We start from the raw sequence: 121896 nt of genomic DNA on the forward strand, positions 1-121896 counted from the left end.
GTTTTGGATATTCAAAAGGACAGGGAAACGTCCCAATGCGTGTGTGTGTGAGGGGGGGGGGGGGAGTGCATACGTTAGACTGTATACTAACATGCGTGGCCGGGTTAAAACTCACTCATGGCTCCTGACATGCGTGACAGGTTAAAACTAACCCGTAGCTTCCTGTGAGGTTAGGTTTAGGGTTGGGTTTTGGTTAGGGTGTCGGACTCATACCTGTCGGACTGTTAGTATGTCGGACCAAACACGTGCGTGTGTGCGTGCGCGTGCATTTGTATATGTCCCAGTGTCGATATTAGTGCAACATAACATTGAGTGAACGTTGACTCTTTCTGAGTGTGTGCGTGCGTGCGCGTGCGTGCGTGCGTGCATGTGTATGTTGCTCTGGGCAAGGGCAGTGTGACATTATGAGAGCTCTAGGGATTAGGTAGGGCTATTTTCAGTGCCACCCTATTGAAGTTCAGCCCTCTCCACACCTCCATTCCATCAATCTCTTCATTACCCCAATGTGCATCAGCCTGATGGAAGTGCTAGCGCTGTAGCGTCGGGCTAATACAAGGCCATATGTTTGTTCCCGGGGAGAGACGGTGGGCACATCGTTGCTAAAGTGTCCTTGAACGGGGAAGTCAAACTCCTCAACTCGGCATTAGTCCGACAACACTGTGTCGCTACTGACATGCGTGGCCGGTTACAACTCAGCCGTGGCCGGTTAAATCTAACCCATGGCTCCCGACATGTGTGGCAGGTTAAAACTAACCCGTGACAGGATAAATCTAACCCGTGGCTCCCGACAGGCCGACATGCGTGGCAGGTTAAATCTAACCCGTGGCTCCCGACATGCGTGGCAGGTTAAATCTAACCCGTGGCTCCAGACATGCGTGGCAGGTTAAAACTAACCCGTGGCAGGTTAAAACTAACCCGTGGCTTCATGTGAGGTTATAGGTTTAGGGTTTTGGTTAGGGTGTCGAACTAATGCTTGTCGGACTGTTAATAGTACGTCGGACCAAACACATGCCGGGGTCTGCCGGCCGGCACACTTTGTACTTTGCAAAAGGTCTAAAGCCACAAAAAATAAATCTTAAGTGTACTCCCGGATGGAGTAATAATGGACAGAGTGTTATAACACTGTCAAATATACGGAATGAAATGCTGTAGAAAATGATACGCTTCTTTATACTTACAGAGCCTGGAGGAGATCTGGGGGAACGATGTGGCACTATAAACAAAACAAAAAGATAGAAGAGCAAGTGCTGCCCTGTGCCTGACCCTGTAGTAAAGACACCCTGTGCATGACCCTGTAGTAAAGACATCAGATCTGTGGACTGAAAAAAATCCTTTAGAACACTCCATAGGTTTTTGAGGCCGCTATAAGTTGGAAAGGTCATACTATTATATACTATATTACTTTTTTGATTAATTGAATAATCAACAAGCACTTTAAAAATGAATATAAATTGAAATACTTTTTTATAATCAACTTGAGCCCTGTTTGGTTGTACAACAGCATAGCATAAAACTTTCTACACGGTCACTTTGCAACACTTTGGGAGCTTGTCAATCTGCTATTTCTTTGCAATATTAAAAAAGTACACAAGCAACTTCAAGGACAGTGCATAATTTTGCTACTTCATAGGCCTACATCACTGTGCAACACACAGTGACATTTTGTAAAATGATCACATACACATTTTCAAAGTTCAAACGACTCACTGGTTCATTTTTCCTTTGGTGGCCATGTATTCATCTTTTGACACTTTCATCATCTTCCAAGTCATGTTTTGAAAGCATGACACTTTGCCGTGATGCAGGCTTAAGCTCAGACCTGAATATATATATTCGCCTCGGTTCGTCCCGTTTGTACAGCGACAGGCTGCGCCGTGCACGTTCCCGCAATTCTCGCCTTTGCATTGACTTTGTATGTAATCACGCCACTCTAACCATCCAAGTGAACACACCTTTACACTTTGTGAACTTTACTTTACGTTTATGTGAGAGAGAGACTATGATGAAGCTCAGAAACAAAAATGATACCCGGAGGGAAATACAGAAACTGTGTTCAATGACCAGGCCTTCATTTGGCTTTGTGAAATGGTTTTCAACACATGGGGGATGAGTCAAAGCAGCAACAACAACAACAAATGCTCAGGCCAAGTGGAGATTGAAGGTTTCTGCAGAATGCTGTATTTATTTCAATGAAACTGCTGCATGAAAAGGAATAGAGCCGAGAGACCGCACACACTCACCTGTTCCAATAAATGTAGGCTACTGACAACGTTCCCAGCCGAGGCCCTTCGTCAGGTTTGACAGACACTAATGCTAATGCGTTCTACATCACTATGCCTCTCAGCCATTATATAATGCAAGGTAAACATGACATCTCGTGGCTTATTGCTTTAAAGTGACATATTGGCTTTGTTGTACGGCTGTGTTCATTCAGGTTGAGGTTGTGACAGAACACATAATTATATCTCCTCTAGGGGTGCAACAGTTAATCAAACTAATCGATTTTATGGATTATGAAAAATAATCAATTTAGCTGTCTAGAACTAAAACCATTTACACCAAAGATTCATTCATCCCAACTGTAATCTGAGTTCCCAAAAGTTCTCGCCAGCTCTACAAATCCCAACTGTGACGGCACTGATGCAAAAGTTTCACGGCTAGACTGGCAGTGGTGGAACATAACTATATTTACTCAAGTACAGTAGCCTATATGCTACTTAAAGTGACATTTCACCACTAGAAGAAAGTGCAGTCACTCAATGTTAATAGTATTTGTAGTAGGCCTAGATAACACCAGAGTAATGAAGTAAGAGAGTGGTGACACGCTTTGATCTCGCCGCAAAGCGGGTGCCTATGGGCGATAGTTCCAAACATTGCTCCTATGGCTGGAACTATTCCATTGAGATAGAATGAGCATTTCCGCATTCCATTGTTACAATGAGAGTCAACGGGAGTGTCATTACTCTCTTTTATACTACTCTGGATAACACTAGCACAATTTGAAATTTGCACCCTATGGCCAGAAAAATGTTCTCCTCCTTGTGGAGAGGGGGGAGGCTGCGTGGAGGTGTGACTTGTAGTCCAGGAAGGAAGTGAGACCACATTTTCATGACAATTTTTGGTCACATGGAACATGGCGTCACATTGGAACAAAAATGTTAGGTTCTTTTACTTTACTTGTAGCCTGCGTGTTTCTGGTCTAGAGGGGCGGGTGCCGGTCAAAAACAGGCGGTGGATCCTATTGGTTCACCGATCTGAGCACCCGCCCCCTCCTCCCCGGTAGAAAACAGCGGAGAACACTGACGTCACCAAATTTGGAGCGACGACGCGCCTCTGCACTGTTATTGGTATTAGCGAAATACAAATTGACTCCCACAGTCCACTTATGCCAGATTTTCCACTGGGCACTGCACTCCCTGTGGGGGTGTGGAACGCGTGTGTCGAATTTGAAGTCGGTGGGGCGAACGGTTCTCGAGTTACGTGGATTTCAGACGTACGTACACACATAGAATTGGTGCATTTATAGTTAGATTTGAAAAGGCAACTTCTGTACAAACAAATAATCAAATCTCGTTATAGACTGGGGGGGGGGGGGTTGGGGGGTTGGTGTATTAACTTTGTATTTAGGGTTTCTTCCTAGAGGCTGAACCCAGAACCCTTGACAGTCAAACGGGCCAATGAAATAAATAGTAATATAGTGACACTACTATACGAACAATGAGGATGAGTAAATCATATACGTCGATCCTCAATGTTGTAACGGAAAGAGGAAGATTAAGGTGGAGGATGCATGGGGGAAAGAGGAGAACAGTGTAGGTTTAGGGACAGGGAGATGCTGCATGGGAGAGGATCAGAGACAGGGCAGGACAGACAGGTCAGGAGGAATTCGCCAATTTTGAGTCATAAAGATGGGTGTCAGAGTTGTACCCTTCTATCTGTGTACTGTTTGTGCCCATACAGACAGTATATGGAGATATCTATCTGTCTACCAGTGTCCTTTTTATGCCCATATATGGAGATCTCTGTGTCTGTCATCCCTGATGTCATTAGTATATGCCCATATAAGGGCAATGGGCATGCCCATAAATGGGCATTCCAGTCGAATCGACGGTTCTGGACAACCACCTATCCGAGGGACTCGACTGCGGGCACTGCATGATTTGTTTTGACATACAAGGTTTCCACCCAACAACAATGTTTCATTCCACAGTGTGATTATTACTGCGCTTAGTCAAATAGGGTGCTGCACCATACAGGTGCATAGAGCCAATTAATGGAGGTACCTAAGTAAGTAGGTCAGTTATGCTTAATGTCAACCCAATCCCCAGAGAAGAAACCTTACCGTCATAAGCCTAATTTATGCTCCGTGGCACGGCGGTGTCACGTGTCAAAAAATAGCCGACCTACAAGCTCATAACACTTTATCATAATCTTGTTACATTGTTTTGTGTTGGCACAGTCCTTGAAGGAACATGCCCCACCAATAATTCACTGGCTTTTGTGTGACTTAGTGACAGAAACCCCTCTTTATTCTTGATTCGAAAGGTGCTGGCGAGCAAGGCGCTATGAGCAAGTGCCCGCACCGAGCAGTGCAAAGCTTAAGAGTCAGCGACGTGCCATTCAAGTTGCACAGGCACAGAATAGATAGCCCCCAGGTTCTTTACTGTGTTTGTACTCCCTACAGTTAGGTTACCAAGTCTATTTATTTATTGTCTCCACCAGGCCGAAGGCATGGGGAGAGAGTATGTTTTGCACTCCGTCCGTGTGTGTGTCCTTCCGTCCGTCCTTCCGTCCGTCCGTTATCAGCTAATCTCCGGTACCGTTGGCCCGATCCATGCCAAACTTTGCACACACACTCCATGGATGCCAACAACGAACCTCTGCCCCAAATATTCCTCAACGGCCTGTTATAGCGCCACCATCAGAGCCGGACTTACCGTTGGGCTAGGGTGGGCTGAAGCCCGGGTATGTTTTGCACTCCGTCCGTGTGTGTGTCCTTCCGTCCGTCCTTCCGTCCGTCCGTTATCAGCTAATCTCCGGTACCGTTGGCCCGATCCATGCCAAACTTTGCACACACACTCCATGGATGCCAACAACGAACCTCTGCCCCAAATATTCCTCAACGGCCTGTTATAGCGCCACCATCAGAGCCGGACTTACCGTTGGGCTAGGGTGGGCTGAAGCCCGGGGGCCCCCGACTAGGGGGGCCCCAAAAAAAAAAAAAAAAAAAATATTTTTTTATAAAAATATTATAAAATTGTAAAGTGAAATCCAATTCAAGTGAAATGTGTGTATTGTTATTGTATTTAGTTGTATTATGGTTAAACCATTGAGAGCTTCTGCCTGCCTGCCTCTCTTTTTAGGGGCCTAGGTACCCCAAAATGAAAACAAAATAGCCCAAATTTTTTTCGGCCTCGCGGCTGCGCCGCTCGGCCAAATCACGGGGCGCGCGGCTTCGCCGCGTGCCCCAAGGGGGGCCCTCAAATTTGCTCCAGCCCGGGGGCCCTCAGCAAGGTAAATCCGGCTCTGGCCACCATGAGGCCGATTTAGGCAAAACACATTTCTGTAGATTACTCGTACACATTTTATCCATACATCACACAATTCGGTATACACTATCGCCATAGTCATGTGATCAACACAGATCTGCACAATTTCCCATCTTCCATCCTGATTGGCTAATATTGGCTTCCAAAGCTCACATGATTGGTCCGTTTCGAACAAAATGCCACAAATCACAAACACAGTGTGCAATTTCCGTGAAATTATACACGCACATTTCCACTAGGCCAAGGACGACATGGCACTCATTGTTTTCCAAATCAGCCTCATGGTGGCGCTATAACAGGCCAATTCCTGTTTTTAGCTATAACTTCTTCAATCTGTATACAACTTATGTATGCGCACTCCCTAGAGGCCATGGAAAAACATTGTCCCTGCATCCCTCCACATCTGCCGGTTATAGCGCCACCATGAGGCCGATTTCTGCTAAACACATTGCTTATGTTAGTCGCACAGATTTCATCCAAATCTCACGCAAATCGGTACACATGATCTCTGTAGTCATGTGATCAAGACGAGTCTGTTGGATTTATCAGATTCTACACTGATTGGCTAACATTACCTTCTAAAGTTTTCAGGAGTGGCCCGTTTTGTTCAAAATGCTGCACATGTCCTGCTCATCCAGAATTCTATCCTCAGAGATTTGATGAGTGATCTGGCTCTGCATTTCCTCAACAAAATGAAGAAAATTGTTGCAAAAAACAAACAAAAAAACATGTTTATATTACTCCTAAACATTTTGCCAAACATCTCACACACTCCTATCCTCCTGGTGGAGACCTGTGCCCAGAAGGGCACTTTTTCTAGTTTCACACTATGATGCACTTAATTGTTAGAAAATGGTAAACACGGTTAAACACAACTACAACACAGTTGGCATCATTTGGACACACAACAGCTCAAAACTGATCACACAGAATCATATATTCCTGGTCAAATACTGTAGGTGTGTAGTGTTGTCAAGGCTGATTCCAGCATACCGGAGGTTTTCTTTTCACACCTTTGCCTGGATACGATGAGGATGAAGTCCTCTGGCCGGAACCAGCACAAAGCAGTGATGCTGAGGCTCAAGGACTCTCTCATAATCTCTGTCAGGCTGAAGGCCGGGGTGCAATGATAATATTTTCACCGCTGTGTGTAAATCATGTCAAGTCAAGTGAATTCATATAATATCACACCCGTGTGAAGTGAGGGGCGCTCTTATCATCTTACAACATCGAGGAGGGAATTCGGTATAGCTTGGAGCAGCTGGATAAACTATATGTAATACATAGAGGTATGTTTTAAGTGTAACCTCTATTAATCTAATCTTAATAATAATAATAAAACTTCTATTTGTATAGCACCTTTCATGACATGAAATGCAGCTCAAAGTGCTTTACAGATTAATCTTAATATATTAAAGTCTGTTGCTATGATTAGGTGATGTAATGGTGATATAAAACAAACACGGACAAAACAAACATTAAACTCTCTTTATTGTCAATGGCATTAAATGCAATCCATTTGTTTCCCAATTATCATTGATTTAGGTGGGGACCCCCTGAAACCCCAGACCCCACATTGGGATCCAATGCTTTAATTAAATGACGGCTCTGTTGCTTTCCAATTACCAAGAACGAGACATGCAGATGAAAGATGAACACATAAATTCTCCTCTGACTTTACCACACAAGAGGTCATATAATGGGACTAGAGTCAAGAATTTACCACATCATGTGAGAGAAGGATCAAAACAATAGGGTCCTAGAAAAGATTTTCATCAAACAAAATGGCTTAATTTGAAACCAGACTTTGAACAGGAACTCTCTTTTCCTCTCCGACCTTTTCTGTGGCCTTATTCTAAAAAACAAAGTAATTGTGGCTCATCTCACCGGGCACCTTTTATAACTGCAGTTACTGTGGAGAAAGCGGAAGACCATTCATTGTCTTACACTATTAATCTGCATTCCGCAAAGCAAACAGTCGCAGAAAAAAAATAATAACATCACGTCAACATCGTAAACAATGTGGCTGCAACTTGCATCCATTTCCCTTAATGCGAGGCAGCTGTGTGTCCTACAGTGAATCCAGGCAAACAACAAAAACAGCAGGTCAAACTGTGACACGAACAAGGGTGTTGCTGTGAGTTCCTGCCCACGACCGAGGGCACCTTAGGACAGCCAGAGCATTACCTATTCAACACACAACTTAGAGAATGTTGTGGGGACTTGGTGGGCCCCATTAATCACTGCGATAGTGTTGGTCTTGCCTCCCCGATGTTATTTGATGTCCATCTCCCTCTCGCTCGCTCCCATTCGTCCTCTTTGCCTGCTGTACTGTGCTAAGAGGGTTGTAATGTGACAATGAGCAGGGAGCTTGTACACGAGATATTTTAGCGGCACAACATGGTGCACAATCCGACTATACATTAGGCAGTAGACACACTAGTAGTAGACATTCATCAAATAATAGAGGTAATTTGGTGACTAATCAATTAGTGGATTTAATAAACAATAGTTGATAGACTAGTGTTTTATGTTTTTATCCCCATGCATAACTCTTGTAAACTCAGAGAGAGAGAGAGAGAGAGAGAGAGAGAGAGAGAGACAGAGAGAGACACAGAGAGAGAGAGACACAGAGAGAGAGAGAGACAGAGAGACAGACATCAATAAGATGTATTATTCTGGCCTGTTAAGACCTCAGTGGGAGGGGTGTGGGTGGTTCCCAAACATTTTAGCTCAAGACACAGGTGAAAAAAAGCATTTGCAGTCAGTACTCATTTTCTGGTGTAATATAGGGATACATTAAATGTTTTAAAATGATTAAGCACATTTTACTGTCTGTACATAAAGGACCACCCATTTTCAACCCATCTTCTATTAGTCCTCACTAATGTTAATTATAATATGGTGCCATTTTTGTCTACTAGGTCTATGTCCTGAGTAAGGACATGCACACGCTCTACAGTGGGGGAAGTACAACTGACCAACAGCACGTGCACCAATGCCCGCCCCACTCGATCATGATTGGAGGAAGGCCCCTCTCATCCTGATTGGATGAAGGCTTTGCCACCCAAAGCCCAAACCGAAACTAGGGTTTTTTGACCCCAGGGGCTCACTGGGGACAGGGAGGAACTCCTTTTATGGTCAGCACACTTTATAGTAGGGAGGATTATCCCAAAAATAAGTGATATTTGAATTAAGTGAAATCACTGAATATACCTTTAAGAAACCCACCTATACACATTCATGTCAATGGAGAAATGTAATAACGATACATTCACATAAATGAAACTATAAAACATTGCTTAGCAAAATGCAAGCACACCATTCGGCACCATTCACCAGATCGGCAATGTTTGCCGAAGAGATTTGATGTAGTAGAAGCCAGGGAAAAAGGACCCAGTGTAGAGCCCTGCGGGACCCCGGTCAACTAATGGGCAAGACAACACATTTCAACAACAAGGCAATTTAATTCTTTTGCATAAAACATTAGTGAAGAGAAGACAGCACATAAGTGCAAAATTAATCACATTATAAAGAATCACGTGTATTCAAATCCACTTTTGAATATAATTAAAAGTGTGTGTGTGTGTGTGTGTGTGTGTGTGTGTGTGTGTGTGTGTGTGTGTGTGTGTGTGTGTGTGTGTGTGTGTGTGTGTGTGTGTGTGTGTGTGTGTGTGTGTGTGTGTGTGTGTGTGTGTGTGTGTGTGTGTGTGTGTGTGTGTGTGTGTGTGTGTGTGTGTGTGTGGGGGGGGGGGGGGTACATACTGTAGGGTTTAAGTGGTTCAACTCCTGGATTTGTCCCAGGATTTTCTTTCCTTATCAGAACCCTCAAGAGATTCAAATGAAGAGCACAAGCCAAACGAAAGGAGCTCGGGTCTGCACTTCTGGCTCGGTTTTCGTTGAAACAAATTAAAATGTTCTTTAAGCTTGTAATGAATTTTTTTTTTTTATAGGAATGTGATGTTTTTATGGAGTTTTTAAACCTCTTAAATCATTTTCAACTTTATAAGTTAGTAGGATGGATGAAAATGTGGCAAAAATGTGGGCACGCACGCACACACACAAACACACACACACACACACACACACACACACACACACACACACACACACACACACACACACACACACACACACACACACACACACACACACTCTGCTGGGGATCTAGACGACAAGGGCAAATAGACCCCATGGCCAGTCATTTGGGATCAATATAAGGAGGGACAAATGTCACGAACTGTGAACTGTATACTTTTATTATGTAGTGATGTCCAAGTGTTTCCTGTTTTGCCTTGTTGTTGTTTGCCTGTCTTGTCTCACGTCCCTGTGATTACGAGTTCTTCACCTGTGTCCTGTTAGTCTCCCAGCCAATCCCTGTGTTGATTGTTAGTTCTGTTCATCTGTATTGTTACCCCTGTGTCTACTTACTGTAAGTATAAACCCTCAGTTCTGTTCCCTGCTAGTATATAGTTTATGGCATGGTGTGTTCTTCCTTCCATGTATGTCCTGTGTCCAGTTTGATAATATATCATCATTGAACTTCAGCTTGACCTGTGTTCTGCGGGTTCGACTCCCGATCCCGACGGACTATACTGCATGTCACCCCCCATCTCTCTCACCATTTCCTGTTAGCCTACTGTCTATCTCTCCATAAAAAATATAAAATAAAGGCGAAAGCCACAAAAAAATGGCTATATGATTTAGTCCGGAGACATAGATTTTACATAGATTGTGCATTACATTCACCCATTCACACACACATTCACACACCGATGCTGGGGGAAACCATGCAAGGCACCAACCTGCACATCGGGAGCAATTAGGGGTTCAGTGTCTTGCTCAAGGACACTTTCGACACTAACTCTGGGGGAGCCCGGGTTCGAACTGGGAACCTTTCGGTTTCCACTCTACCACTGAGCCACTGCCGACCCCAAATGAATCCCAGGCTAGGAGTATGGTAGTACTGTGAGCATGGTGGTTTATGTTTGTTTTGTTGTCTCTAGTAGAGGAAACAACACCAGGAACAGAAGCACCTTTCAGCCTCGATCTCTTCATGCCTTTTTCAAATGTTTGAGAAGCAAGTCTGATGTATTTTCATGTCGCTGGCTTGAAAATGAACGGTTGTAGCTGCCAGTGTGAACGCAGCGTTGGTGTTAATTCAACTCAACAAATATTATACAGTCTTTGGAGCTAGCTCAGCTGAACATAATTTACATTCTAACTTTCTTTTGAACTTCCTTTTAAGCAGCACCACAGTCATTCATCACTAGAGACAGCCGGTGTTCACCCATCGCTGACCCGCTGCACCTGGGAATAAATGAGCTTTTATATTTAGACAGACAATGGGACCATTACCATACTAATGACTAAATACACCCTAGCACAGCAATACTGTACACATGCACACGCAATAACACCCACAGAGGCCAGCCAATATATGCACCCGAACTCTCTCTCTCACAGTGACGCACGCGCGCACGCACGCACGCAAGCACTCACACACGCACTCACGCACGCACACTTTTACGTACACACAATTTTTACATGCACAAATACAGAGGACCTTTTAAACATGAGATGAGACATTATACAACAAAATTATGTTTGGTAACGCTCAGAGACCAACAGCAATAGATAAGACAAGGCAAACAAGACGAGTAAACAAGATAATATAGCCTAATTATAATCTAGAGAGAAAAAGAGAGAGTCACAGAGACAGAGTAGCTCTTGGATGAGGCAGGTTAACAGTGACAGTGATGATATTGCAGTATGAAGAAAAAAAAGTAATTTCACAACAAATGAACAGTACTACTTCTTTGTATATTAGTTTCCCTGAGTCCCCCATCGAAGGTTCAGGGGGGACTCAACCTTTTCTGCCCACCTCTGGATCCTGGTATACTGTACCACAGCCTGTTCCCTGTTGGGTCTCGTTTGCCTGTCCCTGTGTTTGACCCTTGCCTGCCTAACCTATAGCTTCTCTATGAATATTAGTCATCATGCAGTGTTTGAAGCTACTGTGTCTCTGGCCGTCTGCACTTAATTGGGTCCTTTCCCTGTGTTTTTGTTAGCCTGTTGTTAGCATTCTGCGGTCTGTGTCTACTGTATGCAGGCCAACAGAGATGTGGTGTATTCCTCTAAAGTCTGCCCGCTATGTGTGAGGCTGTGTTTGGACAGTTTTAATAGCAGTCCTTGTTCTACACAGGTTAGATTTGTTAGGATTGAGGCCGCACAAAGTTATCGTTCTATGAATGCATGGAATCTGTGTGTGTGTTCGTGTGACTTTCCCCCGCATATGTTGAGAACCATCGACTTTAAACTTGCCATGTGTATCGCCAAGGACCAAAGTGAGTGCACTGCCAAGTGGGAAGTCAACAATATAAAACCACAAATCTCATATGTCTGGCTGTGTCCCTTTCATGCCGGTATATGGAGACCCCCTATGTCATCAATATGACGTCAAAGTGTCCCGTCACGGCGCATTGTAGGCACTGCAGCGCATGAAATCTGCACGTGTGAAGCGTTGGGTTCTTTGGCAGCCATTTTGGCTTGTAGTTTTCTTTCAGTGAGTCAACAGTCCAATGCAAGTCAAAGGAACTACACAAGGAAAGCATTGGCAATACCCCGCAAGGTCACATGGGAAATGGTTCAGCTTGGGTTTCGTTGGCGTTGTATGACTCTGGCCTAGATCGGCTATATTCACCGTGTTCACAGTATGAAGCATTGAAGCTTGACTCGTCTCCCTCTGCCAACCTTGCAGAGTTGAATTCAGCACTTACTTCGTGCCAATTTGTATGGACTTACAAGCAAATAATGGTATCATAAAGTTGAAAGTATACGGGGTAGTCAGCACAACGGGGGTGGTGCCCTTCTCTTCACTGACTTCTAAACTAAAATAATGATGGCATGCAGCAGGACTTTAAGAAAGATTTGACCGGAGGTTCTCCAGCACGACGAGGAAAGGAATAGTAACTTTACAAGTGTTTTTGGATCGGCCCTTAGAGATCTGAGGGGCACTGAGCGCCCTGCCCCGTATTTTACCGGCGAGGCTATTGTCACATCCCCTTTGGCCTGGCCTGCAGGGCCTGTGTTGTCTGTGTCCCTTTAGTGTACCGGTACTCCCCTATCTATGCGTTTCCCCTCACAGATCTATGTGTAGGCGTCGGCCAAGGTTCCCATCTTCCCCAATCATAGGTGCATTGGGAGCACCTGATCACTGCTCCCTGGAGCTCTATAAAGGAGTTGGTGGCAGCCATTTCTAGAATCCCCTCCAGATGACGGCACCCTTTTGTTTGTTTGACTTTATGCCTTGATTTACACACCATACATAAGTTAAGTTATTATACCTTTTGTTAATAAATTATATTGTTAACACTTTGATGGCCCGGACCTATTTAATCCATTAATAAAATGTGCCCATCATTTATAGCGCCCAGACCACATTGTGAATGTCTGTGTAGCAGCTAACAATAGCCACACCACTCTAGAGTCGATCGACAACAACGGGAGGTAAGAATAAATCTATCGCGACTAGCGACTGGACAGCGGAGCGCCGTCTAACACAGGATCTTTTTTCAGAATTAGACGGGATGATTTAGATCGCGAGTTATGAACGTTGAAATGTGCAGTGAAATGTGCAATTGTGTGTGTTATTTTTTATATATAATATAATTATCTTATGTCCTTGTTTCCTGTTGGTTTAGGACGGTGTTTAGCCATGTTTCTCGATAGTTTCTGTAGGTCTTTGTTTCTGTATATAGTGTAGTTCTGTGTTAGTCTGTAACTCCCCAGGTGTTGTGTACTGTATCTTATTTTGTAGTAGTGTTCTTTTGCCTTTCAGTCTGCCCTTGTATAGCTGTTACCTGTCTTGTCTAATTATTTGTTAACCCTACTCACCTATGTCCTGTTTGCCCCAGCCTGTCCTTCCTTATTTTGAGTTCACCTGCGTCTAGTTAGTTCCCTGTCTATTTTTATTCCCCTCTGTTTCAGTGTGTGTCCGGCCGGCAGTCCATAAAACTCTGTAGATGTGAGTTCTGTTTTCTGTGTTGTAACTTTTGGTTTAATTCAAATACCTGTGGGTCCTGCAGCTTACCATTCACCCTGATAACCACCAAGCAGTGGTGTAAAGTAACATTCACTTAAATACTCTACGTACTACTGTATACTACTCCTATTTCCAATACATTTACGTCGTGCAGCGGTTGTCGCTCCACGCGCTAGGTCAGATGTGTTGTCCCAGGGGCGTGCATCGTTTTTCAATACTCCCAGAGTTAGATCTATACGGTCTAAGTGTACAAGCTCACAATGCGTCATTGTGAACTTGTAGATCTGCTATTTTCAAAAGAATAGTATACATTTGAAAACTACAAAATGAGTACTTTTTCTTTTGTTACTTTAAGTACATTTTGAAGCTAGTACTTTTGTACTTTTACTCAAGTCAATTTTGAATTCCAGACTTTTACTCGTAACAGAGTATGTCTACGTTGCAGTGTTAGTCCACTTGCCAGAATGTGAACCCATAGGCATGTTGAGTACACCAAGGTGTTATGTTAGAAATGTTTAGTATGGGTCCCCAGCATGTAGAAACTGCGCTTTAAGTAGCAAGTGACGTGTCAAACTAGGGGGTTTTCATGATGCTGAATCCATTCCAAGCATTGGTTTTGCACAAAAAACACTCCTTTGGCTAAAAACAGCCATAGCCGTCATCACAAATGTGATGATGTCACATTTGGTGGCTATGGCCGTTTTAGCCCAATGAGTGTTTTATTTTTATTTTAAACTAATGCTTGGAATTCAGCATCATGAAAACCCCCTAGTTTGACATGTCACATGCTACATAAAGCATGATGAAATTTTGAATGTTTTGCCTTCTATAGGTTGTTAATGGTATGGTCACATATTATGCCAATTATGAAAATTGCTCAACATACAGTATGCAAGTCAACATGTCCGGGTTCACAATGGGGCTCTATATGGGCTGGCAAGTAGACTATACTTTTACTTAAAGGTATATTCAGTGATTTCACTTCATTCAAATACCACTCATCTTTTCTTTTTTTGGGGATAATCCTCCCTACTATAGAGTGTGCTGACCATATAAGGAGTTCCTCCCTGTCCCCAATGAGCCCCTGGGGTCAAAAAACCCTAGTTTCAGTTTTGGTGGCGGGTGGCAAAGCCTTCATCCAATCAGGATGAGAGGGGCCTTCCTCCAATCATGATCGAGCATTGGTGCACATGCTGTTGGCCTGTTGCACTTCCCCCCACTGTAGAGCGTGCATGTGCACATTTTGTTACCGGGGCGGACTGGGTGGTTTTCCAAATCACCCAAATCACTGAATGCTCCTTTAAAGGTACATTCAGTGATTTCACTTAATTCAACTATCACTTCTTTTTTTCTTCTTTTTTGGATAATCCTCCCTACTATAAAGTGTGCTGACCATATAAGGAGTTCCTCCCTGTCCCCAGTGAGCCCCTCGGTTTGGGCTTTGGGTGGCAAAGCTTTCATCCAATCAGGATGAGAGGTGCCTTCCTCCAATCATGATCGAGTGTGGCTGGCATTGGTGCGCGTGCTGTTGGTCTGTTGTACTTCCCCCACTGTAGAGCGTGTGCATGTGCACATCTTGTTACCGGGTGGACCGGGTTTTTTTCCAAATCACCCAAATCACTGAATGCTCCTTTAAGTAAGAAATGTGAACACCTCCTCATTATGAAACAGAAATGTTCAAGGACATCCAAACATGCAGGCAGTACACCCAATATTTGTCATGATGTATTCTAAGTAGCTGCCAATCAGTGGTAGGCTTTCTATATTATATTCATGAAGCCTGCAGAGAGAGAGAGAGAGAGAGATGGGAAAGACTGAAAAACAATGACGGGAGGAGGAGGATGAAAATCGTGGGATGAAAGAGATATGAGAGAGAGAGAAGATGAAAATATGCAGAAAGAAATACAGAGTTAAGTAAGGTTATTATAAGACAAAGAGGAGGGAAAGAGAATGCACCAAAGGAAGGATGGATATGTGGATATGGGAAAGACAGGAAGAGAATCAGTGAATACAGCACAGATGTTAAACAGAGAGAGAGAGAGAGAGAGAGAGAGAGATAGAAGGCAGAAATAAATAGTATAAGACCAGAAAGAGATTGCAATGAATGAAGGATGGATATGGGAAACAGTGAATACATAGAGGAGAGAGAGAGAGAGAAAACAGGAGGAGAGACTTGTTGAGAGCTTATCATATACAAACACACGATGAAGGCCAAACACACATTGTCTGTGTTAAATCATCTGACTGGCACAGACTAACGAGAGAGAGAGAGAGAGAGAGATCGAGAGAGTGAGTGTGTGCGCCACTTTACTGTTGAATAAAGCCGAGAGCAATACATGTTATCTTCATTATTGACAGTAGTAGATAATAGTAGTGGTACTGGTAGTAATAGTAATCATAGTAGTAGTAGTAGTAGCCATATACATGTAGTAGTACTAGTAGTATAGCAAGATACCCTGGAGGGGAATACAATAAATGTACAGTCTACATTAAATAATATTTACTGTATTCAGATATTATATGAATGAGTATAGCCTACTCCTACTGCATGAATTAATATAACTATGGAACTGTAAATATTTGCACAGAGATTAACCAATCTCCATAAAAGTTATAATGAACTGTCTTGTCTTCTCTTGTTTTAATCCAGACTCGGTATGTAGGAAAATCTCACAATGACTTGTTGTAGTGTGGACTTACAACCACCAGGAGGCGTACCACTGTGAGTGCTTTAACTATAAAGTTTTCTCTGAAACTTTTATGCAACCATTAAACTGACAGTGAGCACAGGTGTGCAGTGGGAGGTAAATTGTGTTTCTCTACTTCTCCTGTAGGTCAGAGGCCTGTGATTACATACAGCTGTCACATGAGGAGTCATACAGACAGCCTATTCCGGCCGCCTGTCAATGTTGAACAATGGGATATGGGACCATATGTTTTTTTCTCCTTGATAACAGTCAGAGAACCAAGCTATTATTAGCATAGTAATGACTATACAGCCACACATCAAAGGGAACTAGTTTTGAAGGGAATTTCACAAGTACTTATTACACCATCTACGCACGCACGCACAAATGCACGCACGCACGCACGCCCGCACGCACGCACGCACACACGCACGCACGCACGCACACAGAGTTTGGGGGTTTACAGAGGTCTAATTCATCACAGTCCAGACAGAGCTATGTGAAATTGTGTCCTGGGGTATAACGATGTAATGGATCAGGTGGTTCATCTTAGTATTATTAGACTGTAGTAGCACGACTCCACCAAACTCACCGGCATTATTGGCAACGGCAAGCATAATTCAGCTATACAGGAGCACCAAACTATCACGTGGGGGAGTCTTCAAGTGGATAAATGAGGATTTAAAACAGGAAATATTACATAGGCCTGGGCCGGCTCAGCGGATCACGGCTACACCAGGCTTTTCTCGCGCGTTTACCCTAAACGCGAACCCCGCGCGTGCGTTTTTTAAAATAGGGACCTAAATTCAACGCACGCGTTTAGGGTAAACGCGCACGTTTTGTGCGAGAAAAGCCTGGTGTAGCTTGGCCGTCAGGCAATAGACAGTGTGTTGCGGGTTCGAGTCCCGATCCTAACTAACTTTGCTGTGTGTCTTCCCCCCCATCTCTCTCCCTGTTTCCTGTCAAGGTACTGCATATCTATCAATAACGGCAAGAAATATTTGTCAGGTGAAACAAACGCTGTGTCCATTGTGTGATCTGCTGCAGTGTGTGCAAACACATTATTTAAATTTAAAAAAACATCCCGCCGCACGTCAGCTAACTTGCCGATATTGCTTAATTCTTACATGCACTGGACATGATCAGCAGTGGAAAGAGGAAAGTGCTCGAGCAATCTGTATTATTCTAAAACCGTTTTAATAAACAGTAATATGACATATGGTATTAGTGTTATTTCTTCATTCAGAGCATGCCAACACGTTACACAGAATAAGAGAGGTGATGAGGTGAGAGCTATAATTTCAATAAACATGGTTATGGCATGGCGTTGTAGACACTACGTTTAAGTGTAGGTTCTGCCGTAGTAGAAAGGGCTGCGACGGCAACCAGGTTTATGTATCGATCACTGATCCATTTCCGGTTCTCAACAGGCCCACCTGTCCATTCAAACTCTAGACGGGCCTGCCCCAAAGTTATTAGTGCAGTCTTGCCTGGCAGCCGGCGAAAACTAGAGTTTTAAGGCCCGGGCCTACCTGTGCCCTCATCAAACCCTGTACACTCAAGAGAATATCCCCGCTACCACCCTTAGATCTCCATGGAGCTGACCTGTTTTGACATTCCATATGTTGATCTGACCTCATCAAACCCTGTACACTCAAGACATGCTCCTTATATGGCCAATACAGAATTCATTCCATGTTGTTGATCTGACCCCCCCCATGCCAAAGCGCCAACGCTATCCCAGCAGTCTGCCGTCAACGAGGCGGATGCGTGTTCGCTTCTCACCCCCAGGCGTCTTATTGGTTATTCATTATTATAGGCTACCTCTGTGCGTTACATTATAAAGTACAATAATAACTTCACATAGACCCTGTGTATCTCGCCCAACATCCTCTCCTTGAGTGTTTGCCTTTAAAATATGGAACACAGACAGGCTGGCCTACATTATTTAGCTGACAGAGTTCAAAAGTATCTCCCATGGCCATGTCCATATTAACAATATATGAGAAGCTTTGTCAAGAAACGACACTGAAGAGTTTACAGTGGGATTACAGAGTAAAATCATCTGTTAGTCTAACCTAACTCATGCATAAAAAGGGACCCAACGGGACCAATTTGGGTGTAATTTTAGTGTCTATACACGGGTGAGTTGATTTGAAACTTATGTTAGAATTATATACAGAATGTGTTTGTATGCAAATTGGAGCACATGGACAAGACGGAATATAGTTGCTGCGTTTATTTTTGGTGGAGTGTCGGCAGGCTATGCCTCAGAGTAATAAATTAAAGATTTGGTGAGTTCACAACTTCACATTGTGCAGTTAGTCTAGCGGACTACCCCAATTAGAAAGCTATACAGACACACACAGGCTTGTATTTCCACACAAATAAAACTCACGGCCAAATGTATTATGCTTCTCTATGACCTCTTGCACAGCTACACCAACATTGCTGTAAAAATTTAAAAGGATAAACAAGGGATGGGGGGGACATCTTAACCAAACCTCTGCTGGGGAAAGCTATCTTGAAGAGGTGGGTGTTTGAGTGAGGTTTTGAAGGAGAGGAGGGAGGGTGCAACTCTGAGATGGTTGGGAAGTGCATTCCAAAGGTTGGAGGAAGAAACATAGAAGGACCTGTCCCCTGGCCCAGGTACGGTACTTGGCCTTGCGGACCTTCAAGAGGTTGGCTTCACTGGACCTGAGGGGGCAAAGGGGGGCATGTTAACAAACAACAGTTATTAAATGGTTTCAAACGTGAATTTCAACAAAACTTGGGGCTAGTACCATCTTGGAAGTAGGGGTGGGAGATGGTCATGCCAAGAGATGTGTAGAGAGCGAGTGCTGCAAATGAGAGGGCAGAAAACAGTGTGGTCACGTCACGTGACCAAAGCAGCGCTCGATAGTGACAAGCTGGAGTTTTAAATACATTGTTTTCAATGAGGGCAGTGCTGCTGCAAATATCAGCAATTTTAGGTATGTGTGTGTGCAACATGACAACTGTTTTACAGTATTGTACAGTAAGGCTGTCCCCGAACATTCGGGGTTCGAACCTTCGACTTTAACTCGAAAATATTTCTCGGCGAGAATGCGATATGCATAATAAGAGTACTATGTTCATGTTGTGTTTACATGTTACATGTTTAGATGTTATTAATAATCAGGGGGCACACAACCGATGCGCCAGTGCGCATATGTCAAATGTTTTCTGTGCGTAGATCAAAGGCATGCAAGGCGCACCAACAGCTGAGACAGTTATGTAGAGAAATCTGACAGGCATTCAAAAGGAACTCAAATGTGATGTTAATGTCCTGTAAGTAGACTTAGAAATAAAACTAGTGTTGACTAATCATTACATGTGGCTCTTATTTTGAAGAGGAAGTTATGCACAGGAAGTCTGTTTCAGTTGTAAACAAGCTACTATGACACTTTCCCAAAGTTACGTGCCCCCCCAACGCCCCCCCCGCCCCCCGTCGGGGCTGTATTCCTGCCCCGACTAAAGCTATGACGACGAAAAATGTTCGGCAACACTGACGACCCCCCACCACCAAAAATAATAATAAGAAGAAGAACCACTGTGTTACGTAACCACCAAAAATATGGCATTATAACATGTATGTAAATCATGCTCCATTACCTGATCCAAAGTATAACTACATCATCTGCAAAGTGGACCCAATATTTCTCTCTCCTAATGTTCCGTGACATTTCTCTCTCTAAATAAATATGTAAAAGGTCAGCATTCCTCTTCTAACCATTACATTAGCCAATTGTATCTTTTTTGCAGATGTCAGCTAAGGTCAGCTCAGCCGACTTTAGCTATAAAAGCAGAGCTTGTCTTGTCTGTCCACATGCTAACTACTTATTTGCCTTCACTGCCACCACCCCCAAATATCCAACAAGCCAATTTAGAGGCTGGAAACTGAAAGGTCAGCGCTAACTGCCATGACTTTTTTTTGTGTTAACGAGAGAGAGAGAGATAGAGATAGAGAGAGATTGTTTATTGCTGTATCATATGCAGCATCATATACATGCAAATACATACAGTAGGCATATACCTGAAATTAAAATAAGGGACACTCGGCAAGCGTACAGAGACTACTCAGGTCCAGTTCACTAATTCTAGAATGTTTATGTGGTTGATAACCTGTATTGTAGTATATACAGTATATAGGGTAGGGGTAACAGGGGTCAGCAACCCCTGTTGCAGCACTCGCAAGAGGCAGGGCGCCACGCACAGGGCCGGTCCTGAGCAATCCTTTTTTTGGGGGAGGCACTGGGGGGACACTGGGGGGAACACTGTGGATGCACTGGGGGGACACTTGGCACTGGGGAGACACTGGGGAGTCACTAGGGAGGCCCTGGGCAGACATTGGGGAGGTACTGGGGGACACTGGGCAGACAGAGTTGGGACAGAGTAAAAAAATAAAAAATAAATTGCAGGCGGCTGCATGCTCGGCCTGTAGGAAGAGGGCCCGGCCTGGCCACGCATGTGCAAATGCAATACCCCCAGATTCAACGGCTACAACGACAGTGACACAGACGCAGAGAAGGCTCAAACAACCCACCTTGACTCAAAAACACCAGAGTATAGTAAGGCCAAGGGTGGACAAAGACACATGCACACCGCACAGACTTATAGTCTGGTGAGACGTAGGACTAGGAGGACCCTAGGCAGGATGCAATCCTTAATTATTTCTGTGTGAGTTCTCTCTCCTGATTGGATAAAATTGGTACTGAATCCCGACCTAGAAATGTGTTTTATGTTTACCAAAGAGCTGGAGAGACAATTAAGGCGACTCCTGTTACTGAACAAACACTCTACAGTACTATTAGAATTATAATGAGGATTATTAATGAGGACATAATGTCAGATCTCGGACAGCTTAAAAGTTTTCTAAATCATGACACTTTTCTGAAAGATTTGAGGCACATTTTAACGATTTTTCAAAAATAGCTAAATTATAACAATGTTTAAAACACCAAAAGGGGTTCCCGCCCAAAATGGGTTTTAAGATCTGGTTTGATGTCAACAAATTATCACTGAACATATCCAAAACTAAATATATCATCTTCTCCAACAGGAAAATCAGTTCATCGGTCAACTTAAAAATGAACGAAGGTTGAAATTGAACGTGATATGAATACAAATTCTTGGGAATTACAATAGACAATACTAGACTCTGCTGGAAATCACACATAGACAAAACCAAAACAAAAATATCTAAATCTATTGCAATACTAAATAAAATGAAACACTTAGTAAACAAAAATTCACTTCACATATTGTACTGCTCCCTCATACTCCCATACTTAACCTATTGTGTGGAAGTATGGGGGAACACTTATAAAACCATTATCAACCCAATTTACATGCTACAGAAAAAAGCTATAAGAATTGTTAACCAAAGCGACTACCTCACACCAACCAACCCACTTTTCATGAACTCAAAAACTCTTAAATGAAATGATCCTTACCCTACCTTTAAATGTTTCCATCTCTGCATGTAAACTGTTTCCCGTGAAGATATCGGTTAATGAGGACATAATGTCATGTTTGAGCTAAAATGTTTGGGAACCAATGCTCTAGACTCTAGTCAGGAACAGGTCAGGTTGTCAGCAAAAAAACTCCCACTGTTCCCACTGAGGTCTTATCAGTTTACATTGCCAAAAAAGAAGTGGAACAAGACAATCAAAATAAAACAATGTAGGCTATTTAGAAATAAATATTGGATATAAATAGGAATTAAATAAAGTGTAAACAGAGCTGTGTTACATTAACACTTTGGGTATTACTAGCTTGTGAAACTAACATTTGCGACAAAGTAGCAGCAATTTATTCAAATGTAATCGAATTAAAGTTAGTTGCTCTGTTTATATAACAGAATTTGTACTGAGGTCATTTGCTGTAAGCAGTGTAGGGTATAAACAGTGTACACACAATGGTTTGTATTCCTTAAGGTGCTTGTATTCCATTTGACATCCTTCTCCTGTCACAGCAGCTCACAAATCTCGCTGCTGTGTTTGCACATTGTTTCTCTCTCTCCCCCCTGATGGAAACTAAATGGATCTCAGTGCTCGTAATAGGCATGCATCCATTTCCACAGACTCACTGTAATTTGCTGCCTAACTTCTTGTGAACTGATCAAGGGCTGCATGGGGGAGTTGATGGGAAGCCTATGGTCTGCAGCTAATGGTCAATAATGATGCCTGCTCTCTTAAATGGATCAAGCACACACACGTGTGCGTGTGCGTGCACGGACTGCGCGTGTGCGCAAAAACAGAGGAAGAAAACAGACACATAATCCTCCACCCACCCACCTCCCTAACCTCTAATGAATGAAAGACAGATCTATCATCTTGAATTCACCAAGCAATATGATGTGTACACGGACACGAGCCAGCACACAGATTGTCAGGTTGTCTTATCAATTCTCACTAAACAGCTATCCAAATACGTCTAAATAAAACAAAACCAGACAAAATACATGACAAAAAAACAAATTCAAACCTCACCCATCATTTTCAAAAAGGAAATGTGGCTATTTTGAAATAGGCTTTGAGCTAGTGAGCCGTACCCCCTGAGTGCTGGTGCTTTGCATACTGACTGCATTATTACTGACGGAGAGCAGTTATTAGAATACCGACCTCAGCATTACTGACAGTTAGAATACTGACTGCAGCGTTACTGACTGGCAGATTCTTTTCAACAGACTGCAAGGCAGAAGCCTGTCTGATGATGCATCCCCCCCCCTCTTCTCTCGCACACACGGCATGAGAGCTACAATATAATCAATCAGTGTCAGTCCAGTCACAAAGACTCTTGTGTCCTGTCACCCTCTTCCTCACGTCTTCTTCCCTTTGTTATTCTGTAGTTCATGGGGTCTTCAGCCCAAGGCCCCTTAGCTGAGAGAGAGACGCACGCTGGCATCGTTTGGCCACGTTTTAGTAAAAATAAATTCCACGTTTTTTTCAAAAAATGTATACGGGGAAAATGTTTAAATCATCTTCCGTTCTCAAGCAAAAGTACTGTTTTATACTCAGCTGATCCACGACTCTCTCCTTTCGTTTTAGGGCCTTATCATTCACACATCCTCATTTGCATTTATTTCCACTTGCCTATGTATTCTTTCCTCCGTCTCTTTCCCTCTCATTTGATAAAACAACGAAACCTTGTCGTCCAAAGCTTTCACATCCTCATGCCTGTAGGGCAGGCTAACTTTGTCTCCCCTCCTCTCCACTGCCATCTTTAGCCCTGCTCGAGAACAGGCTCATATGCACGTGTAAGCAGAGCGTATCGCCAACTGTTTGCCGGTGGTGGTCGTGTTGCTAAAAGCCAGGTTTAAATGTTTAATCCTATACCTGGTTAGTGCTTACAGGTGGGTTTTCAGACTACGGCGGAAGTTTGGGAGTGAGGCTGCAGTTCTGATTGTGATGGGAAGTGCATTCCGTAGTTCACCATGCGCCGCAATGTGACACATTGTTAGCTTGTAGATAGATTGTTGTTGTTTTTTGCTATGTGCGAATGATGCAAGTCGAAGTGGTTAACTAGTTTAGTGTATAAAAAAATAAATAAAGTGCAGTAAGAGAAGATTTGCATTTATAAATGCATGGGACTTTGAAAACACAACGCTGGAGAAGAATGGTTCAGATGGCATTGGTTTGAATAATGCATTGGCTGGTGAAAGAAGATGGAGAGGGCAATGCAGGGATGGCAAGAAGAATCACAGGAGATGCTGAACATCCAGAGTGAAGAGAGATGAAGGCGTTTGCATGCTTGATGTTGTCTCATATCGTTGCTGTCGGGTGGAAACCTTGCATGTTCCTTTTTTATTATTTAATAAAACATTTTTAAAATAGTGAAAATAGCAAAGCTTCCACATGCTATTTTTGCTACTTTTGAATGACACACTTGATGAAGTAGGCCAGTGCGTTATACATTTATGATAAAAGGTTGAAATATGCCTGACGACAGCAACTATATGAAACTAAGCTGTTGAATTTTACATTCTGACTATAGGTAGGCTTATTGTTAAACACAACGTTTATATTTAACTCCAAGAGTGTACAATTGGAAATACACAGACCCATAAGCGTCCGTAGGGTTCCATTTTTTGTCCATTCAGTTTCATTTAGATCTCTCAGAGTCAAATGAACACTGAGTATTTTATACTGCAGTGCAGTGTGCACTTTGCTTTTGGTTTGTTGCCGTTATTGCAGAGACATGAAGCTCATTGAAATGCAGCGAGAAAGTGTAATATGAAAAGAAACAAGTTAATTTGAATGGCTTTATATTATATGACTGCTGTGATTGTCATTCATCTATGTTATGCAATGAGGATAAGCTGCAGGAGACGGCTGACTGGCATTTATTTCTGTCACAATGTGAGATAAGAGCGTAGCCCCTTAGATAGCACTTTATGTAGACTTAATTACAGTAGCATTTTATACATGTTTCGTAGACAGCACTAGAATTGCATTTTATGTAGTCATAGCACTTTATAGTATATATAGTATAGTATAGTATGTATAGTTTAGATGTATAGTTTCATTATATAGATACTCCACTGTTACGTTCTTTGCTTACGCATGTTTCATGATAACTACTTTTTATGTACATGTATGTGATGTATGCCATGCTTTTTTGTTCTTGCTTATTGTAAATCACTCTGGATTAACACAGCCGACGCGAATCGCGTATCAATACGTTATCAATTAATCAAACGTCGGGTGCGAACCACGTATCCATACGTTTTAATCACTTTTTTATAGCATACTTTCATTCATCTTTTTACCCACCCGGACAATGAAGAACCATCCCCCTATCATTGCTGCTTATTCCCGCTCACGTGATCAGAAAAAAAAAAAAAAAAAAAAAAAAAAACCCTCCCCTCCTGAAAACAGGAGGTCGGGCCGCTTTACGTGTAGAAGCCTGTGTAAAATGGACGCGCCCATGCCGATCTAGTCGGTGTGTGAAAAGAATCAAATTTCACCTAACCTCGCCTCACCAGGCTTTCCTCCACCTATTGGCTTTCACACAACACTATACTACTCGATTCCCCCCTCCCCTCCTGTTTCTCCTGCAGGAGGAGGGCCTTGCGAGATGGGGGCTCTGTCCTGGCTCTGTCTCTCGGAAAAAAAATGAACGGATCGCTGCCTAAACACATATGCACCGGATCCGATCGGCATTGCATTGCATAACGTCTGCAACACACATGGACAGATGCATGTTTCCTTCTTCATACTGTAGCGACCAAACGATCCCCGAGCCTACAATACTACGAACTAACCAGTGACCACAGTATCGAGGGGCCGCCACGACAACAGACAGTGTGCCGTTGGTGGATCACGTATCGCCATGCAGAACCGTCATAATCGGAGATCACTCGGACGTGTGATTGTAACGCTTTTTTATTCATTATAATTGTAGTGATAAGACCGCAATGAACGCATCGGGGACGTAATCGACCCGGGTGTAATGTATAACGAACTTTTCCGCGTCCTAAACCGTGGTGTTGTGATCCGTTGTCGTCGACATCACAGCCGGGTGAATCTTTTTTTTTTCTCCATCGCCCACAACCTGCATGCCCAGGCATGTTCTCTTGTTAGTAAATATACTTCACTAGCTTGAAAAACAAAATCAGCTGATGATGACAACGCGTCTCACCGTTATAATAATAATAATAATATCTGGGACTTCTATAGCGCTTTTCTAATACCCAAAGACGCTTTACATGTGTGGGGGCCGGGGGGGGAACAAGAGAAAAGGACAACTTTATTAGAAGAAAGAAAATAAGAATAAAACCAGTAAAACATTACAAGTAACAAGTTAAAAACACATCAGCTGGGGAATGCTAGTCTGAACAGGTGGGTTTTTAGTGCGGCTTTGAAGGTGGGGAGTGAGGGGGCATCCCGGATCTGTTTGGGGAGGGCGTTCCAGAGGGTAGGGGCGGCCACAGAGAAGGCCCTGTCGCCCCAGGTTTTGAGCCTGATTTTCTTGGGAATCACCAGGAGGCCGGCATCGCTGGACCTGAGGGAGCGGGATGGTGCGTGTGGTTCGAGGAGGGCGGAGAGGTAGGGGGGAGCCAGGTTGTGCAGAGACTTGTAGGTGGTGAGAAGTACTTTGAAATCAATTCTGTGTTTGATGGGGAGCCAATGGAGGTCACGGAGGACTGGGGTGATATGGTCTCTGGAGCGGGTGGAGGTGAGCAGGCGGGCAGCTGAGTTTTGGACGTATTGTAGTTTGTTGAGGGTTTTTGCAGTGGTTCCATAGAGGATGCTGTTGCAGTAGTCCAGTCGGGATGAGATGAAGGCATGAATGAGGGTTTCGGCAGCTGAGGGTGTCAGGGAGGGGCGGAGACGGGCGATGTTTTTGAGGTGAAAGAATGCTGTTTTAGTGATGTGGTTTACGTGGGGGAGGAATGAGAGGGTAGGGTCGAAGATGACACCTAGGTTGCGGATGCGTGTGGAGGTAGTGACAAGGGAGCCGTCGATGGTGAGTGAGAAGTCCTGGGTGGAGCGGGTGAGGGAGTCAGGGCCGATGATAATTATTTCAGATTTGCTGCAGTTGAGTTTTAGGAAGTTTTGTTGCATCCAGGTTTTTATGTCTGTGAGGCAGGTGGTGAGGGTGGAGTGGGTGGCTGGGGTGATGGATGAGGTGGAGAGGTATAGCTGTGTGTCGTCTGCGTAGCAATGAAATTGAAGGCCGTGGTGGCGGAGGATCTGACCAAGGGGGAGGATGTAGATGGTGAAAAGCAGGGGGCCGAGCACAGAGCCTTGGGGGACACCATGAGTGACTGGGGCAGTGGAGGAGGTGCAGTTGTTAATTGAAATGAATTGCTGACGGTCAGAGAGGTAAGATTTCATCCAGGAGAGGGCGGTACCGGATAAACCAAGGGAGGAGTGGAGGCGTGAAATGAGGATGGAGTGGTTGATTGTGTCGAAGGCAGCACTGAGGTCGAGGAGGATGAGGATGGAGAGGGAACCAGAGTCGGCAGAGCGGAGGATGTCATTGGTAACCTTGAGGAGAGCAGTTTCGGTACTGTGGAGTGAGCGGAAGCCGGATTGGAAGGTTTCATAAAGTTTATTGCTGTCCAGGTGTGATTTTATTTGAGAACCAACTGCTCGTTCGAGTATTTTGGAGAGAAAGGGGAGATTGGAGATGGGCCGGTAGTTGTTGGGGGTGTTGGGGTCGAGACCAGGTTTCTTGAGGATGGGGGTGATGGCTGCCAGCTTGAGGGCAGGAGGGACAAAGCCAGTGGACAGGGAGGAGTTTATTAGATTGATGATGAGTGGTGAGAGTGATGGGAGGCAGGCCATGACTAGGGTTGATGGGATAGGGTCAAGGATGCTGGTGGAGGATTTCATCCCTGAAGTTATGGAGGAGAGGTCGGATGTGGTGATTTCTGTGAAGGAGGTGAGTGGATGGTTGGAGAGAAGCAGGGGGGCATGTTCGGGGGCAGGGGGGGAGGGAGGAGAGGAGGTGGCGAGTTCAGAGTGAATAGTGTCGATTTTTGATTGGAAGAATGACAGAAATGATTCACATTTGGTGGTGGTGAATGAGGTGGTGGTGGTGTCCATGGGTTTGAGAAGTTTGCTTATGGTGGAGAAAAGTGCCTTGGGGTTGTTGCTGCCGGATTGTATGATGGAGGAGTAGTGGGAGGTGCGTGCTTTGTTGAGGGCATCTCGGTATTGCTGTTGGTGAAGGTTGTGCATGTCGGAGTGAATTGTGAGACCGGTTTTCTTTGAGAGCCGTTCCAGTTGCCGGCCCTTGGCTTTGAGTTGACGGAGATGGTCAGTGTACCAGGGGGCGGAGTGAGTGTAGGAGACAGATTTAGTTTTTATGGGGGCGAGTTGATTGAGACAGGAGGACAGTGCATTGTTGTATCTGTCTACCAGATCAGTGGGGGAGGGGTTTGGGGTGGGGGTGTGGTCGGAGATGGTGTCTGTCAGTAAGGCGGACAGAGAGGGGGGGTGAATTGATTTAATGTTCCGAAATGTTATGGACCGCTGCTGCTTGATCAGGGGGGTGGGAATGTCGATGACCAGGGTGAGGGCTAAGTGGTCTGAGAGTGAGTCGGTGAGATTGAAGCTGGTGAGTTTGCTTGTGTTGATCCCGGTGGTGCAGATCAAGTCCAGAGTGTGTCCTTTTTTATGGGTGGGGAAGTCGACGTGCTGTGTGATGTTGAAGGAGCTGAGGATGTCAGCTATACTATAGTTCTGAACCGAACGGTGGAATGGGACTTTTTATAGCCGTACGGATCAAGACTTTTGCTGCCCAATGTGCCCATGAACCCCCCAAACCCCCCCCAATGTTTTGCGATCAAGACAATGAGGCAATCATCATCATCATCTAAAGACAGCAGAGTTATGAAGGTTTATAGTCAGACATTGACAGGCAGATATAACAATAAACACAATAAATATGCTATACATCCTATACACCGAATGAAAGCCCTGAATGTGTACTTTTACGAGGAAAAGAGTAAACATTGATCCCATGTACAGTTTGTCATAAATTGGTTACATTGCACATTGCGCCCACCAGATATAACTGCAGAGAAGACATGGACCCGAACTCAATATTCACAAAATAAGGCCTATAGCGACATATAAATACTATATACCGTATGAAACAGAAGACTCTCTGCTTTCATAAGAAAAAAACTTCTACTGTAGTAATAATAAAAATCACACCCCTGTGAAGTGAGCGGTGCAACTGTTCTCTACAGTTGCGCGGTGCAACTGTAGAGAACAGTTGCACCGCTCACTTCACAGGGGTGTGATTTTTATTATTACAGTAGAAGTTTACAGACCAAACTGTAAATAAAAGGTTTACATGACTTTCTGTCTCAGTCCGTATATAGCGAGCTGTAGTGAATAAGTACAGAACAGTTGCAACGCTCACTTCACAGGGGTGTGATTTGTATTATTACAGTAGAAGTTTACAGACCAAACTGTAAATAAAAGGTTTACATGACTTTCTGCCTCAGTCCGTATATAGCGAGCTGTATTGAATAAGCAGAGAACAGAATATGGGACAGAGTTGCACCACTCACTTCACATGGGTGTGATTTTTATTATTACTACAGTCGAAGTTTTTTTCTTATGAAAGCAGAGTCTTCTGTTTCATACGGTATATAGTATTTATATGTCGCTATAGGCCTTATTAAGTGAATATTGAATATGAGTTCACGTCCATGTCTTCTCTGAAGTTATCTGGTGGGCACAAGCTGCATTCAATAACCAATTACTGTCTAACTGTACATGGGATCAATGTTTACTCTTTTCCTCGTAAAAGTACATATTCAGGGCTTTCATTCGGTGTATAGGATGTATAGGATATTTATTGGGTTCAATTGTATATCTGCCTGTCAATGTCTCTGACTTTAAACCATCCATAACTCTGCTCGCTGTTCAAGATAACCACTTCCAGGCAAATGCAGGTGTTGCAAAAAGGTCAATATCTCCAGAATGGAACATGGTAAAAATCAAAATGTATTTTTTTAATTGAAGTGGACAAGTTCAGCTTTCTTTTGATGTATGCGTGTGATTCTCGCTATAAGAGAACATTTTGCTGTGGGCCCCCGAACAAGGCCTTTGTGCAATGTTAAACGGTAGCAACATCCAAATAGGCCTGCCGAGATCTTGTAGCAATCAAAGTGTTAAGAGCGTCTGCTAAATGCCAAAATTGTAAATTGCTATTTTTGTACCTGTTATGGAATCTATTTGTCTGCCTCTCTCTGTGACACCACCTGTTTGGAGTGTGAGGATGTGGAACCCAAAGAAAAGGAATGGAATGTTGACTAATCCAAGTCAGCAGCAATAAAAATAGAGAGAGAAGGAATATAGTAAGGTGCACTTGAAAACACAATTAGGGAGTCACGTGGGGTTGCTGAGGAACATGGCCGCTTGAAACGAAGCTCCTAACAGAACAACCCAAATACCTCAAAATGTGACAGATTAAGTTTACTCTACAACGTTAAAAAGTGTTTTACGAACTTCTCAATGGTACAGTGTAACAAATATTGGTGTTTAGATGGCAACTGGGCAGGAACAGACTAAGCAGAGCCACCGACGGACAACGCGGAGCAAAGCCAACATGGCGGACATGCAGGTGGAGGACGACATATTTACTTCCAAGCCTACTACAGGTGCCGGTGAAACACAAAGTGTGGAGACAGATGTCCTATCTGCTATGCATAAATCACTTGGAAAGGCTATGAAAGAGCTTGGACATGTTAGTAAGTTATTGTTGGCCCTGCAAGCTGATATTGACAAAGTGAAGAAGGACAATGCGGGGCTCCGCGTGGATGTAAATGGCGTCATACAGCGTCTAGAAGCAGCCGAAAGCAGGATATCTGACCTCGAAGATGAAAACACTAGCCTCCGGCCTATAGTGGAGGGGAATGCTAAGAAATGCGCAATGCTTGAGGCTGCTGTGCAAGAGGCAAATTGGCGTGACAGGCGTCAGAACCTGGTTTTGGTCGGTTTGAAAGAAAAGATGGAGGATGGGAAACCCGAGATATGTGTAAGGAAAATCATTGATGAAGCGCTGGGCATACAACTGGACCAAGCGCAGTTGCAGAGGGTGCACCGAGTCCCTGGCGGTCTAGTATGGGATGAAAAACGTCCACCGAGACCTATTGTTATGCGCTTCTTGTGCTTTCTGGAGAAGGAGAAAGTGGTTAATGCCGCAAAACGCAAATACAGGGAGGGGCAGGGAGTCGAGTGGAAAGGATGCAAGTTGTCTTTCTTCCAGGACCTGCCACGGGAATGGACGGAGAAGAGGAAAAAGTTTTCCGAAGTGAGGGAAAAGTTGCACTCTCTGGATGTAAGGTTTACGGTGGCGCCGCCTGCACAAATGCGCTTCACATGGAACGGGAAGAGGATGAGGTTTGACGATCACCGCAGCGCAATGACGTTCCTGAATAGAGAATCTACCAGGGGCTCCGGCGAGGCTGGTGGTGGTGGTGCTACCGACATGACCGAGGAAGACGCCGTTACGACGGGGGACGCTGCTGACGCGAATGGGGACACTGCCGTCGTTCGTGCTGAAGAAGGACCAGATCACCAGAATGAATAAGCGTAAAATGGCTGATGGACTGCTGAGAGAATAACCCAGAAACGGTACCGGTCTTTGTTTTGTTTTATTTTATGAACGAAGAGAATGGTCTTATTTGAAATTATGACGGAATAAGTATTTTAGAAAGAATGGTTTTGTTTTACGTTTTATTGGTCAGATGATTTATTGGAGATGATGACTCTTTTGTTTGATACTACAAGGGGTAAGTAGAACTCACGTAGTGGGCTTCAGTTAAAAGTGACGCTCTTTTTTCTTTTACGTTATTTTATTGGAAATGGGAGAGGAGAGTCCCATGTTTAAGATTGTTTACAGTATAAGAATACGCTTGAAATGGTAAAACGAAGGGTATACGTTTTATTGGGGGAGTTTTAGTTTAAGTATGTGCATTATTATTTAAAGGAAGTCGTCAATGACTGGGGGATTTCTCTGGTGGTTCCATGCTGCCACCGTGTGGGAAGCATTGATATTAGCATAGGAGGTTTGAGTGAGACGTTATGAGGGGGTTGTTTGGGGACGGGGTTTTGTGGGCTGGGTATCTCTGAACGCATCTCACGGAATAGTTGGGGTAGTTTTGTATCATTTAGGACAACAAAAAGGTTTTGGTGCATATATGGTTTGTGGGTGGGGTTTTTTCCCCCATTTATGGATGTCTTTTTTGTGTTTGTGTTTGTATATGTGTCAGTATTCAAAACGGGGGTCACAATGCATATCTTTGTTGTTGTTTTTTTGTTTGGTAGGTTTAGCAGTCGGACAACACCCTAAATGGTTATTATTAAGTGATGTGGTTGATTGTAATGTATATACTTTGATCAACAATTCAATATCCGGGAATAGAAATGGGGTTAAGATATGGCTAATTTAAATTTGGTAAGGTTTATCAGTTGGAACATAAATGGATCACATAACCCTGCTAAAAGGAAAAAATGTTTATCCTATCTTAGATCTCAACAAGCAGATGTAGCCCTGTTACAGGAGACACATCTGGTGGACACAGAAGTAGTAAAATTTAAAACAGGATGGGTTGGACAGTTATTTCATAGTTCTTATTCTAGCAATAAACGTGGGGTTGCAATACTTGTGCATAAAAATTTAAACTTTGTCATGTTGAAGCAACACAAAGATAATGAAGGAAGGATAATATGTGTCGAGGCTAAGATAAATGAAGTTAAAGTTAATATATGCAATATTTATGCCCCAAATAAGGAAGAACCTGATTTTTTTCATAGGATTAATAAAATGATGGGGGAGATAGTAGATGGTCAGACAATAATATGTGGTGATTATAATCAAGTACAGGATGGGATTTTGGACAAAACATCTTCCACGATTAGTACACCAAGAGACAGAAGGGCTATACATTTAATGATGAGAGATCTAGGTCTGGTGGATATTTGGAGATTAGTACACCCCAGAGATAGAGAATATACCTTTTACTCTAATATGCACAAATGTCATAGCCGTTTAGATTACTTTCTGATATCTAAAGACCTTGTAGAGGGGACAGTGGACTGTACAATTGGACCCATTGCCTTGACGGATCATGCTACTGTACAAATGGGGTTAAAATTAGGGGCAGGTGTTATTAAGTCCAACAGATGGAGGATGAATGTGTCGTTACTTCAGGATGAAACCTTTTCAAATGCATTAGGGGAGGATCTTAAAATGTTTCTTGATACGAACATAGGATCAGTAGAGAGAATAGGTACGGTTTGGGAGGCCTCCAAGGCATATATTAGAGGTAAATTAATAGCCCGTGCAAGTAAGAAAAAAAGAGACAGTAAGGCAGAATTACTAAGATTAGAAACCCAGCTCAAGGATGCAGAAAAAGACTTGGTGAATAATCACAATGAGGCTCACTTAAGAAAAGTATGTGAATTGAAATTACAATTAAATGACTTATATAATAAAAAGGTAGAATATGCTATGTTTAGATTGAAAAGTAACTTCTATGAAAGTGGCGAGAAGGCTAGTAAACTATTGGCTAGGCAATTAAAAAAGCAAGATGCTAGTTTTTTAATACCAGCAGTCAAAAACACAAATGGGGATCTAGTGACGAGCACCAAAGACATTAATGAAGTATTTAAAGACTTCTATATGAAACTCTATAGATCTGAAGTAGATCCGTCAGAAGGACAATATGAGGCCTTTTTCGCAAACCTAAATATCCCAAAATTGTCAGAGGGACAAGTAGCACAGATGGAAGGAGTTGTTACTGAAGGGGAAGTTAGAAAAGCAATTTTATCACTGAAAATGGGTAAATCACCAGGGTTAGACGGATTGCCTGTTGAATATTATAGAAAATATATTGACATAGTGGCGCCTATACTGACACAAGTTTACAAAGAATCTTTCGATCTGGGGCAATTACCAGATACGTTTAATGAGGCAATTATAACTCTAATCCTGAAGAAAGACAGAGACTCTACGGATCCGGGGAGCTATAGACCTATAAGTCTGATAGATGTTGACAGCAAGATTCTCACGAAAGTACTGGCGACAAGAATAGAGCATTCGCTGCCATCTGTGGTGCATTCGGATCAGGTTGGTTTTGTGCAAGGACGCACATCATCAGACAATGTCAGGCGGTTATTACACCTTATGTGGGCTAGTCGTGGCGTGGACACGCCCACTGCGGCGTTCTCATTGGACGCAGAGAAGGCCTATGACCGATGTGAATTGGCCTATCTTCTCTATACGTTGAGGGTGTTTGGATTTGGAGAGGGTTTCATAAAGTGGATAAAGATTATATACTTGTCCCCTAAGGCATCTGTCTTGACGAATGGTATGAAATCCCCTCTCTTTGGGCTCACGAGAGGCCAGAAACAGGGGGATCCATTGAGTCCGCTACTCTTCACCATATTTCTCGAACCGTTGGCTGTGGCTTTAAGAGCAGATGCAGGTATTAAAGGTGTGTGGGGTGGGGGTGCGGAACATAAGCTATTTTTATATGCGGATGACATCTTGGTACTGGTGTCGGATCCTGCTACCTCTATTCCCATAATTCTTAATAAGATTGAAATGTTCTCTCAAATATCTGGGTATAAAATCAATTGGCAGAAGTCAGAGGTGATGCCTGTGTCTAGGTCGTGTGCCCGGTCAGAGGTTTCCAGTTTTCCATTTAGATGGATACCAGTGGGAATGAAGTATTTGGGTCTAAAGCTAAGTGCTGAGTTGACAGATATAATAGAAATGAATCTTGCACCACTACTTCAAGAGATGAAAAACAATTTGGAAAGGTGGAAAATAATTAATCTTACTTTATGGGGCAAAGTTAATACTATTAAGATGGTTATAGCGCCACAATTTAATTATGTATCAATGATGCTACCACTGACTATTCCTAGTGGGATATACAAACAATATAATCAGATGGTGAGAGATTATTTGTGGAATGGGAAAAAGCCAAGGATTAATATTAAAAAAATGTGTTCCCCTAGGGAGTGTGGCGGCTTGGCTCTTCCGAATGTAGAAATGTATAATCTATCTTTTGAATTGTCTAAACTAGCGAGGCATTGGGCTGAAGGGGATAACCAACTGGACTGGGTAAAGATAGAAACGTCTATGGTGGCTCCTTTCAAGCCCATACAGGTTCTCTCTCAGATTAGAATGGTAGAAGGGGGGAAGTGTCCCATTTTGAAACATTCCCATTGGGTATGGTCTGAGGTCCATAGGCTGATGGGGAAATCCCAATATAAACAGGGATATTCTTCTATATGGGATAATCCACGCATCTCGATAGGTAAACATTCATTCTGCTGGGAGCCTTGGCAAAGAAATGGCATAGGTGTAATTGATGATTTATATTTGGATGCAACTTTTAAGTCATATCAGGAGTTGGGGAATCAATTTAACCTGATGGGTAGGGGTGAATTTTGGAAATATCTTCAACTAAGAAGTAGTGTTGGAAGTGTGTTCAACCTTAACAGGGGTATAGGGGAATCTAATATGTTGAAAACTATTTTTGACTGGCCACCAACAATGCATAGGGCCTCAATAATCTACAAAAATATAATGGAATTACAAAGTGCAAAGACTGAAAATCTTAGATTAATATGGCAAAGGGATTTAGGATGTGAAATAAGTGAAGAGAAATGGTCAAATATAATTTCCAAAGTTGGGTGGGCCACTAGGGATATTAAAAGCAAATTTACACATTACAAAATTATACATAGATTCTACTATACCCCTGTGAAACTGTTTAGGATGGGCTTGGTGGAAGACAAACGGTGTTGGAAATGTAAAGGGGAAAATGGTACATTTTTACATGCTTTTTGGGAATGTCCTGTGGTTATACCATTCTGGAAAGAGGTACTGGGGAAACTTGGAGACTGGATGGGGCTAATACTACCAGAATGCCCGAGGTTATGTCTCTTGGGTGATCGCACAGTGCTGCCACAGGGGGTCACCAAGGCACAACATGCATTAGTGACTGCAGGTCTTATCACGGCAGCCAGGTTGATTTTGAGAAACTGGAAGAGCTCTGTTACGCCAGAGATCACAGGCTGGACTCAACTTATGACGGAAACTGCATCCTTCGAATACTCAATTGCCAGGAGGAACAATGTCAAAGGGAAGTTCCATGAAATATGGGACTACTTTTATTTGTATATTAAAGGATTGTTGCATTAACAATTTGTAATTGGTAATACATTACGGATATAATCACTATTGTCAACAACAGAATGTGGAGGGGTGTTGTCCATTGGGGTTTTTCTTTTTTGACTGCTAGTTTTGTTTTTTTGTTTTTTGTGTGTTTTTCTTGTCTCTTTCTTTTGTGTAAGTCATGTGTATTTTGTATGCTTTATTGTAAAATCATTAAAAAACTTTGATGACAAAGAAAACACAATTAGCCCTTCACTAAATCCCACCCCAAAAACCGATTGTCCAATGCCAATCCAAATAGTTTAGCAACGGTTGCTATGCAGGTCAAGCTTTCTTCGCTGCTAACATGCCTATTGGACAAGGATGAGTTGGGGAGGGACTTAGTGAAGGGCTAATTGACACAGCAAATTGTCCACAACAAGTTGTTGTTGAGTTCAAGCATGTTCTGACGTTTAATTACAAATGCATGGAATATATACAGACAGTGTTACAGGAGACGCACCTCCTGCCCCAGTGGGCGTAATGTCACATGGGGTATTACTGAGAAATTATGAATACATAAGGTGACAAGTTCATAATGTACAAGTGTCTGTTTATTAGGGGCCGTTGGCTGAGTTGGCACTTGGCAGGCAAAGGTGGGGGTCGGCCAAGAGTCCTTCCTGGGCCTCTTTGTGGCAAGACGTTTCTGCAGCATCCTGTCGAGAGATGCCAGTGGTGCACTACCATGGAAATAGGAACCTGCTGGCCTGGGCCGTGGCTCAGCGGTCCAGGCACCTTGGCCGGTAGCCCGAGCCTGGCAGTGTGCCGCAGGTTTGACTCCCGATCCCGACGGCCTTTACTGCATGTCACTCCCCCATCTCTCTCCCCCATTTCCTGTCAGCCTACTGTCTGTCTCTCTATAAAAATATAAAATAAAGGCGAAAGCTGCAAAAAAAACATTAAAACAATAATAATAAAGAAAGAGGAACCTGCTATAGGAGATAACTATCTAGCACGTTGCTCACGGAGTTATAAACAACACCTATTAAGATGAGGCGATGAGCCTGGGATTAACAGATTAGCTTCTAGATAAGACATACGGGTTAGACATAAGGGAAGATGTGTGGGGTAAACAGGAGAGGTTACGGTTAAGGTCAGCATCTGCACATATCAGTCACTTGTGCAACGTGCAGGTCTCTGGTCACGTAACCATGGGAGAGCATTTATGCATTGGATATGAAAATCGCACGCACGCACGCGCACACACGCACACACGCACACACACAGCGGTAGCGGTCATGTCTAATCTATTCTTGTCACGAGTAGGCCTATAGGCACACAACCTTTCACCATTTCACTCGCCATCAAAAACCCTCCAATATTCCTGTCCCTTTTCAATCAAAATCTCAAATTGCCTCCCACTCTACTTTTCCTCTCACCAGCTGCGCTGTCCTTCGATCAGGGAGATGGGTGGGTTGGTCAGGTGGGAGGGGGTGTTTATTCTTGGCTAAATGAAAGACAGAATCAAGGCTATAGGATCAGGATGTCTGAGAGAATACCTGATGGGTTTCACCCTGCTGTTACCCTGTCTGATCGTGGAAGGACTTCGATATCCGGCATTAAAAAAGCTCCACATTGAGTGGGTATAGGCTGTGTGTGGGCTGTGTGATTGATTGATTGATTGATTGATTGAAATATTTATTAACAGTTTGCAGAATTACAGTACATTTCAAGCACAACTCAATACAAAGACTGTTAACTGTGAGTGGACGACCCAATAAAGCATTACACTTGTTTACAAGGGGGTCCACCTTGTTCATCAAAACATGTAGAGACGTACAAATAGACACTTCTAAATAGCCAAAGAACAGAACAGGAATGGCTGTTACGACTTCAAATATCATGATTATTTTAAACGTTTGCCTTGAGAGTTCAGAATGTGCCAGTCTATTGTTATATTTTAAATATTTATTCATTAATTTCTTCTCCCCGGTATTCAGCTTGTGTTACTTTCATTGCATGTCTGTCTAAATGGCATTACAAATAATGAATGATAAAATAACACATTTATAAGCGCAGATGTCATTATTGTGTTGTGTTTGGGAGTCTGGTCCACATTCACAAACTTGTGCCCAGGGGCCTTTGGGAGGATTACAAGTGGCTTAAAAAACAAACAAAAAAAACATCTGTCTAGTATACTGTCAAGTAGTATGCATCATTGTGCTATCTTTTTTCCTCTGTGTGCAGCAGAGGAAAATGCTGCACACAGAAATTTGACCATAACCTTCTTCTGATCAGTGGTTGGATCTAATGTATTTAGCCTTTTGTGCAGATCAAAATAATTCCTGTGTGTGTGTGCGTGCGTGCCTGCGTGCGCGACACTAAAGCCTGAGTTAGTTGCGTGTGGGTGGCACGCACCTAAAATGTAATCCTGTGTTGATTATCCTTTGAGAACACCTGTGTAGGTCCCAGTATAACCCATATAAACATGTTGGTGTGACTATGAGTTTAGTGTGACTATGAGTTTGTTGCTTAGGCCTACTGCTTTCTAGGGTCGTCAATTGTCCCTTGAAATGGAGCCAGAAGGGAGAAGCAAGGGTGGCATATTGAATTGCAGGCCAGATTCATTACAGATTCTTTGCTGAATTTGTACCGCCTTGTAAACTAAACATTCAACAGTGTTTAGATTTCATTTCCATGAAGCCATCTAATATATGTTGCAATTTTTACATTTAAAAACAACCTCAACTGCAAGTTTAACATGAGTCCCTAACTGAAATTTAAATCTGAGTTTAAAGTAGTGGGGTAAAAGTTAACATAACCCAGGTTTATGGGTTTATGGTGGAATCCAAAGAGGATGGTTCGGATTTCGGAACTCAGTCTAGAACTGAGGAAATTAACGGTCATTGCTTTGCTGCTGCCACAGTTAAGAGGTATAGGCTATTAGGCTACAATGCAAAGCGAGGCCATTTTCTGAGCTTGACACTGGGGAGACATTAGCCGACCGGCCGTTAATCTTGCCCTTGGAAATTGGATGGATTTGGTTTGGTGTGTAATTCAATTTCAGCATAATCAGCTTTATAAGGTCAATGCTGCAGCATCTAAAATACGATCCCCAATTGAGCACACGCACATACACAAGTTGAGTTTTTATTGATTGCTTAATGAACTGTGTGTGCGTGCATGCGTGCGTGTGTGCGTGCGTGCGTGCGTGCGTGCGTGCGTGCGACCCGTGCGTGTGTGTGTGCGTGCGTCCACACAAAACGTACGCCTGTGTTTACAATGAATGACAACTCCAACGACTAATGACACTCCCAGAGTGAGCGAGAGAGGACACATAGATTGAGAGAAATGGACAGGAGACAAAAGGAATAGAGGGCATAGAAGGAGAGATAGAAAAAGACGGGGAGAATCACAGTCAGAGAGAGAGAGAGAGAGAGAGAGGGAGAGAGAGGGAGAGAGAGAGGAGCAGATGAAATATGAATGTCTCCACTCTCCAGTCATGTTAGGTCCACTTTACACTGCAATAGGCACCAGGAGACCAGACACTTCATTAAAGCAACATCATTTTGACAATGATGAACTGAATGTTAATCAATGATTCCATTTGTGATGATTCACTGAGGGAGTATAGGCCATTTTGTGAAAGGGACATTTTTGGCATAATGACTAATGAACTAATGGAAGTATCAAAAGTAATAGAAAAAAACTCTGTCCCAACTCTGTCTGCCCAGTGCCTCCCCCAGTGCCTCTCCAATGTCTGCCCAGGGCCTCCCCAGTGCCTCCCCAGTGTCCCCCCCATGCAGTGCCTCCCCAGTGTCCCCCCAGTGCCTCCCCAGTGTCCCCCCCAGTGCCTCCCCAGTGCCTCCCCAGTACCTCCCCAATGTCTGCCCAGGGCCACCCTATAGTGCCTCCCCAGTGATGTCACCAGGCGTGACCATATATAGAGGTGTGATGTCACAAGGCGTGACCATACAGAATATGGAGGCGTGGGGTGACTAACGAACGGACGGGTGATGCAGGTTTTCATAGTAAATGCGACCTATGGTCGCAATGATCTTTAAAGATATTTAAGGGGGCATGGTGGCACAGTTGGTATAGTGCTGTCGCCTCACAGCTAGAAGGTCCTGGGTTCGATTCCCGCTGGGGACGCTGGGGGCGTGTTCTCTCCTCCTCATCAGTGGCCAAAACCGAGGCGGGGTTGGCGAAAGGGCTGTTCTGTGTGGAGTTTGCATGTTCTCCCCGTGTCCCCTAGGGTAGGTACCCTCACAAAAAGATAATTGACACTGTGAAAAAATGGGTTGCAAAATCGTGGGATAAAATGTTTGTAAAAATATATATATATATATATATATTTAAGCCTCGGACAAAGTCAACAGCCGAGTGGACCAAATCATGACAATAAACAAATTTTTTTGGGGCCGAACAAATAATTAGAAAGAAGGAAAGGGCAGGGGAGGGAGGGTACAACATTTTGTTTTGTTTTTCTTCTTTCTAATTATGTGTTTATTTGTCAACTCGGCTGTTGGCTTTGTCCGAGACTTAAATGTCCGAGGCTTAAATTAAATTAATGGGGAATTATTTCCTGGTTCCCTCGTCGTTCTGAAAGGGGGTGAAACTGTGACGCTCTATGGTACTTGGTCTTTCTTCAGTTTTGTTTGTTTTGGGCTGAGTTTATAGATACTGTAGTAGACATTGTATTCAGAAGCAAAGCAGAAAGTTTCTTGTTCAGCTTCTGGATTAATTCATGAAGTTTCAAGTGTATTCTGTATCCTGATCCACCCCATGCCTGTCTGTCTGTCTGTCTGTCTGTCTGTCTGTCTGTCTGTCTGTCTGTCTGTCTGTCTGTCTGTCTGTCTGTCTGTCTGTGTGTGTGTGTGTGTGTGTGTGTGTGTGTGTGTGTGTGTGTGTGTGTGTGTGTGTGTGTGTGTGTGTGTGTGTGTGTGTGTGTGTGTGTGTGTGTGTGTGTGTGTGTGTGTGTGTGTGTGTGTGTGTGTGTGTGTGTGTGTGTGTGTGTGTGTGTGTGTGTGTGTGTGCGCGCGCGCGCATGTGTTGCTCTCTCTCTCTGTGTCTCTCTTGCTCCAGTAAATGTGATCTGCCAATCTTACACAAAAAAAGAGAAATGGCGCCACCCTAAGTCAGGACTGAAAAACATGTTTATATGCAGTGTCTGCTGATGCTCCATGGACCGGTTCACTCCTTAGAATATATACTCTAAGGTTCACTCAAATGTCTGTATGTTGGAAACACATATACAGAGGTCATGACCTCTCTGTCCTCTGTAGCTATACAAGGTTTAGTGTCACCAAATCACCATGCGAATCAGAATCAGTTTGTTTACAACCAACCACTGATTCTTCCCCTCCAATTCACCCTTTGTCAGCCTTCTGATTGGTCCCTGACTGACTAACCAGCAGGCTCTTTCTGCCTTGTTCCGTCCTCGTTCCGCCTTGTTTATGTTACTACTATTTGCTAAAACATTTTTGGAAAAAACTAAAAACAAACGTGATATGCACTATGCAGTCACCATGCTGCACCTGTGATGTTTCTTTGTATATTACTGACACCAAGTTTAAAATAACAATTGAGTGCACAGAATATCAATCAACTGAAAAACATGTTATTTCAATGGTAGTGGATGGATAGGGAGGATTTTTGTCCAACCACGAATCGGCAACCAATGAGTGCGAAGAGGGGCACAACCACGGGCGGGACTTGAGAAAGGGTGAATTGCACGTGCGTATAGCGTTAGTCCGATGTCCCAATAATCCGACAATACTAACCCTACCTCTAGCCCTAACCTAACCGCATGCGGAAGCCACATGTGAGTCTTAACCGGCCACGTACAGTATGTCGGAGAACGGGGGAATGTGCTCATTAAATTTTGTTTGGAGAGGTCTTGGATGAATGAATAGTTTATTTCGGTGCTTTACATTTACATGTTAAGTTTCATCATTTGCATTTAAGTTTTTTACAAAGGGGTAGCACCGAAAAGGTCTAGGCTGAAGCCGAAGCTTATTTTGCCTAGCCTTTAATCTGTCGCCTTGAGGTTATACACATAGCCAGCCTTACTCATCTGCAAAGAGAAAAGCCTGGTCACAACCTTAAGGCAGAGCCTGCATAGCCGGAAGTGTCGGGCCGGAACATCTGTCAAATGTAGGCTATGTTCAGAGATTTTTCAGGAGAATGTAAACAGATTTGTAAAGCATTAATGTCATTTCTTTGAGCGGTACTTCCGCCCAAATCCCGCTTCCTACGCCAAATTCCAGCAATGCACACAGCAACCGTATATAGAACAGCAAAGCGCTGTAGTAGAAAGATGAAACAAATGAGTGCTACAGTATAATAGGAAAAGATACAGTAGCCCAAGTCAAATGGAGCAGGTTTATGTACTACTGTATATAAAGATTTTATTGCAGTATTTTGTATTTGCATCTCTAGTTTCCCAAGGCTGTAACTGAAAGGACATTCAGGTGGAAGAAATCACCGTTTACAAAAATAAATAATGGTACATTATAGAAACAATGGAAAACATTTACCTTTGTCTGGCCATGACTTCATAAACAGTAAGATGAAGCTCTTTGGGTCATCCTTTTATATCCTCTTTGCTTTTTAAAGGTACACAATTACTGTAAGCTTTTACAGACTATTTCTTATATTAGTCCCTTTTTTCCACCTCAATAATTCTGCTAGCATATGAGTTTTTGGGCTCCATTTCCGTCACCGCTAAACCCCTTATCCCTAAATTTCTTTGCCTTTTTTTTACTATTTTGCAAAACATTGTTGAATAGTTAAAATAGCCAGTCTACAAGCTCACAACGTGTCAATGTAGATTGGCTAGTTGAACTATTCAAAAATGTTTTTCAAAATAGTAAAAAAAAAGGCAAAGAAGTTAAGGGTAAGGGGTTTAGCAGTGATGAAAATGGAGCCCTTAGACTTAAAGCGGCACTATGTACGAGGCTGCCACACTTCTGGTCAGACGAAGTAGGAGCCATGTATGCAGGCCTGGAGGCAACCCACAGAGCCTCCTAGAGTCGCCAATACCTGCTGCTAGCATCTCATCAGCCATCTTCCCCACTGACTGTCTCTAAGCCCCCAAGAGACAGTGGGGGGCAGTATGCCACTTGGACACAGGCCGGGGTTTGATCAGCCTTGGTCTGGAGTCACCCAGTATGACTCCAGATAACACTGATGATGTGTCCAAGGTGGCGCATCAGTAGATGATTTATTACTGTAACGTTTTTATGAATACAATTTAATTGTGTCCAATCTGTATGGTACAGTATGTTAATTCAGTATAACTTATACATTTCGAGTGGCTGTGTTTGGTCTCCCTGCTCTTCTATTGAGACATTTAGATCATGTCAAAGGTCATGTCTCACCTAGACACGAGATCGGACACAAATTTTGACCTGAAGGTCAAGATCCAATTTATCCCCTGAGCAAGCAGGCAGGCTCTATTAACTCAATGGTAAAAAAATTATATCTGAACTTGCGCAGGAAACCGCATATTCATATCCGGGTTGGAAGTAAAAAGTTACAGCTTTTATGAATATAGATTTCAGCAAACCTGTGAGTTAAATGATAATATAAGCCTGTTACAGAATGTATAGAGAAATCGTATTACTACTATATTAATACTACATATTTGTACTGACATAATCTGCCAAATCCATGGAAAGATATTGAGAAATAGAAATATAAGAATATTTCCCACTCTGGAGTACTTCGCTAATTCCTAATTTAACAAACACAAGTGACAAATAATGTCCAAGTGAATCATCAGTATACAGTACCTATTTACATTGGCTAGTACTCACACATGAAATTACAATTTACAGTAGATGAGAACAGCTAACATGTGTAACATTTGCAATAAACAATGGCAACATGTTGATGTGTGACGATGATCTGTATGGATTTGATATCCTGAGTCATTGTGTAGCACTTGAGTCTTTTTTTCCGTCCTTATGTTATGGTCTCATAAGAGTCTCTTTGTATGAATACTTGACATGATAACATGAGCTGTTGAATGATGCACTGAAGGCAATTTACATCTGGATGTTTGTAGGGGCATGTTCAGAACTTCAGATATTCCGCAGGGTCTGGAGGAATTTATCTGAAAGACAAGGGGAAAAAAATACAATTCAATTTTAATTGTTTGAAATGCAACATTGCCAAATTTCCCCTCATTGGATTAAAGGGTAATTTGCATACTGAATACTTCATTTTACTGTGTGTCAAGAGCTCGCTATCAATGGTGCACTCCCTGCGTGATACGTATGGAAAACATGTTAAAAAGCATCACATAGCAATAGATAAGAAGAGACTTTAGGGCCGTATAAGATTCAGGTTCAAAATGGGTGAATACATAATGGTCACTGATTATTACTGTTATACATACCAATTTTCATCTTCTAAAACTGTACGTTGAAGTGTTTTTGTATGTCAGTGGTCACATCCAACAGCTAAAGATACTGCCTACACCACGCACGCACGCACGCACGCACGCACACACACACGCACAACCTCTGACAGTCTCATCAAGAACTTCTCTTCCTGCCGTCTGTCTCCTTTGACAAATGGAATTTAGGCCTACTGCTATTATTATAAACTAAAAACGGCTTAACAACAACATAAATGCAAGGTTTAAATATTATCAAGAAAGCTTGCAGTTACAATGAGAACGCGAACATACATAGGCAACACATTTTAACCCCATCATTGTCTAAAAAAGTGGTTATCAAAGTGGTCCTTGCCGGCCCCCAAGGACCACTTTGATAACCACTGCAAGCAGGAACGTCCCCAGCTAAAAGATTGATAGTTGGGAACCAAATGGACCCTTACGGGTTGTCTGTAACTCAGAGAGTGGACAAATGGGGCCATTTGGTTCCATGTGAACCTCTCAGAGTTATGTGGGTCCGTGGCCTAAATGCATATATACCAAACTATAGTGTACCGTATGTTACCTGTCTTTTGTGACAGCCCCTTCAGTTGGCACTTCCCCAGGGACAGGTTACAGGCGTAAAGCCCTAAGCATCCTGCACAGTGAGGATGGGCACTGCAACTTCTTGCTTGGATCCCATTACAGCCATGCTGAAAATAATTATGTTGAAAGAATGTTAGCCTACTACTCATTGTTGGAATGATATATCTCTCACTGTCAGCATAAGACGTTTCTTTTCTCTGTGTAGCCTATAAAATTATAAACATACATGTTCTGACCCACCATAATCAAAAGGATAACACTTAAATGATGACAAGAAATGTTGACATCAGCACTCACCGTGTCAGAGTTGAACCGGCCGTAGCGTACAGCACCGCGGTCCCTGTTGACCACTCTTTGCCTTGAGAATCCTCTGAAACCCTGACGCAAAGGCTCACTGTCTATTTGGTCAATCGTTCCTCCGTCGTATGAATATTCATATCTCTCCTCAGGTAGGCCTCCAGCGGACATCTGTCGCCATCTGCGCGAGGCCACGCGAGGACTGTTCAAGCTGCCGGCTCCATCAAGTCTCTGCCAAGCCACCCTGGGCCCCATACCCGACTGTGCACACGCTGCCTGCAGACAGGCTATGTGGAGAATGAACAAATATTTCAAGAGGGAAACCTGCCCTTCCATTGTGGCTTTGATGGCAACTTTGAATTCCAGTGAATAGAGTCTCCAGCTTTAAGACCACACATATATATATGTCCATCCCTGCTCCCCGCCCCCATCATAACCTGCCTCATAGTGTCCTGTAATGACGTGTTTCAATAATGGCCAACATTCCTATGTGTCATGTGTTGCAGAGTGTGATGACAATGCAATGTTTCCCAATTGATTATCCATCCGGGGATAAACGAACACATGATAATTATGTTGTTATGTTTTCGTAGCCCAGAGCGAAATTGGCAAATAAAGCCATAGACTTTAGTGGCTGCTGGTGTTGCAGGTGATGTTGTAATTAAGTGGAATCCGTGCAGCCACATTAACAAGCCATCATTCAGCAGTCAGGAATGATGACGCCCTGCAGCGTTTTGGATCTGACCCCAGCACAGCCTTATCACGGCATGACAATCAGTGCGTCAAAGCAACAAATGCAGTATCTGGCAGATTTTGGTGTCAGTGAGACAATAAATATGTGAGATCATCTTCAATGGAGGCAGTCTGCAATTCCAAGCAATGTGACTTGAATTAATGATTAATTACTGCTATACCAGCACCTCTATTCTGTTGAACACCCTTTTTTAAATTAATTATTTACCTAATAACCCTAACCCTATATACAATTGGTTTCAACTGAACATAAATATTTCCTCATTTAAAATCACCAGTTTGGGTTTAACCCATCTTCATCTTTGCCTTGATAAGGAAGAGCAATACCTAGACTCAAGAATCAAAAAGGTCTTATTTGTCACTCACTCATTCGGTGCAAACAGCTAAATGCTGTGTGGCATGTCCACAAAGACTGTGCAACAAGTAACAGCAGCATGATATTCTGTACACAAGATAATAGTAGGGTTTAAAGAAACAAAAAGAACCAGAAACATAAGATATGATAAAAGATAGAAATAAGGTTAAAAGAAAGTACAGGCAAGACCCACACTAACATTTCTGCAAAGGGAATTTTAGCAGCAAATAAGCTTTGCAGCATATCACATAGAAATTATAACATTTTGTTATGTGTCGTCAACAACATTTGCAGGAAAACAGACCTTAGAAGTAATGGGGTGGTGGATGGAACGGTGCGATAATAACAGGGGAAATTGCTTTGCATGCTGTCATCATGTAAAAACTCCCAAAGAAGTGTGTAGGAGTGTAAAGATACTAAAGATGCACATCTATGTTAATTCAACTTTATCGATATGGAATTTTTAAAGAAAGATGATACTTGAAAATAAATGTGCTGCAAACTTGAAACTTGGTCGATCATTTACTCTCATATTCATGAGTAAATCAGCTCATCCTCACAAATAATCTAATGTATGTACCTGAATCAAATTGTGGTGAAATTAGACATTTCATGATGCACTGAATCGTTTTAGGCGTTTATTTAAAGTAGAGTAGTTTAAATTAAATTAAAGTCAGGTCAGAGATTTAACCTACCATAGTGTGTGCAATATTGAGACAAAACATAACAGTGAGCAGTGAGCACAACTTAAACATTTTCTATGTTAGTAATTCCTTCCTATTGAACTTCAAAACTTCATTCACGCACCATTGTTTCTTTGCGATTATGTGACTTTGACTTCTGAAGTCAGACATGGAAGTTTGGAACTGAAATTAATTTTACACAATCTAGTCATTCCTAGTGGTCGAATGTACAGTCACCAGGCCGGGAAAAGGCCAGTTGTTTTTTTGCAACAGATTGGGAGAGATTTCATATTTGATTCATGCAGGCTTGCATGCTTTCTGTTCCCCATACAACCCGGATACCACGGGATCTTTTGATAACAATAGCAGCAACATTCATTACACAAATAGCAGCTTTGTAAGTTCAAATAAATGAATACACCTCTGTCTCACTTTTAAAAAGAGCTTAGTTCTTATCCCTTGGCTTTGTAACCTAGAGACATTTATCTACCTAATCGGTGGCTGGATTATTTTGCATGGCATGTTGGTGGTTAGTCATTGTACACCTACACATGTATCTCACACTCTCTTTTTCCATTCCTTTCTTCCTTGTCTTTAGCTATGCTCGACCTCTGCCACTGGTGGAACAAAGTACATTAACGTAAGTACTGTACATACCGGTAAGTACAATTCTTTATTTTATTTTACTTTACCTAAGTATTTCCATTTTCTATACTTTATACTTCTACTCAACTACATCTCAGAGACAAATATTGTACTTTTTTTTTACTCCACTACAATTATTTGAAAACTTTAGTTATTAGTTACTTTACAAAACCATGAACCACTTATGGGCTATTTTATTCTTCATTGCATTGTGACATGTTGTGAGCTTGTAGATTGGCTATATTTGAAACATTTAGACATGATTTTGCCCCCAAAAAGTGGCGAAATGGACCACTCTGCATAACGAATACTTCTACTTTGGTGATTTTAAGTACATTTTATTTTTTATGCCAATACATTTGTACTTTTATTTAAGTACATTTTCAAATACAGGCAAGGATAATGCCTACATTGTGCCATTCCTCCTTTTACTTAAGTAAAATAGATCTTCGTCCACCACTGCTGGGTTCTCCCACATCTGTGGAGAGAGAGGCACCACTCAGCTAGATTAATTGGCTGCACAAGGGAAGATAGTCTCACCATGTGATGACATCCTTATCTCTAGATTCACGTGCTTACAGTCTCCCTGTGTGAACGCAAGCAGTCAAGGCAAGGGGATCTATTAATGTTTACTATGTGCTTCGTTTGCACATGGAAAACACAGATGTGTCATCACCAAGGAGACCGATCCAGAACACAGGATGTGTGTGTGTATAGCGGAGGCGATGAGAGTACGAACAATACTTCAAACAATGTTTTGGTGTCATCCACCAAAACACAGGCCATGACAAAATGAGCCGTATTACAAATTCAAACAACCATTGAAACTGTCTAAGAGCTGGAGAGAATGACTGCGATTGGGGAAGGAGCACCTGGCTACATTTCAAAAGATATTGCTATTTGCTTTACTTTCCCCAATAATCCTATATTATGTAGGAGCTTGAATGTTTACTGGATATTGATACTTGGGATCCAAGCAACATACTTTCCTCTGTGTACATTTCCACTGGGCTATTTGCAAGCCTTAAACGAGAGATGGGTCTTGGTTGTTATAGTTGAGGCAACTTAATTGGAACATGTTTGGGTTTTGAAGGGTTTTGTTGGGGTTCCCAACATACAGCAATTTCCAAAAAACTGAGAAAACTTTTCAATGTCATGAATTCACACATACAAGATGCAGGGACACGCACGCACGCACGCACGCACGCACGCACGCACGCACGCACGCACGCACGCACGCACGCACGCACGCACGCACGCACGCACACACACACACACACACACACACACACACACACACACACACACACACACACACACACACACACAGATAAGCACATACACACAGATAAGCTTTTACATAGGCCTACATGTAAGTTCAAAGTTGATATTTATTACGTTGAATAGAGGAAAGAAGTGCTGCCGTGGTCTTTTGTTCAAACATGAAAAGATAAAATAGGGGTCCAAGGCACTCTGTTCCAGTCAAGTGAAAAAAACCTTTATTTGTATGGCATGATCATTAAAAATGGACCAACGTGTTTTGGCTGAAACGCGTTGGTTGATATTTATTACCTTGAATAGAAACCTTTCGCACTGCACTTTCAAAGTAGTCCTACCTCAAATGGCCTAGGACCAATTAAAGTGCTTACTATTGCTACTATTCTTTAATTATTGCTTTTTTAATTATTTGTTATTGTGTATATATTATAAGTGTCCATGATCCATCCATCCGCATCTTCAACCACTTATCCGGTTTAGAAGGCACAGGCACGGCAAACACAGTACAGTTCTTGTTATTGTAGAACAAAATAATTGTACATTATGGACACAAGATGTAACAATAAAAATCACACCCGTGTGAACTGAGTGGTGCAAGGTCTTATATAGCCTGATCAGCTGTGGTCTGACGTAATGTCAGTGACCATAGTAACCATGCTCATTTTTTTGGGTCCCACGTACAGGTACACACACGTACAGGTACACACATACATAGACACAAACAGACAAAGCTGGTTGTTGGAGTGGTTTGCACCACTCAAAAAGCACAGTGGGGACCTACATACAAATAAAATATTACATGTAAGTTAACACTTTCAACATGGCCTCCCTATTTTGGAAATGTCATTATAGGGTGAAGATTTCCCCAAACTCACCAAAACGCTTAAATTATTTCCTTATATTGTCCAAATTTCCACAATTTTCTAATATAGTGCATCTATAGCTTCAGCTTGTATATCATCTATTTTTGCTAATCGTCATACAGCTTAAGTGGTTAACACACTGATTATTTAATGCTATGTAAATGGCATATGACAACACAATTACGTTATATTATCACCAAGTAGCGGCATACAACTGCATCATAACTAACATTCTCCTTCCCTATGCTGAATATGTTGTTGGTTGTTGCATTGAATATTTATTTCCTCTCATTATATTTCTCACGCTGTGGTGGGCAAAGCCATTGATTCGTAGGGTCCCAGGACCCCCAGGGCAGGGGTCCTTGACGGGGTTCCAGAGGATCCCTAGCTAAATGAGGAACAGTTGAACCAATTTAGCCCTTTAATTATAATTCATCCAAAAAAGTATGTTTTGTTTACTGGCTAGAAGTTAGTCCATTGAGATAATGTATAAAATACATTGTGATCTATTCAGATCAGAGGTTTCTCTCTCTCCAACAAACATCTTCTTCTCTTATGGGGGTCAGTGGCACGGAAACTTTTCAAATGGGGATCTACGGCCTAATACATTATATCAATATGGGGGTCCTTCACATGAAAATGTTTAAGAACCAGCAATATATTTTGGACCACCTACTCCATGTGACCACAAGGTGGGGTTGTCTCTCTTCTACCCATGAAGGGGGAACATTGATGATTTTCTTTATATGTCTTTATATCACTGTCAATCCCTGTTGGCGTCTTCACTTTTCTGCCCTCACTTTTATCTTCAATATGTACTTTGCTCAGCCAATCAAATCATCGCTATGGTGGTAATCGTCAGCCAATGTTTGTTGGCAATAAAGCGGGGAATATAGCCCCTCAAAGAAAAGCTGCTAACTGTAGGCAGTGGCACAGCATGTGCAGTGCAGCAGTGCCAATGTCTGATCATAGCTAATGAGGGAAGCTAAACTATGTGAATGCAAACACCTGAGTCCACACTGCTACATATGTACAGTAATATGACAGAATGCTCTGTGGTCTCTCCCAGTTTCTCTCTCTCTCTCATTGTATCACACACACACACACACACACGTACACGCACACGCACACGCACACGCACACGCACGCACACACACACACACACACACACACACACACACACACACACACACACACACACACACACACACACACACACACACACACACACACACACACACACACACACACACAACCTCTGACAGTCTCACCAAAGAACTTCTCTTCCTACCGTCTGTCTCCTTTGACAAATGGAATTTAGGCCTACTGCTATTATTATAAACTAAAAACGGCTTAACAACAACATAAATGCATGGTTTAAGTTGTAATATTTGGTTTCGGAATTGGAATCAATAAAATGAGAACATTCTACTATGAACTGTGGAGTGAACAAGGAGGCCTACAATATTTTGTGTGGTGTTGAAGACAAGCCTATAGTTCCCATAGGGATGGAGTATCTTGCATCAGTGCCAGTAGTCGGTTGCATATGGATTGCATGACAACTAGCCACCCTTTGTCAGCCTTCTGATTGGTCCCTGACTGACTAACCAGCAGGCTCTTCTGCCTTGTTCCGCCCTGGTTCCGCCTAGTTTATGTTGAATTTGCTAAAACATCATTTTTGGAAAAAAACTAAAAACAAATATGATATGCCCAGTCACCATGCTGCACCTGTGATGTTCCTTTTTACTGACACAAAGTTTTAAATAAGAATTGAATGCACAGAATATCAATACGAAGCAACTGAAAAACCTGTTATTTCAATGGTAGTGGTTGGAGAGAGAGGATTTTTGTCCAACCACCAAACAGCAACCAATGGGTGCGAAGAGGGGCAGAACCACGGGCGGGACTTGACAAAGGGTGAATTACAGCGTATCCCATCATTCCGAAGTTCCGAGCTATGGCATCCCAGGATGGGATCAATCGCAGCCTCCTGGAATATGTTAAAAAATCATATTGCTATAACAAACAGGTTCCTAATCTAATCCTAGTCTACCAATGCCATTTCCACAGAGTGCATTATTACATATGTATTACTGTTAGTGTTATAACATTAAAAAAATATCTACCAAAACATGAGGTGAAATAGGCTTACAGATTTTCACCTTGTAGGGGGGTTTAGAGCGTCGCAGTCCCGCCCCCTACCATGGACCAGGAAATGATTCTCCGTTCATTTTCCTCATAGACATTTCAGAAAGTATTTATTTAAAGACGTTTACGCCGCGGACAAAGCCAACTCGAGTCGTGACAAATCATGACAACAAACACAATTTTTGGGGCCGAACAAATAATTAGAAAGAAGAAGAAAACGGCAGGTTACAACACCTTTTTTGTTGTTTTTCTTCTTTGTAATTATTTGTTTGGTCCAAAATATTGTTTGTGTTGTCATGAGTTGTCACGACTCGAGTTGGCTTTGTCCGCGGCATAACCGTTTAAATAAATACTTTTTGAAATGTCTATGGGAAAAATGCATTGGGATTCATTTCCTGGTCCATGGTAGGGGGCGGGACTGCGACGCTCTATAGAGGGATGTAGGGGGTATTGGCATCCTACTTTTTGTTGAGCAGTTAAAATGCTGGTGACATCAGACTACCCCACATGAGCGCAAGGGTCAGTGAACATTTCTGTCATAAACTTCACATGTGAAGTGTATTAACATGTGAAGTGAATAATGAGTCGGTGTGAAAGGGGATTCACACAGATGAATCTAATGATCACTCCGACTGGCACACATTACTGGTTGAACGTAGCCTGGCGCAGCCAGTCATCATCTGCCTTCTAATGCATATGCATAGTGGTAGGCTATATTAGTATCGCAACGCGAGGCTATAGGTTGAACAAGCCTCGATGTTCCTTAGTCAGTGGTTCTCAAACTTTGTCATGTCAATGACCCCCAAATTAATAACCCCCAAATTAATAACCCCATCTGAAAACATTTAGTCCCAGGGGAGGGGACCCCCCCCATCCAAGCTCTGGGAGTCCCCGGACCCCAGAGGACCATTGCCTTAATACAAGGGACAACCTCAAACCTGCTGTGGGATCCCACAGGGTGGGATGTGACAACTTGGCTGAGATGACCAAAACAATCCCCACTACACCCACCCCTGCTTTTCACACTTGACAAGTTATCAATTTAGATATGTTAGAAATGTTGCCAAAAAGGACTAAACGGTGAAAAGAGAGGAATTAAACAACCCATAACATAATCACATGTCTCAGTATCATTTGACAGTGACAATTGCGCCCCCCAATGGTTCATGTGGCGGTTTGCACTCGGGGTTGTTGAGTTTCAAGGAGGAAAATCCGAGGAGAAGACATGACCCCCCTCTTGAGGTAACAGCACATGCGCATTTAAGCGACCCTTTTTGAGACATTTTGTGAGAACATGTTATATGCAATATTGTAATGTAAAGTCTGTTACAAGTAGGCCAAGTCCCGTATTCAAAATGTATTTGAGTAAAAGTACCAAAGTGTTCATGTCTAAAATGTGATGCATTGTTAGAGGCATTTGCTTCCAGTTTCTATTTGAAAATATGTGTGTGTGTGTGTGTGTGTGTGTGTGTGTGTGTGTGTGTGTGTGTGTGTGTGTGTGTGTGTGTGTGTGTGTGTGTGTGCGCGCGCGTGTGTGTGCGTGCGTGCGTGCGCGCATGCCATGCGTCGCACCTCAAGCTCAGCTTCGGGTAGTCGTTTCCTTCCTTCATATCGCCTTGTTGTAAATCCCCAGAAGCCCTGCTGTGTGTGTCTGTGTGCGTGTGTGCGCGTGTGTGTGTGTGCGCGTACGTGCGAGCGTGTGTGTGTGTGTGTCGGTCTTCTCCTTTCCGGAAGATCCGGCTTTGCTGTGTTGCTGCTGGCTGGCTGGCTGGCTGGCTGTCTGGGAGCTGAGCGTCTTCAACATATAAACAGCAATGGCGGAGGTAGCAGCAGCAGCGGCAGCGGTGTTGTCTTCTACGGCGGCTTGTTCAGCCACCACAACAACAACAACAACGGCGACCGGAGGCTGGACCAAACACGTAACCTGCAGGTAAATAAAAAACGACGACGTCCGCGGTGTGTCTGTGTGTGTCACTGTCACTGTCTGTCTGTCTGTCGTTCGTTTCGTTTTGCCGAGCCGAGCCGCTCAGCTGTTGTTTTGTTGTTGTGATGATTCCCACCACCAGTCAGCCAGCCAGCCAGCCCGCTGGTCATGATGGTAATGCGGGGCTCTGTGTATGTACGTTATCCCGGCGATTAAAAGTACCAATGCTGCTGCAATGCAGACATCAATTCAAAACATGTACTTTGAGTAAGAGTACAAAAGTGTTGGTGTCAAAATATACTTAAAGTACCAAAAGTATAAAGTACTCCATTATGCAATATGCAGAAATTGCAGAATGTCGCATTCCACACAACTTTTCAAATCGTATATAAAGTTATAAACATATTTTGAAAATGGCAAATATCTGCAAGCTCGTCGGCTATTTTAAAATGGTCGAAATGTATATAGGAATAGGTCTGAAGTGGGTAATGTACGTTTTGTAATAAAAATCTACAAAAGTAACTAGTACTAAGTTAAGTTTTCAAATAATTGTACTGTTGTATTGGAATAAAAGTACGACATTTGCCTCTGATATGTAGCCTGTAGGCCTAATGGAGTAGAAGTAAAAGTATTGAATTGGAAATACAAAAAATAATGCACTTAAGTAGGCTGTGGACACCAATGGACATAACAAAACCAGGAGCTTGATTTAGTAGTAGTCATTAAAACAATGGTCAAGTTCGTGTTGTTGTCAAGTTAAAGAATTCCCACTTCCCACCATCCACATTCATTCTTAACAGTGTGGGATAACCTCCTCAAACATGCCTATATCTGCGGACTCCCATTTGAAAAGATTTGTTGACATTTTTTGAAAATAGCAGACTGTTATTCCACATAGCAGTGAACCAAGAGCCACATCAATTTTACCTTGATTTCTGAGTGTTTTACTTGCAATTTAGGATAATTGACATAAGATGGATATATATATATTTTTTTTTTACATTTGAACAAGTTACGAACACACACACACACACACACACAGATTTTCAAATAGAAACTGGAAGCAATGCATGCATCACATTTAGACGTGATAAAATCAAAGGAAAGCATCAAGTTGTTTAAGAGAAGTCACAATGCTTCTGCTATTCGACCAGTTGTACTGACAATCCATTCAGACAATAGTGAATATACAGAGACTCAATTGTAAGATATTGGTCAGTAATAGTATGGCTAATTATTGCTCTATATTTTGCAGGTACTTCATGCACGGGCTTTGCAAAGAAGGGGATAACTGTCAATATTCCCATGATCTCGCCAGCAGCCATCCTGCCGCCATGATTTGCAAATTCTTTCAGAAAGGAAACTGTGTATTCGGAGACCGGTGCAGGTACTTCTGCTCAATTGTATTGCTTTGTCCACATTATACATAGCCTGAAACAGTCTGAATTTTCATTTCGTTTCACTCGCCAGGAAATACTTTTTTAATGGCAGCGATTCAGGGCTGGAGCCAGGCTACATTATACACTAAATCAGTGTTTTCCAAAAACTGACCCAAAATGTGTCCGCAGCGTTTGTGGGTCGCGGACACATTTTTATGGGACCCTTTATTTTTGGTTTCCTTACATTTTGTTTTTAATGTTATTTCAAAACATATTAAAAAAAAAAACATTTCCAGAATAGTCTATCATGATTAAAAACAAATTGATTAAAAAAAAATCAAACATTTTTTTCTTTTTTTCTTCTTCAGTAATTTCATGAAGAAATCAAAGAAAAGGACATTCCAAAAATTTGAAAACAAATGTTTAAGAAGTAGTGAAATTAGCCTATCTACAATCTAGACCAAACTATTTTCACTAGTTTAGGTCCCAGGGAAACATCAAATTTCTCTTTTGGGTCACGTACTAAAAACGGTTTGACAGAGCAGCTTTTATAGCACCGTCTTCTAACTAAATTGTTTAGGGCTAGGCATTGCTGCTCCTCTTAGGCCTGACTCACACCTTTCGATCTAGCATACAACATTGATGCATGCTAGATGTAAAGAAAGGGTTTGTTTACATCTTGCCCCAATGCATTTCCAATGGAAGTCACATGGTTTGACACAACATTTGTGTTGTACGGCTTTCGGCTGTGTTTCGACTGCCCCCCACCCCCTCATACAACACAAATGTTGTGTCAAACCATGTGACTCCCATTGGATATGCATTGTGAGCTTGCATCAGTCAATAAGTCTCATGCATCAGCTATACATCAATCTGTTGAGAAGGTGTGAGTCAGGGCTTAGCGGACCTGACACCCGAGAATACTGTATTCTAATGTCAACATGTTGTTGGAAGTCAATATGCCCAGCCACCAGAGAGGAACATCCATGACCCGCCTAAACACCATCCTTGTTATACAACAAGCCCGGCCCCATTACTGTGTTGGAACTCTATTGAAATTTGCATTGATGTGTTTGTATTCATTGCCTTCAGTATCGTACTAATGATGCAGTCTTTGTTCTACATCGAAGCTGTTGAATGTTGCTGCAGCAGCATTAGAATTTCTTGACGTCGCTGATTTGCACTTTCCGTAAAAACATTTTTTGTAAATGAGCATGAATATTACATTCATGCTCATTAAATTATTCAGCGTCATATGTGAAGATTGTACGTTGAAGACACTTTCACAAGACTTGTTCAAAATTCAAATTCCCCCCAAATCATTTAACTGTTTGTGAAATTAACATGCTTAGTCCAAGTCTAAGCCATTGTAGCTCCCTGGTGAATTGTAGACCTTGAGTTTGTAACCAGACAGGCACAGACAGCCAGGGCAGACACTGTCTGCCTCATATGTCTGCGTTCAGGAGCATCCCCATAGTTACCACAGCAGCTCAAAGCTGCTAGCTTAACAGAGCAAAGAATTTCCTTTTGTTATTTTAATGTTTGATAACTTCCATCCTGAATAATGAGTTCCTACGGTTGGCCTATTACCTTTGGTCCATAGTTGCCATGGGTTGTTGTTTTCATGTTGATAAGTAGCATTCCTTCATCCATATGATGGAGATGCAATGAGGAGGGTGTCCTCATTATTTCTGTGACCCCTTGGGGGGCTCCGCAGCCTCTATTAAGACCCCAGAGAATGGGCCCCACGGTGGGGGCTCCATTATGGATGAATTCCGCTGGGCCGTTGCTATTGTCATGGGGCTGACTCTCCCGTCCGTCTCAGTCTCTCAGCCTCTCTCTGTTGGTTTCTTCATCCTCTTCTCCCGCAGCCCCCAGGCCCGATGGAGCAGCACACTGACTGCATGGCAATTGCATAACCCTCTGTGCGTTTCGCTCCTGTTCCCATATCACCCCCCCGCCCCCCCCCCATCCCACCCACTTCCCTCTTCACCGCTGTTGCCGGCGGGTTCACCCGGTTCACTCCGCCATTCTACTGCAGCGTGCTGCTCTTCTCTTTTATTTATGCGAGCCACTAACACCCCCCCCCCCCCACACACACACACACATTTCATTGCCATTTAGCCCCCATGTTTAGTCAAAGAGCCACACCAGTTGAGCATTGGGTTCCTTCCCAGTAGAACCCAGCAGCCGCACAGCTCTCTGCAGCGGAAACAGAAGGACGGCCATTGATTTGGCCATCATGTATGCTTGGCAGTCAACGAGCATTAGTCAATACTGTATAGTGGCGGCGTGGAGTTGTGTTGTTTTTCCTAGTTAGGCCATGCTAACTGGAACGGCAGTCATCTGGTAGAGGGTGACTGTGCTGTAATGAAATTAAATGAACCACTTATGCCTTACATACTTGACTGTGTGTCGAACAGTGAAAATAAGCTACCTACAAGCCTGTGATGTGTTCTTGTGATCTTGTGCTATTTTCACATTTTTTTTATTCTTTGAAAATGTCCACTTATAATGACATGCCCAAAATAGGGATGCCACTTCATGCTAGGTTGAAACTGGTTAATAAACATGCCAACGTGTCAGAGTTCAAACGGCCTGCATGATGGCGTCGGCAATTATTGTATCGGGAAAGGGCAGGAATGTTCTTGTTATGGCCCCATAGTCTGATTACGGTCATATTCTGATCTCAACGTGTTTCTTAGATAACACAAGAGGCACACAAAGTAACTGCCACCTTGATAAACTGAGATAACTGCAACGTCACTGGCATTTCATAGAAATGAAAGTGTGGGATCTAGGCATACTCCCATTTGTATGTGTACATTTGGGCATACATGTAAAACACTGTCTTTCTCTTTAGAAGTGCTTTCATTACCAGTAACAGTTTTCATTTTCACGGATGATTCAAAAGTCAGTCTGCAATGTTAAAACATTATATTATTAGTAAGATAGCGATCAGATGGTGTTCTGGGATCTTAACAGTTGGTGCACTTGATCATATGATCACAACATCCTGGATTCCATGAGGCCAGGATCCGGATCGCCTGACACCTCCCTTCTCTACCGTCTATACAAATATACAAAACATGTCACCCATTCCCTTATCCCTGCTTTCCTGTTTCTAACCCACTGCCCTTTCTTTACCGTAATGTAACACAAATATTCTGTTTGCTCTTCTGGAAACTAGCAATGAAACAGTGAGGCTCTATGGTTTCTGAAAGAATTAAGTCCCAGTCACGCATGAGAGATTAGCTCAGCGAGCCACTACTTCCTTCAGACATATGGAAACCCACGTCACAGGGTTATCAATATTTATGACCTACTGACGACAGTCAAAGGCATTGTTTTCATAGTTTTCCCCCCCCCCTCCATAACAGCTGCTATGCATGCAAAAAAACATTACTCACGCATATAGGCTACGGCCGATACGACTACGCACTTTGTTTACATTGGCCTTGTCCAGAAAGATAATGGGCTTACATTTATCAAAACATAAAATACTTTACATCACAGTGCAACAGGCTGCTTGGTACTCCAGGCCTTATCTTGTTGGCTTATGTTTAGACCAGGGCATAGCTCCTGGCTTCCAGTCAAACCGTTTATTTAACCATATGAACCCTAGCGTCATGTCATAATAATACGCTAAAATAGCCGGTCTACAATGCATTGCGTTATGAGCTTGTAGATCGGCTATTTTTGGCAAAGAGATTTGGTTGAGGGAGAAAACGAGGTGTCATATACAGAACCCTGGTCAATACAAAATAAATTCATTACAAGCCAGTGAAGTTTATAGGATTGAATGGTTAAATAAATAAATGCTAAACCCTTTTTTGTATTTGTATTGCTGCAGGAGCAATAGCTTCTATTTCAGCATACTAATCTAATCTAATCTTCCAGGAAGTAAAAGGCACTATTCTATTGGGAATGGGAATCCCCATTAATGATGTCATTGGTAGGCACTAGGCAGGTTTCTAAACTGAACACAGCCCATCTCATAATGAGCATTAATGAGGACCAATTATGAAGATGAGGCTGAAAATGGGGGCCAAGTGCTCCTATAAAGACTAAGGAGCCGTTCTAGTTCTCATGTTTTCTCCAAGTAAAGACAAGACTCTGGTGACCCTTACACATACCCAGGATAAATATAGGTGTTATTTGCCGACCGTACAACATCTGCTGCAATTGCAAACAAGTTAACAACACATTCATTGGTTATGTTCTTTTTATATATTTATCAGATCGGTGAGCTAATATTATCCAGCGCAAGCTCCATGCGCTACCCTACCCCTAGACCAGAAGGCACGCTGTCTGGGCCAGGCTAGGGGTTTAGTGTCTTGCTTAAGGACACAGGCCAGGGAGAGCCAGAGGTGCATATTTGAAAATAGCAATGCAATATCTATTGTACAATGCAATATCTTTTGTTGGCGGTGTAGCCAAAAGTCACTCACCTGTGCTGTGAACAAAACGAAAACGGTTCATCCTTCCTCAACCTTTTTATTTCTTCCCATCCATGCACTGCATTGCTACAGGTGTGTAATGTAAAAAAATATATACAGTATATACTTTTACACCTTGAGAATGAAACAAACTAGTAAACTACTAGGAATCCTTACAAATTCTACTAAGAATGAGCTGCCCAAGCTTAATTTCTAAACACTTGAATGTATGAATTTCACATGACTATACCGGCAGGCTATGAATAATATATCTTAGGAAGGAAGACGCGGACCATGTAAAATCTGCCCTCGTGCCACGATTGGCCCACGATTGGCCCCTTGACATTGGGACCTGTCTTTGGTAGATGCAAAAAACATTATTTTATTGATTATCAATAATGTTTTGTTCTTATGACAATTAGTTCCTCGCGCCCCTAAACTTGAGCTCCCATGCCACAGGTTTGAACACTCTAAACAGGACGACTCACACGTTGTCACGCCGCCGCTGCCATCCGCCCGCCTCCCGCTCGCCAGCGCCTCACAGCCCATGCCCAGTGGTCCACCAGGCGCAGGGGCAGTGGACTGGTTCAACGCTGCAGAGTTTGTGCCAGGGCAGCCCTACTGCGGACGGGGTGAGTGAACCAGCGGCACTTGTCCATAACTATGGAAGAGGTTAATGGTACTGTTTTTTTTTTTTTTTTTTTTTTGTCCAGCTTTGAGGGTTTGTGTAAAAACGCCACCACCTACGACTAGGTTCTTTTTTTAGTGTTTGCGTAAGAAACTAGAGTGTAAACACGAACATTGCGTAAACGCAAACATTGAAGACAAACGTGAGGACGCAAATGAAACCAAAATGTTTTTTGTAAAAAGTGAAAGCTCTACATATACTCCTAGTAGTCATTTTGAGTGTTGTTTACATTCAAGAGCGGAGACCCTAATGGGTAGCCTACAGCGGAACGGAGTGACTGACTCTCTCCCCACCCCCTCTCTCTCTCGTGTGTGTGTTCCGTGTGCAACTATTTCTCTCAGTGCAGCCTCCCCTCCCACATGCTTGCTCGCTCACTCTCTCTCATTCCGTTTTGAACTGTTTTTGCATCTCAATGGAAATATTGCAGGCTTATACAGGACTGGACAGTAATATTGCGGTAGCCTACTAACTATGTAGGACTAAATGGCTAGATATCTTTTGTTGTGAGCAGGGGCGATGGTCATGTCAAGTTGACCCTCCCCTCGCCACCTGGCTGTAATATGCTCTCATTGGCTGTAACACTGATTTGCCCGGGGGAGTGATTGCAAGCCCATTCTGTATGATGACTGGTCGGCGACGGAGCCAAATGCCAAACCTGCTAGATATTTAGAAAGGCTTGAGAAGGCATCACCAACCTCTATTATCGCGGCTTGATCTTCTCGCAGTGCCTTACGCACCGTGCAAGCAAAAAAGGCGCAAAGATCTTGCAGAGTGTATTCGGGACCTAACCGGGTTCTCCCTGTGACTGTCTAGCTGAAGCAGGCAGGAGAGAAATGTCATTCAGTCAGGGGAGAGAACCCATTCATCAGCTTCAATTAGGTAGTGTTCCACTTTTGGCCTCTTGAGGATTGATTGCCCTCTTGTGTCTGATGAGAAAAACTACTGCTGGTCTGTACAGTTCAACTTGGATTTTTATAAATACGTTTTGTTTCTTTTCTCTTTATTTTCTTTTTTTCATCTGCTCAGACCTGTGTTGCCATGTCTGCTTATTATAAGCAAATTTGATTGTTAAGGAAGTGTAGTTGCTTATTTTGGGCTTGCTTCCTAATGGTGTTTAAGCCAGAGGTTCTCAAACATTTTCATGTCAAAGGCATGGACCACGGCCCCGGACCCCCATCAGAAAATACTTTGTTCAAATATTTCAATTTGAACAAAATATTTCATTTTTATTTTTATGTATTTTAGGCTTCAAGTAATACAACTGAAGGTTGCTTCTTTTGGGCTGTTTTTTCCAAGACCTGGCCATGTTTCTCTGGCAAAAGCTGGCAGAGGCTGGCTCAGAGGCGTGCTGTGAGTGAGGGGGCAGCGTAGTGTGTTTTCTTTGGCACTGTGTGTGTGTGTGTGACTGTGTGTATTTTGAGCCTTGGCCAGAAGGCCCCTACAGTGAATCCGTAAACAGGTGTGTGTCGCTGTGTGGTAGGCCCTGAGGTGAGTGGATGAGCTGGCTGTATGCGGTCATTGTGACCTGCTGTTCTTGTTATTTACAATTGTCATTAGAGACCCAACCCATCGTGGTAGACCTTTGGGTCATAGACCCCTCGACCAGTGTTTCCCAAACGGTGAGCCTGTGTCTAATTTTATGGGCTTTTGATAAGTTTGGGTCCCGGCTCAGGCAGACGCCAAATGTACCTTTTGCGTCTCTGCTTAAAAAGTTTGAGAACCAATGACCTAGACCACTGATTGCCTGATGTATTGACCTATTTTCAGGGGGGGAAAGTGTGAAAATCTTGAAATCAATTTGGAAAAACTTGGCTATCCATTAATAAGCAAAAACAAAAATGAAATAGTGCTTGAATTGGTCAAACTAGCAATAGAATACATGTTCAGAAGCATCTTCCTAATGGTCTCGTATATTTTATTTAATTTAAAAAGCCAAAATATAATTCGTTTACATATTGTGTAAACGGAGTGTGGGGGGCTCCTTTCACGCTATCTATATATGAGGATAAGATATATAGATATTATTCTTTTTTGCTTTAATCCCTGTTCCACTCCACTGTAAAAACGAAAAAATCCCCTTGTGCCGTATAATTGGTTTGTGAAAAATACAATGGAGCAGCACGCACATCCACTCACTAAACAGGTGCTGGGCAGAGGATAATAAAAAAAAGATGAGGTCCGCATGCTGGATTAAGCTCCAAAGCTTAAACGTATTTATTAAGGTTCCTCCTTACACCATAGAGGACATGACGTTTCGAGCCTCGCGGCTCTTCATCAGACGATGGTATAATTGGTTTGTGTCGTGCAGCTGATCCTGTGACAGCGGAGGGGCCCGTCGTCCCGCTCATTGAAGAGCTGGAGAAGGACCAGGATGTTGACGACGACGACAAGGAGCTGCGGAAGCAGCTGTGTCCGTACGCCGCAATGGGCGAGTGCCGCTACGGCCTCAACTGCGCGTACCTCCACGGCGACGTCTGCGACATGTGTGGCCTGCAGGTGCTCCACCCCACCGACAACAACCAGCGATCGGAGCACACCAAGGTAACTGTTTTCCAAACACCGTTTCTTGTTTTTGAGCCCTTACGGAGCTGGGTGTGTGGGTGGCTGGCTGGGTGTGTGGGTGGCTGGGTGGCTGGGTGTGTGGGTGGCTGGGTGGCTGGGTGGCTGGGTGGGTGGGTGGGTGCGTCTGAGCACGAAAACAGCATGGTTGTTTTTCACCACCTGTGCGCAACCTAACACACACACACAAACACACAACAATTTACAATTTACAATTTAGGCATTTAGCAGACGCTCTTAATCCAGAGCGATTTACATTAGGCAAGAACAAAAGCATGGGAATACATCACATATATAAAATGCATTTATCATGAAACATGCGTAAGCTAAGAACGTAAGCGTAAGCTAAGAACGTAACTAGAACATATCTATATAATGACACTATACATATAAACTATACATATATACTATACATATGTACTATGATGTGCTATGACTACATACGCACATTAACTGTATATATGGTGATTTCGGGTGTGCCAGTACAGTACAGTGACTCCGACCTACTTACTTACTTACATTTCCAGAGGGGTTGCCAATTTCAACCAATCAGGAGACGGTACCACAATGTTCAGCTTAAATTGTACAGTGTTCCAATTTCTTTTCGTTTATTTGTGTCATCATTTGCACTTGTTTCATCTCTATCCTGTGTGAGTTCTCCCTCGTGATTGATCTGAATTTGTATTTTCTGTTTACTAAAGAGCTGGAGAGACCGGGAGACTCCTGTTACTGAACAAACACTAGCAATGAATATGGAACTATTTAACACTTATTTTAAATAAATATCACTTAAAGGACCACTTCACCACTTTTCAACCTATCTTCATATAATAGGTCCTCACTAATAATCATGATAAAATGGCACGATTTTTTTCTACTCAGTCTGTGTCTCATAGGAGGGCTGTGGGCAGTTTAGAAACCGTCTTCCAGTGACATCATCATTAGGCAGATTTTTTTTTAAACAAGATTTTTTTACAAAAATGTTTAGATTTTCATAATCGTGAGAACGATGGCTTCCATTTCCACATTGCAACTTTTCAGGACTAGAAAGCCTGCAGTTTCTATTAGCTTGTATTCCCCATCGATGATGTCACTGAAAGACGGTTTCTAAACTGCCCACAGCCCTCCTATGAGACACAGACTGAGTAGAAAAAAATCGTGCCATTTTATCATGATTATTAGTGAGGACCTATTATATGAAGATAGGTTGAAAAGTGGTGAAGTGGTCCTTTAACCTAACTACTTAAACCCTATATGCTTCATTGACCGATGTCCCCTAGGGGTCTGTTTACTGGTGTTCGCCGAATATTTGCCTGTTAGGGAATAGGTACGCTAGGGTTCTTGTGGTTAATATTTGCCTGTTAGGGAATAGGTACGCTAGGGTTCTTGTGGTTAATATTTGCCTGTTAGGGAATAGGTACGCTAGGGTTCTTGTGGTTAATATTTGCCTGTTAGGGAATAGGTACGCTAGGGTTCTTGTGGTTAATATTTGCCTGTTAGGGAATAGGTACGCTAGGGTTCTTGTGGTTAATATTTGCCTGTTAGGGAATAGGTACGCTAGGGTTCTTGTGGTTAATTTGGCTGTCTGTCTACCATCGAGTTACATCTCTACGCCAGTTGTGAAATGCTCTGTCTGTACACATCATGAGAAATGCATCGAACGCAAGCAATACCCTCGCCCACCACAATGCGCTCTCTATGTCAGTTTAGTAATTTAATTTTAAACTATATAATCGCTGTCGAGCAGAAACCTGTTATCTCCAATTCTCTTGTAGATCTTATCTTTTGTGTGTGGGCTTTATAAATTCTGAATCAATGAATAGTATTAATTAACGAGAGCTTGATTCACCAGTCATTTATGTGAGATTATACCAGAAGCATCAACCTCACTTTGTGGTGGCTGATTCTAAAGAGCGAGATTTCTCACTCTGAACTCGACAACTGTTGCTCACTTTCTGATAACTTTTGATCATTTTATAGTTATTTTTATGTGATATTATTTGTGCATGTTGGTGTGGAATAATTTTTTCTTCATTTAGTAGCGTTCTCATAAATATGAGTTATGAAACTGGTACCCATTTTGGGCGGGAACCCCTTTTGGTGTTTTAAGCATTATGTTATACTTTAGCTATTGAAAAATAGCAGATCTACAAGCTCATAGCGTGGCACCGAGTGCCGCGCTACGAGCTTGTAGATCTGCTATTTTTGAAAAATGATTATATATTCTTTCAGAGTGATCGTTTTTAACTCAAATCTTTGCTTATGGGGGGTCCCTGGAACAATATATTTTCTGATGGGGGTCGGCGGCCAAATACGTTTTGGCTGCCATGACATGACATTTGGGGGTCCTTGACATGAAATAGTTTGAGAACCACTGACATTGACAGAAAACTGTCAAAACTTCGAAGACATTTTTTAGAATTTCTCAGGTCTAAATGGGTTAATAACATTGATATGATTACGAACTGTCACCGGTGTGCTGATCTGCAACACTGAAGCGCATCAGTATAAATATATCACTGTACTGTATAGCACTGCCATTAGACTTGCTAGACATGCTTAACCAATTCAGCCCTATTTTATACTGGAAAATGGCAGTTGTATACAAGCTCAGAACGCATTGCTTGTATATATTTTATATATTTATATTTTATTTATTATTTTGTTCTCTGTAATGATGTGCCCAAAATTAGGACACCAGGGCCAATGTGGCCTAATGCAACACATTGTAGATCAGTTTGTAGATCTACTTTCATCTTTAATAATTGTGAAGCATGTTGACAATTTTTGCCAATGACGCCAGAGTTAATGTAGTTTTAATATAGACTGGTTTCTGGCGGCATTCCCCCATTCACGCAAATTTGTGCTCTGTCTCTGCAGGCTTGCATCGACTCTCATGAAAAGGACATGGAGATCTCCTTCGCCATCCAGCGCAGCAAGGACATGATGTGTGGCGTGTGCATGGAGGTGGTGTTCGAGAAGGCCAATCCCAGCGAGCGCCGCTTCGGAATCCTCTCCAACTGCAACCACTGCTACTGTCTCAAGTGCATCCGCAAGTGGAGGAGCGCCAAACAGTTCGAAAGCAAAATCATCAAGTGAGTTTTGTTGAAACTCGAACGTGGATTGTTCTTTGGCTTTTTTTTGGTTGAACTGTAACCAACCTCAGGAAAGCGGACTTAATTTTATTAACCCATTTTGACCTGAGATTCTAAAAATGATTCTAAAAATGTCTTCTACATCCTGACAGTTTTCTGAAAAAGCTATGTTTCTATGTCAGTCGTTCTTCGATTTTTCAAAAATAGCAGACCTACAAGCTCGTAGCGCGCCACTCGGTGGCGCGCTATGAGCTTGTAGATCTGCTATTTTTCAATAGCTAAAGCATAACATAATGCTAACACCAAAAGGGGTTCCCGCCCAAAATGGGTTAAAGTACATGTATATGAGTGTATCTATGGTGTAAAAGAAAGTTTTGAACAGACAGCAATATGTACGTTTTTACATTCAACTGCGTATCATGACACAATGTGGGTTGCAGCAGCAAGATTTTCCCAACAATTAATAAATGTTTCCAACGTTGCTTCAACGCAGGTCTTGCCCCGAGTGTCGAATCACGTCCAACTTTGTCATCCCGAGTGAGTACTGGGTGGAAGACAAGGAGGACAAGCAGAAACTCATCCAGAAATACAAGGACGGCATGGGGTAAATTGATAATAATTAGAATTTTGTTTCCTATACTTGGCCAGCGCAGCTTTTCCAAACATCAGTGCACCCACAGTAAAAGTGCGGTCTAAAACGAGCACTTGAGTGAATTAGCTTTTCCATTTGGTTGAGGAGAAGCTCCTCCTGTCACTCCAGTGCCCATGATCAATGTCACATGTCTTGTCCTTTCCATTTGTTTGTCCAGATACTTCAAAGGGTGTGTGTGTGTGTGTGTGTGTGTGTGTGTGTGTGTGTGTGTGTGTGTGTGTGTGTGTGTGTGTGTGTGTGTGTGTGTGTGTGTGTGTGTGTGTGTGTGTGTGTGTGTGTGTGTGTGTGTGTGTGTGTGTGTGTGTGTGTGTGTGTGTGTGTGTGTGTGTGTGTGTGTGTGTGTGTGTGTGTGTGTGTGTGTGTGTGTGTGTGTGTGTGTGTGTCCCTCCCAAGTATAGTAGAATTTGACAAATTGATATCGTGAGGACTGTTCTCCTGGTCCTCACAAGATAAATTGATGGGGTTTTTATGCTTAAGAAGGATTTTTAGAGTCAAGGCCACTTATGTGCAAGTCAATTGATTAATTTAAACTGCTGTCCTCGCAAGTATAGTAATATAAATGTGTGTGTGGAGTCGACACGTATGTTCACTCACAATACCCCCCATTTCTCCAGGAAAAAATTGTGCCGATATTTCGACGAGGGCCGTGGAACCTGCCCGTTTGGCTCCAACTGCTTCTACAAGCACGCCTTCCCCGACGGTCGCCTGGAGGAAGGACAGCCCCAGCGGAGGCAGGCAGGAACCAACAGAAGGAGCCAGGTAGCATGTTAACTCTGGGGAACACTGCACTTAGCCCAGGTCCATGTTATACTCTCTGTAAGGACAGTGGTTGTGAGCAGGTGCTTGTCGCTGTGCCTGTCTGATTGCCTGCGCAGCCCTACTGTACCTCGCCTCTCATTGAAAACAAATCACCAAGGTGAGAAAGTCACAAAAACACTAATTTCCACCAATGTTTTTTTCCCCCAGTTGAAGACGCAAGGCTCTCTACTAAAAACACGCCCAGAGTTGCAAATATTGAGCACTAAAAGAACCAGCTTCTGCCTGACAGCAACAATGTAAAGAACCAGCTTCATGGTTTAACCTTAACCCCTTTCACCCCCCCCTCAGAACTCGAGGCGAACGCCCCTGTGGGAACTCTTTGACGAGCGGGAGAGCACGGACTCGTTCGACAACGAGGACGAGGAGATGGTGACCCTGGAGCTGAGCGAGATGCTTCTCATGCTGCTGGCCGCGGGCACCGACGAGGACAACACCGACTCCGAGGACGATTGGGACTTGTTTCACGAGGAGCTGGACGATATCTACGAGATTTACCTATAGCAGCCCCCAACCACCACACACCCCTAACCCGTTTCTCCTCCCAACTAGGCACTTAGAATAAACTGTCTCGTGTGTGTGATGGACAGTACCCCTTCCCCTCCTTGTGTTGTGGCAGTGCCTTTAATCGGGCCGCTAATAAGGAACTTAATAAAAGTTTGGGAAAAAAACACTTTAAAAAAAAACTTTAAAAAAAACTTTAAAAAAACTTAAAAAAAGAAAATAAAGAAAGAAAACAAAAAAATATATAATAATTCAAGCAGGTCGGTGCACTCGTGCTAAACATTTTCTAGAAACCTGTCCTTGTGAATCTGTCCTTGTACGGTTCGTGTAAAAAATTCAAAAAAAAAATACAAACAAACCCATATAAATGGTATCTAATTTTTTGGGGGAATATCGCTAATAAACCATATCAAGTTTATTTGTGGGTGTGGGTTTGACTTGTTTATCATCTACCCAGGTGTTTGTATATAACTCTCTCCATATATATCTATATACAGTAAATATATATCCGAGACAGAGGATTGACCCAACTTTAACACATTTCCACTTACTGTACTAATGATGACTGTGGTGGTGTTTTGGGCTACATCCTCTTCTCATGCACTGAACTGAACTCAACTGGGTGGTGGAGCCTGTGATCCACTTTTACTGCACTCATGCACGCTTATGGCTCAAGCCTAGTTTACACTTCATCGTACACCGTGGGAAAACATGATGCTTCCCTTATGTTCGAATCAAAAGGAATTGCTATGCACATCCATGTAGACGCAGGTGCAGGACTAAAAAGATGCGTAACAAGAATAAAGGAGGTCCGCACAAACGGCTACTGCTCCCAAGTAAACTATTGTGCACTTCACAACCTTAAGTTTCGACCAAAACGAACCACAACTGAAATGTGATTTGCACAGCGGCGGCTGTTTGTGCAGACTTTATTCTCGTTGCGCTTCCCTTATTTTCGCCAACATGTGTTGAAGTGTAAATTAGGCTTCCCTCTTCTTGTCCCAAGGGATGGGATCGAATAGAAGAAAAATACATTATCTCTACAAATTCCAAAGTGCACATTTTTATTTTGATGTTGCAAATCTCACATAATCTGCAACACCTGTAATGACCAAAAGGCGAGGCCTCCGTCAGAACTAAGCTGGAGTAACAAATTGGGCAGAACATCGACAGAAGCAGGCTAAAGACTAATTTATACTTTGTCGCACAGCCTTTAACACAAGTGTTGCTTGACAACCAATCATGTATTTGCTACTTATTCATTTAAGGACATTTTATTATATTGTCCTATTACAGAAAGGTCCTGGATTCAAATGGCACTTGTTTCAGAAAAGTCCTGGGTTCAAATAGCACTTGTTTCAGAAAAGTCCTGGGTTCAAATGGCACTTGTTTCAGAAAAGTCCTGGGTTCAAATAGCACTTGTTTCAGACCTGGGACCCATTTGTGTGGACTATTGGCAATGCATTTGGCATGTTCTCCCCATGTTCATGTGGGTTTCCCTTCCTCTAGGTGCCCTTGTCTCCTCCCATACTAAAAACGCATGCATCATAGTGACCCGTTAACCCGGGTACAGTACCCATGGTATTGTACCCTGGGTACTGGCCTTAGAGCTGATGATGCCTATGGCTGCCCACTGTTCTCAACCACTTGTTGAACCCTCTGCACTTAATTAAACTAGCACTTAGTTGACCGGAGTCTGCTCTGTCGAAATAGCCGATCCACAAACTCGTCATGCATTGCGGTGCGTTGTGAGCTTGTAGGTCGTCAATGATTTTTTTCCCCCCAGTATAGGGACGCTGGGATTCAAGTGGTTAGTAGTTAGGATGGGTTCAATGCAGGAGACAAATTAAGCGCATGTGCGAAATGTAGTAATTGGCAAATAATGTTCTGTCAAGAGACACTTATCAAGGCGTTGTGGGACCAAGCATAAACTTAGTTCTCTTCTCTCCCATACACACCCCAGCAGAATGTGTATGAACTGTACATAGTTTTCTTTTGCTTAAAGCAAGTCATACATGTTAAGCCAGGCTGACAGATGTCCTCAACAAACATACAGATAGCTGGTCAAACTCCATTGGAATGCATATGTTTATACTGAAATGTGTGTTTTCTATGTACCACAACCATCCATCATAACTTGAAATTAAAGTTTATTATCAAAGTATGCCGTGTGAAATCAAATTGTTTTCATTGTAAACTATGGCGTTGATAAGTGTAATTAAATTAAGACAATTATTTTTACATTATTTTTATTTTACATTATTACATCATTATTTTTACATGCTGGGCATGGTCACATTAGAACTATTTAATAGGGGGGGGCTGCTGGCTGAGTGGTCCAGGAGCATTGCCGCATACAGGCTCTGGCCTGACAGCGTGTCGTGTGTTCGAGTCCCGTTCATGATGACCCTTGCTGCATGTCTCTCCCCCTCTCGTTCTCCCTCTTTCCTGTCTATCTTCACTTGAAACTATCAATAAAAGGCAGAAAAGCTTTGTTTTAAAGAACTATTTAATAGTAATTGAAAGAAATGGATCACGAAAGCTGAATATAATAATTTGAGATTGGTCAACTGAATTGTCAAGGTAGTGTAACCATTCAAGGAGTGGGCTATATTGATTGGAACAGAAATATCACAAACTAGAAAAAGTGCCCTTCTGGGCACAGGTCTCCACCAGGAGGATAGGAGTGTGTGGGATGTTTGGCAAAATGTTTAGGAGTAATATAAATGTGTGTGTGTGTGTGTGTGTGTGAGAGTGAGATGCGGCTTGGCCTGTTGTAGTGCCACCATGAGGCTGATTAGAAAACTGTCAAGTGGCATTTCTTCCTCAGCCTAGTGGGAATATGCATGCCCAGTTTCACCGCAATCGGACGCTGCGTTGAGTAGTTGTGGCGATTTGTACAAACGGGTACTCCTGAAAAGTTTAGTAGCCAATGAGGGTGGATTATGAGAAATCAAACAAACCCGTCTTGATCACATGACTATGGAGAGCATGTGTACCGATTTGCATGAAATTTGGATAAAATATGAAGGAGTAATATTAGAAAATGTGTTTTACATCTTCAAGCTTCAACTGTCCGTGGCTGTCGGCTAAAGTGTGCTTACACTGTCAGTGAGGGCTCATTGAGTCAGCAAGGGAGTGGATTGGGATTGGGCCTTAGTAGGCGTTCCTGCATAACTTCCTGGTATGATGATGATTTACTGCAGTCATTTTCAATACTTTAACTGCCATGAAATGTAAAGAGCATCCATGTTGTGTGACTATACTGTACATTCTGTTAGTTCATCTCATACAGTCTGTCTCTATAGTGACTACATTGTCTCATTCAATTCACTGACTTACACTGACTCTACATGATAAAAGTACATTAAACATGTTTATGATTACTTTATGTATTACATGTGACATGAATACAGTAAACTGCAGTTAAAGAATGTACGGTATTGCATCATATCACCCCCACCCTCCGCTCTCTCTCTCTCTCCGTTTGAGAGGTGTGTGTGTGTGTGTGTGTGTGTGTGTGTGTGTGTGTGTGTGTGAGAGAAAAGGTGGGTCAAGGATTCTGCCTGTTGCTGTTGGGCAGAATCCTCATATCTCCATATTGTATTTATTTTTCCATATAGATTAAAGGTATATTCAGTGATTTCACTTAATTCAAATATCACTTATTTTCTCTTATTTTTTGGATAATCCTCCCTACTATAAAGTGTGCTGACCATATAAGGAGTTCCTCCCTGTCCCCAGTGAGCCTCTGGGGTCAAAAAAACATAGTTTTGGTTTGGGCTTTGGGTGGCAAAGCCTTCATCCAATCAGGATGAGAGGGGCCTTCCTCCAATCATGATCGAGTGGGGCGGGCCTTGGTGCACGTGCTGTTGGTCTGTTGTACTTCCCCCACTGTAGAGCGTGTGCATGTGCACATCTTGTTACCGGGGCTGACAGGGTTTTTTTCCCAAATCACCCAAATCACTGAATGCTCCTTTAACAGTAACACCCTACTTGATCATATTTACAGCGGTCACACAATAGTAGCAAAAAGATAGGAGATATACAAGCTCAAACCGTGTTGCATTGCAGATCTGCTATTTTTGCTGAATTAGAATCTTAATGGTGAAAAGCAACAGTTTTGGACATATGAGGTTTTCTCCTGACATCATGGAACTGTGTGTGAACTACACACCTGCTAATGTGTCACGACCAATCAAATGATGCCAACCGTGAAAACACCCTCGTGTGGAGCACATAAAAAGTCAGACCCAGACAGCAACACACCACCCTTCTAGGAGACCCCAGACCCGATCTCCACGGACACACACCCTTCTAGAAGACCCCGACCTCCAATCTCCACGGACACAGAGACCACCTCAGGCTGACATGCTGCTGAGTCCTCAACTCTTGTGCTTGCTGGGCCTCTTGGCACTAGGTAATAGAATTGTTCTTGTAGATCGGCTATTTTCACAACATGTATCTGTGGAACTGAGTCAAACTAAATGTAATGCCTATAAGGCTATAAAGTGCTTGTCAGAACTGCATGGGTCCCCAGTTCAAAAATATGATTATTTTGGGCCAAAATATGGTTATTCTATATGACTCATTTGGCATCCTTCTTTCTGTGTGTCTCTCTCTCTGTGTGTGTGTGTGTGTGTGTGTGTGTGTGTGTGTGTGTGTGTGTGTGTGTGTGTGTGTGTAGGCACCGTGCACACCAGTCCCTTGGCTGAGGAGGTGAAACTTGAGCGTGGGAGCTGTCCAATGTTCTGGTTCATCTTCAACGGCCACTGCTACCAGTACGTAGCTTTAGACCTGAGCTGGAACAACGCAGAGAAGAACTGCCAGTCTGAAGGTGCCCACCTGGCTCCCATCCACAGTGAGGAGGAGCACGACTTTATCCGTGCACTGATCCAGAACTATAAGCCACCGAACATAGTGACCTGGATTGGACTGCATGACCTCATGTTTGAGGGTGGATGGGTGTGGTCTGATAGCCTGGCTAATAAGCCAGACTAATATCACACAACACTGTCGCGGTATATCAGTCTGGGCTGGCTCCACTTGGATTTCATTTCCCGGGGAACATTTTCTCTTTGACGCAATTGGTCAGAGCTACTGTCAGTCAAAGGTCTCAAGCATTGAACGTCACTGTACCAAAGCCTGCCTATATTGCATACCGTGTCCCGATTGGTCCGACCTGTTCTCTGCTGTAGGAAAGAGGCGTGCTACTGAGCCTCGCCAGACCGTAATCCGCTGGTAGGCAACTTTTTTTTGCCAACGGCTGATTCGGTCTGGTTTATTAACCAGGCTAGTGGTCTGATGGCTCCGATGTTAACTACACAGACTGGCGTAGTAGTTATCCAAAAGATGATACAAGTGCAAACTGTGGGTTCACAAACTGTTTCGGGGACACTCAGTGGTGTGACTGGGCATGTTCTGAAACACTACGTTCTGTCTGTGTACTTCGTACATAAACATGTCCTTGTTGAGTCTCCACAATAAAAGCATGAAATAAATATAATCCATGTGTTTACTGGTGCCATAATTTCAGAGTGTCTCCGTTGTGAAGCACATTCAGAGACATTCATTATAATAAACTATATTAGCTACAGTGGACATTACATGAAGTATATTTGAAGTTAATCATTTATTGGTTTCACTAATGAAAACTCATTTATCCGTTTATTTTTTCTCACTCAAAATATTATGTCTCTCAGGGACCCAAACCACTGAAAATGGCCGCTCACAAGCTTTTAGATTTTATTTTTATTTTTAATTCTTAACTTCTTAATTATTATGTTTCGTCTAAGTTATGCCATTTCTAAGGTTTTTATTTATTTAGTTATGAAATTCTTAACAAAAAATAAAGGGATATTTACTCCTGACCCATTAAAATGCATGGAGCCATGACCCTAAAATGGGTCCCGACCCACCGTTTGGGAACCACTGGTCTATATCTCTATGTCTCCATTGTGAAGAACATTATATAACTAGAAAAAGTGCCCTTTTGGGCATAGGTCTCCACCAGGAGGATAGGAGTGTGTGGGATGTTTGGCAAAATGTTTAGGAGTAATATAAACGTGTGTGTGTGTGTGTGTGTGTGTGTGTGTGTGTGTGTGTGTGTGAGACGCGGCTTGGCCTGTTGTAGTGCCACCATGAGGCTGATTAGAAAACTGTCAAGTGGCATTTCTTCCTCAGCCTAGTGGGAATATGCATGCACAGTTTCACCGCAATCGGAGGTTTTTCCTTGGCCTCTAGGGAGTGTGCATACAAAGTTTTACACAGATCCGTGCAGTTAGAGGTAAAAACACTAATCGGCCAGTTATAGCGCCACCATGAGGCTGAGTTGAAAATGTTCACGTGGCATTTCTTCCTCGGCCTAGTGGGAATGTGCGTGCACAATTTCATGGAAATCACACGATGTGTTCATGATTTGCAGCATTTTTTTGAAACTGAGCACTCCTGCGAACTTTGGAAGCCAATCTTAGCCAATCAGGATGGAGTCTGAGAAATCTGAAAGACCTGTTTCGTTGAATGGCTCTAGAGAGACTGTGTACCAATTTGCGTGATGTTTGGACAAAATCTGTAGGTGTACAGTCCAAAAACTTGTTTTGCATAAAGCGCCCTCCTGGTGGCGCTATAACAGGCCGTTTTGGAAATTTTGGGGCAGAGGTTCATCGTTGGCATCCAGGGAGTGTGTGTGCAAAATTTGGCATCGACCGAGTTAACGGTGCCGGAGATTAGCTGTTCACAGACGGACGGACGGACACACGGACGGACGGACGGAGTGCAAAACATACTCTTTCCCCATGCCTTCGGCCTGGTGGAGACAATGATCTTGCTCAGCATCAGGTTCACGGTCGGTGTCATACTGGCATGATAATACAATGATACTGCATGATATACTGACCCTTATGACATGATAATGACATGATCTGAGTCTGACCATGATGCTGTCATGATGACACTGATTATGATACTGACATTCAGTCATTCAGTGCTACATTCATTGTGTTAGCTCAGGGGTCTCCGGTCTCCCATAGCTTTGGTCCTTTAGTCCTTAAGGCTATGGGCCATAGCTAGGGTCTCCCCATCTCTCCTTTCTTTAGTAATCAGAACATTTAATTTCACATCAGGAGATATAAGATTGAAGCTGATAAACGGCATACCTCCTGAGTCCTGAGTCCTGACATATGAGCCTCCTGAAAGTGTTTTTTGTTTGTATTTATTTATTTTTTCAAATGTGTTGGAGAGACTGGGACATCTCTGTTACTGAACAAACGTAGCATAAGATTATACTCTCGTGGAGATGTACTATCACTACTATTTTATAGTTGATACGAGTTTGACATTTTCAATCTACGAGAGTCTAAAAAGGCTTCACGTCCCGTCCCTGAGGGTGGAGAACGGACACCATGCAGCGAAGGCTGCGGACTCGGAGCCCTTTAGACCCGAACATGTACAAATGCAAAATATAAGGTGCTTACCCTGATGCCCCAAATATTGCTTGTGAAATGTATGAGTTCGTAGTTTTCAATGTTTTAATCTCGTTTGTGGCCGATTCCGTCGGAAGTTCCCTATGGCCATAGATGGCGGTAGTGAGGGGGCGCATGCGGTGAAAGCTAGAATTACGCTCAATGTAAACAGGAAATAAACAAGGGATGGAAATGGCGTTCTGCCACAACTGGATTAAAACACTTCTTTATTGAAAACTACGGACTAATACATTGCACAAGCACCCCGCAGGCCTCTCTAACATTTGGGGCATCAGGGTAAACCATATATTTTGCATTTGTACATTTTCGGAGCTCAAGGGCTCCGCTGGTATCCGTTATCCAGCCTAATATTTTAGACTCGTAGATGTATTTATCGATTCTGACATTTTCATGTCAGAATCGATAAATAGGCTACATCTACAAGACAAGAGTCTACGAGACTCTCGTAGATTGAAAATGCCAGCTTTAACTTTAAAACAAACAAACAGGCCTAGGCTATATGACTTTTCTCACAGCCTAATGTTGGCAGGTGTGCCGAAAATAGCCGACCCACACACGGTGATTCACGCGCTGTGAGCTTAATAGATCGGCTATTTTCAGAAGAAAGTAAAGAGAACGCTCCCCCTGCAGCCCCGATCCGTTATCAGATGTAATCCGTGCCATAGTTTGCGCTTGCCTATCGCTCTCTCCTCCCAGTCCTCCACCTTCAAAGCAATCCATCACAACAAGCGGAGAGGTGTGGTGGAAAACTGGGAGGGAGGTGGACACGCACAAATACAATGATCGCAGAAATTTTCACCAACGACAACATCACCACCAAGGCCAGCCGTCCCCGATCCGAAGCGACAACAATCTCCCGCGACGACTCCCCGTCGCCGGTGTCCTACTCCTCCTCGGCGCCGGAGAACGGCCAGCTGTTCTTCGGAAGAAGCGCCTCGTCCAGGCGGGACACCCAGACGTCCACCGCGGCCAGCATCAGCATCAACCCGGAGGAGGAGAGCAGCATCCAGCCCCTGGTCTCCGCATCCTCGGTGGCTGCTGCAGGCAAGATTCCGGACACTATTTGTCATTTGCACGAATGTAATATAGGAATTACTGAGCAGCTTTAAAATAAATAACATGGTACTAGTAAGAAAAGAGACAGGAGAGCATGCATCCTACAGTAATAAAAGGTCAAGTCTGTAATAAACTCTTACCTAAAAAGCAACACAATTTTTATTTAATTACATTTAAAATTCAGTTGAGTTCAAATTTGAGCATTCATTGCTACTACGGATTATAACATGATACTCACGCACAGTGAAAACACAGGTCTGTTAATTCACCTCATTGTTTTTCGCAGGCACCATGACATCTTCGGGGGAATTCATGCAGACCGCTCCCCTGTTTGTGCAGAAATCCAAGCGGCACCTGCTCTACAAGACGCTGTGCTTCCTCCTCCTCGTCTTCCAGGGCGGCGTTCTGGATTTCTACCTCATCGTCTTCACCGACCTGTACTGGTGCTCGTGGATCGCCACGGACCTGGTGGTGATCACGGGCTGGGGGATATTCTTCATGAAGAACTCCCGGAGCAAGAGGGAGCGGGCCTGCGGCTTCCACCAGAAGAGCTCCATCTTCGGCTGCAACCTCGGCGAGTTCACCTACGCCTACCTGGCGTGGCTCATCTACGTGATCGCCTGCACGCCCAAAGTGGTGCTGGTCCTGGAGACGTCGATCCTGGACCTCGTCGCGCTCAAGGTTCCCTGCGGCGTCACCGGCTTTAAGATCATAATGCTGCTCTCCGTGCCGCTACTGTACTGCCTGATAAACTCTATCATCGAGAACCTAAACGGAGCCACGCGCCACCGTTCCCAGAGCTGCTTCATGATCACCTGCCTGGACCTTCTGGACAGCTTCACCTTGGTGGAGACGCTCCTCAGAAACGAGATCCCCACCGTCTACCTCAAGTACACCGTCATCTCTGTGTATTTCATCGCGCTAGGCGTCCCGGTCGTCTGGCTGTACGAGCTGACCGCCTCTGAGATGCGCTGCCGCTGGGTGTGGGCGAGGTTCTTCACCGGCGTGGTGGTCAACGCCCCGCTCCTCGTGGTCCGGTGCTTTCAGGTGTACGTTTACAAGACGGCCGTCTCGGTTTTCATGCTGAAGAACGTGTTCTTCCTGGCGTGCAAAGTGCTGGAGCTGATCGAACAGTGTCTCATGGTGAGAGGAGCCAGGAGGTTTGCCGGCGGAAGGAACCCTGCTCAGTTCTCTCACTGCGTCTCAGAGAATGACATGTGCCCCCATGGCTATGTCAACACCCTGGCTGTCAATAATCAGTCCTGAATGACAGTGTCCCCAATGTCAACACCCTGGCTGTCAATACTCAGTCCTGAATGACAGTGTCCCCAATGTCAACACCCTGGCTGTCAATAACCAGTCCTGAATGACAGTGTCCCCAATGTCAACACCCTGGCTGTCAATACTCAGTCCTGAATGACAGTGTCCCCAATGTCAACACCCTGGCTGTCAATACTCAGTCCTGAATGACAGGGTCCCCAATGTCAACACCCTGGCTGTCAATACTCAGTCCTGAATGACAGGGTCCCCAATGTCAACACCCTGGCTGTCAATACTCAGTCCTGAATGACAGTGTCCCCAATGTCATTGTCAACACCCTGGCTGTCAATACTCAGTCCTGAATGACAGGGTCCCCAATGTCAACACCCTGGCTGTCAATACTCAGTCCTGAATGACAGATGTCCCCAATGTCAACACCCTGGCTGTCAATACTCAGTCCTGAATGACAGGGTCCCCAATGTCAACACCCTGGCTGTCAATACTCAGTCCTGAATGACAGATGTCCCCAATGTCAACACCCTGGCTGTCTCTACTCAGTCCTAAATTACATGTGTCCTTATGGCTATGTCCATGGATGGATTATGGATCGGGTGTCAATAGGGCTACTGCCTGCTATGGGCCCTTGACCGCCAGGGCCATAAGGCACATTGAAGAATATACTCAACTGTATATATAGGCTACCGCTAAAATACGTGGGCCCCGGCATTCTACCACGACCCCTCCTATATGGCTATAGTGTTTTTGCTTGCCCACCCGGCTGCCTATTCTGAGTAGCGCGGGGGGCCCCTTTGAAAGATAATTGGTCCAGGGTCCGCCTCCACAAGTCTTTCTCCATTCCTGTCCATCTATGTCAACACCGTGGCTGTCACTATACTCAGCCATAGTGATGAAGGACCCCCAGTTTGATATGCCTTTAGGCCATGGACCCTCTTTATATGTTTTTATTTTTTAAACTTGGGGACCCAATCTACACAAAAATACTCAATGTTCATTTAACTCTGATCAAATGTAGTATGATCAAGTAGTGCGTTAATTTACAAAAAAATTACAGCAACATTATAGTGTCCCTTTGAACGACAGGATAGTGTGAATATAAATGGGATGCTCCTTTGTCCTTCCAACAGGTGCTATTTTAATCGTAATCTTAATTATGCACTCCAGACACTCGCAGTAGAACAGACAGAGATTAAAAAACAGCTAGGACCTTGTGAAGTTGTGGTTTTAAAAGTCTTCTGTGAAGTAAATTGTAAATGCACTTGTAATAGAAGGCATTTAAAGAGTAGACACTGTTTTTGACCGTGTAGCCTATATGTTTCGCTGAATAAGTGCAATATCAGAACTCATGTTCCTGGTGGTTTTATATTGATGAAAATATTGTCTACGATAACTGGTCTGTGCTGATTCAAAATGACATTTCTTAATCCAAGAATAGAGTAGAAATCTGTGCTTAATATGTGCAATGATCCATCTGTGCTTAATCTGTGCAATGATCCAAAATCATTGCAAAACAAAAATCAGACCTGTCTGAAGTGAGTGGTGCTGTACTGTACTGTACTGTACTGTACTGTACTGTACTGTACTGTACTGTACTGTACTGTACTGTACCGTACCGTACCGTACCGTACCGTACCGTACCGTACTGTACAAGACCTCCTCCCTGGCCTGTGTGTGTCTGTGTGTTAGGCTGTGCAACAGTGACACTTGGTGGTGAACAAACACGTTATTTTCGTGCTCGGACACAGCCAGGGACACAGGGACAGACCCAGGGACCCAGCCATATATATATATATATATATATATATATATATATATATATATATATTGGTTAGCTTAGTCACTAAGAAGTGATTTTGGACGAAAGTCAAGTTTGATGAAGTCTGTCTCAGAAAGCTTTCTGAGACAGACTTCATCAAACTTGACTTTCATCCAAAATCACTTTTCTTCATTTGGTTATTTATATCACATTGATTCAGACAGCTCTGACACATGGGTGCTCTACAACGTTCAATTTTTTATTGAACATAGTGGCATACTGGCTACATGCGCTAAGAACAATGCAGTTGTCACCAAATCATTTTTTTAAGTAGGTCAGAACAGTAGAAAGAAATAGGCCAGCACGTGATTGCATTGTTAGAGGAATACTTACAAAAGGAAAATGCAAATCACTATCACTATTATAATCCATGATGCGGCCACTAATACAAGTTTATAAAAAATGTTTTTCGGTGGAAAAGAACATTGCTGAAGAAGCACTTGAGTGTTGTGTGAAAGTATATTGTGCAATATGGTGGACACATTCAGTTAAGACAATATAAATAACAGTTAAGGCAATATATGGCTATTGCCTTGGTAGGGTCTATTTTCAGTGCCTAAAATAATTATTTATTCTATAAAGTAGATCCTAGTATATAATGGGGAAAGTTGGTTATTGAAGTGACTTTAATGGAAGTATGGTTATTCTGTGCAGTTCTCTTAACTTTGCTGCTCTATTTTGTCTAATTTATACTTAGTGTCATGTTTTTCAGTTGAAGATTTGCAATCGTGGAAAAGTACATTTACTTATATACATTTACTTATATATTGTATTTCCATTTCGACTACTTTATTACTTTTACTACATTACATTTTGGAAGCAAATCTACTTTTTTACTCCTACATTTGATACCTTTAGTTTGCAGATTAACAATATCAAATATAATCAACACACTAATTAGCATGTATTTTTATAGATTGAATGGGGGAGGGGACATGAGCTGCCTGAAGTATTTGAAATAAGCCCATCCTTTACCAGCTGTAAAGTTTACCACACACTAACGCATATGGACAATTACAATATCTCTATCTATATGTATAAATGCACCAAGTCTCTGTCAAATTCGACACACGCGTGCCACACCACCACAGGGGGTGCAGTGCCCGGTGTCAAGTCGGTCGGACCCACGGTTGTCCAGAACCGCCCCAAAATGGCCTCTGCCCGGGCTCTGGACAGGACCCCTGCCCAGGGTCCATATATGGAGCTGGCCTGTTTTGACATCATTCTGACGTCTGCATAGACTCCATATTTAGACATGCCTGACAAAGAACTCCATATATGGGCATAAAAGCGACACAGACATAATATCTGGGTGGGGCATGCATTTCCAACTTGGAAATGCATTATGTCGTTCCAAGTAGGCCAGTGCCAACGGGCACCGCTGTAGAGGCTCCAACGCATCATATCTGGGTGGGGCATGCATTTCCAACTTGCATCGTTCCAAGTAGGCCAGTGCCCAATGGGCACCGCTGTAGAGGCCCCGCACAGGCAACGAACGCTCTAGTAATAACAGTGGTAATAATAATAAATCTTAAATCTGACATTCTGCATAATCTGTAGTCAAATTTTGAATGCAGGACTTTTACTTGTAACTAAGTATTTCTGCACTGTGGTATTTGTATTTTTACTTAAGTAAAACAAATCTGAGTACTTCTTCCATCACTGAAATGTATTTTTGTTTGGCAAGTGCTCAAGTATAAAGTAGGCTTAAGAGAGGGCTGAATATGTTGGCCTGAGGTGATATGTGCCTTTTGAGTTAGTTTAGCAGGATGGTATTGATTGATGTTGATTGAAAAGGAACATGCATGTTACTCCTTTTATCTTTGGCATTTGGATAGGTGTGTGACCACAGAAACCAGGGAAGCAAATCTTTTCATAATGCATTGTCAATGGAAATGTGTACTGCAAAGGTTCACCAACATTTCCATGTCAAGGACCCCAGACCACCTTCTGTATACATTTTGTGCAGGGCCCCCATAAGGGAAGATTTAGAATTGTGTAAACATTTAAAAAAAAAAAAAGAATATTATTTGAATTTTCCGATTTTAAAATAGCAGATCTGATCAGCTATTTTCAAATAGCAATAGTACAAAATAGGTTTAAAGTGGCCAAACTGATTTAGCAAATGTGACTGGGGACCCCCGCGGGAACCCCTTCAAGACCCCTGGGGACAGTGGGGGTCTCCGGACTGCACTTTGAGAACCATTGACGTACAGTGTATGCAGACAGGTATTTGATGACGTATGCAATGTTTATTTTTTAGATTTGTGAAGTAATTGCTCACTGTGCAAAGGAATAACGTATTGTGTCTTATGTGTACAATGTGACCATGAAATGGGGAAAGAAGTACATTTTAAATCAATTAAATCACACTTTAATTGAGATGCTGAGTGAATTGGTATAATGTAATATGTTCACTCATATTTTAACCAAAAATATCCGGCTCCAACAGTGCTGTCATTAAATTAGTTTTTTCTTTTTTATGATATAGATAGAACAATAGCTTTGGATTTTTGTTTGATGCGTATCACAACATGCCAAATATTTTATATATATATACTTTTGCATATGCCAGTAAGTGTTTGCAACAGAGCCTGAGCGATATGGTATTTTTTGGAACCATTTCCAATCTTATTAGATTAATTGGAAAACATATTACTGGAATGACATACCTCAGAGATACTACAAAATATCAAAAAGTCTTCAGTTTGGGAAAACAAATGAATGAAATGAATTGAGCACCCAAACAAACAGTAGGCCTAATAAGTGTCATATCGGACAAAATATTGTATTAGACAAACTATCTGCCTATTTAGCTCTAGTTTGCATACTGTGAGCTTCCTGGGAGAACATAATTATGTTGCAGTTTTCACATGGAATTAGACGAGGCTTACCAGACAATTCTATCACAGCTGGGATGTTTATTTACAAATAATATAAATTTCATTTTTTTATGTAAATAAGTGGGCCTGTTGTGACATGTTGTGAGCTTGTATTATTTCATTATGTATCATAAATCTTCGCCAAGTTTGAATTTAAGTATGAGTATGGAATAAGGCATTAGAAAAGACAACACTTGTTATCCAAATGATATTACTTTATCTAAAATCCAATATGATACATAGGGCTATATTTTCGTCACCGCTAAACCCCTTATCCCTAAACTTCTTTGCCTTTTTTTTTTTACTATTTTGAAAAACATTTTTTAATAGTTCAACTAGCCAATCTACATTGACACGCTGTGAGCTTGTAGACTGGCCATTTTAACTACTCAAAAATGTTTAGCAAAATAGTAAAAAAAGGCAAAGAATTTTAGGGAGAAGGGGTTTAGCGGTGACGAAAATGGAGCCCCTAGTCTCATTGTCGCTAGGGCTGTCACGATTACACAATTAGGTTGACGATTAATTGTCAATTGTGTTTTTGGCATTGGAAATTGGAACATTATGAATAGAAATTACATTTGTTTGGCTTTGTAATAAAAATGTGCACAGGGCAGATATGACAAATAACTGAAATATACCAAGACATTACTGGCATTTTTATAGATTTTATACTTTAAAAAAGGTAAAAATAGCTGATCTATTCTACAAGCTTACAACGTGCGACTTAGATCTGCTATTTCTGCTTTTTTATGTTGTTTTTATGTCTTTCAACATGGAAACAATTGTGACAATTATGACAAAATAATTGCAATTATCTCAAATAATTGCGATTAGACAATTATGTAATAATTGTGACACGCCTAATTGTCGCAAGATCAATATATCAATATATTGCCCAACTAAGTATATGATCAATCACAGGGTATCATCACATACATTATACCAAAGGACATGGTTTTCCAGTCATAGATATTGATTAAACAATGTTCCTTATTTGTCAAGAACGAGAAAACACAGGTTGTGTGCAAAGCTATTTTCTATGGCCTGATATGGACCATAATTTTCTCCCAAAATTGTTTACAGGGGATGTAATGCTATATTGTTTACAGAAAGCAAATTCTACCTGTAAAAATGTGTGTGGTATATCCATAACAATATAATCAAATCAATGTACTGTCTATGTACAACAGAGTATTGTGTGGTTGAAACATTCAATAAATATGAAGAAAGTACTGTGTAATGTGGCTTTTCTGTTGTTTAATGAGGCAGCTGTGAAGAAATAAGTGCTAGAATGTTTTATTTGACTTGTATTAAAAACGTTACAAAAGGTGTGCACAATTTTAAAAAGAAGAGTTCTAGGAGCAGTGTTAATTTTCAGTGACACTTGCAGAACTCTTAATTGTTCCTGACTGCATCACTGGCGTGCCAATAATCACGATAAAGCACACCCTCGCCCAGGCGGTGGCGTAACCGTCTGGGCACCCGACTGGTAATCCAGTCGCAGTGTGCCGCGGGTTCGACTCCCGAGCCCGACACGGCCTTTACTGCATGTCTTCCCCCATCTCTCTCCCGTTTCCTGTCAGCCTACTGTCTGTCCCTTCAAAAACCAATAAAAGGCGTAAGCCGCAAAAAAATATCTTAAAAAAAAAAAAGCACACCCTCTCGTGAAATATTGCTTAAATCCATGGAACGGTGCCATGTAGGACAGGTGTAGGCAATCATTGTTGAGGTGTCAAGCATAATGTGCTTGATGTGACACCTCAGCTATGGCTGCACCCAGGGCACCCCTCTGTGGATGCGTCTATAGACCGATTCAGAAACGGGTCTCATGGTCGCAACGTATTTCCTGTAGGCGGAGACGATATATCTGCGGTTTAAACCCGCACCTCTTCTACTACAGTGAATGGAAAAGTGACTGATGTTAGTCTGCCTCAAACGTTACTCTTTTACCTGCTTTTTGCTTTTTACTAACACTAACATTACAAAGATGCCCAGAACATCGGGATGAACCTGTGTAGTTTATGGCTGCTCCAACAGTAGTGGCAACATTAAAAGAAAAAACAAAAAAAACAAATGTCAAAATATCTACCGCGTTGGCTGAGACCAGAGCCGTAATGGTTGAGACAAAGCAGTGAAAGGTCCTGAAAGATACATAACGTCAGTCTTACCCGATACCCAATCTTTCTGTTTTAGGAACACAAGGCTGCTGTACTTTATACCTCATACTTTAAATGCTTAGTATGAGGTATAAAACACCCGTGAAAAAATAAATGCTTTTCTATATAAAGACAAGTTTGAATGACTATGTCACAATGCCAAAACTTTGTGCAACAGTAGGCAGTAAAAATACAAAAAATCTGTCGGAGAAGCAAACCACGCCCACTTAAGAGACCATTTGTAGGATTTGTCATTTGTGTACCATTTTTCCTCTAGTGGCTCTGAGATCGACTATCTTCCTATTCGTTATTTAAATCCGACGTCATTTTGTAGTCCTACGTTACGTCCGGGTCCAAGCGGCACCAGGTCCCGTCCGCTTCTCATTGTAAATAGCAATATCTAAACGCGTGAATCTTGTTACAATAACGTTATTTTCCAGAAAGGAAGCCATTGAGGGTTAAAATGGGTCTTAATGTGTCCATGACAAAGAAAATATATGATGTGGAGACAATAAAGACTATTATTATTGAAGGTGGTAACAGTCCATTTGCTCAGTACAATATTTCGGGGGCATATTTAGAATGTGTGCAGGGTTGAGTACGTTGAATCTAGTTTGCATTAATATGATCTCTAATGGAGGATTTAGTTGACACAATGAAATAAAATGGCGATAGTATTCAATGTGGGGCAGACGGCCTGTCACAGCCAGATTTGGGAGACCAGTAGCTTTGTTGTTGCAAGGAAAGTGGTAAAATTAAACTTTAGTGGTTGTTTTAGTCTCAGATTTAGTACAGTAGTACACAGTATAACTCTATGGAGACACAAAAGCGACACAAACAGTAGCACCCGGAAGTAGCTCTGGAGGGGGCGCTGACGTCACGGCTTAAATACTCAATATTAACAATCTTTGGTAATCCGACCTGGAGTATATATACTTTGACTCAAGTACTGGGGTTGAGTACTTTGTCCACCACTGTTCTAAGCCATTTCAAACATCCCAGTGTAGCCGTGATTCTTCTGAAAGAGCTCCTCCTGCAGCCTTACCAGGGCCATCAATGGGTCTTCACCCTTTCCTCCAAAGGGGGAATCTGGCTGGGTAGACATCTTGGAGATGTATCCCTGGTCAGAACCACTGTTCGGGCCCTTCCCGGAAGGCTCCAGAAGCACACCGCCCCCTTCGTCCATCTCGACCGGCTGACTGCAACGATCGGCCTCTAGGGAAGGGAGGTTTCCCACTTCCTCCGCTACCGAGGGCGTCCCCGCGACGCCGAACCCGAGCGACCGCTGCAGGGCCTCCAGTCTCTGCAGTGCCTCAGGCGAGGCCTGGCTCGGAGGCGAGAGGAGAGCCTCTTCCTCGTCCGCGGCAGGACACCGGCCTTTTAGGACGAGAGGGCCTTCGTCGAGTTGGGGCCAGTTCTCTGTCGGCCACGGCGGCTTGCGTAACACAGGCTCTGTCATGTACACCTGCTCTGTGTGCTGGCTGTAAGGACTCACATGAGCTACCAGGACTCCTGTCATGTACACCTGCTCTGTGTGCTGGCTGTAAGGACTCACATGAGCTACCAGGACTCCTGCTGAGGTGACCCCGTTCGGAAGAAAAGACATTCTGAAAAAGAACAATTGGATCAGTCAGCAGAAATTCTGTTACGCATTGTGAGCTTGTATATTTCTCTATATTTTTTTTACTTTTCACCTGTATATGACATGTCTAAAATAGGGATAGATTATTAATCAATTATGATGATTATTTTCTATAATTGATTAAATAGATATAAGTTTGATTAACTGTTGCTCCCCTGCCCTGCCTAAACAGTATGCACTGAGCCAAAGAGAACTATTACAAAAAAAAGGCTAGAGCTCAGAACTAAATTCAACCTCAGGTTTTCCGAATTTAGAACTCAGCATCAGAGGTGCCTATAACCCAAGCGGAAATGGCTCTAGTCGTCATTTTAAATAAATGCAATCTGGTAAGTGACCGCGCAGTGGGGTCTACGTACCGGCATTCCGGGTTGAGCCTCGGTTGCAGCTCCACCACCGATGCCATGTGGCGCTCCGGGTTGACCTCGGGCGTCAGGACGTGAACGCTGTTCTGGTTCAGACGGAGCTCGATGTCCTGAACGTAGACGGGGGCTCCTTCTCTGAAGAGGGGAACACACTCCAGGACCGGAGGGATGCAGGGCCACTCGATGAGGGCGTTGGACTCGGCGACCGCTACCTCCTCGCTCTCCACGCATTCCGCCTCAAACCAACCGGGATTCTCCAGCTGGTACGCCTGAAAGGTCTCGATGGCGTTCCTCAGGTCTCTGCCCGACGGACAGTTGAAGTACTCGTCCCCGCCGATGCCCTGGATGTGGTTGACCTGTAGGTATGCAACAGTTTCATCCATTCATTTAAAAAAAAAAAAATAACAAAATATTAAAAACAAACGAAAATAGCAGATCTACAAGCTTCCGGTGCATGCTGTGAGTTTGTAGACCTGCTATTTTTACTCAACGTTGTAAGCCTCAATTTAGTCGATTATAAAAAAATAAAAAAAACAATTGGACATTTTTTCACATTGATTGTTGAAGTTATTTTTTTATAATCCAAAAAAAAACTCTTATCGTTGATTCCATTAATCCAAAAAGTAGGCTAAAACCAACAGAATAATCACTGTCTGTAAGAACATATTTGCCAGCTGCGGCCCAAACTCACTTGGCCTGGCTGGTACTTCTCAATGTCCAGAATGCGGAAGTACAGCTCCTCAAAATGCTTCATCAGCTTGTACTTGACTCCGAGGTCCAACACGGACGGCACGTCCCCCTCGCAGCAGACGTCGTCAAAGTAGGCCACCATGTATTTGCCCAGAGGGGCGGCCTGGTGCATGTCCGGCAGGAGCAGGTTGAGGAAAGGGATGAGCATGTCGTCCGTGGGAGAGAGCACGTCCTCCCTCAGCATCACCCGGGCCTGGACACAGAGGGGTGCAACAGTGAACCCGCAACTAATCGTCTCAATCAGTCAAACAGTGGGTCGCTTAGTTTTCATTTAGTTCAGTGAGAATACAAGGAAGTGTTTTTTATCTTGGCGTTCGGCTGTGCAATTATACAACCATCATTAAACATTAAGAGCAGGGAGATAGATATACAATACCCCCCATGGGAACAGAAATAAAAAATTTCGGCAGAGTTTTAGGTTAACGGAAGCTTACCTGGCCGCACATGGCTCTCCACTTGGCCTGAACGCCGGGCGAGCAGAGGACCAGCATCTTGTCGGAGGGAGCGGTGAGCTGCTGCCGCTGCCACTGCAGCCAGCGCATGGGGCCCACGGTGCCCAGGCCGGCCGAGTCCAGGAGGTCCACCAGGACCTCTGCGCCACACTTGGCCTTCAGGAAGGCACACAGCTTCAGAACCACGTCCCTGTACAGGCGGTGGTCTTGGGAGTAGATGACCAGCACCTTGGGGGGTTGTTTGGGTAGACGCGGCTCGTCGCCTCTGACCAGAGGCTTGTGGAGATGATCGGGCTGGCCTATAATAACAAGACACAGTTGTTTAAGAGGAGAGATTTTTGTTTTGTTAAAAAGGTTAAAGCTCTATCTATTCATTGAGTGTTTGTCAGTAACAGGGGTCTTCCTGTCTCTCCAGCTCTTTAATAAATATACATTTTCAGATGGGATACCAATTTCATCCAATCATGGAGAAACAGAATAATGATATGAATGAATTAACAAAGAGATGATAAAGGTAAAAAAGTATACAGTGAGACAATTGAAAATGCTGTAGAATGTAGACCTTCTGTTAAGAACCCCCAGAATAATATGTATTTGTCCGCAGACCACCCTCTGAAATCATCTTGTGCACGTGACCCAGACACAAGATTTGTGTTGATAAAATATTTTAAAAATATTCAAAATTTGTCAAATGTTTTTTGTTTGTTTTTAATAGCCAATCTAGAAGCTCACAACGTGTCACATCACTGAGGACCTCCTGGAACCCCACTTTGAGAACCACTGCCGTAGATTCTACTGACCTCTATGAGGTCTCCTGCGGATGTACAGGAAACCCACGAGAGCACACAGCAACCCTGCTACAACTGCCAAGGCCCAGTAGTAGGGACTGGGAGCGGCTCCAGGAGTGGTGTCCGTTCGTGTCTCACTTTCTACTGAGGCAGAGCAGAGGTCCATGAATAACAACAACCAATTGTGGACAGTAACGAAGTACATCTAATTGAGTACTGTACCCGAGTAATCTTTTTGAGTAGCTTTATTTTACATGTACTTTTGAAGAAAGTATTATTATTATTATATATTATATTGTACTTTTGAAGAAAAAGCAGAAATTGAATGAACTACTTAATCCCCGTTTCAAATATAGTGAAAGGAGCAGATCTACAAGCTCACAACTGTTCACATACCACGGCATATATTTAAAGGCCTCCCGCGCCGCCGGAGACAGTCATTGTCACAGTGGGGGAAGAATGGTGCGATCTGAAAGGCAAATAAAACTAATGCTGTTACACAGGCATGATGTTGAAGGCAACATGAAGTCACATACAGTACGACTTGTTTCAACTAGGGCCTAGTGGCCTACACACAAGAGCAAATGTAGGAGCGCTTAAACAGACCAGTAGCTTACAAAGAAATAACTTTATGAAAGAGATCAGTAGCAGTAGTAGTAATGGTCAGGCACAGCTTGAATTTGTGTCCGGGTAGCTCAGTCGGTAGAGCACTCGCCTTTGGACCACAAGTTCCGGTCAACTCGGTGTATGAGTAGCACGGCTTGGGTGCTGCAAAGTTGTGCGGGAAGTACTCGGAAGTGTTGCTATAGGTGTTGTGCATCACCTCCATCTCAAAGTGGGGTCCAGGGACTCTGTCTTGAACCATTTCCATTGGTTCCATTTCCATGGTTCCATTTGTATACCAGTGGACTAGCTCATTGAAACGGGGATAGACTCCAGCGTTCTCAGCCGATACTGGCAATAAGCTTATCTCCGACCTACTTATTAATAAGAGTGCAGTGCTATGTATTTCTCGGGTTCTGGATTTGTTTCCATTTAAGATACGGTTCTCAGACGATAATTTGCTGGCCAGGATCTTAGTACCCTGAGTTGCGGGAACCAATCGAGAAAGTGGTGCTGTTGCTCCCCTTTAGGGATGGTTGTTGTTATAATAGGAACGTAAACAATAGAACAGCCCTCTGGAAAGTTTCAAAAAGTTTTCAAAAACCTTGCAAGACTAAGACTTCATAAAATCAAGCCTAGAGGCTCAACCAAACAAACAAACAAACAAACAAGCAATAGAATGACGAGAGGAAGCACTTCATAAGAACACGTACCTCAACCTCAAAAACACAGCAGCTTCTTGGCCAATCCTCCAGCTGGAAAGGTACAGTCAGTGACGTCTCGTTTTTCTAGGGAAGAGAGTCATCAAGACTTAATGATGTATTGTGAAACTATTGCATGACGACGTGCATGACAAATGATATAGCTTTAGATAATATTGAAAGCACCGAGCATAACGCGGTAGCGTTGTCCTAACATTGACATTCAGCTGATATACGGCTGATGAAGTTATCTGATGATATCTGTCTGTCATCCAGATATCTGTCTGTCATCTTATTTCAATTGTGTGAGTCTAAAATAGATCTTTTGGGCTCATACGTAGTTACATTTACACAGAGGATTTGACTGTGTACACGGGCCAACGATGTGAGGACTGGCTACTGTGAGAAACTAGAGATGACATTTTGATGCCAAAAACTGATTAGCTGGCTGTTCAGACTGAAAGCTGATCACATCAGTCCTGAATCAAGAAAGATTTGTTTTTCCTCCCTCTTCTTTCTATGGAACCAAATGTGGTTCCATCTGTACCCTCTCAGAGTTAAAGGTATAGGGAAAGTGATATTCTTCTTCTTGCTATAGATTGTTTGCTCATGAACAGAAAATAAATTTGCAGGTGGGTTGCCAATTTCAGCCAATTAGGAGAGAGTAGTACCCATTTATCAGCTTAAATTTATAGTGTTCCAGTTCCAATTTTGTCTGCTCAATTATTTTTGTCACCACTTCCAAGTTCTATCCTAGTCTATTCTGTAAGAGTTTCTCTCCTGTCTGATTGGATGAAACTGGTATCCTGACCTGAAAATGCATTTTCTGTTTACTAAAGATCTGAAGAGACAGGGAGATTCCTGTTACTGAACAAACACTCTATAGAGCGTCGCAGTCCCTCCCCCTCGAGAGACCCGGAAAAGAAATCCCTGTTCATTTTCCTCATAGACTTTTCAGAAAGTATTTATTTAAAGACGTTTACGCCACGGACAAAGCCAACTCTTGTCGTGACAAATCATGACAACAAACACAATTTTTCGGGCTGAACAAATAATTAGAAAGAAGAAGAAAACAGAAGTTTTTTTTTGTTGTTTTTCTTCTTTGTAATTATTTGTTTGGTCCAAAATATTGTGTTTGTTGTCATGATTTGTCACGACAAGAGTTGGCTTTGTACGACGCTTATAAGGTCTTTAAATAAATACGTTTTGAAATGTCTATGGGAAAAATGCATTGAGATTAATTTCCTGGGCCTGGCGTCATCATGAAAGGGGCGGGACTGCGACGCTCTATACTATCAATGATTACTATAGATAGCTATTTAACACAATCATTTTAGATTGGGACATCATGAGATTTTTGTTTCTTCTAGCTACTTTACATCCATCACATTCAAACAGGATACGGGGGAGATTGTGGTCTACCTAGTAATGCATCACCAACTAGGTGGAAAATATGTACTGTAACATGAAAGTTCATTAAGATTTCTCTGACTTCCGAGGCGCATTCATTTGACCGCTAAATAAAATGAGCCTATTTTGTTGACATGTGAACAGAAGAAACAAAAAGGAATCTGGGGCAAAACAGTAAAGGATGCTGAATCTACAGTAAAATACAGGCTTCTAGGTCAGGTCTCTAAAGAGGAACAACTACACATGTCTTCTTCCTGAGACACAGCTCTGCCTATTAGCCTAGATTTCATTTCAACACATAATAAAACAACGATACTCGATACCATTTCCAATACTAATAGTGAAACACAAACACAACTATGGTTGAATGCCTATTTTGTCATACTGTCTACCGTGTCACAGTGACACAAAAGTAGCAAACATAGCCGATCTATAAGCTGACAGCACGCAGCGACGTGACACGATGTGAGCTTGAGCTGCTATTTTTTTATACATTTTTCAAGAATTAGGGTGTGAAAATGAATTTTCAGGGCAAGACCTCGACCTCACGCGTGCGGACTCGGCCCCCAGCCTGGTACCCTAGTCAAAATATGGCCCTCGAGGAAAGTTAATTGGGGAACCCTGCTGTAGGTTATTGTTTTTCCTTTTCCTTAACAGTTTTGGACATACAAGGTTTACACCAGACAGTACATGACACTGTGTCTGGGCTATGCTTCCAACATTGTGACCTCCAGTGGTGGAAAAAGTATTCACTAGTATATCGTAGGGCATTCATTCATTCATACAACCTGCAGCTGTGTTCTCCCTTGATGTGCGCTCTCAGCGTGTCCCACTAATTGACTGGCTGTTGAACTGTGCTGTCTCAGAGTGAGAAGTACAGAAGCGTGCAAACTTTATCCCCCCCACCCCCGTGCTGACAGTGACCAGCTTTACACATTAATCTCTCCGTCTCCGGTCAGTGCGGGTTGTTTGCATGGCTCAGAAAAGACGACGCTTGAGGACGTTATGCTTGGAGTTGTTGTCGGAGGAGAAGGAACAAGGAAATGTTCATGGAGGAGGAGGAGGAAGAAATGTAATAGCAGATTGTATTCTGATCTGATGATGTGTCAAACTGCTGCTGGCTGCAATAATGTTAATTATACCTTCTTCTAGCTACTTTACATCCATCACATTCAAACAGGATACGGGGGAGATTGTGGTCTACCTAGTAATGCATCACTGACTAGGTGGAAAATATGTACTGTAACATGAAAGTTCATTAAGATTTCTCTGACTTCCGACGCGCATTCATTTGACCGCTAAATAAAATGAGCCTATTTTGTTGACATGTGAACAGAAGAAACAAAAAGGAATCTGGGGCAAAACAGTAAAGGATGCTGAATCTACAGTAAAATACAGGCTTCTAGGTCAGGTCTCTAAAGAGGAACAACTACACATGTCTTCTTCCTGAGACACAGCTCTGCCTATTAGCCTAGATTTCATTTCAACACATAATAAAACAACGATACTCGATACCATTTCCAATACTAATAGTGAAACACAAACACAACTATGGTTGAATGCCTATTTTGTCATACTGTCTACCGTGTCACAGTGACACAAAAGTAGCAAACATAGCCGATCTATAAGCTGACAGCACGCAGCGACGTGACACGATGTGAGCTTGAGCTGCTATTTTTTTATACATTTTTCAAGAATTAGGGTGTGAAAATGAATTTTCAGGGCAAGACCTCGACCTCACGCGTGCGGACTCGGCCCCCAGCCTGGTACCCTAGTCAAAATATGGCCCTCGAGGAAAATTAATTGGGGAACCCTGCTGTAGGTTATTGTTTTTCCTTTTCCTTAACAGTTTTGGACATACAAGGTTTACACCAGACAGTACATGACACTGTGTCTGGGCTATGCTTCCAACATTGTGACCTCCAGTGGTGGAAAAAGTATTCACTAGTATATCGTAGGGCATTCATTCATTCATACAACCTGCAGCTGTGTTCTCCCTTGATGTGCGCTCTCAGCGTGTCCCACTAATTGACTGGCTGTTGAACTGTGCTGTCTCAGAGTGAGAAGTACAGAAGCGTGCAAACTTTATCCCCCCCACCCCCGTGCTGACAGTGACCAGCTTTACACATTAATCTCTCCGTCTCCGGTCAGTGCGGATTGTTTGCATGGCTCAGAAAAGACGACGCTTGAGGACGTTATGCTTGGAGTTGTTGTCGGAGGAGAAGGAACAAGGAAATGTTCATGGAGGAGGAGGAGGAAGAAATGTAATAGCAGATTGTATTCTGATCTGATGATGTGCCAAACTGCTGCTGGCTGCAATAATGTTAATTATACCTTCTTCTAGCTACTTTACATCCATCACATTCAAACAGGATACGGGGGAGATTGTGGTCTACCTAGTAATGCATCACCGACTAGGTGGAAAATATGTACTGTAACATGAAAGTTCATTAAGATTTCTCTGACTTCCGAGGCGCATTCATTTGACCGCTAAATAAAATGAGCCTATTTTGTTGACATGTGAACAGAAGAAACAAAAAGGAATCTGGGGCAAAACAGTAAAGGATGCTGAATCTACAGTAAAATACAGGCTTCTAGGTCAGGTCTCTAAAGAGGAACAACTACACATGTCTTCTTCCTGAGACACAGCTCTGCCTATTAGCCTAGATTTCATTTCAACACATAATAAAACAACGATACTCGATACCATTTCCAATACTAATAGTGAAACACAAACACAACTATGGTTGAATGCCTATTTTGTCATACTGTCTACCGTGTCACAGTGACACAAAAGTAGCAAACATAGCCGATCTATAAGCTGACAGCACGCAGCGACGTGACACGATGTGAGCTTGAGCTGCTATTTTTTTATACATTTTTCAAGAATTAGGGTGTGAAAATGAATTTTCAGGGCAAGACCTCGACCTCACGCGTGCAGACTTGGCCCCCAGCCTGGTACCCTAGTCAAAATATGGCCCTCGAGGAAAATTAATTGGGGAACCCTGCTGTAGGTTATTGTTTTTCCTTTTCCTTAACAGTTTTGGACATACAAGGTTTACACCAGACAGTACATGACAGTGTGTCTGGGCTATGCTTCCAACATTGTGACCTCCAGTGGTGGAAAAAGTATTCACTAGTATATCGTAGGGCATTCATTCATTCATACAACCTGCAGCTGTGTTCTCCCTTGATGTGCGCTCTCAGCGTGTCCCACTAATTGACTGGCTGTTGAACTGTGCTGTCTCAGAGTGAGAAGTACAGAAGCGTGCAAACTTTATCCCCCCCACCCCCGTGCTGACAGTGACCAGCTTTACACATTAATCTCTCCGTCTCCGGTCAGTGCGGGTTGTTTGCATGGCTCAGAAAAGACGACGCTTGAGGACGTTATGCTTGGAGTTGTTGTCGGAGGAGAAGGAACAAGGAAATGTTCATGGAGGAGGAGGAGGAAGAAATGTAATAGCAGATTGTATTCTGATCTGATGATGTGCCAAACTGCTGCTGGCTGCAATAATGTTAATTATACCTTCTTCTAGCTACTTTACATCCATCACATTCAAACAGGATACGGGGGAGATTGTGGTCTACCTAGTAATGCATCACCGACTAGGTGGAAAATATGTACTGTAACATGAAAGTTCATTAAGATTTCTCTGACTTCCGAGGCGCATTCATTTGACCGCTAAATAAAATGAGCCTATTTTGTTGACATGTGAACAGAAGAAACAAAAAGGAATCTGGGGCAAAACAGTAAAGGATGCTGAATCTACAGTAAAATACAGGCTTCTAGGTCAGGTCTCTAAAGAGGAACAACTACACATGTCTTCTTCCTGAGACACAGCTCTGCCTATTAGCCTAGATTTCATTTCAACACATAATAAAACAACGATACTCGATACCATTTCCAATACTAATAGTGAAACACAAACACAACTATGGTTGAATGCCTATTTTGTCATACTGTCTACCGTGTCACAGTGACACAAAAGTAGCAAACATAGCCGATCTATAAGCTGACAGCACACAGCGACGTGACACGATGTGAGCTTGAGCTGCTATTTTTTTATACATTTTTCAAGAATTAGGGTGTGAAAATGAATTTTCAGGGCAAGACCTCGACCTCACGCGTGCGGACTCGGCCCCCAGCCTGGTACCCTAGTCAAAATATGGCCCTCGAGGAAAATTAATTGGGGAACCCTGCTGTAGGTTATTGTTTTTCCTTTTCCTTAACAGTTTTGGACATACAAGGTTTACACCAGACAGTACATGACAGTGTGTCTGGGCTATGCTTCCAACATTGTGACCTCCAGTGGTGGAAAAAGTATTCACTAGTATATCGTAGGGCATTCATTCATTCATACAACCTGCAGCTGTGTTCTCCCTTGATGTGCGCTCTCAGCGTGTCCCACTAATTGACTGGTTGTTGAACTGTGCTGTCTCAGAGTGAGAAGTACAGAAGCGTGCAAACTTTATCCCCCCCACCCCCGTGCTGACAGTGACCAGCTTTACACATTAATCTCTCCGTCTCCGGTCAGTGCGGGTTGTTTGCATGGCTCAGAAAAGACGACGCTTGAGGACGTTATGCTTGGAGTTGTTGTCGGAGGAGGAGAAGGAACACAAGGAAATGTTCATGGAGGAGGAGGAAGAGGAAGAGGAAGAAATGTAATAGCAGATTGTATTCTGATCTGATGATGTGCCAAACTGCTGCTGGCTGCAATAATGTTAATTATACCTATGACCTACAGTATGTGTCTTCTATTGTGTTCTGAAGGTACACAAGGTATTTTGTATTGTGTTCATATGGCTGGAGCGAGCCGCTGCGCTGTGCTGCGCTCAGTGTGCTGTGCCAATTATGCCTCGTCTGTCTGTTGCGTTCTCTTTCTGGTCTATGTGCCAGGGTGCGCGTGTGCCTGCACTGTTTAGTTAGTGTTTACTATTAAATGTATATGTTTTGATAATCATCGCCTTGCCATAGATACAGTGTGTGTAGCCTATGTCTTTTCTAATGGGTTTCTGTGCCATATTGGAGAGGCCACTGTGTGTGTTTAGTGCGGCTCCGTTTGACATGCTCCGTCGTTTGACATGCTCCGTATTGCAATAAATACTGCAATGTAGAAGTACTCTGTTACAAGTAAAAGTCCGGAATTCAAAATTGACTCGAGTAAAAGTATTGACACAAGTATTGGTATCAAAATGTACTTAAAGTACCAAAAGTAGAGAGTAGTCATTACGCACAATGTCCAATTTACAAGTTTTCAAATCTATAAAAATATTTTGAAACTAGCAGATCTACAAGCTCACAATGCGTCACATCGCAATGCATTGTGAGCTTGTAGCTATTTTCAATTTCAAATGGCTGAAATGTATAATGTATAGGGTTGAAGTGATTAATTAATGCATGTTTTGTAATAATAATAATACAAATCTAGTAACTAGTAACTTAAGTGTTCAAATAATTGTAGTAGAGTAAAACATTTGCCCCTGAGATGTACTAGTGGAGTAGAAGTAAAAGTACTGAAAACTGGAAATACTCCAGTAAAGTAAAACTGCCTCAAAAGTGTACTTAAGTACAGTACTTGAGTGTATTGTACTTTCCACCACTAGGTGACCTCTCACCTTGAACACGTCCATGTATTTCGGCGAGTCAAACGAGCATCGGAGTGATCGGACCAGCACCAGGTATTTCTGGGAGAGTTGGTCGGTATTGAAGATTACAGACAGCATGGGTCTGCTGTACCGGTTTTCTCTCAACAGTTCCAGCGTTATGTTAGGCTTCCAAAGACTTCCTGTATCAACAAAAGTGTGAGTCACACTTGCAAAATCTGAAGTGTTATTACTATTATTATTATTTACTTTTTACACAGAGTGGAAATAATTTAGATTTTTGTTAGGTTAAGACTTTTCTGCATTTTCCCCTCACGATTTTGTAACCCATTTTTTCACTGAGTGAGGAGAGACGGAGGAGAGACCTTTTAAGGGCAATTATAGCAGTGTTACTTACCGCTCATTACGCAAGGTTCAGTTCCTTTCATCTTGGGATCTTGACAATCTGAGTTGATAGAGAATCAGAACAGTTCTCTCTGTTAATACAACTCTGACTCAAACACACGGATGATGCAATATACTGTAACTAGACAATAATGAGAAAGTACTGTAGCACCTACTAGCTTAGTAGGATATGTGTTCTCAAAGTGGGTTCCAGGGGATCCCCAGCTAAATGTAGGGGACCTTGACGTAAACACGTTTGAGAAGTGCTGCTGTGCTTTACTTACTTGGAACAGTGACTTCTGTGCTGACGTCATAAGCGGAGTGAGCCAGCTCTGGCTTGGGGACGTTAAAGACAGACACCCAGTACGTCTGACCAGGGTCAACCACCACCATATCTACAGTGAACTTCCACTAAAACGAAACAAAAATTATTATTAGTAATGGTGATAATTAATTTAAGTGACTACCGGTAAGTACTTCATTTAACTTTACTTGAGTACCGATGAAAAACTGGTATGGACCCTTAAATAGATGGAATAAAGCCATGACATTGCCATGACATTTGGAAATAGCATGTCCTAAAGATAGAAATTCCAGCGTGTACCCACCTTTTGACCTGACAAAGGGTTCTTCATAGGTAAGGGGTGGTCCTGGAAAGAATACCGAACACAAAGCTGCTGGTTGGTCGCTCTGACAAGGACGTGAAGCTCGGTGGCCTTCAGAAACGCCATACTTCCTGTGAGTCAATAAGAACAGGTTCAAAACTTCAAGATGATTTTCCTGAATGTCCCTCCCTATTCTGGAGCAAACATTCTGTGAAAATAGTCTATCTACAAGCTCACAAGTTCAACGTGTCGCAACGCAATTTGTTGTGAGGTTGTAGGTCGTCTGTTGTCAGTGAAGAGATTTGATCATGTGGCATTCAATTACATTTTCATTCCAATGTTATTATAGCGCCAAATCAGTGCCGGTTTCCTCAAGACACTTTACATACAGTATAGACTGAGCATAGAGCTGACTTGAAGTTCCGCGGTAAACTAGTATAGTAAGTATATGGGAAGTGGTTTATCTGGGAAATTCAGTACAGCATACCTTCGTCTTTTAGTTCCCATTGTGCCACAAGCACTGGCTGAATGTGTCCGTTTTTGTCGTGGCGTGTGTCCACCTCGACTTTTAAACCCTCTGGTGCATCTGGAGTGTAATCGTTCCTAATTAGCCATCCAGGGTCCATGCAGTTACCTGCAATAAACACCAACGATGTTCAAATATGCTGTAAGTGATATCTTCTGGTAAAATGTTAAAGGGATCATTTAACATTTTAGGGATGACATTAAATATATATATTTTTTAAATTCTTTTTTTTAGCTCAATTGCACCCAAAAAAAAACTTTTAACATTCAGTAGATTTTCTTGGTCTGGGGTTTTCTGGCTCAAACAAGTGCTCTGATTTGTCTGTGGACTGTGAGGTATGAGTCCACAAATCCGATATATGACATAGAAATTTGCCAGCAGATGTCACTGTTGAGGCCTGTTTGCCTGTTTTCATTGCAGCTCAAAAGGCTTCAGAACACAGACAATCCACTGAATGTTCAAAGTTCAGGTTGTGTGGGTGTCATAAAACCTAAAAGAAAAACTAAAAAAATATATAAATGAAAGTTATTATATATTATATTATTATAATGTCATGAAACCTTTAAACACTATAAATAGCTCTATATTCCCACAGTAATCTTTGCCATAGAGTGTTTGATCAGTAACAGTTCCCGTCTCTCCAGCTCTTTATTTTAAATTTGGGATACCAATTTCATCGAATCAGCTGAGAGATAATTGATTGATTGATTGATTGATTGATTGATATATTTATTAACAGTTTGCAGAATTACAGTACATTTCAAGCACAAACGCAATACAAAGACTGTTAACTGTGAGTGGACGACCCAATTAAGCATTACACTTGTTTACAAGAGGGTCCACCATGTTCAATTCATCAAAACATTTAGAGACGTACAAATAGACACTTCTATATAGTCAAAGAACAGAACAGATCATGAATTCATCATAAAGGAGGTAAAAAGGGAAAAGTAAACAGGATAGTAAAACTGGTGGTTGTGCTTAAAAACTAATAAATAAGCAGACAAAACTGGAAGTGGAACCCTAAGTGAGTGTATCTAGAGACAAGATACAAAAAGTGGGAATACAAAACAGAATAGAATTCAGGGGTCGGCAACTTTTTTCACATGAATTGTCAAGTTTTCATTTTCTTTAGCGTCAGTATATGCCATATCAACATTACATTTAATTATGACACCACATCAAAATGAAATATTTCATTCTGATTTTGATTTTCCATGGGCTACTTAACCTTTATTTCTGTCTTCTTTAGAAATGTTTCCAGGATGTAGAATGTAATGATCATTAGAGTCAGAGCAATAACCTCACCTATCTGTCAGACTTCCTTCCCTAGTCAAAGTAGGAGTTTGAATGAATGTTGAATTGTGTGTAGGATGTAATTAATGAGGGACTTTACAGACTAAACTGTTTTCACACACACACGCACACGCGCACACACACACACACACACACACACACACACACACACACACACACACACACACGCCAGTGTTCACTGATCACCCTTCCCTGTGCCAATGTTGGCACCCATGCATGCCTATTAAAAAGTTAAGTTTTCCAAATAGATGATCTCATTCAAGGAAATGAATTATGTTGTAGCCTGGCTACAGTATGCACTCACCTGTTGTAACATTACACTTTAGACCCTGTGAAAACATATATGATAACAATAAAGAAGTTAGACTCGTGGTTATAGCCAAACTGTCAACATATTCAAAGAATATTCACTAGCTACATACAAAACAACAACAAAAATAATATATAATAAACATAAATATAATAAACAAAAAACATGCCCTTTTCTCTGTTTAAAATGCTTACCTCCTGTGTACAGTTGAGAGGATCAGGACCATCTAGAATGTTTGCGCAGTACAATAGACAGGGCAATAGACACAGCAGCTGGAGAATCACGCCAGGTGTATGAAGTTTCATTTTCACTTAAAACAGTATGTAACCTTCACAAACTAGGCCTCTACGCCTCGTTTATCGACCGAATGAAATCTGACGATATTAAAATTAAAACATTTCAGATGAATTTCAATAAGACTCGAGCGCACCTGTCGCATAGGCTACACATGTTAGTGTGTAGAAGGCTTGATACAGTGTATTTCCTGGTCCGTAGGCTATATGCAAATTTCACCACGCTTACGGTAAATGCGTGGTGTTTACTTACACTGTATGCTCGCCGAAAACTGCAGATCTGCAAGCTCACAACGCGTCGCTAGACTCGCTACCGGGATGCGTTGTGAACTTGCAGATCGGCTATTTTCGGAAACATGAGATTGTATGAAATAGTCTATAAACAGGTTTTCTGTCAGATTTAACAAGAGAGGGCAAAGAAGTTTGTATTCCAGTGAGTGGCAATAAAAATAGGATAGGAAAATGAACAAATAACTGTGTGAAATCGTACTTTGTGGTGAGTTGTCTACATTTCACGTATACATTTCATACATTATTAATCTAGCCTAGAATCAGTAAATGTGCGCGCGTGAAACGAGGGGAAATCCAAGGTTTTGGAGAGAAATTCAGTTCAGACTAGGAAGTGTGTGTGTGTGTGTGTGTGTGTGTGTGTGAGAGAGAGAGAGAGAGAGAAAGAGAGAGAGAGAGAGGGACCGTTTTAGTGTTTGTTTTCATAATATGGGGGTATTTATTTGTCAGGGTCAACATTTAAGAATTATAAACTCAGAAGAATATATACAATAGCTATGCCTACAATAGTAGGTATTGCAATGTAATCCCATTCCCAACACATGCATGCACCAATGCCTCCTCATGTTGACCAAAACTAAAAATATTTAGGCCTACTTGATTGATTTATTGACTGACTGACTGACTGACTGACTGGCTGACTGATCGACTGACTGACTGACTGATCGACTGACTGACTGACTGACTGACTGACTGACTGACTGACTGACAGACTGACTGACTGACTGATCGACTGACTGACTGACTGACTGACTGACTGACTGATCGACTGACTGACTGACTGATTGAGGATTGTATAGGCATATGCCTACTTTATTAACAGTTTGTACACAGTGCAGTGGTTGTGGTATGATTTTACAAAGGGATATGGCCTTACACAAAAAGCCCTCTAGGGATCACTCAATTCATCAAGACATTTAAAGTTAAAGACATACAATAATTTACATTAATACAAGACATCATTAACGTGAGAAGCAATTAGGCCTACGTTATGTAAATGTTGACAAAAAAGGAGGGGGGGGGGGGTCATTTTGGGGTTACATTTAGAACAAATACGTAGGATAAATTAGGGTGGAGGAGGGGTAAAAAGGGGTAGGCCTACTGTTTATTTATTACACTATACACATTGTCTATACTCATAGTTATTTATCTTACGTGAGAGAGATGACTTGGAGAGAAGGTTATTGTCACATTGTGGTGATTGTGCACAGTTGCAAACAGAACCCTGACCCTCTTCTACTGGGTGTTTAATCAGGTGCAATCCAATTAAACTGCCCTCTCCACATTATTAGGTGCAGTCTCAATCAGTGACCTTGGCTTGCCCTCAACTGTATTTCCGAGTATAAATAAAGGTGAGAAAGAAAGAAAGTGACCAGTGGTACCTGCTGATTGTAGATAGAAAATAAATACAAAAATAGAAACATTTCTGTTAAAATTGAAAAACACAAATCAATTAAAAAAAAAAGAATGTACATTGTTGGAGGATATAGAATTGTGTAAAAAAAGGTGTCACTTGGAAGAACCTGTTTATGCAGACGCTGAACTGCAACACGCTTTACGAACCACAAGAGGGAGACACATCACTGCTGTTTCTACTCAGGCAAGCGTGTTCACGTTAACGTGTGATATGTTGACGTGGAAATAGTGGACACACAGAGAGGAAAAACATGGCGGCGCCCACAGCCGAAGACAAGGCGATGGACAGGTTGCCTGCAACTGATTCAACGAAGCCCGTTGAAGATGATGCAGACCGTCACGCAAAGGCCAAGGGGGACAGGGCCCTCCAAGAAGAAGACTATGTGGTGGAGTTCATGGCGAAGGAGGTGGGCAGCGATGTGAAGTCACTGAAGAATGTCGGCGAGATCCTGGAGAAACTGACTGCAGAGAACAAGTTGCTGGAAGAGCAGGTCAGGAAAGCCATTCGCGATGATGATGATGATACATACACAGCTGAATAAAGTTACTGAGGGGTGGGTTATTTGTTATAGTTAGTTAATAGAGCTCGTTTTAAGGGATGTAAACGTAGCCACTCAGACCAGTAGGCATGAGTGTAGAAGATTCATTCAAGCTTGTCTACTTCATAGTTATAGCAGCTGTTTTTCTTGCAGTGTGTAACTCATGTGACAGTATTTACCACTGCTCAGTCTGGAGGAATTAACTCCCTCATTAACTTAATTATGCACGAATGACTTTGAACTTTGTATGAGTGATATAATATATAATGACTGTGATTGCAAATACTGAATAGGCCTATAGCCTATACATTTCCCACACATTTAATATCTGTTCTTATTACTACTTAATTGCACAATTAGAGACTGGGGCCTTATTCCTATTCGATTTCTTTAAGTACACAATACATATACACAATATACAAGTAACAAAGTATGTGTTTATATTTTTGCAGTGATGTAAATAGACCTTTTCAATGTAATGTGTCCCGGGACCCAGGGGTGGTCTTTTAGATGGGTCCCATGCAGGGACATTTTATGAGTGAGTCCTAGTTCAATGACTTTAGAGTACAGTACTGAGTACAGTATTGCATCCCAGGACCTCCGGAGGGTGACATGATTGCGTCCTTTCTCAATTTAGTTTGAGTCGCAGGATGCAGGCTATTTGCGTCACTGATTTTGTATTTTTTGTCATTTGACATTTTCTTGTTTCTTATCTATTGAAGTGCAATGTATGGGGGAGTTAGTGTGGAAAATAATTTGACCCACACTTTTAAGTGATATGTGACAATGAACTTGAACTTGAACTGTGAGTGTCACGGCCGGGTGACCTGGAAGATTGGACACTGTGCACCTATAGGCCTACATTGTGGGCAGTGGGCCAGCACCTCAATGTAAAAATGGGTGTTTCGTTTTTCAAATGGTCTGAACTCTGAATTAACGTAATCAAGTGTACATGATTTGAACATTTTACCTTTTGAGGCCTAATAGTATTTCTACAATTGCCACACAAATGCTACAAAACCTCTTGCTAGTAGCTAGCCAGTCATGAGCTTTTCTTGTACATTTAGGAATCAATAGCCAATTTAGCATCGAGGTGCCCACACTCTTCCTGCAACTGTCGGGGACTAGCAGTGTGTTCTGTTGAGTGAGTTAACAATTGTATCCCCCCCAGGTGTTGACCGTATCCAGCTCTGTGCCTCTGAAGGTGTCTGCGGCCTTAACTGCAGCGGAGGAGGCCAGGGCCTCACTTGAGACATTGCTGCAGAAAGAGAGGGCTCTCTCTAATACACTGCAACAGGTACAGAGCTGATTATTATTATTTATTTCTGTTCAAAACCTTTATATTGAGAGAGCCCTGGGAGCTTCCCAGTTCTGTCAGTTTACCACTGAGCTGGTCAGGCTTAGCCATCCTTCATCTGCCTTTGCAATGCATATTGCCCCAGGCAGATTAAGTCTGGCCCCTCTCAATTGTTGGAGGGCTTCACAGCTGAAATGGTGACGAGCCAACCAGATTCGTCTGGAACCAGGCTATAACCAACCAGGGCCCAGTATTCAAATATGGGGCGGGACATTGCGAGAAAAAGAAATTGTATACTGAGAGGGACGAGAGACTAATATCCATGCAGTGATATTAGTATCGCTACGCAGGCTAGGTCAGGCTCATCATCATTTTTCAGCCGCGGTCGAGATCATGGATTTCACAATGCCACGCCAGACTTCCCGGTCCTTCATTGCCATCCCCAGCTCCTGCTTACTGATGACATCAGTAAGCACTTAAAGGAAATCTTAAAGGAAATCATTGAACCCCAGCCTCCCCCCGCTACCTCCGCTCTGTTACATCAAACACACTCAAAACCACAAAAACAAAACTCCGCACCATGGGGGACCGGGCCTTCTGCTCAGCTGCTCCTCGGCTGTGGAATGCCCTCCCGACCACCTGAGAGCACCACAGTCCGTAGATGCTTTTAAAAAGGGACTAAAGACCTTCCTTTTTAGCAAGGCATTTGCCTAGTTGGACTTCTAAGATGCCCTTTGTGCTTCTTTTAACCTTTTAGCTGCTTAGGTGTCCACAGAATGTTTTAATTGTTTTTATTCTTATTTTTCTTTTTAAATATTTCTGCTTGTAGCACTTTGAGATTTGTTTCAAATGTAAAGTGTGTTATAAATAAAATGTATTATTACTATTATTATTATTAATAATAATTAAGTAACAATATAATTCAGGGGTGCCGTGGATCTTTCACACAAACCTGCTGTGTTGGTTATGTTCACACACATACAGTTACAGTACACTGGTAGATTTCTTTCATGTTTTGTTTGGAGATCAATAAATAATTCAATAATCGAGTAACAGCCCCTACTGCATTAGCAGTCAATTTAACTGACAGTAAATGACCAGCATTGATTATACCAGTGGTTCTCAAAGTGAGGTCCAAGGACCCCCAGGTGTCTTACTGTATTCCAGCAACTAGTTAATATAGCATTAAAATTATTTAAACCACTTTAACCAATATATATACCTGATCTGCAAGCTCACAACAAGTCACAATGCCATGCAGTGTGAGCTTGTAGATCTGCTATTCTCAAGATCTAAATCTTGAAAAATATATGAAGAAACTGGAATATATTTTTAAACAATTTAACAACAACACATGCATTTAATGGGGTTCCCTGGCAGAAAATGTTTGAGAACCACTGGATTAGAGTACTTATTTGGTCTGGAAGCATTATTCGTTGTTTTTTCCCCATGTTTCTAGCACTTACAGGGGGCTCAGCCGTGGGTGGACACACTTAGCCAGACACTGGGTCAGGTTGACGTCATCGACAGACACATGAAATACCTGCAGTGTCTACAACGCATAGAGGAACTCAGGTAAAGTTCACCATGACTGGATATCGTCGCTGTTGGCTGGGAAACCTTCAAAAAGTCAAAACCGTATTCGTAACCTTTCAGGAAATGGAAATGGATTTGTTTTCAATATTCATAAAACACACAGACAGAATTAGCAACTGTCACTTTCAAAGTGTTTCCGAAATAGCAAAAATAGACGATCTGCAAGATCTTTGTAGATTGCCACTTGTCTTACGATGAAGTAGGCATTTCATTTACGAAAAAAGTTGAAATATCGAGATACAGGGTTTAAAACCGACGGCAACGACATGCAGCCTTACCACAAAATACCACAAAAATAGGTATTACCACAAAAATAATTTGGACCAATTTTGGTCGGGCGGGCCAACCTGGCCAATGACTTGTCGGTCATGAAATTTGACTTGACGATTAGTTGTCTTGTCACACAAACAATTGCAATTATCGATTTAGTTGTGGTTTGGGCTTTGAAAATGGGAACATATGAATTCAAATAGCATTTTAGCATTTTTGACATTTTTGAGTTTTACTTTTTAGACTTTGGCAGATATGACAGAAGTGACTGATTATTGAATCATTTTATACTTTCAAAAATAGAACATTTTGCAACATGGAAACAATTATGACGATTACAAAAAATAATGTGTGATTATTTCAAATAATTGTGATTATGTAATAAAATTGTAATACCAAATAACTGAAATATACCAAGAAATTACTTGGTATACATTTTATACTTAAAAAAGCTGATCTACAAGCTCACAATGTAATGATTGTGACAACCGTGCGTGTGTGTGTGTGTGTGTGTGTGTGTGTGTGTGTGTGTGTGTGTGTGTGTGTGTGTGTGTGTGTGTGTGTGTGTGTGTGTGTGTGTGTGTGTGTGTGTGTGTGTGTGTGTGTGTGTGTGTGTGTGTGTGTGTGTGTGTGTGTGTGTGTGTGTGTGTGTGTGCACGCGCCTGTGCATGCGTGTGCAGTGACTGCATCCAGCAGTGTCTGATGACCAACAGTGTGTGGGAGGCCATCTCGGCCGTGGGCACCATGGCCAACCTGGACGTAGGGCTGAAGGAGTCGGACTGCGCGCACCTGCAGCTGTTCCTCAGGGACACGCTGCGCTTCTGGCACAGAATCATCAAAGACAGACTGTCATGGTAACGGCCGCCGCGCGCTTTCATATCCCTTGACTGACTGAATACTTTTATCAGCAGGATTGTTAAAGATGGAGTGCCGTGATTCTTTTTCCACCCTGAAACATGATCATCAGGTCTTATTGTTATATAAGGAGGTATAATTTTTTCAAAAAAAGTGTACAGTATTTGTTAAAATGTTGTTTTTATGTTGGCACGCCCACCAGTTCATTAAGTATGCCTGGTTTGCCTGGTGGGTGGTGATGGGTGGTGATCCACCTGAACTGAAGCCGCACCCACAGCTGTAGTTGTATGATAAAGGGGGAGGGGCTGATAGTGTGATGTCACTATATTAGTTTATTTAATTGGCCCGTTTGACTGTCAAGGGTTCAGCCTCCAGGAAGAAACCCTAAATACAAACTTAATACACCATTGCACTGAAAAACTACTTTATGTACTCCCAAGTACTGTCACCTCATAGACACATGAAAAACTGGAAAAATACAAAAATTGTAGCACTCCCTCTTTAACGGTTTACGCAGTATGGCCAAAGTCAGTGTTGACAGCAAGTTATAATATATTACAGTAACTGTATTACAGTTTACCGGAAGTAAAGTATTTTTTTGAACCCAGCAACAGTTGCTACTGCCTTGCCAGTAACTCACTGGGAGTTCATTCATAATCAACCTCCTTTTCCTGTTTTAATTTGTATTTATTTATTTCTTTTAGTGATTTTGAAGAGGTGCTGACTCTGCTCCACTGGCCCTTCATCCAGCCTCCCATCCAGTCTCTGTCGCCCCCTGCCAACGCCCAGGAGATCAACAGCCAGCTGGACCTGCTGGCCGGACAGCTTTTGGCTCTGCAGACCTCGTATCCTTCAGCACACACAGACTGGACAATGTTTATTTCTCAGTTTTTTATTTCAAGGTCCGCCATAACTGAGAGAATACAAATGGAACCAAATGGACCATTACGGGTCCATTTGTACACTTGGTTACACACCCGTAAGGGCAGTGACGTAGAGTCTGTGGGGGCCGGGGGGCCAGGGCCCCCATGAGGAATTGGACCAGGGATCTCGGCCCCCATGAGGAATTGGACCTGAATATATATTCGCCTCGGTTCGTCCCGTTTGTGCCGCATCATCAGGTCGCGCCCGTTTTCCTCACTGTCCGGGGCGGGGGGTGGTGGGGGGTAGACCGCGTTGCGTGTCCTCTTTAACATGCAGATCGGGTTATTGAAATGCTAATCTGGGTGCTTAACCTGCCAGGTAGGAAATAGCAGACCTACAAGCTCGTAGCACGCCACTCATGGGCCCCCATGAGGATTATGAAAACTATTCGTCCCTGCGTAAGGGGCCATTTGGACCCCACTTTGAGACATCAGTAGGTTCCAGTGGTTCCCAAACCTTTTAGCCCGTGACCCAAAAGAGAAAATTCGATGTCTCTCCGGGAACCAAACTAGTCATAATAGTAGATCGATCTACAAGCTCACAATGTGGTGTGTTGCTTTTTTTTAAATGTTTTTTTTTTAATGTTTTGAAATGATAATAAAACAAAAGAATAAAGGCACCCATACAAATTTGTCCGCGACCCACAAATGGGTCCTGACCATAGTGCCCCGTGTTAAACCCCAGATGCGCTTGGTTTACTCGTTACTACATGCAAAGGCAAAAAAACAACCCGTCTGCAGTTCCGGCTTTGTCTTGTAGAGTTTGGTGGCTTCAACATTGGTCAGACACTCTGGCCAAACATTTGGGCACCAAAATTTGGTGTCCAAAATGCGGAAGTGCAAACGGGCGCTTAAACCCCAGCTGCACAGGGTTTCCTAGTCATAACTCCACGGGTCCGCCTGCAGTCCCACCTCTTACCATTAGGGTCCAGTGCTTCAACGTTGGAGAGTTGCACTGGGGGCTTGGTGGTATGGGCTAAAGAACGGCTGCGTGAATGAAAGGTCGTGCTTTCTTTAACTTCCTCCTCCCAGTGATGATGTCATATCGGAGAAGGCGGCGTCGGCCCCCCGTCCAGGCGTGCCCCAGGCTCCGCCCCTCTCGCTGCCCGTCCAGATCATGCTGCTGCCGCTCGCCAAGAGGTTCAGATACCACTTCACTGGAAACAGACAGACCAACTCACTGCACAAGGTCTGAAGCACACACGCACGCACGCACGCACACACACACACACACACACACACACACACACACACACACACAGGATAACAGTTCTTCTACATTATCTAATTGTGTAGACTTCTTGTAAATTAAGTAATGCAGATGTTTAACAGTGTTTAACAATAATTCAACAAGTTGAAATAAAAAGAAAAAAAACGTGAAAACGGTAGGGTCTAATTGCTTTAATTTATTCCTATGTCAGCCGGAGTGGTACCTGACCCAGGTTCTGATGTGGATGGGGAACAGCTCTGCCTTCATGGAGGAAAAGATTCAGCCCATCATGGACCGGGCTGGAAGCAACTGCAACGCCAAGGTACTTGCTGTGTGTCCTGTCCAATTCTGTGTGTCTATTACTGCGATTCCAAACCTGTGCTGTCCCTGTGTGGGCAGTGAGGATATTGCAAGTGCGACCCCAAATAATAGGCTCTATGCAGAACCACTGTGCTACACTTTAAAGTATTTCAGAGCATACCTACACTTTAAAGTAAACATAACAGAGCCGTTAGTATAAGTGGTATAAGTGGTAAGACCTGTGAAGGAAGTAAGCAAGAGGCCACATTTCTTTCCAATATGGCTGCTGTGCACAGAGCCTATTCTGTCAAGTGCTGCGATTCCCAACCTGTGTGGGCCAAAGCCCCGGCCACCGAGAGGAAGCATTGAAGCCAAATGGACATGCTTGGCCGAACGACTCGCTCACACATAAGCCTCGCGGTGCTCGTTCGTGCTTTCGGCCCGGCGCGTTCATGAATGCAATTCTAGTGGCGTTTTAGGCGCTGTTCACACCTGAGAGACAGCTGTCTCCTGTCTTATTCTGTGTGTCGCACGGCTCACAAAGCATTTTCAATGGGAGTCACGTGGTTTGACGAGACAACCTCTCGTCAAACCACGTGACTCCCATTGAAAATGCATTGTGAGCCGTGCAACACACAGAAGAGACAGCGAGGAGACAGCTCCACAGGCCCAAAATGAACAGAGCCCACCACCTTTCCAACCCGGAAGAAGGGGTGAAAAGAGGGAGTATGTGCTGGGTGAGCAACTTTTAAATAACTGTCAAAATGATATGAACCCTGGTGGTGACTGAGTGGTTATTCTACTACAGGCCCAGAGGAGCTCCCTCTCCTGGTATGGGATTATATTATAGGCTACACTGCTGAAGCTGTCCTACTCTGTGTGGTCCTTTAACGAGACTTAAAAATGTAAAAACTAAAACAAATATTCTTCCCTTTTTCTCTTTATTGTTTATCCGGATACTTTTGGTACTTTATGTACATTTTGATGCCAATCCTTTTGTATTTTTTACTCGAGTGCATTTTGAATTACAGACTTTTACTTGTAAGCGGAGTATTTCTACATTGCAGTATTGATACTTTTACTTAACCCATTCTGGTGTTTAAAGCATTATGTTACACTTTAGCTATTGAAAAATAGCAGATCTACAAGCTTGTAGCGTGGCACAGAGTGCCGCACTATGAGCTTGTAGGTCTGCTATTTTTTAAAAATCGTGAAAATGTGGCGCAATTCTTTGAATATATTCTTTCAGAGCGAACGTTTTTAACTCAAATCTTTGCTTCTGAGAGGTTCCTGGAACAACATATTTTCAGATGGGGGTTGGCGGCCAATTACATATAATCTTTGGGGTCCTTGACATGAAATATTGAGCACCACTGATATAGAAACATAGGAATTTCAGAAAACTGTGAGGATTTAGAAGAATTTGACGTCAGGCCTAAATGGGTTAAGCAAAACATTTGAGATACTTTTCCCGCCGCCGTTCAGGTGGAGCTGTGTCGCGGCCTGCTGTCTCTGGCCCAGGAGAAGTTGGCCAGCGACGCCCCTAGGCTCCTGTACGACGACGCTCTCTTCTGCCACCTGGTGGACGAGCTGCTGCAGTTCGAGAAGGAGCTGAGGGGCAGCCACCACTACCCCACCTCTCTCCCCGGAGCCCTGCACATCCTGCTGGAGGAGGCCACGCTGCAGAAGTGGCTCACGGTCGAGAAGAAGAGTATGTTGGGGAAAACCATTGTGTGTTATACTAGTGAGGACCAAATGTCCCCACAAGTATGGTAGAATTTCAGAAATGGATGTTGTGAGCACCATTTCTTTTTTTTAGAGAGGGTTAGGATAAGGTTAGGTTTTGTGAGGTAAGGTTAGGATTAGACATTTAAAGGTCTAGGGGTTAGAGTTAGAATTATTCTTGATAATACCCCAGTCATAATATGTATGTGATTAATAATATATAAACTTTATTACAGGCTCATGGCCCACAGGGTAAAAACAATACATCACATATATTAAAAAAAAGGATACAATACAGTACATTTACCCAGCCCCAGGTTATAATCTAAGAGAGGCACTCATGCCAGTGTCCACTAATCACACATGTATACCTGACAGAACTACGGCCAGGGTCTGTCATTTGTCCAATTAATCCATTCAACGAGAGATCCAGTCTGCACATGAATTTGTAGGTCAGGTTCCTCAACAGAGCCATGAAGGTGGTGAGACCAAGTGTACAAAAGAGCTCGCTTGCTCTACTGCTCCTGGGTTTCTTTAACAGAATCGGAGTCATTATAGGCTACTTGCAGCTTGCGTAAGCTCTCCCTCTTATACTTCACCCACAACGGGGCAGTATAGAGAGGGGTGCAGTAAACTCTAAACAGGTTAACCTTTACATCAGTAGTACAGTGGTGAAATTTCCGAACCAACATGTTCGCTTGTACATAGAGCATTCTCCTCTGTCTAGACATATCCTCGTCATCCTCTAGGGTGTCTGTTATAATGTGCCCAAGATATTTTGTACTTTTAGACACGCACATGGTTTGACCAGACAGGTAAAAAACAGGACACTTGAGTTCAAGGTCGTCCTTAGTTCTACATATCAGGACCATGCTCTTCTTAGCATTATAATTAATATCAAAGTCAATACCATAATTAGATATAAATTTTACTTTCTTTTTTTTACTAGGTAATTACTACCGTAGTTTTAGTCTTGGAATGCCTTGAATTATAGGAGCTGAAAACATAATTTATTCCTATAAATAACCTCAGTAAAACTATGCCTAAACCTACCCTTATTCCTAATCTTAACGACAGTAAAATAAAAATACAAGAACTGATGGGGGCGAGCGGTCTGCAAAATAAATGGGGGCGTGTGTGCCGGTTACCCCTCACTAGTATAGTAATACAACCGTGTCTTGGGCATTAGTATCTCAATGAAAACTAAAAATCAGACATGCACTTAGACACACTCACTTTCTGTTCTATCTTTTGTCTCGTCTCTCCTCTCCTCCCTCCAGTGGCGGTGGAGAAGGTGGACACCATGTTGTCGGCAGAGGGAGCCTGGAGCTCTCAGTACAGAGACATCAGCGACATGGACGAGCTGAAAGCTCCAGACTGCGCCGAGACCTTCATGACTCTGCTCCTAGTCATCACAGGTACGGCTGCCCTTTTGGGAACCGGGGATCATTTCATGTCACCCTTCGCACACTTTCATGTCAGTCCAGACAATCAGGAGATCTACGACGATAAATATGCCATTGTTCCCGTTTGTCCCCCCTCCAGAGCGCTACCGTTCTCTGCCGTGTCCCAGAGCTCAACTCAAGTTCCTGGAACTACAGCGGGAACTGGTGGACGACTTCCGTATCCGCCTCACACAGGTGAGAGAGGTCCCAGATATAAATGGCATTAAATGGGGGTCAGTAGCCTACAGTATGCATGTCAAACTGGGCATCCTTCAAATTAAAATGATGAGAATCACTGCTAGAGCCCTGGCATCATAATCAAGGGCTTTTGGCACTCAGAGAGTGTACAAATGGAAACAAATGGACCTGTCATGGTCCATTTGTACTCTCTCAGAGTTAAGTTGACATTGATTTTTGAGTGGTGCAACCACTCAAAGGAACAGCTTTGTCCCTATGTCCCAACCTGTGTGACTATGTCCCGATGTTTAGAGTACCAATAGGGGGTGCTGTTTCACCACTTGCTTCAGACTGGTCTGATTTTTATAAATAAAAGTTATAATTAATTGAGGTCCCACATATAAATGGCATTAAATGGGGCTCAGTAGCCTATGCATGTCAAACTGGGCATCCTTCAAATTAAAAGATGTGAATCCCTGCCATATCTTTTCAGATGGGGTCTTGCCCTGAAAATGAATTAATTTTACACTCTCAAGAGTTAAAGATCTATAAGGGTCTATTTGGTTACCAACTCTCCGTCATTTAGCTGGATACCACCAGGAACCCCCTCAAGGACCACTGGTGGTCCCCGGACCACTGGTTGAGAACAACTGTTCTATTCCAAGCTCAATTAATTAATTAATGAAAAAATAAAAACCCCAATTTTTGTGCGGACTCTGCCCCCAGCCTGGTACCCTAGTCAAAATATGGCCCTTGAGGAAAATTAATTGGCGATTCCTGGGATTAGGGGGTAGGCGGGCACGGGAGAAAGAGAAAGGCACGATAGGGAAAATACTAAACCAAAAAGAGAACCATAAACATAACATATCACAGATAAAACATCTGTGATTTGAGAGCGGGGCATTGATGTTGAGAAATGACAACATGGTAAATGGTAGTAGATGGTGCATTTATCCAAGGCGCTTTGATATAGATTGAGCATCACATTCACCCATTCACACACACACATTCATCTCCTCTCCCAGGTGATGAAGGAGGAGTCCAGATCCCCACTGGGAGCGCGCTACGGTGCCATCCTCAACGCCGCCAATTACATCTCCACCGTGCTGGCCGACTGGGGGGACAATGTGGTGCGTATACTGGGGGGGCAATGTGGTGCGTATACTGGGGGGACAATGTGGTGCGTATGCTGGGGGGACAATGTTGTGCGTATACTGGGGAGACAATGTGGTGCGTATACTGCAGACTGGGGGGACAATGTGGTGTGTATACTGCAGGTCCACCATGCTGGCAGACTGGGGGGGACAATGTGGTGTGTATACTGCAGGTCCACCATGCTGGCAGACTGGGGGGACAATGTGGTGTGTATACTGCAGGTCCACCATGCTGGCAGACTGGGGGGGACAATGTGGTGTGTATACTGCAGGTCCACCATGCTGGCAGACTGGGGGGGACAATGTGGTGTGTATACTGCAGGTCCACCATGCTGGCAGACTGGGGGGACAATGTGGTGTGTATACTGCAGGTCCACCATGCTGGCAGACTGTGGGGGACAATGTGGTGTGTATACTGCAGGTCCACCATGCTGGCAGACTGGGGGGACAATGTGGTGCGTATACTGCAGGTCCACCATGCTGGCAGACTGGGGGGACAATGTGGTGTGTATACTGCAGGTCCACCATGCTGGCAGACTGGGGGGACAATGTGGTGTGTATACTGCAGGTCCACCATGCTGGCAGACTGGGGGGACAATGTGGTGTGTATACTGCAGGTCCACCATGCTGGCAGACTGGGGGGGACAATGTGGTGCGTATACTGCAGGTCCACCGTGCTGGCAGACTGGGGGGACAATGTGGTGTGTATACTGCAGGTCCACAAGGGCTGGCAGACTGGGGGGGACAATGTGGTGTGTATACTGCAGGTCCACAAGTGTTTTGATCCTATCGCTGATGTGCGCTCCCACCAACATGAACGCTAGCGTCCCCACTCTGGTGTGAACATTAGCCGAAAGCAGACACTACAGCGGAGTAAAAAGGTTTTCCTCTGAGATGTAGTTAAAAAGAAAACCAGAAAATGGAAACTCTCAAGTAAAGTAAAAGTACCTCAAAATTGCACTTAAGTCCAGTACAATGCAGTACTTGAGTAAATATATGTTGCTTTCCACTACTGATTATTCAAGCTATAGATAGTGTAGCAGTGGCAGCCATTTTGTGGTTCCAGAAAGCCCATACATTTTTTCCCATAGAACTAATTTTGTTAAGCCTGGAAACAAGCCATCCAGGCTCCTGTTGAACGATCACCATAAAGCACTTGATTCTGTGTCAAAAGATATTTTAATATTTAATTATAATTATTATATACTATATATTTTAGTATTTTTTTCAAATGTTGATTCACCAGGAGCCTGGGTGGCTTGGTTCCAAGCTTAAAATAATGTATATGAATATTTTCAGAAGTCTCTAGTTCCAATGGTGGTTGATGCTGGGGTGTGGGGTTAGACTAGAGTTTTAAAAACGAGGCAAGGAGGGGTTTGAATAAACAAATATGGTTTTCCTATCTGTGGAGCCAAAAGATGAACTGTATTGACAAAATAACTCTTGTCAAGACAAATCGATTAGTGTAAAGATGGTCTTCTTTTCCACCTCCTCCCTCCACCAGTTCTTCCTGCAGTTGCAGCAGAACGCCGTGTCCCTGGCCGACAGCGAGGAGGAGGAGCATGGCGTCCTGGGGGGTCTGGGCATGACGGACGTGGGCCGCCTGGCCTCGCTGGAGGGCTCGCTGTTCGAGGGCCTCCTGGCGCTGCTGGAGAGGCTGCGGGGGGACATGCTGGGGCGCCTCCTGGACGCCGTCATGAGAGACGTGAAGGAGAAGGCCCAGGCCTACCGCCAGGACAGGCAAGTCCCTTTATCTTGATTTTTTCTGAATGGACTTCTGTATTTCTAAACAATGAATCAATATCAACGACAATATAATGTGATAATAATCAGTGATGTAAATAGGTTTTCAATGTAATGAGTCCTGGGATGCAGGGATGGTAGATGAGTCCCACTTCAACAACGTTAGGAGTCATATTTTGCAATTTTTACAAATTGCAGCATTTAACCCCCATATAATTTTATATGGTTATAATGTGGCTATATTCATGTAGAAAACGGAAGAAGAAATTATTATTATAACTAAAGCTAGCAAAATAAACTAGAATAAAAAACAGTACAGTAGTGCATCCCGTGGATGCAGAGGTCGTTGTTTTATTGCGTCCATTACTATGAACTGCGTTTTGGGATGCAAAATGCACCCTATTTTAATCTCTGAATATTATCGTGGCAAGCAGTCCATAGTCATGTTCCATTGAAATCCTTGATCTGTGTTGTTTATTGTTTTTTTTAAGTCTTAATCAAAAAGACTGACTAAAACCGCTGTCCCTCCTGTGTGTGTCAGGTGGTTGTCCCTGCCGTCGCAGTGCGACCAGGCCACCATGTCCCTGTCCAGCTCGGCGTGTCCCATGATGCTGTGCCTGCGGGACCACCTGCTCAACCTGCAGCAGCTGCTGTGTGTCCCCCTGTTCCAGATGGCCTGGCACGGGCTGGCCGAGCGCCTCGACCAACACCTCTACCAGGACGTGAGTTGGCTTTTTGGCAATACGGGGAGGTGACTGCGGAGATGGCTCTGGCTTGCATGGGTGTCCCGGAAAGAAAGAAAGAAAGAAAATGACCTTTGTGACTTCTATACCCATTAAGACCTGAGGCGCGATTCTAACAACTGCCCTTCTAAATCAGTATTTCTCACACTTTCTCGCACAGCTTTTTCAAAAGATGTAAAAATGATGTAGTGACAATGTGAGCTTTTCTGCTATTTTATTTAATAGCCAATGCTAAAGTCTGGTTTTAATGGTTTAATGGGTCAACTCACCCCATGGAGACTTGAATTCATGGATATTCTTCTTTTTTTTTTGTTGCATTCCTACTGTTCCATACTGTATTGCATTACTGCTATTATTTTAATGTTTTATGCCTTGCTTTTCTTTTCTTTTTTTCTCCATTGCTCTGTAAAGCACTTTGAGCTGCATTTCATGTCATGAAAGGTGCTATACAAATACAGGTTTATTATTATTAATAATAATAATTTGATGACCAGCAGTGGTTCCCTATGGAGACACAAAAAGTCTCTGTTGTGTTCTCAGTCGCCACGACTGATTTCAGTCATTTAGAAGTACAGCATGTTCTCTATGGAAGAATGAAAATAGCCCATCTACAAGCTCACAACACGTCGCAGATTCGTTATTTTAAGATTAAAAGTGTATCATCTTCCATGAACATGAATGGTCTCAGAATTTTCAAGAAAGAGAACAGCAGCCACTTACTGTAGCTGCATACATAATACCTAAACATCATTAAATTATCCGTCATGAGATTGTATTTTGCTTTATTTCATGCGCCAACTATACCTTTAAGTAAACGATGAACCCGGAAGCAGCGGGACAAAAATCTGATATCTCCATAATAATTTCGAGTTGTTAGGTTGTGTTTACATTGCACTGTGGCACAGCTTCAATATGTCATAAGTCTCGCGTTGATCCCGCCTCTAGCGGCCCCATACAGCCGCATATCGCTCCGGACAGAATTGGTCTGGAGTACATCGTCTCTGCCTGAGAGATCCCAGACTCACTCAGCTGGCAGAATGCAAATGTTGTCCAGCAGGGGGAGTGGTTCTACCAGGCTACCAGTACTTGACCTCAAGTACAAATTTGACAGAGCAACTTTCACTTGTAATATCTGACAAGTATCTATACTTGGACTCGAGCACTGGGGCTGAGTAACTTGTCCACCACTGCCATTTTGGATAATGTGACTGTGAATGAAACTGCCCCAAAGAAGCTATGTACCTTTCCCACAATGCAATGCGTTTTATATGTACGTGCACGTGTCCAGACGGTCAACCCACTTGTAATGTCTCTCGTCAGGTGATCCTCTATAATCATTTCAACGAGGGTGGTGCGGCGCAGCTTCAGTTTGACATGACTAGGAACCTCTTCCCTCTGTTTGGACACTACTGCAAGAGACCAGAGAACTTCTTCAAACAGTAAGAGACGTGTGTGTGTGTGTGTGTGTGTGTGTGTGTGTGTGTGTGTGTGTGTGTGTGTGTGTGTGTGTGTGTGTGTGTGTGTGTGTGTGTGTGTGTGTGTGTGTGTGTGTGTGTGTGTGTGTGTGTGTGTGTGTGTGTGTGTGTGTGAGACTGACAGAGAGACTGGATGTTTGAAGTCCATATGGTTGTCTGTGCGTACTGTATTATGCATCTTCTATGCTTTTGTGTGTGCTTTATATACAGAGAGAGAGGTGTGAATAGCACCTTAGTTGTTTTTGTTATGCAATATTTCTTTGACACTTTGGTTTATGACTGGATATTTGCTCTTGGTGTTTTAATCATTATTTTAAACTTTATCTATTGAAAAATCCTGAAAATGTGGCACACATCTTTGAATATATTCTTTCACAGCAAACGTTTTTAACTCAAATCTTTGCTTCCGGGGGGGTCCCTGGAACAACATATTTTCAGATGGAGGGTCCGCAGCCAAATATATATAATTATTGGGGTCCTTGACATGAAAAAAGTTGAGAACTACTGACAAAGGAACATAGGGTTTTTCAGAAAACTGTCAGGATTTAGAAGATATCTGTAGAATCGATGGTAGGTCTAAATGGGTTAATAATACAGTCCCCCCCCCCCCCCCCCCCCCCCCCCCCCCCCCCAGCGTCAAAGAGGCCTGCATAATTCTGTGTCTCAACGTTGGCTCGGCTCTCCTGCTGAGGGACCTGCTCCGAGATGCAGTGGAGGAGCGTGTTTCTTTAGAGGAGGAGCGGACGGGAAGAGGAGGAGGAGGAGGAGAGGAGAATCCTTCGCCAGAGTCGGCACTCAACGATGTGGGAGTCTACCGTCTGGCCCCCTGCGACGCCCTCATTCTACTCAACCTCAGGGCATCGTGGCCTGGACAGTGAGACGTCTGTGTGTGTGTCTGTGTGTCTGTGTCTGTGTGTGACTGTGTGTGTGTGTGTGTACTGTACATGTGAGCAACAGGCAGAGAATCGAGCTCTTCACCTTCTGCTACCATAGAGCACCGAAGTCTGATGTCATTTACACATCCTACCCGTTTGTTTTCCCCATTCTGAATTCCCATAGATAGACTTTTTAAAATATTGCGTCAAATAAGAACTTCAGGTTCCAGGAGGAAAAGGACATTAGATGAACAAGATGACTGTTGACTCAACAACCGTTAAAACAATTGTATGTCATTCTCGATGAGTTTGAATATTTTTTTTTGTTGTGAAAATACAAAATGATGACCACTGATTATTAACACCCTAATTGCACAGGGTTATTTAATCCATTAAATCATAGCGCCCGGCGATTTATAGTAGCGGAGCACTTTTACCGACGGACCGGATGTTATCCCGGATGTGGCTGTAGCAGCTAAATGTACTCCGATCGACAACAACGGGAGGTATGATTATATCTACCTCGACTAGCGACGGGACCGAAGTGGGCCGTCTAAGACATGATCTTTTCTTAGAATTGGACGGGATGATTTAGATCAAGAGTTATTAACGTTTTAAGATTTTCGGCCTTGTCGGCAAAACAGGTGGGGGGGGGACATTTTTGATCACGTCCCACTGTTGCGCAACATCGAGTGTTGCGCAACAGGCGCTCCCAGGCTGTGGAGTGATGCGATCGGTTTTGATATCAATAACCTCCGTCTTTTTGATGAATCTTCGTCCTGGGTGCTGGCCGTTACTAATTGAAAGGGCGGTGAACTTCGTCCTGGGCGATCGTGGTGTTAACAATAATAGTATCTGAGTCATGTATGTCAAGTGTCAGGCTTACTCAGGCCTAGACAAGGCTCTAAATAAGTCATGACGCTTTACTTTGAAACGGGACTTAGTTTCAAACTGGAAACCTGTGGAAAGTCATCAAAATGCTGAAACCTAACATCTGTCTATGAAGAACAATGGATCTCGGAGGGGATTCACAGACCATATCTATACAAGCTCACAACACGTCACACCGCAATGCGTTGTGAGCTTAGTTGTAGATCGGCTATTTTCAGCTAGAGTCACCGGTCGTACAGCACGTGACCACAGGCATCACCACGTCTTCGTTCTTAAGGGGACGGTTTGATTTCAATCTCTTGTCCTCCATAAAATCAGTTGGAACTTTTAACTTGTTGGGAGTGATGCGTTATCACTTGTCTTCATTGATAGTGAGGTGCCGTGGCATTAGTCTGGTGATCCATTGTTCTGAAGTGCCATTGTTCCGAGGGCATACATTATTATTAAGTACTGTAGGTAGGTAGATCGGTATCAGCCAGGGCTACCCTGGCCTTAAACCTCACTACAAACTATGCCTAACCGTAACTCTACCCATAACCTCACAAAAACTCACCTGTCTAAAACTAATCTAACATTTGTCAGACTATCCCGCTACCTTTCTCAGTGCCAGCTGGATCTGTGTCTTTTTTTTGTTTTTTGTTTGGAGAACGAAGTTTTGTGAAGGAAGAGCTAGGACCAACACAACTGGACTTGAGACCAAGACCGTGGGTATAGGGTTTTTTATTTTTTTAACATATGTTTCTCTGTCACAACCTCCCGGCTGTTGATTGCGTGTGTTTGTTGTGTAGCTCCAGTTAGCTCATAACATTAGCCACTGTTGTGAGGCACTCCGCGCGATCAGTGCGGTGTTGCAAAGTCTGGCTCTGGGTTAACACTTCTGTGTTGCAGCCTTTCAGGACTTAGGAGGCACTCGCATTGGCTTAGGCGGCGCTTCAGAGTATGGGTTCAGACTCGGGGCAACCAATACATGACTATGTCGTCAAAGCCAACCCGAGCAAAAATAGGTCCAGGTTTCACCTGGCAAAAAAAAGATCTTATACATTTCTGAACATAAAGTTGATATTATCGACATAACGATATGCCAATTATGGTTAAATATTGAGGTATTTGGTCAAAAAAAATTATTTTGTCCATATTGCCCAGCCCTAAACTGTGAGTACCACTTGTACAAAGTACTTGACTCCACTCAGTCAAAAGACGGAAAGTACAAATATGGGATAGGTAGACCTTTGACATGCACTACTACCACACAGTTCGTCTTTACACGCCATATACTGCTGTTTTAAGCAGTGAGTTGCTTTCCCCACGGCCTAAAAGTGTCCTCCTGTGTACTGTATGCGAGAGTATAATGGTATTTGTAAAAGAAGGCTGACTGGCAATTAATAAAAATATATTTAAATCCTGTTTCAGTCTTGTCTGTCTTTCTCATTAAGTGGAAGGAACTCAAGTAAGTGTATTTTGAATTGATATATCTGCCACTAATATAACGGGTGTCCCCTGTGGCACACAATCACAGCGCCAATTTTGGTTCCATGCATGAGCATTTTTCTGTGCCTCAAATTTGAGGCTCAAAAAAGTGTATTTATACAATTTTTTGCCCTCATATGATTGGACAATATACGGTGACATCACAATATGTTTTATATTGCCTACCTACAGTATATAGCCAACCACACTCCACAGGATTGTATTCTGAATGACTGTTTAAATTCAGATCGATTGCTGAGGATTTTGCCTCAAATTCCTGCCACTGAGGATTTCGCCTCAAATTCAGCCTCAAATTTGGTGCCAATTCTGTCCTCAAATTTTGAGGACAAATACTTTGCGGCGCAGAATGACCTCCTATTCATTTACAATGGCTCCTCTGGCGTCCTTACTTTTTGTGGCATCATCTGGGGCACACTCGTTATGCGATGCTCAGCCAATAGCACATCTTCCAGCCGATCGGCGGCCAATCACAATTTGCGTCCTCACTTTTTAATCCCCACTACTAAAATTATTAGTTTATTTAGAAGATAGATAATACATAAAGAAAATAATCACTGAGCTCATGTGCTTCCCTCTGCTGTCACGTTAGATGCTATACATAATCCTATCCTAGGTGATGAACACGTGTGAGCGTGGTTGTCATGACAACGGAGCGTTAGTCAGGAAGTAAGTAGCCTAATAGAAGTTACAGTATATTTTGGCGTAGGCTATTAAAAAATAACAGATACGCACGTTCACAGAACTGTAGGTGTATGTCAGTCTGCTATTAATAGGGCTTGCCTTACATTAATCACACAAATGTTTGTCATAATCCTTTACACTATAATTTGAATGATGAGTCATATATGAATGAGGAGAGTAGGAGCCACTTATAATTGTGTGTCTTTATTTTTTCATTACTTAACTATTTACCAGTCATTATTCATTTATTCAAAGGCCTGCCATGTACCACGTCCAAACCGTTTTTTTGCCACTATGCCAGATGGCAATACTAATAATCTACCATGTCTTTCTTGCACTCACAAGCATGCAGTTGTGTACATTTTAAAATATTCTTCCAC

General features: G+C 42.9%; 4 protein-coding genes across 4 annotated transcripts; 3 read left to right on the forward strand and 1 right to left on the reverse strand.

Annotated features, from left to right (window-relative positions):
• The first annotated feature begins 53586 nt into the window (after positions 1-53586).
• Positions 53587-70173, forward strand: mkrn1 (makorin, ring finger protein, 1). The gene is made up of 8 exons (XM_079494623.1): positions 53587-53883; positions 55133-55264; positions 60155-60327; positions 62692-62924; positions 65823-66037; positions 66531-66641; positions 67304-67448; positions 67797-70173. The coding sequence occupies exons 1-8, from the start codon at positions 53768-53770 to the stop codon at positions 68007-68009; spliced, it is 1338 nt and encodes a 445-aa protein (XP_079350749.1). The 5' UTR covers positions 53587-53767; the 3' UTR covers positions 68010-70173.
• A 6096-nt stretch (positions 70174-76269) lies between these two features.
• On the forward strand, positions 76270-77812 carry tmem121b (transmembrane protein 121B; the record flags this gene model as incomplete). Its single annotated transcript, XM_079494754.1, has 2 exons — positions 76270-76534; positions 76833-77812. The coding sequence occupies 2 exons, from the start codon at positions 76270-76272 to the stop codon at positions 77810-77812; spliced, it is 1245 nt and encodes a 414-aa protein (XP_079350880.1).
• Positions 77813-85185: 7373 nt separating this feature from the next.
• Positions 85186-100138, reverse strand: il17ra1a (interleukin 17 receptor A1a). The gene is made up of 14 exons (XM_079494755.1): positions 100127-100138; positions 98467-98613; positions 97983-98110; positions 97659-97785; positions 97388-97435; positions 97003-97172; positions 89989-90063; positions 89069-89141; positions 88685-88816; positions 87867-88183; positions 87374-87625; positions 86677-87038; positions 86204-86285; positions 85186-86143 (listed from the first exon to the last, which is right to left on the reverse strand). The coding sequence occupies exons 2-14, from the start codon at positions 98603-98605 to the stop codon at positions 85658-85660; spliced, it is 2391 nt and encodes a 796-aa protein (XP_079350881.1). The 5' UTR covers positions 98606-98613; positions 100127-100138; the 3' UTR covers positions 85186-85657.
• Positions 100139-102368: 2230 nt separating this feature from the next.
• LOC306916787 (RAD50-interacting protein 1-like) lies at positions 102369-120751 on the forward strand. The gene is made up of 15 exons (XM_079494804.1): positions 102369-102620; positions 103840-103965; positions 105425-105540; positions 106512-106685; positions 107391-107531; positions 108642-108798; positions 109031-109141; positions 110605-110830; positions 112125-112262; positions 112390-112484; positions 113492-113596; positions 115125-115360; positions 115905-116085; positions 117427-117545; positions 118216-120751. The coding sequence occupies exons 1-15, from the start codon at positions 102381-102383 to the stop codon at positions 118457-118459; spliced, it is 2409 nt and encodes an 802-aa protein (XP_079350930.1). The 5' UTR covers positions 102369-102380; the 3' UTR covers positions 118460-120751.
• Positions 120752-121896: the final 1145 nt, after the last annotated feature.

The sequence above is a fragment of the Electrona antarctica genome (assembly GCF_951216825.1).
Source record: "Electrona antarctica genome assembly, chromosome: 23".
NCBI lineage: Eukaryota > Metazoa > Chordata > Actinopteri > Myctophiformes > Myctophidae > Electrona > Electrona antarctica.

Coding starts and splice junctions, on each gene's coding strand:
- mkrn1 (XM_079494623.1), top strand. CDS start 53,768: ATGGCGGAGGTAGCAGCAGCAGCGGCAGCGGTGTTGTCTTCTACGGCG. Junction 55,265..60,154: donor GTATTCGGAGACCGGTGCAG/GTACTTCTGCTC, acceptor CCCATGCCACAG/GTTTGAACACTCTAAACAGG. Junction 62,925..65,822: donor AGCGATCGGAGCACACCAAG/GTAACTGTTTTC, acceptor CTGTCTCTGCAG/GCTTGCATCGACTCTCATGA.
- il17ra1a (XM_079494755.1), bottom strand. CDS start 98,605: ATGGACCCTGGATGGCTAATTAGGAACGATTACACTCCAGATGCACCA. Junction 97,786..97,982: donor ACCCTTTGTCAGGTCAAAAG/GTGGGTACACGC, acceptor GTTTCGTTTTAG/TGGAAGTTCACTGTAGATAT. Junction 90,064..97,002: donor AATACATGGACGTGTTCAAG/GTGAGAGGTCAC, acceptor TCTCTTCCCTAG/AAAAACGAGACGTCACTGAC.
- LOC306916787 (XM_079494804.1), top strand. CDS start 102,381: ATGGCGGCGCCCACAGCCGAAGACAAGGCGATGGACAGGTTGCCTGCA. Junction 106,686..107,390: donor ATCAAAGACAGACTGTCATG/GTAACGGCCGCC, acceptor TATTTCTTTTAG/TGATTTTGAAGAGGTGCTGA. Junction 110,831..112,124: donor GCTCACGGTCGAGAAGAAGA/GTATGTTGGGGA, acceptor TCCTCCCTCCAG/TGGCGGTGGAGAAGGTGGAC.